This window comes from Gopherus flavomarginatus, chromosome 10 (assembly GCF_025201925.1).
Source record: "Gopherus flavomarginatus isolate rGopFla2 chromosome 10, rGopFla2.mat.asm, whole genome shotgun sequence".
NCBI classification, from domain to species: domain Eukaryota; kingdom Metazoa; phylum Chordata; order Testudines; family Testudinidae; genus Gopherus; species Gopherus flavomarginatus.
In genome coordinates this window covers 59838037-59982215 of record NC_066626.1, presented here as the reverse complement: position 1 = coordinate 59982215, position 144179 = coordinate 59838037, and the positions used below count along the sequence as shown (strand labels likewise).

The 144179-nt window shown below is 40.4% G+C and overlaps 1 protein-coding gene across 13 annotated transcripts; it reads left to right on the top strand.

Moving 5' to 3' along the window:
* Positions 1 to 62056: 62056 nt before the first annotated feature.
* KYNU (kynureninase) lies at positions 62057 to 143578 on the top strand. 13 transcript variants are annotated; one of them, XM_050969286.1, is made up of 15 exons: positions 62087 to 62151; positions 67448 to 67579; positions 69342 to 69531; positions 75255 to 75375; positions 86922 to 87004; positions 93573 to 93634; positions 95782 to 95853; positions 97057 to 97131; positions 98550 to 98696; positions 106129 to 106227; positions 106583 to 106656; positions 134338 to 134414; positions 135998 to 136083; positions 139769 to 139999; positions 143237 to 143578. In XM_050969286.1, the coding sequence occupies exons 3-15, from the start codon at positions 69363 to 69365 to the stop codon at positions 143378 to 143380; spliced, it is 1440 nt and encodes a 479-aa protein (XP_050825243.1). In that variant the 5' UTR covers positions 62087 to 62151; positions 67448 to 67579; positions 69342 to 69362; the 3' UTR covers positions 143381 to 143578. The 13 variants fall into 13 exon arrangements, 12 of the variants coding, with proteins under 12 accessions (XP_050825242.1, XP_050825241.1, XP_050825244.1 ...); XM_050969285.1 differs by lacking the exon at positions 67448 to 67579 and having other exon boundaries at positions 62057 to 62151; positions 134362 to 134414; XM_050969284.1 differs by lacking the exon at positions 67448 to 67579 and having other exon boundaries at positions 62057 to 62151.
* The last annotated feature ends 601 nt before the right edge of the window (positions 143579 to 144179 follow it).

Below are 144179 nucleotides of genomic sequence, written 5' to 3'. Positions count from 1 at the left end.
CCTTCTCATCAGGCAGAAGGAAAACTTGATGTGGAGGAGGTCTCTGACATCCCAGCTGAATGTTCTAACTGCTGGGCTACTTTTTATAAGGGAGTATCCCCTGGCTAATTGTTGTGGGGTTAGGTAGCCCCTGAGCACACCTACTGGCTTGGGTCCCATATGTGAGTTAGGCAGAGAAGTGTTTGTCTTCTCCCAGTTCAAGAATCACTCTGGGGCGTAGGCATGGACATAAGAGTTAGAGTGAGGCAGCAGCATGCCCAGAACAAGAAAGACTGGCACCTAGGGAATTTTGACTGTAAAATCGTACATGCCAAGAGAGCTTAGGCACCTACAGGTTCAGGCAGCAGCTGAGTTGGAGTTTTCTGAATCACAGTGGTGCCTAAAAATAGGTTATAGGGACCTAAGTTTGGGGGTTAGATGCTAAGAACCTTTGTGAATCTAGCCTTAAACCTTGTTAGGAGCAGGTTGTTAAGGGGGTGTCTGGTCCACTCCACCTGCAACTAATTAACTGCCATCCTGTGAGTTCTAATGAGGGATAGTTGGTTCCTATAAAGGTCATTGGGGAATCTCAGTGGAGAGAAAGTTTAGGGAAAGATGATAGAGGCTAGAAAGAATGTGGTAGGTGTCCAAGGTTGTCAGGGGGTAAAGAATTGCAGGAATAGTGAAGGCTCCCATAAGCCTTCCCCAGGAGAGGGTGAGAACAGGGTAAAAGACTGATTGAGAGTCCTAGATAAAGCTGTAGCAAGCCATGGTAGGGCAAAAGACTATTCTGTTTGTTTTGAGAAAATGGTATAAAGTGGTATGAAGGCCAAGTGGAATGGAAAACATTCTGTATCTAATAATGCTGTGTGAAGTTGCATGGGATATTATTCCTCTGAGGTCAGAGGCCTGTCACTAGCTGGCTGGCTAATTAGCCCCAGACTGGCAACTTAATCAATGGCTGACCGAAGGGAGACTGAGGGAAGCCCTGTAACGACAAAGGGCTCTGAGGTAAGAGCCAGGAATGTTGAGTTGATGAACTCATGGGGTGAGGGACAGACCAGAGGGTGTGGGGAGGAAGGGACTTAATCTGTACAGAATTTGTGGAGAAAAGCTGTGAAGGTTTGATCCTGTCTTTGTTAAGAAGGGTTGAAATAAACCATCAGCAATTAATTAGACTGGAGACTACCTTGCCTGGATTCTGTGAGAGGACCCAGGTAGGATTTCTTTAGATTGGGAGCTGGCTCTGCAAGCACCAGCCTGGATCCATCTGGAAGAGAACATGATAAGGTAGGCCCAATTCTTCACATGCTGATAGAAAAAATAGAAAGGTAAAATTGGGAACAGGCTGGCAAGTAGGAAGGGGAAGTCTGAAAGGTAACCCCATGACATGGGGGCTTTGACTGTCATTCAAAATTGCCTACTCCTGATAACCATATCTAAGTGTTATCCTCAGATACATATATAGCTGCTATTTGAATTCAGTGAAACTACTTAAGTACAAGGAGAGACACATCTGTTGTTAATGGCCCATCTAGTCTGAAAATACATATTATTCTCCCAAGTACTCTATTAACTCATCTTGATACTGACTAGATATGTCTATCTATGCTGCAATCAGATTATCTATTACCTTAGTATTTGAACCACTCTTCTGTACATTCTCATCTCTGATAGTTATTTCACTAAAGTTAGAAATTTCTTATTTTTACTACTGTGCATGTGTTTGCAACATCTTATAAAACTGCACAAAACGTGCACTTCAATGGTTCCTCAAATATAATATTGTCAGAACTTGAGGTAATATCACTGAAAGGGGAAGTTTTAGCCAAAAGTAGTGCGGGCAACTACTCTGTCAGAAATGCCATGGGATCTTTAATGTCCAAACAGAACAGACAGGACTCCAGTTTTTAATGTCTCATCCAAAAGATACCCACATACAATAAACTACACGGAACTCATTTGATAACATCTACCTCAGAAGAATGAAGAGCTGAGTTGACCCTGCCATAATTTGAACCTTTAGTTCTAGGGATCCTAATTGGTTCAAGCTTGATGCTTAGACTACAAAGCCTGCCCTCCAGGTAAAGAAAATCTGTCAAGTATGAAACAATCCTGACTGTTCCCATCACAGAAGGGGCTCAGCAATTATTTTTTCCTCCTCTTGTCTTACCAGCAGCCCCTCCATGTGGCCAAGTAACTGGTGTATTCTCCACCCCATAACTAAGAAGTGGAAATATTTTAGATATGGTTAAAAGCGTGTTACAGACAACTTAGATTCAGTGGCTGTAGCAATTACTTACAGATAGCACATCACTTTTTTTCTCCAAATATTCTAAAGAAAAATAGTCTTTCAAACATTCATCTTGACAGATCTAGGATAGAGGAATAACTGAGGCATAAATACCTTGTGTTCCGATGTCTCTATTTTGTAACAGACAGACTTTGGGAGGTGTGTCGGAGGGAATAAGATATGAAAATGATAATGACACATTTGAAATCCAGAAATCTGACAGTCACTGTCCTTGTATTTAAAGGTTTGCTTCATTTGTTAATTACCACATCAATTTTTTAACTTTTATTTTATTTTGTGCATAATTTTTCAATGTATTGTTTTTGCCTTTATTTCTGGCAAATTTGATGGGTTATTTCTTTTGGCATCCAACACTGATAGTCAGGGCTGGATCTGGCTTTTTTGCAGCCCCAAGCAAAAAAAAAATAATTCAGGGGGGTGGAGCGGCGAAGCGAAAAACAGAAAAAACCAAACTCACCTGCAGGGCGGCTGGAGCAGCAAAGCAAACACACACACATACAAAAAAACACCTGTGGGGCTGCTGGAGCAGCAAAGCACACACATACACACACAAAAAAAACCCTGCATGGTGGCCGGAGCGGCAAAGCAGAGAAAAAAAAAAAAAGGCCTGCCTTTGGCTTTCAACATTAGGAAACACCAGGAACAGAAAACTCTGCCCTTTAGCTCCTGAGGAATCTCTTCCACTGCCCCCAGCGAGAGGAGCAATCACATCTCCTGTATAAGGAGTTGCTTCGGAGAAGGGTCCCTGAAAAGGGACAGGGAAGGGGGGTGGAACGGTGGGAGGACAGAGAATTGGAGTGAATATCCTCTCCCTCTACCATCTGGAGCACCCAACAGTCTGATGTGATATGGGCCCATGCAGGCTCGAAAGGAGATACATGAGATGAAAAGGTAAGATGGGATGGATCCAGTCTTCACACTGGTGCGCCGTCCTCATGCACACCTTCAAAAGGCCTGTTTCTGGCCAGAGGAAGGATGAGGTCTCTTCCTTGAGTTTCTACTCATCCTGTGTGAATCCTCTCCCCACTGAGATTGATAATTCCTCAGTGGGGGCTGGGGTCTAAAGTGCCTCCATTGGTTGGCAAGTGTGTGGAGGCCCAAGGATTTCAGGGTGGCTCAAGAATCCTTGAGGCTGTGCAGGTGAGAGTCAGTGTTCTCAGAGAACAAAAACTGACCCTCGAAGGGGAGCTCCTGGCTTGTCTGCTGCACCTCATACGGGAGGCCAGAGACCTGTAGCCAGGAACAACTCATAGCCACCCTGGTAGCCATGGTGCGAGATGCCATGTCTGCAGTGTCCAAGATTGCCTGCAGGGATGTACAAGAGATCAATTTACCCTCCTTTCTTAGTGCAGAAAACTCTGTGCAAGAGTCCGTAGGCATTCTGCAAATTTTTCCATTGCCCCACAAGTATTATAATTGTACCTGCTAGCCACCACCTGATGGTTAGCGATAAGGAGCTGTAACCCTCTCCCTCCCATTGAGTAGATTTTCCTCCCAAAAAGGTCCAGTTTTTTGGCCTCTCGATTCTTGGGAGAGGGCCCGTGGTAGCCCTGGTGCTTGCATTGATTGGCTATGTCTACTACCAGGGAGTCCGGTGGAGGGTACATATATAAGTATTTGTACCCTTTGGAGGGGACAAAGTATCTTCACTCTTACCTTTTTCATGGTAGGCAGCAACAAGAACAGAATCTGCCACAGAGTCTTAGTAGCATTGTAGATGATCTTAATCAGCGGCAGCGTGATACAGGATGGCCCTGGAGGGAAAAGAATGGTGACCATCACGTCGTCCTCTAAGGCCGGAACAGTTGATGAACCAGCCACCACTTCACCTGGAGATGAGGAAAATGAAATGGTGACTGGTACTGGAGTGGTACTGGAGCCTGCTCCCTGCCCTGGCTTTCCCCCTGGGATCCTGCAGAGCAAGGATCACCGGTGCCGTGGTTGGCACTGATGTGCGGCAATTGGCACCCTCATCATCAATGCTGCAATTGGTGCCGAGATCGTCGACATCAGTATGGCTGTTGGATGGGTCCCTAGTGGGATCCCCAGTGTGGAGGACATGCACAGCTGCCCGAAGGATGCTGAGGTCACTGATGCTGATATGGAAACCTGACCTTGGTGATAGGCCCCAGGTGTCCAGAAAGGCCACTGAGGCACTTGCCACTGGCCTGGTGAGTGATGCCAACTGGGGCACTGGAGTGGTTCCCCCACACAGGCCACCAGTGCTGGGAATCGATGCACTGGGGATGATACCCTCATTGCCACCATCATCATCGGCTTGCCCGCAGAGTGTACTGGGCCAGATGCCAGTGATCTCTCCTTCTGTGGAGGGGAGGGTAGAGCCGTAAGCACCAGGAGGTCCAATGCCACCTCAAATGCTTCTGTCATGGAGGGAAACCGCCAGACCTCATGGTGGCAGGTTGGTGAGTGGTGCGGATCTGGACTCTATTGGACCCCTACTGGGGCAGGAGTCATGGAAGTCCCACCAATTGGGCACCCAATGGGGGCTTGAGGGCCACCTGGTCTTTAGACGTGGTGGGAGAGCTCCCTTTGTCGGCCTTCTTCTTCTTATGGGCATTGGGGAGTGAGACTGGTGCCTCACAGATGTCTGCAACCTGTGCGCAGAGCGCTGGTGGTGCCGATGGTCTCTAGAGGAGTCCTTCCTCAGCAACAGCTTCCGTGTCGATGGAGCGCTGAGCACCGAGAAAGTGACACTTGGGGCCGGGTCTGCCATGCCAGGCTCTGAATGAGGCCGAAGAGTTGCCTCCATAAGCAAAACTCAGAGGCAATGTGGTCCATCTCTAAGGGTCCTGGGGCAAACCCCCCTACAGATCTTTCATTGGTCCCTAAGGTGACCCTCGCCGAGGCACTTCAAGCATGAAGCATATGGGTCACTTGTTGGCGTAAACCTGCTGCTGTCTGAACATGGCTTAAAGCCTGGGGACTGAAGCATACTCCAGTGCTGGGGAAAAGTGATGGGGGGGACCCCCCAAAGGAAATTTAAGAGAAACTATCTACACTAAGTATACTACTCTACTACTAAATCTAACTATATACACAAAGAGTGATACTGTGAAGCACAAGCTTGCCAAAGCAAGAGCAATGGGGAGTTCCAGCTAGCCATCACAGGCTGTAAGAAGGAACTGGGGGGACCCATATTGGGCGCCATGAAGGCACAACTTCAGGGAGCGCCCAGACCGACCCTACAGATACTGCTGGAGGAAAAATCTTCTGGCTCTCGTGTACGTGGCTGGCTCACACCTGATTGGAATTTACATAAACCAGCACTCAAAGAAGAAATACTATTTGTTTTATTTATCATTTTTATAGAGCAAATATTTGTAATAAAAGATAATAATATAGAGTGAGCACTGTACACTTTGTATTCTGTGTTGCTATAGAAATCAATGTAACTGAAAATTGAGAAAAACCATCCAAAATATTTAATAAATTTCAATTGGTGTTCTATTGTTTAACAGTGTGATTAAAACCGCGATTAATCGGGGTTAATTTTTTTGACTAAATCACATGAGTTAAATGCAATTAATCGTCAGCTCTAGTTTGAATGTTGTTTGTATATTGATTGTAACAAGCATCAATCTTTTGCTCTGGACATTTTCCCAGTGATTACAAATAGTAGTAAAATAAATCAGTTTTCATAAAGTTGTCAACTCTACGGCATCAGGATCTATATACGCATTGGGCAGGTAGAAATACTAGTATGAAGTTCACTAATTGGTGTGGATTGCAAGCTGCTTTGGGAGGGATAGCTCAGTGGTTTGAGCATTGGCCTGCTAAATCCAGGGTTGTGATTCAATGCTTAAGCAGTCCATTTAGGGAACTGGGGTAAAAATCTGTCTGGGGATTGGTCCTGTTTTGAGCAGGGGGTTGGACTAGATGACCTCCTGAGGTCCCTTCCAACCCTGATATTTTATGATTCTATGCTGAGCGAGGACAAGTGCTCACTAAGAATTGATCTACACTTAAAACTTATACTCGTATAGCTATGTTGCTCTGGGTTTGGGGGATGAGGGGGGGAAGATATCTCCTAGAGATACAGATATGCTACAAAACTCTCATTGTAGATGCAGCTGTGCTGATGGAAAAGAGCTGCTGTTGGTATAGCTAATATCCTTCAGGGAGGTGGTGTCCCTACAATGGGAGAAAAACTCCTTCTGTCAGTGTATGCTGCATCAGGACACTATGTTGACATAGCTATGCCAGCATAGACTGTCTACACCACAAAGCCTAAATGCCAGGATTTGGGGTTGCTGAGTTTGAGAAATAAGGGGCCTGTGTTTCAGAAGTGCTGAGCATTCATAGCTGCACCTGAAATCTAATCTATAAAGCTCTGACCCTCAGGTTTTGGTGGTGTTCCCCCCACTCAATTTAAATTAAATAGAAATAGGGTATTCTTAGCCCAAAATAAGTGTCTACACAGTCTTGCTGTAAAATTACAGAAGGCATTAATAAAAACTGGTTTAGGCTTTGTCTACACACAGATTTTGTACTGATATAACTATTTTACTTAGGAGTGTAACATTTTATTGATATAGATATACTGGCAAAGATTTACAGGTATAAAGTTGCTTTCGACAATACAGCTTATTCCCCTTCCTGTATGGAAATCGGATATACCCATACAATCACATGGATAGCAAATATAATTGCATTCAAACTACAAGGCTTGTACCCTTAACTAGATCTTTATAGTCACAGTAGTACAACTTTTGTGTGTAGACAACCAACCCCTTAGTTATTTGGTTTAATGTTGCATGTGCGCACAAGCCTCAAGTCATCCACCTCCAGTTACAGATCATGCATCAGGGCTCTAGGAGCTGTGAGGAAGGCAGTGTGAATGGACATGCCTTACTCTCCCCAAGCCCAGGATTGAGGTTGACATGAACCATGAAGGGGCTGCATGTTCAAAGAATACAGTGAGAGCAGCATCAGCTAGAGACAAGCACTACTGTTAAACTGGGGTCCCTGTTCATAGTGTTATTGGGGATAACAGGCTGTCTAGAGAGGTATCCCCGTTAAGGAGATTCTGATGTATTAATTTTCCTCTCTGTGGAGAAACTAATTCAGCAGAAACCAATGGCTCTTTTCCATGCACTGTACAGAATTATAATTTGAACTGCAGAGAATCAAGGTTGATTGAAATTCCTTTCCAGAGCTTGATACTCAAATCCTTATTCAGGCAAAACACCTACGTAAGTCGACAGGTGGTCTGCTTGAGTATGAATCCCAGGATTGTTCCCTGAGCCTAGTAATTTTCACAAAACTGTACTGTGTTACATATAAAACTAATAGTGTCATTAGTACACTGGATGCAAACTGTGTACTTTGAGCATTCTGGTACAAAGTATTCTCAAAGTCTTGTTGAGAAAGGTCAGTAAGCTGTGGTCAGACAGATCACTCTTTTAACAGATTTTAAGGCAACAAACTTCACATGTTCCACCAAGGTCTTTTAAAAAGGTTTGTTAAATAGGGCATTACACCTGTAAAGCCTCTCTTGTTCTGACATTTCTAAATAAGTCAGAATGAGTTTCAGTCTGCTGGACTTGCTGATTTACATTTCAAAGAACTTGAGTGAACACACTGAACACACTGTACTTTAGATCCAGACATTTCAAATGTTTGACTTAAAAAAAAAAACTACAGCCATCGTTAAACAAAGTGCTGACTCATGAGTGATGTCATACTTTTGTAACTTGCTTCAGGGTTTAATTAAAGAGTTCTAAAATAAAATACAGCATGGGCCAGATAACAGCAAGGAGAATTGGGTTGACAGGAGATTAGCAAAGGGACAGAGTTAGATTTTGAAGGAATATTATCCTTTCTGTATCCCTGAAAATTCTGACAACTGATCAGAGAACTGGATGTGTACACCCAAGTGTTGTCACCATTTGTAAGTACACAGAATTGTTTTATAATAAACTGACAGGTCTGACACATCTTTCATGACTTCATGGAATAGGATCTTTGGGCTCAAGCTGTGACTGTATAAAACTAATACACTGACATCTAGTATCCTGCCATAGAACGGTGATGTGCTGTCAATAACTTAGTAAGAGACTCCACACAAAAATGACAATACTAATGTTCCTGGGATGTGTGTAACCTACCAGAAAATAAGGGTGTGTTGGGGGTGTGTGTAGGCGGTAGAGGTGTGTGCTAGGGAACATATTCATTTGTTTCCCCTTCTAATAAGGCACTTTCTTACAATCAGGGAAGGAAGAAATTACACCCGGCAAACAAACTGATTAACTACATTTACTATTGGCATATTCATACTTTACTTTACTCCTGAAAAAGTGTATTCTGTATATTTATGCAGAGCACAGGACCCAAGTTGTATAATTTGAAATAGGGGAGGAAGGGGAGACTGTCTAAGTTGGTCTTCAGGAATTTTTTTTAAAAATCCTTATGTTCAGTAGAGCCTAGCACATTTCACAGGCAAAAATTTTACAGAAGAATTTTTTGACTCCCAGGGATAAATCCTGTTTGACAGGAAAATGTAGCAATGTTTTTCAAAGCATAGAAATCACCCCGACCTTCTCTCATTTTTAGCAAGAGTTCTCAAGAGCCCCCTATCATAACCTTAGTCCCAGATTTGGACCTTAGCGTCCAAAATATGGGGGTTAGCATGAAAACCTCCAAGCTTAGTTACCAGCTTGGACCTGGTACTTGCTGCCACCACCCAAAAAATTAGAGTGTTTTGGGGCACTCTGGTCCCCCTGAAAAACCTTCCCTGGGGACCCCAAGACCCAAATCCCTTGAGTCTCACAACAAAGGGAAATAATCCTTTTTCCCTTCCCCCCTCTCTGTTCCCAGTCCTGGAAACAAAAGTACTTTCCTATTCCCCCAGAGGGAATGCAAAATCAGGCTAGCAATCCAACACACAGATCTCCCCTGATTTCTTCCTCCCACCAATTCCCTGGTGAGTACAGACTCAATTTCCCTGAAGTAAAGAAAAACTCCAACAGGTCTTAAAAGAAAGCTTTATATAAAAAGAAAGAAAAATAAGTACAAATGGTCTCTCTGTATTAAGATGATACAATACAGGGTCGATTGCTTAAAAGAATATTGAATAAACAGCCTTATTCAAAAAGAATACAAATCAAAGCACTCCAGCACTTATATTCATGCAAATACCAAAGAAAAGAAACCATAGAACTTACTATCTGATCTCTTTGTCCTTACACTTAGAAACAGAAGACTAGAAAGTAGAAACTACTTCTCCAAAGCTCAGAGAAAGCAGGAAGACTGACAAAAGACTCAGACACACACTTCCCTCCACCCAAAGTTGAAAAAATCCGGTTTCCTGATTGGTCCTCTGGTCAGGTGCTTCAGGTGAAAGAGACATTAACCCTTAGCTATCTGTTTATGACACGCCCCCCAAATTGCAGACAGTGGGGAAGCTCACTGGCGGCAATTTCCTTCTAGAACTTGAAAATAAACAGATTAATACAACACATACACCTTTACATATACTCCTAAGTATATAACTAACAGACTTCTACATTTTAAGAACACTTTTTAACTACTGAATTCTTGGAAACTCTCACGGGAGAGTGCATCAGCAACTTTATTAGAAGCTCCTGTGATGTGTTGAATTTCAAAATCAAAATCTTGGAGAGCTAAACTCCAACGAAGAAGTTTCTTGTTGTTCCCCTTGGCAGTATGAAGCCACTTTAGTGCAGCATGGTCAGTTTGTAGTTGGAACCGCCGTCCCCAAACATATGGGCGTAGCTTTTCCAGGGCGTACACAATGGCATAGCATTCCTTTTCACTGACTGACCAGTGACTTTCCCTCTCAGACAGTTTCTTGCTGAGAAACACGACAGGACAGAAGTTGTGATCTGTTGCTTCCTGCATGAGCACTGCTCCTATACCACGCTCAGATGCATTTGTGGTTACTAGGAATGGCTTGTCAAAATCCGGGGCCCTGAGCACAGGGTCAGACATGAGCGTTGCCTTAAGTTGGGTAAAGGCCTTTTGACACTCATCAGTCCACTTAACTGCATTTGGCTGGGTCTTTTTGGTCAGGTCGGTCAGTGGGGCAGCGATTTGGCTGTAGTGGGGTACAAATCGCCTGTAGTATCCGGCCAAGCCTAAGAAGGATTGGACCTGCTTCTTGGACCGTGGGACAGGCCACTTTTGGATAGCATCCACCTTGGCCTGTAGGGGGTTTATGGTTCCTCGACCCACCTGGTGCCCCAGGTAAGTCACTCTGTTTTGGCCTATTTGACACTTTTTGGCCTTAACAGTTAGTCCTGCCTGCCTGATGCGCTCAAAGACCTTTTCCAGGTGTAGTAGGTGTTCGGGCCAGGAGTCTGAAAAAATGGCCACATCATCGAGGTAGGCAACTGCAAATTCTCCCAGTCCAGCTAGTAGACCATCTACCAGCCTCTGGAAGGTGGCGGGTGCATTTCGAAGGCCGAAAGGAAGGACATTGAATTCATACACCCCTGCATGGGTGACGAATGCTGACCTCTCCTTGGCAGGTTCATCTAGCGGTACTTGCCAGTACCCCTTGGTTAAGTCTATTGTAGAGATGAACTGGCCACGTCCCAACTTTTCCAATAGCTCATCGGTACGTGGCATTGGATAGTTGTCCGGACGAGTTACAGCATTTAGCTTACGGTAGTCCACGCAAAAGCGTATTTCCCCATCTGGTTTGGGTACCAGAACCACTGGAGATGCCCATGCACTGGTAGATGAGCGGATTATACCCACCTGTAGCATGTTCTGGATCTCCCGTTCTATAGCAGCTTGGGCATGAGGAGACACCCGGTAGGGTGGGGTTCTGAATGGGTGAGCATTACCTGTATCAATGGAGTGGTATGCCCGTTCAGTCTGTCCTGGGGTGGCTGAGAACAATGGGGCGAAGCTAGTGCACAGCTCCTTGATTTGTTGCCGCTGCAGACGTTCCAGGGTGGTTGAGAGGTTCACCTCTTCCACGCCACCGTCTTTTTTCCCGTCGTAGTAGACACCGTCAGGCCACTCAGCATCATCTCCCTGGACTGTAAACTGACAAACCTGTAAGTCTCTGGAATAAAAAGGCTTGAGAGAATTAACATGGTACACTTTAGGCTTTAGGGAGGAATTGGGAAATGCTATGAGGTAGTTTACAGCTCCCAGGCGCTCTTGGACCGTGAATGGCCCTTCCCATGATGCTTCCATCTTATGGGCCTGTTGCGCCTTCAAGACCATAACCTGGTCTCCCACCTTGAAGGAACGTTTTCTGGCATGTCTGTCATACCAGGCCTTTTGCTCTTCTTGAGCATGCTTTAGGTTCTCTCTAGCAAGGGCTAAAGAGTGTCGGAGGGTGCTTTGTAGGTTGCTTACAAAGTCCAGAATGTTAGTTCCTGGAGAAGGCGTAAACCCCTCCCATTGCTGCTTCACCAACTGTAATGGCCCCTTAACCTCGTGACCATACACAAGTTCAAATGGTGAAAACCCTAAACTGGGATGTGGTACAGCCCTGTAGGCAAACAGCAACTGCTGCAACACTAGGTCCCAATTATTGGAGAATTTGTTGATGAATTTTCGTATCATGGCCCCCAAAGTTCCATTGAACCTTTCCACCAGGCCATTGGTTTGATGGTGGTATGGGGTGGCAACCAAGTGATTCACCCCATGAGTTTCCCACAGTTTTTCCATGGTCCCTGCCAGGAAATTAGACCCTGAATCTGTAAGGATGTCAGAGGGCCAACTTACCCTGGCAAAGATGTCTGTTAGGGCCAGGCACACAGTGTTAGCCCTGGTGTTGCCTAGAGCGACTGCTTCTGGCCATCGGGTAGCAAAGTCCACTAAAGTCAGTACGTACTGCTTTCCTCTGGGTGTCTTTTTTGGGAAAGGGCCCAGAATATCCACAGCTACTCGCTGAAATGGGACCTCAATTATGGGGAGTGGCTGGAGAGGGGCCTTGACCTGGTCTTGAGGCTTTCCCACTCTTTGGCATACCTTACAAGACCGGACATACTTGGCAACATCCTTGCCCATCCCCTCCCAGTGGAAGGACTTCCCCAACTGGTCCTTGGTTCTGTTCACCCCAGCATGGCCACTGGGATGATCATGGGCTAAGCTTAAGAGCTTCCCCCGGTACTTAGTTGGAACCACCAACTGTTTTTGCGGCTGCCATTCTTCCCGGTGTCCACCAGAAAGAATTTCCTTGTATAAAAGTCCTTGGTCTATAACAAACCGGGATCGATTAGAAGAGCTGAGAGGCGGTGGGGTGCTCCGTGCCGCCGCCCAAGCTTTCTGAAGGCTGTCATCTGCTTCCTGCTCAGTCTGGAACTGTTCCCTTGAGGCTGGGGTCACCAGTTCTTCCTCAGACTGTGGACTTGGGCTTGGTCCCTCTGGAAGCGATGTAGGTGATGGGGTTGTTTCCGTTGCTGGTGAACCGCTCTCCGCTGGTGCACCTGAGGGTATTTCAGGCTCTGGCTGAGCCTTTTGGGTATGGCTGTCTGTTGCTTCTGCCAGTTTTGGCTCGCTGGCGCCCTCTGGCGTTGAGTTTGAAGATGGGGTTGCACTTGCTGGTGCTGGTTGCTGTTCCAGTTCCGGGCCTGGGACTGGAGGTGCTGTGGCTGTTTCAGTGGTTGGCATGGAATCCGGGTCCACTACCTCTGTCTGGGTCTCTGGTAACACAGACGGGGCCTCTGTGGACGGCTCAGGAACAGGAATGGGTCTGGAAGCTTGCCTGGTTTGGCTACGTGTAACCATTCCCACTCTCTTGGCCCGCCTCACCTGGTTGGCCAAGTCTTCCCCCAGTAGCATGGGGATAGGATAATTGTCATAGACTGCAAAAGTCCACATTCCTGACCAGCCTTTGTACTGGACAGGCAGTTGAGCTGTAGGCAAGTCTACAGCTTGTGACATGAAGGGGTAAATTGTAACTTTGGCCTTTGGGTTGATGAATTTGGGGTCAACGAAGGATTGGTGGATAGCTGACACTTGTGCCCCCGTGTCTCTCCACGCAGTAACCTTCTTTCCGCCCACTCTCAAATTTTCCCTTCGCTCCAAGGGTATTTGAGAGGCATCTGGGCCTGGGGATCTTTGGTGTGATGGTGGTGTAATGAATTGCACTCGCATGGTGTTCTTGGGACACTTGGCCTTGATATGTCCCAGTTCATTACACTTAAAGCATCTTCCATCTGATGGGTCACTGGGCCGAGGTGAGTTACTGGAGACTGGTGAGGTTGAAGGGTAGGGTATGTGTGGCTTTACTTGGGTGGTATGTGGGGTCTTTGGCTGTCCTCGGTTGTAGGGTTTATGGTCTGTGTGCCCCCTGGGGTAATCGTTCCCCTTGACAGTAGCTTTCTTGCTTTCTGCCAGTTCCATCCATTTGGCTCCAATTTCCCCCGCCTCAGCGATATCTTTGGGATTTCCATCTTGTATGTACCGTGTGATGTCTTCAGGAACACCATCCAAGAACTGCTCCATTTGTATGAGGAGGTGCAGTTCTTCCAAGGTTTGAATGTTGTTTCCTGTTATCCAGGCCTCATAGTTTTTTGCAATGTAGTAGGCGTGTTTGGGAAATGACACCTCTGGTTTCCACTTTTGGGTTCTGAAGCGCCGACGGGCATGATCTGGGGTTATCCCCATTCTGTATCTGGCCTTGGTTTGAAAAAGTTTATAGTCATTCATTTGCTGCTTAGGCATTTCAGCTGCCACCTCTGCTAAAGGTCCACTGAGCTGTGACCTCAATTCTACCATGTACTGGTCTTCGGGAATGCTGTACCCAAGACAGGCTCTTTCAAAATTTTCCAAGAAGGCCTCGGTGTCATCACCTGCCTTGTAGGTGGGAAATTTCCTGTGCTGTGGAGCAATATTTGGCGCCGGGTTGTTAGGGTTGGCTGGCACAGGCAGCCCAGCTTTTGCCAAGTCCAGTTCATGTTTTCTCTGTTTTTCCTTCTCTTCATTCTCTTTTTGTTGTTTTTCCATTTCTTTTTGTTGTTTTTCCATTTCTTTTTGGTGTTTTTCCATGTCTCGGCAGTGAGCCGCCTCTTCTTCTTCTTGCTTCCTTCTGTGGGCCAACTCTTCTTCTGCTTGTTTCCTTCGGTAGGCCACCTCTTCTTCTTCTAGTTTTCTTTTGTGTGCTGCCTCTTTGGCTGCCTGTTCTCTTTGGTAGGCTGCCTGTTCTCTTTGGTAGGCTGCCTGTTCTCTTTGGTAGGCTGCCTCTTTGATCTGTTCTTCTCTTTCTTTCATCTCCATCTCTTTTTGTTTTATTTCCAGTTGTCGCCTGTGTCCAGCTTCTCTGAATTGTTCTTCGGCCTCAATTTTTGCCTTAGAAGTCATGGTTCCTGTTTTCTTGGGTTGGGGTGCCCTCCGGTGTTTATCTTCTGAACTGCAGGTTCTCTGTTGCCTTCTGAAGTCTGCCTAGCAACAGTGCCTTTAGCTAATTTTCAATGTTAAGTAAACCTGAAAAACCACTTTATTTGCATTCATATAGTGCTGGAACTTGCCTCCTAATGGGAGGGCTATTGCATGACAAAAGACCCTTAACAGTCTGGTAATGGCTTCTTGCTTAACATGCAAGCCACAAACTGCCAGAGAGAGCAGAAAAAAATATTCTCTCTGGTTCCCTTTTAAAACCAACTGCTTCTCTCTCTGCTAAAAAGCCCTTAGCAGAGAAAAGAAAAATATAATATTCCTACTGGCTTCTGGATTCTGTCTATATCCCACCTGCTGCCACTCATATCATAACCTTAGTCCCAGATTTGGACCTTAGCGTCCAAAATATGGGGGTTAGCATGAAAACCTCCAAGCTTAGTTACCAGCTTGGACCTGGTACTTGCTGCCACCACCCAAAAAATTAGAGTGTTTTGGGGCACTCTGGTCCCCCTGAAAAACCTTCCCTGGGGACCCCAAGACCCAAATCCCTTGAGTCTCACAACAAAGGGAAATAATCCTTTTTCCCTTCCCCCCTCTCTGTTCCCAGTCCTGGAAACAAAAGTACTTTCCTATTCCCCCAGAGGGAATGCAAAATCAGGCTAGCAATCCAACACACAGATCTCCCCTGATTTCTTCCTCCCACCAATTCCCTGGTGAGTACAGACTCAATTTCCCTGAAGTAAAGAAAAACTCCAACAGGTCTTAAAAGAAAGCTTTATATAAAAAGAAAGAAAAATAAGTACAAATGGTCTCTCTGTATTAAGATGATACAATACAGGGTCGATTGCTTAAAAGAATATTGAATAAACAGCCTTATTCAAAAAAAATACAAATCAAAGCACTCCAGCACTTATATTCATGCAAATACCAAAGAAAAGAAACCATAGAACTTACTATCTGATCTCTTTGTCCTTACACTTAGAAACAGAAGACTAGAAAGTAGAAACTACTTCTCCAAAGCTCAGAGAAAGCAGGAAGACTGACAAAAGACTCAGACACACACTTCCCTCCACCCAAAGTTGAAAAAATCCGGTTTCCTGATTGGTCCTCTGGTCAGGTGCTTCAGGTGAAAGAGACATTAACCCTTAGCTAAAATGTAGCAATGGTTTTCAAAGCATAGAAATCACCCCGACCTTCTCTCATTTTTAGCAAGAGTTCTCAAGAGCCCCCACTGGCATATGAGTGTTTATTACAACACTGCACTTTGTGTGAAAGGCCCTTGTATGAGCCTTGCTAGGTGGGTAAGGCCTAGTCCATGGTAAATTCTTCGCTAAATGTACAGTATTGTAATATGTTCCATGCTTTCCTTTGTATACACTTTATGCATAATTGTGGCAAAAGCATATTGTAATAATTCCATATATTAATGGTTTATGGAAGCATATTTATCCTTTACTTCTATAATTATGTTGTACTACATGTTTATCCTGCACACCCACAAAGTTATGTGGAACATGTTTCTGTAACCCACAGACATATTCAGCAGAAAATCATTTTACTTTTGAAATTTGATTTTAGTACAATTACATTAGGAACAAAATTAAGAGGCTAATGCAGCTCAGTATTTTAAAATGTGATAGCACTAAAATAAGTGAAACCAGTCATGAATAGAACTTGGTTCTGAATTTATACCCCTTTTTGTAGCTAGCAAATTCAAGTATGTAAATATTTGTAACTATTCATCAAATAGGTGGGATGGATAATTTTCAGACATGAGTTTTTATGAAGTATCTTTCTGCTATTAACTGACTAGCTACAGAGAAGGAATGTTTCACAAATTCATAAAGTTGAAGGCCAGAAGGGGACATAAGATCTTCTAATCTGACCACATTTATCTCACTGGCCACTATTTCACTTGATTACCCCTGAACTGAGCCCAATAATTTGCATTTAACTAAAGTATAACTTGTGTTTTGGCTAAAATATATCTTCTATTCTTAATCTGAAGACTCCAAAAGATGGAGAATCCACCAGTTCTCTAGGCAATATGTTCCAATGGTATTTACACCCTCACTGTTAAAAATTTGAGCATAATTTTCCTTTTATTTTGTCTGGCTTCAGTTTCCAGCTATTGGTTCTTATGATAGCTTTCTCTGCTAGATTAAACAACCCTGTAGTATAGTACCTGGTATTTTCTCCCCATGTAGCTACTAATATGTTGTAAACAAGTCACCTCTAAATCTTCTTTCTGATACGCTACACAGACTGATCTCTATAAGTCTCTCTCTGTACGGCATTTCTCCAGCCCTTTGATCATTGTTATAGCTCTTTTCTGCATTCTATCCAGTTTTTCCAACATCCATTTTAAAGTATGAGCAACAAAGCTTACACAATTCTTCAGAGTCAATCTCATCAATGCCATATACAGAAGTACAATCAGCTCCTTATCTATATTTACTACTCCCCTATTTAAACATCTATGGATTGCACCTTACACATGATAATATTCATCCTCGGTTCAGCCCAATGATTGACTTCCCTGGTACAATGTGACTGTTTTTCTTGAATCCAACATACTACAGGTAACACATGTGTGTTTGCTTCAGCATTCCCTGTATACAGAACCCTGATTAGAAAAAAATTGTCTAGAAAGGGAAGTGACTTTCCTTCTTCTCTAAAGCCACTCTTATTACTATCAAGATCCTGGAGAGAGTCCCTGGGAGCACATGCAAGATTAATGGTGATTATCAAAGTTGGGAAAAGAGAGAGACTTCCATTCATCTGCAAAACATAAGAATTGTCTGGGGATGGCAAAATGGGATTGCTTTGAATAAAAGGCTCCTCCAGGAATTACAAAAGTTTCAGACAGGGTCCTGCTTGTCCCTGCTTCTCTGAGACAAGGCAGAAAACAAGGCAGACACCCCAAACTGGTGGTATATTCTATAATTAGATTTCACTAAGCCAGTAACAAATGTGTACTCCTGGATTACTATGTTAGTTTTACCATGGAATCACAAACAGTTCCCTTAGTCTCCCTAGCATATCTTGCTGCCCAGAAAAACTAAATTTTGTGATGAAAGGTTATTAAAACCCCAAATCACCTCACATTAGGCTACCCCCAACCACAAAGGATCAGTCACTTACCCCAGGTCAATGGATACTCTTGATCTTACACCAAAAACTATTCTGGCAGCCAATTTCTCTAGTAAATTGCCTAAAGGTTTATTAGCTAAGAAAAAGAAATGAGAGTTATTGAGAGGTTAAGGCAGGTAAAATATATTAACGGGTAAGTCCAAGTTTGCAGTCCAAAGTGATAGCAGAAATGTAGTCATCTGCTAGTTTTCCATAAATCTCTTGGGTTATCCAGAGTAACTTTACGGATCTGTCTTGTATCTGGAACACTCTCTGAGAGTGTCCAAACAGCTAAGAGATATAGGATAGTTCACTGGATCCATTCTTATAACTGTTTTCCCCAGAAAGCAATCTGGTATGTGTTTCCATCACAGCATGGGTTCTTCCTTTGTTGACTAAACACAGACTGGGTCTGTGGATTTCCCATTGTTGAACACAATGATCCATGCTTAGAAGTTAGCATGCTTCTTCATTTACAGTTCCAAGGCTCCAATCCCATTTGATGGGTAATCCAATTACAGAGATATACACCATGCATTTAGTTACCACAATCCAAACAAACAATTTTATTAGTTTTTGTGAAGATTACACCGCAAGTACAATCACATTTTAACACTACCACACTTTATTCCAGGGTTATCTAATTATAGGATATACATAATGTAATGTGACAGTAAACAACTGGTTATAGGTAAGAGAAGACAATAACATTTAACATTTCTTTGATATTTACACACAAATGAATTGGCCTGTAGCTTTGATTTGAGTTGGTCTGTCAGCACCGCAGGATGGCTAGCTTGGTTGTAATGGTCAGCTCTGGAGCAGATGGAGGATTTAATTCATGTTGTGGCTTTTCAATGGGTTGCTGAGACTGGAAATGGGACAAGGTTTTTCCTAGAATTCTCACAGAGCTCCCTAGAATACCTGCTTGGGGTGATGTCCAGTGACCTCATTTGATCAAAGCTCTAGATGAGACCCAAGGATCTCTTGATGACACCTGGCAGAGGGCACAGGGGTGTACAAGGATTACAGGGATCTCCTGGGTCTGGTGGGTACATTCAAGTTCACAAATAGTGTCATGTAAGGTTTTGCTGAAAGCCTGTGTCAAACTGTTCAACAAAACCTTTCCAAAATGTATGTGTGCATGTATATATATATTAGAAATTATACTGTAAAGTCTTTAAGTTAGAGGCAGGTCACCTAGCGTTAAGGCAGGTTACATCAGGTGGTAGGTGGCATACACTTGTCTCCCTGACTGACCACTGGGTATTATGAGTCTTACAATAGAAGTCTATTTGCATGGCAAGGGTATGTCTACACTTAATGTTACAGCAGTACAGCTGCAGCACTTCAGTTTAGACACACACTACAGTGGTGGGAGAAGTTCTCCTGTCACTGTAGCTAATTTGTTACCCTAAATTTTAGACGTCAATTAAATTAGCCCATGATAGCGCTTTTGTCATAAACAGATGGTTAAGCATTAAGTCTCTTTTACCTGTAAAGGGTTAAGAAGCTCAGTGAACCTGGCTGACACCTGACCAGAGGACCAATTGGGGGACAAGATACTTTCAAATCTCGGTGGAGGGAAGTCTTTGTTTGTGCTATTTATTTTTTTGGTTGTTCGCTCTTGGGGCTAAGAGGGGCCTGACATGCAACCAGGTCTTTCTCCAATCTTTCTAAAACAGTCTCTCATGTTCAAAATAGTAAGTACTAGCTAGAAAAGACAGATTAGTCTTATGGTTGTTTTCTTAACTTGTGAATGTGTATTTTGCTGGAAGAATTTTTACCTCTGTTTGCTGTAACTTGTATCTTAGGCTAAGGGGGAGGGAGTCCCTCTAGTCTATATAAGCTGAAGACCCTGTAAACATTTTTCATCCTGGTTTACAGAGATAATTTTTACTTTTTCTTTCTTTAATTAAAAGCTTTCTTTAAGAACCTGATTGATTTTTCCCCTTGTTTATAACCCAACGGTATTGGATCTAAACTCACCAGGGGATTGGTGGGGGGAAAGGAGGTGGAGGAAGGTTAATTCCTCTCTGTTTTAAGATCCAAGGACTTTGGATCAGTGTAGCCACTCAGGGTAACCCAGGGAGGGGAAAGTCTGGGAGGGGGAAGGAGGGGAATGGTTTATTTCTCCTTGTTTTAAGACCCAAGGGGTTTGGGTCCTGGGTCCCCCAGGGAAGGTTTTGGGGGGACAGGGAGTGTACCAGACACTGGAATTTCTGGTTGGTGGCAGCGTTATCAGATCTAAGCTAGGAATTAAGCTTAGAAGTGTACATGCAGGTCCCCACTTTTTGGATGCTAAAGTTCAAAGTGGGAAAAATACCTTGACAGCTTCTAATTTAACAAGAGGGTAACAGGGTTGTGACCGGCCCTAAAGGCATTGCCAGAGTGTTACCAAAGAGCTTGTCTCCAACCGGCAGAGGGCTCCCCAGAGCAAGCTAGTCAATCTGAAAGGACATGGATACAGCCTTCTGCTCAAGGATCGACACAAATGAGCAGAAATTCTTTGAAAACAATTATTTATTTAAAAGAAATAAAAATAATTACAGTGAGTTTAATAAAGCAGGAGAAGATATATATGATTTAATAAAACATGATAGAATTACATTTAAGAATTGTACAATAAAGTGACGCAGCAAAATAAGTCAGACTGCATAAATATCTAACATGTATCGAGAATACAGCAGTTCCAATGTAATTAGTATATAAAGTTCCTGCATACACAAAGGCTTTAGTCTTAATGTTACAATCTAATACCGTACTTAATACAGTGCAGTATATGTGGCCTCTATATGCACATATAAGAAACCATTATCTCACAGATTTAAAGAAATTACTTAATACTAACCTTAATATTAACATTTAACATCCTGTGAGCACTGGCCAAGTGGTTGCAGGATGGGTAGGGGAGATCTCATTCAGGAGCAGGTATTCAATTTTATTAACAGACACACTCAGGCACTCTTAAAAAAAATAATTAATAAAATTAGACTCACACTCTCACACCAAAATCCCTCTGACTCATCTTAGGTCCTTGTGCAGATGATGGTTGCTGTTATTTCTGCAGGTCACCGTGGCTGTCTGTCTCAGAACTGCTGGTGACTTGCTTTATACGTAGCTGTCTTCTGTTAGCCTAGCAGCCTTAAAGCTGCTGCCTTCTAGAAGGTTCAGTTGCTGCCACTCTCCCAGGTAGCTGGTTGACTGAGCTACTATGAAAGCCATTGCCGTGGTAACTTTTAGAGTTCTGCTGCTGCAGTTCTTGCTGCTTCTTAAGGCTTCTGAGCCTCACAACATCTCCACTCAAAAAAACAAAATAAAACAAAAAACCCATGGCTAAGCCTGCTAGCTGTGGGCCTTATATACCGGTTGTGGTCTCAAGGTCAGCTCATTTCAGACAATCAACTTCCAGCTCTTCTAGCTCCTCCCCTGACCTCCTCCTATATTTAGACACAGAGCTCTTCCCCCATAATACTATATTTAGAAAGCTAAGCTTTTCCCTGAGGCCACCTTGGGTAGCACTCCTCTCCTGACCTATTTCTAGATAGCAAAGCTCCTCCCTATGACTTGCTGGAACTTTCCATACCCTAATCCTGCCTCTTTCATAGAGGATTATTGCATCTTCCATTTTGGATCACTAATTACTATTTTTCTAAAGTCTTAATCTTAAAACTAACTGCTGTTTTATGTAAGTCAAAGTGTTCTGATACTGTCACCACCTTAATTATATCTTTTTTTCAGTTTTTCTCTGCTGGTCTCTATCAAGATGCTGGAAGATTTTTCAAAACAGCCAAAAACCAAAATATCTCATTACAAATTCACCACACCAAGAGGTGATAGGTAGGTCAACGGAAGAATTTTTCCCTCAACCTAGCGCTGTCTCTACTGGCGGGGTTAGGTCAGTGTAGCTATGTGTCTCCGGGGTGTGAAATTTTTACACTCTTGAGAGAAGCAGCTATGCAGATGTAAGTTTCCAGAGTGACCAGCCCTAAGTCAAATGCTAATAAAGAGATTTCAGGACTTCAGTAGAAGAAATAAATAGGAAGATGTAAACAGCAGGGGAGGGAACCCTCTGTACAGGTGCAGAACAAAGGACTAGTCTAATATGCCTAGGGGGGCAGAGAGACCTGGTATCCCTCGTCTGAGGAGAAAAGCTGCCAGAGGGTTTAATCTTATGAAAGGAGGGTCTCAGCCATCCTCGCTAAAATAACTATTTGTTTTCAGTTTTTCTGTTTATCATTTGAATCTCTGATCTTTGTTGAATAAACTTGATTTCTCTAAAAAACAAAATCTAAGTGCCGTGTGCTAAGCAGAGCTGTGTAAATGGTATAGTCAATTGATTGGCCACATTTTTGTTTGTTATTTCATTATGCAATATATTAAAGAGACAAAATAACCAATGTCAGTCATGTTTATTTATATGGTACAGGAAAAAAGGTTCTATTTGATACCAGTCTCCAAAGAGCTATCCCATGCAGCGATGCTACATTCACTTTAAACAGAAGGTGTGCTCCCCAAGTTACACATTTCAGCTGGCAGTATTTATATCATTTTACAAGTTACACATTTATTTACACATCACTAAAATCCAACCCATTAGTTTGTTTCACTTCCCTAACTTGTTGCTCTGTTCCTTTCTTATCTTTGTTTTTGTATACTAGCATTTCCAGTATTGATCCATGAAGGTACTTCCCTCACTTTACTAAGACGTAGAATGAATGTATCTTGATTCTGACAAGTTTCCTATCTGCTTGTGCCAAATGCTTTCTTCAGCAAATGCAAGGTGTTGTGGGATACGTAGCATAAGTGAACAGTATTATGGTTTATGCCAGTTTAGATTATATCACCGTTACAATATTTGTGCTTAATGTTGTTGGTGCATATGATACATATTTATGAACTAGCAATCATATATTAGTCAATAAGGTGCTGGACACCATAGGGGAATGCTTGGGGGTTGTAACCTGAATAAGGGACAGTGGAGCCTGGACAGGTTGAGATGGACCATACTTAAGACACTGTTCACCCATGTAAGCAGTACTTGTGAAAGAACTCAGGAGCACTCAGATGACATAATATTTATTTGTTCTTGATGGCCTGGTGCCACTTAAGAGTTTTCATGCTGAAAGAAGGGGGATAAAACCATTCCTAATTGTGAAGGGCCTGCATAGTGAGGAGACCATTCTTCCAGGTAAAAGTCTCCCCAATTAGAAATGCCGACTCCTTCAGCTAGTCCAGCAGACAAACTCACTCTCCCAATCTTTGTATCATCTGAAAACTTTATTTGCACTTTTATATTTTCTTCTAAGTGATTGATAGAAGTATTAAATAGCACAATGTCAAGAACCAATTGCTAAGGGGACCCACTAGAAACACACTGCTCAGTGATGATTCCCTATTTATGATTACATGTTGAGGTCTATCACTTAACCAGTTTTTAATCCATTTATTATTTGCCATGTTGATTTTGTATAATTCTATTTCAGTGGTTCTCAACTTATTTACCACTATGGGCTGCATATGCAGCTCTCTGTGTTATGTGTGCCAATACAATATATATACTACTTGTCTGGGCCTGATGATGTCACATGGGCCACAACTGTATGCTGATTGGGTCGCAAGTGTTCCTCAGGTTAAGAATCACTGCTCTAGTTTATTAAAAAATATTATATGGTCCTAGTACATTACAGAAGTCTACTACATCTATATTATTACATTTATCAATCAAATTTGTAGTGTCATAAAAAAATCAACTTTGACAGGATTTATTTTCCATGAGCCCACTTTTTAAGCATTAACTTTATTACCCTCTTTTAATTCTTTAATATTCAAGTCTTGCATCAGATGTTCCATTATTTAGCACAGCTAAACAATGTACTAAGCTGACAGGCCTATATTTATTCAGGTCATTCTGTTTAGTTCTCTTAAATATTGGCCCAGCATTAGTTTTCTTCCAATCCTTTGGAACATACCCATTGTTTCAAGACTTATTAAAAGTCATCATTAACAATCCACAGAAGTCTTTGGACAGCTTTTACAATTCCTGGATGCAAGTTACCCATACCAATAGATCTTTAAAATGTTTAATAGCTGCTGTTTAAAATCCTCCTTAGTCACTATTGGAATGAATAGTGTAATAGTCATAATATAATATGAATATATCACCTGGCTTTTACCTAAATACAGAACAGAAACATTTCTTGACAATTCTACCATTTGCATCTATTAATGAACTGATACTATTGTTAGGGCTTCTTTGTTCCTGATATACTTAAAAACTCATTATTGTCCTTAAATATTTTGCTTCTCTTATCAATTTTTTACAATTCCAAGCTTCTAATTAATCAGCCATTTGTTATATATTTAAATTGATATTTTTTATGCTTTCACTTCTCCTCTAAGCAAGTCTATGTGCTTTTATTGTTGGGGGAGAGGTTGGAGGGTTTTGTTTTTAACTGTAGCCTTCTTTCTCAGTTGTGGGATTGTGGATATCTAGTGGGGTACCTTGTAAAATGATCTTAATAATTCCCAATTATCATTCACATTTTTGGTTATAATTATTTTTTCCAGGTTATTTGGCTCATAATTGTTTTTAGCTTTATGAAACTTGCCCTGAAAAAGCACCAAGTATATATATTTGTTTGGGGTTTTATTCTTAAAATTGTATTCTATACTTTTTAGAAATTATGAGGATGATGTAATATTGGCAGGCCAAGACTTCCAGCCTATGTCACTCAGATTGAAGTCCCACAGTTAACTGATAATATCGTTTTTAACCCACACATTATAGATAGGTTCTGGTCAACCTGTTCTCTAATGAGATTTGATGCTCTGTAGCAGACCTCAACTGTTACCTCATTATGTGCTTTTTGTGTTAGAACATTGATCCATAAGAATTTAGATCATTTACTTCTGAGTTGTCAAAGACTAGAAACAGTCAAGTAATGCTATTTTAAACAGTGCAATTTTCCTTCCCATTGGCCCACACAATCCTTCCTAAATAGGAAACTGTGAAGCTTTCATTATATGTAGATATTTGTGAGCACCTAACATACATCCAAATAATTGCTGTGATGGGATATACCAAACCCACTCTGGGCCTGAAAGGGTTATAGACAACCTGAAGGCTCATTTACCCCCACTACACCTGCAATAAGTGTTAGGCCTGAAGAGAGAAGTTAGAAGTGCTGAACCTGGCTCAGTTAGGCCCTGACTAGGAAAAGAGAGAAGATCTCTAGTTCTTGCTCATTGAGAGTAGCCTGGCTGGAATCAGGGATCCAAGTGGGACTGCTGGTGGTAGACAGAATCACTGAAGAATGATGATTCTACAAGAAACCCAGTGCAGTTGGGAATGAATGGCAGGAAGAGAGTTTGCTCAGGATTCTGAGCAGAGGCCTGTGAGGAGCAGGAAAACTCCTGGTGAGTCAGGGACTGCTCTGGGAGGGGAGGAAAAATCTCCTTTCTAGCTGACTAGCAGAAAGTGCTAAGGAGCTCTGCAGTGAGTTGCTGCAAGAGGCTTAGAGAAAGCAGAGATGATACACTGGGAGACTGTGAAGAGGCTAAGGGTATGGCTACACTTGACATTTCAAAGCGCTGCCACGGCAACGCTTTGAAGTGTGAGTGTGGTCGGAGCGCCAGCGCTGGGAGAGAGCTCTCCCAGCGCTGCACGTAAACCACATCCCTTACGGGTGTAGCTTGCAGCGCTGGGAGCCGCGCTCCCAGCGCTGTAGCACTGATTACACTGAGGCTTTACAGTGCTGTATCTTGCAGCGCTCAGGGGGGTGTTTTTTGCACACCCCTGAGTGCGAAAGTTGCAGCGCTGTAAAGCGCCAGTGTAGCCATGGCCTTTGGCAAGAGTCACTGTTGAGGTAGGAAATGGCAGGTAAAGGTAGGAAGTGGTCCAGGGAAGCAGCCAAGGGTCTGTGTAGTCAGGCCTAACACCTGTCTAGATTGTCTTAGGAATGTCCCTTTCTGAGGTAGCCCTCCGGGAAATCTGCACAGGAGCTCAGTACACATTGGCAGTTGTCCAGGCTTATAGACTTGGTCTTCCTGGATGTCCCAGGATTTTGTGTATCTGAGAGGTGGCAACCCTCAGGCCTGGACTGGAAAGCAGCGGAGAGATATGGGTTGTAGGGGATCCCAGGCCTCTAAGGAACGGGGAGCGGAAACTGTTAGAAGAAAGAGCAGGTTGACCCAGAGGTGGATATGAGTACAGGCTTCTTTACTGCGATACTTGTTCCCCTGGACCGTATTGTCCAGTAAACAATGAATTAGTTACAGCACATTCTTTTTGTTTGTTAGTATGTACATGCCTACATCCATTACAATATCCAAAAAATACTTATTAAGTAATAAAAACACTCATTTTGTTAGTAAACCCACCCTCTCTATTGTGCACAGCATTACACATATTACACAGGCATTTTACCTTGAAAATAAATTTTTTTGCAACAATTTTTTGCCACAAATCTCCCTGGTCAGCAATTCTCAGGGAAGGTAGGAAGGGGCCATATGCCAGGGTGTGACTTTGAGTATAACATAATATCTCATTGAAAGGTGACAGGGCCAGAAAGAGTTAATAACTCACCTCACCAACTGACCTGACCCATGAGTGAACCTTAAGGACTGGTTAGGAAGATATGTAAATGAATAGAGCTTTGAAATGCAAGTCTGCATTGTTAGAGGTAGAAGGGTAGATGTTTGCTCAGGTCTTATAATGTAAGCAAACAAGTCTTGTCTATTGCTATAGTTTTAATTCAAAGATCAAAAAAGGAATATTAACACTGAGGAAGATACTTGAGTGAAATAGTAATATTGTCTATGTGTCTCTTTGAAGGTTGTGGTAACCTGTATCTGAACTGTTAATGGATAAATTACCCTGTGATAATTGCCAGGATGTTTGGAAGAAAAAGTTAAGCCTATTGTTTTCTCAGGCTGAAAGGCTGCTGGAAATGTATAAGAACCCTGGGACACGGTCCTACTTCATCTGAGATCTGCTTTGGGTTTTAAGAGGGGAAACCTTAAGCCACAAGGCTTGAGATCCCCAGTCATTGACTGGAGCCACCCTGAATATGGAAATTGGACTATAACCTATGGACTATTTCTAAAAAGACTTTTGGCAACTACAAGCTCACCTCTACTATGTATCTGAATCTCAAGGATTGAATTCAAGCTTGTATGTATATTGATCTTTTAATCAACACTCTCTCTCTTTTCTTTTTTAATAAATTTTAGCTTAGTTAATAAGAATTGGCTATAGCGTGTGTTCTGGGTAAGATCTAAGTTGTAATTGGACTTGGGTATGTGGCTGATCCTTTTGGATTGGAAGAACCTTTTCTTTTGTATGATGAGATAAGATTTTCAGTAATCATCATCATATCTGACATGTGTGTGTCTGGATGGAAGCCTGAGGCTGGGTACTTCAAGGGAACTGCATTGTTTGGACTTCTCAGTAACCAGTGAGGTACTATATAAGCTGTTTTGTGCTGGTTGGTAAATCTAAGTATTGGAATAACCAGCAGCGTTTGGGATTTGTCTGCCCCATTTGGTCTGCAGTTCACCTTGACTGAGTGACCTCAGCTGGCTCCTACGGGCAGCATCGTAACACAGGGCTTTACCCAAAAGGTATCCTTTAGATTCCCACATTTCTTATGCATCTGCAACACTTATCAATTCTTACAAGCAACGGAGAAGGGCAAAATATGGCAACTTATTTATTAAACAAAGAACTACAGAGGCGGAGGTGAGCTGGGGCGGGGCGGGGGCTCCCGATCAGTGCTAAGCACCCACCAATTTTTCCCCATGGGTGCTCCAGCCCCGGAGCACCCATGGAGTCCGCCTATGACCCCATGAATCACAGCAAAGCAAACCTACACTTTACTATGTGATAATGTTTACGAATCAGGTTTTTCTTTTTCATTATACAACCAACTCTGTATAGCACAGACACAGGACTGTGTAAGATAGCTGAATGGAGCTCGCTAGAGTTTTTTCAAATGAATGTGAGCATACTGAAAACTGAACAGTTCTTTCAAGGATCATTCAGTGAAACTAAAGGATGAACTAAGATCCAATATTTCTTTAATGCAGGGTAGTGTAAAGTTGTGAAATTCACTGATGCAGGAAGCCAAGTCAGATACTGCTGGCTGGATTTTTACAAGGGAATAATTTAATGAACAGTAACAATATTTGTAACCATGAAATCTAACAAGGCTAAGATAATGACAAGGATAATAAAATATTATGGTTCAGATATAAACTGACTGTAGAAGTAAGGAAAAACAATCTTTCCTCCTCTTTCACTCTCCGGCCAAAAAATATTTCACATGATAATAAATTGTAAATAAATATTTCACAAATCTCTATCCCTAAACCTGGCCAGAAGAAAACTGGAAGGGAAAAGAGATCCCACTCATTCAGAAAAATTCTTATTTGTTTTGGTATTGGAAATGGTTTCCTGATCTGTTGCTATTCCTGGGGACTCTCTTCTTTACCTTGAATATTGAGCTGCTACACTATTTACTGAAATCTGGTCATTTTTAGTTTATTATTTATCTTAAGAGGTTGTTCTTCAGTCTTGATCCCTAAGGGTCTTCTGTACTCATCCCTTCTTAAAATTCTAGTTTTAATTTTTAAGCACAGGAGCCGGCTTCCTCCTTGCCCCAGGGATGCTCAAGCCCAGGTCTGCCCCCACTCCACCCCTTTTCCCAAGCCCCGACCCTGCCTCTACCTGCTCCCATCTCACCTCTTCCTGCCCAGTTCTGCCCCCTCCCCTGAGCATGTCCCGTTCCAGTTCCTCCCTCTACTGCATGCAGCAGAACAACTGGGAGGTGCTGGGAGGGAGGGGAAGGAGTTGATCAGCTGGGATGCCGGTGGTTGGGAGGGCTGGCAGGGAGAGGCAGGAGCTGGCTGCTGGTGGGTGCTAAGCACTCACTAATTTTTTTTCCGTGGGTTCTCCAGTACTGGAGAACCCACAGAGTTGACACCTATGCTTTTAAGTACTGTTTATCTGAACTCTGCTTACACTGTATCTCTGCCTCCTTTAAACCTCCCCTTTATTCCTTTTTCTGTCCTATCTTATTATTTCCAGCTCAAATGACTTATGTTCTTCCCCCTCTCCATTTTCTGAAGAGAGATTCTGCTTTCCTCTTCCCCTAAACCCATCCTTGCAGCTGTCACTTCAGCAGCCACTCTTTGGGAAAGTTGGCTTGTGATTGGAGTGCGCACATATCTCTCACCTGAGCCATGCAAAAAAGCTTTCTTCTGAATCTTAAATATACAGAAGAAGCCTTTTCCAGCATAGAACATAATCTGCTGGCACTGGATTTGCACATGTGTACAGTATGGTACAAATAACTAGGTGAACTTGTGGGTGAGAATCATCAGAATAACTCTACTAGCAGACTAGGTGCATCAGTGATCTGGTCTTATACTGTATATGTAAAGGATTTTTAATACAATATCTTAATTTTTAAGAGCAAATTGTTACTGTAGCTTGACATGTGAAAGAAGGGTATTAAAAGTATTTGATCAGTGGTGAAATCTCTCCATTTCAGCTTTTGGATTAGGTGGTTCTCAGTGTGACTAAAGATTCCTTTGTGTAAGTGCAGTAGAGAACCTTTAGTGTGCGTCAGGAGTGTCTACATGGACTGATTAATGCACATCATGTTAGCGTGCTTTAGAAATCACACACTTGCAGTGCACATTAACCCATCCTGTAGAAAAGCCCTCAGAGTAATAGATTCAAATATAGCAAAGCAAAAAACCAATATGAATATCAGGTAAAATCTCTTATTTGGTAGAGCTGTGATACTGTTAACCTGTGGAACGGTCTGCCAGGTGATGTGAGGGAATCCTCATAATTATGAACCTATTCCAGGACCTACTGAAATCTGTGAGACTGATTTTATAAAGGACAGGACAAAATACTAGAGAATGTAACATGGAGAAGATTCATTCAGTGGCAGAGAGATGGACAAAGTGACTTTAAAGCTGTTTTCCTCCTCTAATTTCTAAATTTTAGTAATGAATCATGTAGTTTTGCTATTTGGGCCAGATCTAAATTTAGTTAACACATTTTTCCCATAAAATTTCACCATCGATCAGGGGGAAATGCAATTTTTTTTTATCAAGCATTCCTAGTTTAAATAAGAGGAAAGACTTACTTTTTTGTTAATAAAAATATATTATTTTCCACCAACCATAATATTTTTGCAAAGGCTGTTGGCTCAATTCACCAGGGGGACTTAGGTGTTGTAGCAAATGGGTATAAACCGGCCACCAACAAGTTAAGGCTTGAAATTAGATGAAGTTCTGGAACAGCCTCCCAAGGGAAGCAATAGGAGGAAAATACCTAACTGGCTTCAAGACTGAACTCAATAAGTTTTTGGAAGGGATGGTAAGATGATGTTTCCTACAGTGGCTTGAGGCCCAGCTGCAACTGCTAATAACAAATATCTTCAATGGCCAAAGATGGAACACTAGATGATGAGGGCTCTGAGTTACTACAATGAATTCTTTCCCGGGTGTCTGTCTGGTGGCTCTTGCCAATGTACTCAGGGTCTAACTGATCACCAAATTTGGGTTTCAGAAGGAATTTTCCCTCAGGTCAGACTCACAGCAGAGACCCTCAGTTTTTTTCACTTTCTTCTGCAGCATGGGGCCTGAGTCACTTTCTGGTTTAAACTAGAGTACACAGTGGATTCTCTGTAACTTGAAGTCTTTAAATCATGATTTGAGGACTCAGTAACTCGGCCAGAGGTTAGGGGTCTGTTACTGGAGTGGGTGAGTGAGGTTCTATGGTCTGCAATGTGCAGGAGGTCAGACTAGATGATCCTGATGATCCTTTCTGGCCTTAAAGTCCGAGTCTACAAGAGGAGTGTGGTCTAAGCCTTGGTGCACAAAGGAGTTAAGCATCTAACTCTGGGCTGAAGTCAGGCATCTATTTCTCCTCAAGATTCAAAGCCATGAACCCTCTCCTGGAGTCAGGCACCCAAGCCAAGTTGGCTCTTCCCCAAGAAAGGTCCAGAGAGAGAATGACTATAGCTTGATAGTGCATACACCTGGGTGACTCAGGTTCTACTCCCTGCTCCAGTTACCACTTAGAGCTGTTCTATTTTGTATAAAATACTTAACAGGAGAGATTGAGAGAGCCTGATCCTATAGTTATGCCAGTCCAGTGGTTTGAAGACTTGTGTTCAGGCAGAGAAGGGATTTGAAAGTTGGTCTCCACATCCCAGGTGAGTGCTCTGATCACTGGGCTACATGTCAAAGGATGTGGTAGTAACACCACTGTTGTTTTCTGAGGGGCCCAAGCCAGTAGGCATTTTCTAAGGCAGGCCTCTGAGCACGCCTACTGGATTGGGTCCCACAGGTAAGATTGCAGGGGAATGCCTGGTTTGTGAATCCTGCAGGATTTAGGAGCAAATTAAGCACTGAGCAGCTTGCATAGTAGAAGAAACATAGATGTCTGGGGAACTCTGGTATCCAGGGACTCTAGGTAGGCACCTATAGGGCTAGGCTGCAACTAGCAGTGTTGTTGTTGTTGTTTTTTTTTTTTTTTAATACCACTGGTGCCTAAATGTTGGGCGTAGGTACCTAAAAGGGCAGTTAAGTGCCTAAGTTCCCCTTTTGACAATAGCTCTAAGTGTGGGTTTTATTCCCTTCCCAAACCCTATACAATATTTCCATTCAAATTTCTGCAGTATGTTCCTGGGGTGTTAAAATCTTTTTTAAAAAAAGCAGTGAACTGAGGAAGGAGCAATTTGCATTAAAATATTCCTTACCCAACTGAGTATCTATGTGCAGTCTCTCCTAAACATGCTGGGGGAAATCCTGGCTCCACTGAATTCAGTGGGACTTGTTTTTAGCCCCAGTGCAAAGTGATTAGATACATACCTGGATATATAATATGTAATTTTATTTGACCCTCCAGTATCTTAGCAACAATGGTGGCTTTGTTTGTCTGTTAGTCCTAGTTCAATTTTAATCCTTCCACGCTGCCTCCTGTTTTACCAGCACTTACTTCCTCTTCTGTAGACCAAAATACTGATTTAATTTTATTTTTCACTTTTCAAACCATAACGCCATATGGCATGACACAAGAATAACTTTGTTAAAAAAAAGTTTTCTTTATTTCAAGTAGTAAAGGTCAAGTGTTCCCTTGCTCAGGTTTGATTCATTTGTAGCAGAAAGCTCTGTCTGGCCATCTGTTTGTTGTTCAATTAATTGTCTCTTAATTGAAGCATTTGTTTCCAATTTTCAAAGATTAGCAGGGTATTAAACTAGGGAGGTCAGTGACATAATTTAGGCAAGTGTTTTAAGTTTTGCTTATACAAGCTGGGAATTGTAACTTTCATTAAACATCACTCTAGTATAATTTGTGTCATTAAAAGTGGTAATTTTGGCAACCTACTGCAGCCGTTTTGAGTTTACTTGCTTGAGTGATTCCTGAAACTAGGAATTAAGAAGATTTGAACACCTATTATTGCTTTTCTGTTAGTAGCTTTTCAAAATAGAAATACTTGTATAATGAAGCCTATTGCAATTGTTCTTGCTGTCTACTGGATCATTAATTTTTTTTAATAAACCAAAGTATGGATATATGCAAATATGAAGCTCTGGGAAAAAAGACATTGGACTCTAAGTGCCGTGATTATCTTTCTTTGAGAGAGGATTAAGTTTTTTATAAAGGATGGGGAGACTGAGAACTAAAACCCCCAGTCCTGCAATGAATTCTGTGAATGTGGATCCCTGTCCTGAGTGGCCCATTGACTTTTTAGTAGGGCTCCAGGCAGCCACAGAGGGTCCACTACATGGAGATCATTGCTAAATTGGGGCTTCTAATTTCTATCTAATCACATTGGTCCAATTAAGGAAAGTATTTAAGCATGTATATTCAGAGATTTTGAAGACCAGAAGGGACCTTTAGATCATCTAATCTTACCACGTGTATAATATGGGCCACAGAGCTTCACCCAGTTATCCAGGCATGGAGCCCAATAACTTGTCCAATTCAAGCATATCTTCAGGACCACTGTGCTTAAATCCATTGACACCTAGTTGAGGCTTCCTGTGAGTTCTCTGCACAGTCAAAGAAAAGGTAATTTTGGGAGAGAAAGAAGAATTATTACTGGGGAGGCTGATTTAACAAGAAACGCAAATATGAATGATTTGAAACTGCCCAGGGGTTTAGAATGTTAGTCTAAATCCCAGAGAGATGGATTAGAGAACATGGGGCAGGTGTCATGGTCAAAAAATGCCTGACACTAAAGAGCCATGTAACAAATTTATCACACTGATATAATTTCTATATATGATATGTATAAAATAGTACACTGTCTCTATGGATCAGGGCTTGAATTCAAGGGACTCTGAAGGAGGATCCAGTTCCTTAAAGTAAAGATTGTCTCCATGGTGGATTAATGCACTCTATTGGGGGTGGTGTAATTTCTAAGGCTCGCTAATGAGTTGCACATTCATTGGCTCTTAGACTTGTTGATGCCCTTTAATGTAGTACTGTTTGAAACCATACTATGTTAAAGCACACAAGGAAAATTTTAGTGCACACCAGCAAGGTCTATCTGGGCCAATTAATGTGCAATGCATTAGTGTGCTTTGAATTCGCACCCCTGTAGATCACATTTTTTCACTTGTAGACAAGCCCTAATTAGCATACTCTGTATATATTCTGGGGACATCACAAAAGGCAACATTTTACAAAAGCCCAAATTTCAATTTAGGTAAACAGAGAGAGAGATTCTGCTCTTCACTCAGTTAGGCTACACCACAATCAAACCTTAGGCTATGTCTACACTATCACTTATGTCGCTCAGGGGTGTGAATAAGTCCCCTCCTCATCCCCTGAGTGACATAAGTTACACCTACCAAAATGCCGGTGTGGACAGCACGAAAGCTTCTCCCACTGGTATAGATACCACCACTTGTTGGGGGTCGATTAATTAAGTGGACAGCAGAGCTCTCTCCCATCAGCTTAGAGTGGCTACACTAGGGAGCTTACAGTGCCTTAGAGTCTAGCAAAGACTTCATGGTTAAACTCACACTTAACTATACTCCTGATTATCTTTTCACTTACATTGCTTTTAGCCCACTGACTTCAAATGAGTTATGCTTGATTTATGTTGGTGAGAGTGAAACATTTAGCCCAGTTACTCTGAAGTAGGTTACTTTGTCTAATAGCTCTTCTTGAGGTCCTTCCTAATAAAAGTTATTTTGTTAATGAGATCTATACAAACTCGCCAGAAAAAAGCCCACCGCTCTATCTAAAAATAAATATTACTCAATTTTTAAGTCTTTCATGCAGACCATCAAAGATGCTACGTAGAGTCAATCATATGCAAAAAGGGAAAACTTTAGTATGAGACTTAAAAAGGAGTTACTCAGCAGCTAAAAATGAGGGACTATTTATGATTAAAAATGTATTTTCTTTTCAATTGAATGTGCGTGAAAAGCCTGTTCCTTGAGGGATTTTTTTCACTTAATGCAAAATCAAACTAGGTTATATCGATTAAGGATCAGAACAGAGCTTCCATTATAGAAATTCTGGATAGTGAGTCGGTGAGGATTTGAATAATAATGGTGAACACCCACTTCCAAATCCTTGCTTCTCACAGTTGAGAAACATGAGATAAGGATACCTTTTAGATGCTCTCCTACAATCTATATATTCTTTTAACAGGCTAGAATTCAGTTCAGTTTCAGCCTCAAAACTTGACATTTGCTCACACTGAGATCATTATTAATGCAGGACTGGGATCAATTGTACAAACACACACAACTCTACTGCAGCTGATAATAGTATGCACTTGTCTTGCCTCCACAATATGTCCTGTCCTTTCATGACCTGGCATGTATCCTATTTGATGTGTATTTGCCTATAGTGTTTGTTGTGCCACTTATTTACATTTGTGTCACAAAGAGGGAAAAAAATCTGCCTTAAATGGTTAGATCAGTTCTTTCAGGCAGAAAAGTCTTGATATATTCATAGGCAGCAAGAGTCTGCAACAAAACATTCTTCCTTTTAAACTCTCTCGGTAAGGCTGTTAGCACTAATTATATTTCTTTCCCATTCAAACCTGTAATGATCACAGTGATTCTTTTAATCTCCTTGTTTAATAAACTCTGGAAATTACAGGTGTTTGCAAATTTTTGTTAGCTTTTTTTTCCTATGGAAAATGCAGAGTATAAATTTTTCCATGGAAAAAAAACAGATTTTGCTGATTTTCTCTCCCCTCCGCCCCACACCCAGGAAAATCAAAACAAAATATTCTGTTCTGGAGTCAGGTCTGCATGCACTGTCATAGTATATTACCTGACTAATTATAACCTAAACCCCAAAGTGACTGTCTTAGCTTTTGCTGTATTTTATGATCTTTCCTATAACTCACTAACCTGCACTGCATATAATAGACTTGACTCAAAGAGTTAGTGGTCTTTTCCCAGTTTTAGGGCCAAATTATGCAGTTCTTAACTAGGAAACTTCCTGGAGAAGTCAATGGGCCAAATTCACATAACTGACTTCAGAAAAAACTTCTCACTTGAGTAAGACAAGCAGAAATACTACTGTATTTCGTAAGTGCTTCTGGGTGAATGACTAGTGGCAAAATGTACGTACTATATATAAAATGCAAAACAACTACATTTTAAAAAAAGAATTATGTATGTTGCAAAGTCAAGAACTCCATAATTGGAAAATTCCACTTTTAAGGTTGCCCATTCATCCTTAATTTGTATATTCATTCTGTGCACTGAATAAAAAGCAGGGATCTTTTGTTAAAAAAAATTGTGATCATGTGATTAAAGACAGGCTCATATTGCATAGGCACAAAGGGTCTCAATCAAGACTGCATGGACAATCTTAATACTGGCATTATCTAACTTTGGAGTGTTTGAATTTGCAACCTAAATAGTTTTTGATTTATTTTTTTGTGTAACTTCCTAATTTCCTTTAAAGAAAAGAAAATTCTATTACATAAAATTGTATAACCCCAACTTTAGGCATCTTCAACAGTGTGTGAGTACTTGAATCTTAAGCATTGCAACCCAGATTTCTACCACTTGAGTTAGAGGACTACTAGCAGCAAGTGAAGGCTAGTGGATGAATCACTAACACTATGTGCTAGGTCCCAGGGAACCCTGGCTCAGCTCTCTCTTTTCTCCCAATCAAGGTGGTATGGGGCTTCTACCCTATGTGCTGCCCCCAGAGGGATGGGTGTTGGGGCCTTGTGCTAGGTCCAGATGAATTACTGATGGAGCACAACTCAACTTTCTTCCCCTCCCCCCAGCTGTGCAAGTTGAGGGGAGCTCCTGCCCAATGGGATGTACCTAGAGGGAGAGATGGGCTGTAGAGGTCATATGTTGTGTGTGGTAATGCTGCCAAAAGTTTCCCAAAGTGTAATAGATAAATATTATTTGTTAACAATTCAGCTAAACAATAGGAGTAGAATTTCACAGGACAAAGGGAATTTTTCTCTAGCCTTTGGGCTTTCTCCCTGCCAAATTTCAAAAGCCAGCTGCAACCAATGGAGGTGTTAAGGCTTCTAAAAAGAAGTATCTTTTATAACTGAAAGTGTTGGACATGTCAATATAGTGATCACTAGCAGCCAGGGCCAGCTCCAGGCAACAGCATTCCAAGCAGGTGCTTGGGGCGGCAATCTGCAAGGACCAGCAGTCCATGTGTTGTTTGTTTTTTTTTGGCCCCAAGCAACATGCTGAATTGCCACCACGGGGGCAGTCCATGTGCCATTAGGACAGCAAGCATGTTTACGTGGGTGGCAATTTGGCGGCGGCAGCTTCTATGTTCAGCTGTCCATGGGAGCGCAGCTTCTGTCTTCCAGTTGAAGACAGAAGCTGCTGCCGAATTGCCACCACCATGGAAACATGCATGCCGCCTTAACAGCACACAGACTGCTCCTGCCGTCAGCGGTGGCAATTCAGCACACTGCTTGGGGCAGCAAAAACAGTAGAGCTGGCCCTGCTAGCAGCACCCTTTGTATGCTATGATCACTATGTCTCCACATTTCTGAGTACTAGAGTTTGGGTATTGAAAAGGTCTTATCCCCTAGGTGTCTGTTGAACAGACTAGCTTCTGGCCAAGCATGAGTGCTTGGTAATGTTTTGATGACTTAAACAGATAATTATATACAGCTTCCCAACGATGGACGTTGTGCTGATTTTTTTTATAAGATCAGAGGTGCTTGATACCACTGACCATAAAAATATTTTTACACTCTGACACAGTCATACACTCTTGCAAACGTGTGTGGAACAGCCCTTCAATGAATTTATCATCTTTTCTGTGGCTCTGTCTAGACAAGGAAATTAGGTCATGTTTGACATTTTTGAACATGACTGTTTTCCTAATTTAGACTGAGCCACTGAGATCTCAGTGTGGTAATAACATCTCACTGAAAGAATGCTGTAGAATCACACAAGTGCCATTTTTCATTTTTTTATTCAGCCTGTATGCAGACTTGCTGGGAAAGGTAATTAGATATTGGCCTGCAGTGTTACTTGGATCTACAGTTCTATTGGGTCAGCTAGTTAGACAAAGCTTCCATGGTCTCCAGCAGCTTTTTTCACCACTTGTCTAACTCTCTACCCAAATAGATCTAGATGGCGGTAAAAATACAAGTGGCCATCAGCATTCATCTAGACTAGCACACCGATAACCGTTGCCACTAGAACAGCTGAAGCAGTTATAGTAATGGCGGGACATGTAGGGTTGTTGGGGCAGATAGGCAGTGTAAATACAGCCAGAGTGATGACTGATGGGTGTTGTGACTTGGATCTTTGACACAAGTCCTCAAGAAGTTGTATATCTGGAAGTGTTTTTATTCATTTAGAAATGTTACCATGGTGGTCATTGCCACAGCACCAAAGAGCCCCAGGCTGTAAAACACTATTAACAAATAAATAGTCATTAAGAACATAAAAACAAGGTAAGAACAGCCATACTGGGTCAGACCAATCATAGATCTGGAAGATACCTCAAGAGGTCATCTAGTCCAATCCCCTGCACTCATGGCAGGACTAAGTATTATCTAAACCATTCCTTACAGGTGTTTGTCTAAACTGCTCTTAAAAATCACCAATGATGGAGATTCCACAGCCTCCTCAGGCAATTTATTTCAGTGCTTAACCACCCTGACAGTTACAAAGTTTTCCCTAATGTCCAACCTAAACCTCCCTTGCTGTAATTTAAGCCCATTGCTTCTTGTCCTATCCTCCTTGGAGGTTAAGAAGAACAATTTTTCTCCTTCCTCCTTGTAACAACCTTTTATGTACTTGAAAACTGTTATGTCCCCTCTCAGTCTTCTCTTTACCAGACTAAATAAACCCATTTTTTTTCAATCTTCCTTCATAGGTCATGTTTTCTAGAGCTTTAATCATTTTTGTTGCTCTTCTCTGGTTCATATAGCCTAGTATCCTGTCTTCTGACAGTGATCAATTCCAGGTGCTACAGAGGGAATGAACAGAACAGGTAATCATCAAGTGATCCATCCCCTGTAGCCCATTCCTAGCTTCTGACAGGCAAATAAAAGATCCTGTAACAGAGTGGCTATGCTCTCACATTCAAATAATATACCAATAAGGGTAAATTAATCTCTGGCCAAATTCATGGATCATATGCTCTGATCTGAAGCTCATCATAGTCTAGCTATTTAAATATATATTAATACATAGCAACACCTAAAAAAAGCTCTAAATCTCATTATAGAAGTTCAAATATTCTTCCACAATCACTGTCAACTTCATGGTTGGTTGAAAAATGAGGCCTGATGACTCAGCTTCCCAATTTAGGACAGTTGCTGGAACTCTTAAGAAAGATTTTTGTCTCTAAATTTGCATCAGCCTACCATAGGTGTGTTGAAACTTGTACAGTGAACAAGAAAGCTTTGATCAAAACATAGCATGCACTTAACACAACAAAGGATTCAACAGAGAGGCACTAAATTTGCAAAAGCAATTGAAGGAGGTTTTAGAGGGAGTTGACAGATTACAGACTGATGCTACAGTTTCATTAGAAATCTGGTTTGATCTAATTAGCTAGAACCAAACAAGGAAAAAACTGACCTTCCCCCCCCCCAAAAAAAAACCAATTCACAGAAGCTACGGAGCCTTTTCATTCTTTAGCCAACGTGACTGAGCCTAAATATAACAGGCAAAACTGAACCAAGAAGATGGATAAAAGGCTAAAATGTGGTTGTGGGAACATAATTCTGAGTTCTTTCCTTGTTTTCAATCATTTAAAATTTAAGATCTATTTTTCTACCGCAGATTTGTACTTTTGTAACCTACGTGCTTATGTTGCAGCAGCATTTGATAACTACATTTTTTTCTAAGCTCAGAGGAAGGGAGAGAAGCAATAGGGAAGAGATATAGATTTTAGCTGACTCCTCAGAGTGTCTGGACTCAGGCAGAAAGCACACAGGGCAATTTAAAATGACCCAGAGATGTCTAAAGGATGAGTGTGGAAGTTATTAGACATGCTTTGTGGCTCTTTTGAAGATGTACAGAAAGTTTCCATTAAGGGCAAGCAGCCTTGCAGGATCTATACACTCACTATCTGAGAACTGAGCCAATTGGAGCTCCTGGGAGAAAAAACTCATAAATATGGGACTTGGAGATAAACCTGTGGACTTAGCAGTTGATTAATGCAGAACCAAGAGATGTGTTTCCTTGGAAGGTTGCATCCCAATCAGGGCCAGATCTAGCCATTTCGCCGCCCCAAGCACGGCGGCACGCCGCGGGGGGCACTCTGCCACTCACCGGTCCCTCGGCTCCGGTGGACCTCCCGCAGGCGTGCCTGCGGATGCTCCACCGGAGCCACGGGACTGGTGGACCCTCCACAGGGACGCCTGCAGGAGGTCCAGCAGAGCCGCCTGCTGCCCTCCTGGCAACCGGCAGAGCGTCCCCCGCGGCATGCCACCCCAAGCATGCACTTGGCGCGCTGGGGCCTGGAGCCAGCCCTGATCCCAATATCTGTACCGCTTTGAACAATGGCTACCAGATTCCCCATCTTGCTAGAAACTGAGGAGACAGTTGACTGTTGGCTCAGAGACTGGAAGTTCTGTTAGATGTAGGGCTCTTTGGGCTGCTGTTTTGCTGAAGAGATTCTGAAGTGTTTGGCCAGGCTCTGGAGAATCCAGATAACACACAATTTTTAGGCCACGTGATAAAGACAGGAAGGGAATGTGTCTGTATGTGTGTACCAAAGTATAAAAGTGGTGTGTGCGTGCGTGCACTGTGGAAACCTTGCACTGAAATATAGTTGATAACAGCAAGATGGGAAATCTCTGTAAGGAACACCAGTGGATTTACAGTCTAATAGTTTTAAGGAGATTTTCAAATAGTATGAGGAATACTTTTTAATATGTCTGTGGATGTAGTAAATATTTGCTCACTAAGGCTATGGCTACTTTAGAGAGTTTACAGGTGTGGCTGCACTGCTGTAAGCTCTCTAATGTAGCTGCTCTAATCCAATGGAAGAGCTCTTTACCGTTGACTTAGCTACTGATGCTTGTTGGGGGTGGATTAATTATGTCAGTGGAAGAAGCTTTCCTGCTGACATAGTGCTGTCCATTCTGGTGCTTAGGTTGGTGTAACTTATGGTGCTTAGTGACATGGTTTATTCACACCCTGGAGTGACATAAGTTATAACAACAAAAGTGGTAGTGTAGACTTAATCTAAAATTGTATGCCTGTGTGGAAGCTGTTAATAAGGCCAGGTGTACACTGCACTTTCGTCATTAACTTTTGTTGCTCAGGGGTAGGGGAAAATACTCCCTTCCTCCCCCCACCCCAACGACAAAAGTTTTAACAAAAAAAAGTGCCGATATGGACAGTGCTTCATTGGCAGGAGATGCTCTCCCGGCAATGAAGCTACTGCCCCTCATTGAGGGTGCTTTTATCTTGTCATCGAGAGAGCTCTCTCCTGGCAAAACAGAGCGGCTACACTGCGTACCTTACAATGGCGCTAGACATAGCCTTAGCCCTTCATTCAGAGTTTTGTATACCATAGCTTTGAGGTTTAACACTGCATAATATATTTTTAAAAGTCTTGGAAATACACACCTGTAGTCTGTGCTTTAGCAGCAAGTTAAGCTGAGATACAGGAGTAAGGAGAGTGTAATCAATTTTAGACATAGACCTCATCATCTCCTCTCCTGTTTCTCTTGCACAAGAGTCTGTCTCAAAAGTTCTTTTCATCAAAATGGTGGAAGACTCTACGAATAACATCAAGGCAGAAAGGACAGTTGAAATCATAAGACTGGTCATTTTAAAAGAACTGTATTCTAGTCTAGCCACTACAGCATTGATTGAGCATGTTTTTAGCACATCTGGATTGTTCTGGTTGCAACTTCGTAACAGGCTGGGATCTGAAAAGCAATTATTTTGGTTTTTATACACGCACACACACAGAGAAAACCTCTAGGTAGCTAAGGGCACATGTAAAAGGTGATAGGCCTAACGAGTTAGTAGACTAGGGACTCGATTATCGTGTTCTTGTGATTCACATATGGAATTGAAATCTTATTATTTTGGACAATGTGCCTTTTTATGTTTGAGAAATAAATATGCTTACAAAGTGAATCTAATGCATACTAATACATTTTGTGTTTCTTTTCATAAAACCTTTATGGATTTTTAAACCCTTTCCATGTTTTTTCAGTCTATTCCTCCCCCTCCAAAAAAAACCAAAACAAAAAAACCACAGTGAGGTTTTTGAGTTGGAGATATGAAATCATCATTGCCCTTTGGGTCCTAAAAAGGTATGTACTGCTTGTCACAGTGCCTTTACAGAAATAACTTAATAATCAAAGGTAATATGTCTGTTTAAATGCGTTGGTATCTCTTTGATTAAGGGGGAAAAAAAGTGGGATGCAGATGGGAGTTCAATAGTTCATGGGGATGCAAAGAAAACTCAACTCACCCACTGGTCCTTAGATACTTTTTTTTCTTTCACTCTCCTACCCATTTGGCACAGCACTGCTTTTCTCAGTGGTGATAATGTCAAAATAATTTGTACAGATGTGTATTTTATACCTTTTTATAATCAATACCTTTTAGCTAGTAAGAACAATTCAATTATCTGTTACTTATGAGGAAAAGGTACTGAAAATTTCTTGCTGCATTTTTTCTCTCTAAAACATGACTACATATAATATATAATTTTATTTATTTTGCCCTCCTTTCAACACCAAATAACAAAATGGCTGTGTAACTGTGATCAGCATATGAGAGATCCATTACCATTGTTCTTACAGAGTCGGTGATAATCTTTTACCATACACTTTTAAAAATGAACTGCTCCAATACGTTTGATGTAAACCAATAAATCTATGCACCACATTTAATATTGTCTGTGGTCACTGTCCAGAAGAAATATCCAAGGTGTATAGTTAAGATACCCCTTGAAGGCGATAGGGCAACATGCCTTCTATGTCAACCCAAGCTATTTTATCCTTTAAGGCTGCTGTTAAACCTTCTCCAAATGAAATATATTTAATGGTGAACTTGCATAAAGGTGTGTTTCATTAAAATGTTACTGGAAGATGATTCAGGCTTAACTCTTAGAGTGCGTCTGTACATATAGTATGCAGCTAGAGAATTAGTACTGGCACTGACAGAGCTTCATATTTTTACTGCTTAATTGAAGATAATTGGTCTGGCTGTACAAGTGTGGACCTAGACATTCCAAGATCTTGACATATAAAGGTTAAGTACCACTTCCAGTAAAATCCTCTCAGGGAATTTAAAAGTTGAAGAAAAAGTTATGCACGACAATTTTCTTGCTGACTATCGTGTTGCTAATTTTCAGTTCAAGATTATTTTGACGACTAATTTTACAGTTAACTACATGCATAAAACTTATATTTTTTTTTGTTCTCACAAAAAATACTATTTAAAAATATTGCTTTTATAATGATGTGCATGTGGGTATTTTTTTCTAGTGACTTCACTATTAATTAGTTTAAGTTGTCATGGAAAAGGATAGCTATTGGTGTGAAAGTGAATGATACATTAAGGCTGCTGTTTCATTAATAAAAGAAATGATGAAAGCAAAAGTTAGCATTCCCAATGAAAGAATGGTCTACTTATACAAATTTTGTTAAACAACCATGTATGTAGTGGCATTACCTCGGAACAATTTAATGGTAATATTTGTAGGTTATAATTATATTTCTGCGTTGCAATAAATACTGTCTGACTGCATTAACTCTGTCAGAGGTATATTGATCTCAGACCCAACAGCTAAGTTGTAACAGAAAACTAGCATTTCATCTTCTCGTCATATGTTTGCCATAGGGAGACACTGAATTTCCTAGCACTATGTATGCCATCCAGAGATGTCATATTTAAAGCTGTATCACATTTCCATTAAAAACCAAGATTTTCAGGAATTTATAAGTAAGTTGTAAAAACTTATATTTGAGAGGAAATGCAGAATGTATGCTCTCAGCTGAGAAGTTTGTGCACTTTTCCATACAATCAGTTTGTCTGATTACAAGTTATATAGAATCTTATGGTGGTATGTGTGGTAATGGAATCTAAAGGGAAGAGGAAAGAATGCAAGGACCTTATGTAATACAGATGATATGTGCTTCCATAAAATGGTGTGGGCAGGATAGTGATTTGATCTCACTACTTCGACCAAAAGGCCCAGAAGAGTTGCAAAAGAAATGCAGGGGGAAAGATGAAGGCATTTTAATACTCCACTGTACCAGTGGCCCCTCTTGTTCACCATAGTGAGCGAGTTTCAAATAAGCCCCATCTTCAGTCCTCAGTAAGGTGATGGTTGGCAGGAGAAAACATTTTGGATCTCATGCAGGGTGTTTGGAACTTCTCACTGTGCAGTCTAAAGAGATCTCTGTTAAGCACATGCATCCTCTGGCAGTGGGAGGGAAGAGTGTGTAGCCTCTATTTAAAATTGAAATGATAGTCCTGTTTTAAAGTATCCTGGCCCTTGGGAGTGAGGTCATCTCCTGTGCTACTACAGTTTTCAGATAAACAGGGTGAAAGTTACACTTCACAATTTTCTTAGATTGGGAGACTTTTAGGAGCCTATAAAGAATACACTGACCACAAAAACAGGAGGCAGTAAAAAATAAATAAATAAATTCTTGTATTGTAAGTTACACACATACATGGATGCACAACCTGAGAGAGCCCACGTAATAGCCAGTGCCATATCCATACTCAAACACTCAAAGATAATGTAGAGTCTGGTGAATCTATCAACAGGTGGTCATTGATACAGGAGTCTTCCCTCTTGGGGTCTTTCCATGTTATCCATAACGGGAAACCCTTTTTATCCAGTTATGACCATGCCTAACACATTATGCATATGCATGAGGGCTCCAACTCCTTTTCCTTATATGTACTTTCTCAACCCATACATTTTGGGGTGCCCTGCTTCTCATAGATTGTCCTCTTAGTTCTGTTTATTCTTATTAGCATCCTATTCATATTTACATAAACATGTTTCCATGCAACCTGCTTTAAGAGCATAAACTTCCTTGGTGCTACAATGAGGTGTCTTGCAGTCTCGACCAGTATATTGCAACGTATTTTTCCTGAAACATCACTTATTTGCACATTCTTCACAGTAATCTTGTAACTTTACTGGTACAGGGTTATTCCTGGGTTACCTACTTATGTCAAGCATCCTTAAGCCTGAGGCCCAGTGTAACTTAAGCTGCAATCTTACCGGCATATTAGCCTGTAGACCTTGTATTACAACCTTACTTTACTTGTATACCTAATATACACTCATACTCCTAAATAGTTGTCAATCTTGTATTCCTATGAGCCTATTCTACTTGTAGCTATACCTATATCTGCAACTCAACTCTGTTCATCACGTACTGATTACCCATGAAATTATATGAATTAACCATAACAATAGACAACAAAATTAAATGATAAACTGAGCTAATGGACTACAAGTGTAATTTTTTAAAATGTCTTTTTGTTAATTTAACATGTGAAATATGCTTAATTTTATGAAATTATGCATGTTTTTAGTATTAAATTACTTGTCTTGGGAACCACAATTTCCATGCTTTGTGCAAGTATGCGAGGGTTTTGTTTGTTTGTTTTTGTTTTTATTCTCCTGTATTGGACATTCTGGGGAATGACCTAGAGCTATTTTTTAAAAAGATTATTTAAGATTTACCTAGGAGTCATTTGCTTATGGGTTCAGTGTTGTAAGAGCTCCATGCACAGAATGACCAATGACTGTAATGGGTGTGCCAAATGCATGGCCAGTCCTCTTTATTCAATGCATGGCTGGAGGAGGAGAGATAAAAGCTCTCCACCTCCTTTCCCCTCCTCTGGATCTCTCAGAAACTCTTTTGCCAGTTTGTGAATCAGAGCAGCAGGGAGTAACTGAAAAAGTAAACAAACATTATTTCTTCCACAGAGTGTACTGCATGGATTCTCTTTTAAGGGGATCTCCAGGGCCAGGGAGAATCCCTGGTAATCCAGATCCTCTGGATCCGTGCTGCCAGGGAGTGGAAGGGCTGTCAGGGACCTGATCTGGTGCTGAGGCATGAGGCCTCCACATACATAGTTCTGGCCTTCTGCAGTTCTCTGAGGTTTAGCGGCTGGTCTCTCTTTCTGTTCCATGCTTCACTTCCCAATGAATAACTGGAGAGAAATGCCAATATAGAATCTTTGGATTTACCAAAGGAGGAGTTGATGCAACTGTGTATGCTTGTTAACAAAAGCCCTATTCAGCAAAGCAGTTAAGCTTAACTTTAAGCATATGAGTAGTCCCGTTGAAGTGCTTAAATGCTTTGTTGGGTCAGGATCATAATACTCAATGTCTTGCAGAATGGAGTTCTTGAGTGGTGCCAGGCCAAGAAGATCCTGTAAGAGGCAAAGGTAGTTATGGCACATGAGTAACAGGTGTTTGCTGAACACATCTCTCTATTGTGTGACTCTATGGGAAGGAAAGAATGGAGGTGACAGAGTTAATACAGTTTGGTCCAAAGTGCAGCAGCACAGTCTTAATGATTCATTAATATATCCAGGATTGTTTTTGCATTCTACATTCTAACAGCTTGATGTGATAAGTTACATCACTAAAAATAATTCCTTGTTCTGCATCAAGACAATGGAGTATAATACAGATTATATTGATTTGCTACAAATTAAAAATGAGCGAGAAAGACCATGAATTGATCTGTATATTTGATGTTTTTATGTTTATAATCAAATACAAAGTGTAATAGAGCTTTCATATTTAATTCTTTCCAAAACTTTTTAAAATACATTTTACTTTTCTGGGTTGTAAAATTCATTTCCTTAATTTAATGATGCCTCAGAAAAGCCCTTAGTGCTACAGCAAATCTGGTTTTAGCACAGAATTCTTATGTAAAATACTATCAGCATTTTCTGAGAGCTACTAAGCAATTTCCATGCCAATGAATGTTTTTCTTGAAATTAACAGCTAAATTGTATGCCTGTTAAACAGTAGGGTAAATCAAAACATGGCATTTTGATATTATGGTAAAAGTCTTCCAGCTGAATCTCAAAGGGTCTAATCCAACTCACACTGAAGTCAGTGGAAACCACAACACTGTTTATAAGCCATTGTTCGTAATACTAGCTATCACCTCTCCAAAACACAACCAGATTAAGGGGCCAGTTCTCATGGCAACATTTCTATACGATGTTATCAACTGAGCATTTAAATAATTCTAAGCAGCACTTCACTTCCCCATGGGGAGAGAATTGAAAGGTTTAACCAAACTATCAAATATATGAAAAGGGCTTTTTCCCTCAAGCATAAGAAAAATGGACTGAGATGATTCAAGAGTTGACCTTAACTACAATAATCTCTTCACAGCATGACTAGCTATCCATCATTTTGCTCCATGTTTGGCAGAGTGCCACATGTGAAAGCTGAAATAATGTTCAGAAATGCCATTCTAAAAGAATGAAGAAACTGTTACAAGACTGATGGGATTCATGGGCCCAACCAGCATCTTGGCATGCCGGAGGTTAAAAACCCTGCTATGTGCTGCCAATATAGCCAAGAAAGGCTGACCTAGTACAAAATGCTCAAACAGGGTTCAAAAAAGAGCTAGATAAATTCATGGAGGATAGGTCCATCAATGGCTATTAGCCAGGATGGGCAGGGATGGTGTCCCTACCTTCTGTTTGCCAGAAGCTAGGAATGGAAAACAAGGGATGGATCACTTGATGATTATCTGTTCTGTTCATTCCCTCTGAAGCACCTGAGACTGGCCACTGATGGAAGACAGGATACTGGGCTAGATGGAACATTATCTGACCAGTACGGCTGTTCTTGTGTTTAACTTCTTCTTGGCCTTGCCTTCAAGACTCTTTCATACAGCTCCTTCCTACATTTTAGGCTTAAACTCCTTTTGTATTCATCTCACCTTCTTTGCTCTGCCAATGATGCCAGTCCTGGTACCCTTTAAATCTCCTTCTCACAAATGTCTCTGGGGAAACTTATCCCTGAAACAGCACCAGGGCCTGCACAGAGACCAATGGGAAATGGCTTGTGCTTCCCATAAGGGTTGCCTTAATTCATGTCTCTGCTGCCACATCCCCTATGAAGATTATAGCCTCAGGGAATCATCAGGAACTAGGGAAGCCATGGCTTCATTTCCTCAATGCCCCCTACCCACTGTAGAATTTCCTGACGCGCCCCTCTGCTTGGAGGAAAGGATCTTTGTCAGTGTTTTCCACCAGCAAAAGCTTTTTATATATGCCCTATGAGTATAACAAGTACAAAGGGAATACTGGGCAACAACGGATTGTTTCCTATGCTTCCATGCTCCACCATATACTTGGAAAACAATCCCCAAACTTGTGTAGTGAATCTGCAGAAACGTTGTCTTACCCAAAAATGATTTCTCTCCCTGTGGACACAGTGGCTGGAGCAGCATGGGCTGGAGAGGTGACCTGGTGAGCTGACAGCAGAACATGAAAGCTGGATGCTGAGCTGGGAGCATCATGGGCGTTGGCCACACACTAAGCTGGGAGGGAGCAGAGTGGGGAAAGCAGGCTTCAGAAGCTGAGGAGCTGTGTGCAAAGTAGGACGCCAATGAAGGGAGCAGAAGCTGAAGAGCTGCAAGAACAGCAGGCTGTAACAGGAAGACATTACAGCTGGATACAAGTCTGTGCAGAATTTATGGCAAGAAGCAGAACAGGGCTTGAATCTGAAGGAAACTGTCAGGGACCAAAGCTTTTAAAGGGATAGAAACAAGTAGAAGGCTATTGCCGACAAAGTGTCCTATCTACTGGGGACTAATCTGGGAAGGGGGACATGTGCTCTGACCAGAGTTTATTGGACGCGAGAGAAAGGGCTACTGCTGTTGTACAGGAAAGCTATACAGGGTCAGACTGTGGGGGGCTTGGCAGTCTGCTGCTGTTTTGGTTGGAGCAGCCTCCTACCAGTAACTGTGCAGGAAACACTGCTGCAGCAGCAGGGGGACAACACAGAGAGCACCCCAACACACACACACACCACAGACTGATCCTTGCCAGGAAACCTGCAAGTTACTTACTTGCATTTAATCAAGGAATGGACTGGAGAAGGTACCCCAAAAAGTAGGCTGGAGGAACCCTACCCTCTGGACTGCCCCCAGAGGCCAAGCTAGGAATGGCTAAGGTGTAACTTGGATTAGCCACTCTGTCTAGGGTAGTTTACAACCTTTCCTGAGACCACTAGTAAAATATCCCTTCACTGTAGCCATGTATCTGGATGACTATTGGGCTCATCAGGTCTTGTGCCTATGAAGCCTAATAGCTAAAGCATCTTGAGTCCCTCTGATGGGCTACTGAGGACCTGAAGAAATTTGGTATATCACTGTATGCCTGTTTGCTGCACTGTATTCCTCCCTTCAGTTAAATCTCTCCTAAAAACTCTTCTTCCATGAAGTCTTGAACAAGCGAAGGAGTGAGAAAGCTGCCCAAAGAGAAAACAAAATGCAAGCTAGAGTTTTAATGGAAATGTCAAACGAGTGACTGTGGGAACCTACTGTTACCCATGTCTTTCCTCTCTCTCCTACTCTTCCCATTCCGCTGCACTAATAAGAGTAGCAAAGTTCAGCACAAGTGTTTGAAGGATTTGTTGTTATTTGTGATTTTGAGTAATCATATTTGCTGTATTTGAAACAAAACAAATACTTTACTTCTAACAGCTACAAATCGACTGGCCAGTACTAAATGGCTGATAGGGAATTAACCAAGCTAATAAAGAGCAATCACCTGATTCTCTGAGACATAATATAATCAGTAACAGGAAAGCTACTTTAGACAATGTGTTTGTCACTCTATGGACTTTAGGCTTAAGGAAGCTTTAGGCTTAAGCCTTATCTGTGTTTAGCCTGGGGATCTAGCTGCAGAAAGCCTCTCTTTTGATTGCCAATCTTTGCACTAGTGAACATTTTTCAATTTTATTTTGGGTAAGGTGACTATTTTCAAAAGAAAATGCAATTACTCTTGTGGCTACCTTTTTAAGGGTGTGAAATACTTATACAAAAGATAAAGTTTGCTTTATAAAATATGCACTGGTGTTACTATTGCCAGCTTTTGACTTAACAGTGACATGCATTTGTTTCTGGTACTAGAGGTACCAATAAATTATTAAATTTACCCATAGTAAATTAGGAGTGTGGCTTTGATAGTGGCTACAGTCATCTGATTTTTCTTTTCGCTCAAAACATTGTTCATCACTGTTTCTCTCAACTGTCCCTGGTAAACAGAAAGCAAATTCTCTTCACCATAGCAATGCCTAATGGACAAACACTGAACCTCATTCAAAGCCTGTTGAGGTCAATGAGATACTTTCCATGGATTTGAATGGGTGTTGGATTAGGCTTGTTGTATAGTTACTTTAAAAATATTTTTTTGGAATGCAATAAAAAATTGGGATATCAGGTGTGTAGGTCACTAGGACAGGGCAACAGAAGCTCTCAAAGTGGGGGAGCCACCAATACCCAAACCTTAGCCCTGCCCCCTCAACTCTGCCTCTGCCTCTCATGCTGCCTATCTCTCTGAGCATCCCCACCCACAGATTGCTCCTCTCTGCCCCATTTCCCCCCTCATCTTCACTTGCTGGTAAAAAGTGATGGGGCCATGGCCCCTTGCCTCCCCTGCGCTAGGAAATCAGATGAAATTGGTTGAAAAAGCCTTTTTAGCTTTGGGACTGCTGAAATAGCTTACTAGTGGTTTTTTGCCTTGAAATCCAGCTGGTTTTACATGTTTCTGGGCTGGGATTTGTTTTTAACTACAGCTTTAAAACTATTTTCCATCTGAAATGATCCATGGGAGTTAGAAATTTTTTCATGAACCTATTCGCGCTTTTTTTTTTTTTGAGACAATATACAAAACCTTTCTCTGCAAATAATTAAACATTCTAATTTGGAATCATTTTTGATTAATGAAGAAGCAGTTTCAGAATGCTGTTCTGTGACTAATAACTGATCTCTAATTGTTCCATCTAAAGGTTATATATTGCCTTTCCTCATGATTGTCTCTTCCTAATGCCTCCTTGGATCCAGCTATTAGCAACATTCATTAATTTCCCTTGAAAATGATCTGAACTTTGCACATAGAAACAAAGTTCATTTTTAGTTTTAATAAAATAAGTGTTTTTCTTTTTGAGATATAAATAAGATGTAACGTAACTGAGGTATGTGTCTATTACCTAAGGGCTACTGTAGAGTTATGTTTTATCTGTCTGAGTTTCAGGCAGGCTAAAGGTAGGGGACAAGTTAATTAAGGAATATATGTTCAAAATATGTAATATTTATTTCTGTGTTAGAGATAGTGAACAGATGCAATGAACCTGAAATTATAGTGGCGTAAATGTATTTAAGTAAAAACTAGATGATCTATATGGAATTTAGGACCTTAAAAAAAGTCTATTGAAGCTAATGTAAAGACTCCTAATTACCTTAGTGGGCCCCTAAATACATTAAAGGGTGGCTATTGGTGGCTATGGGATTAGCTAAACACATACCAGTCCATTGAATTTTTCATATATTTTGCTTTCACTAGTCACTCACGATTAATTGAGGGTTTGCTTTGCCTTTGTCTGGAATATTTTGTTGTCAGGCATAAAAGTTTTTTTCAAAATTATATTTAATACATTTTAAAATTTTATGCATTTTTATAAATAAAATCCTTTATTGACTGGCAGTAGCCTCATAAGTTGCAACCAGGTTCCATCATAAGCTCTGTTTTAACCCCACTGTACTCTGGGGTTAAAACCAAGACTCAGCAGGCCCTTATCCAACACTTCCTTTTCGCTGATGGTGCAGCAGTGACAACCCACACAGAGCCCACCTCCAAAACCTCATAGACAGTTTTGCCAAAGCCTGCCAAGACTTTGGGCTTATCATAAGCCTAAAAAGACAAACATAATGTGCAAAGGAGATGAGGAAGCACCCTCCATCAAGATCAACAGCTATGAACTTGAAGTGGTGAAGGAATTCACATACCTGGGGTCCGGACACTATTGCAGTCAACCTTTCACTCAAAACAGAACTCAACATCTTCACCAGAAAAGTCACCACAACAATATGCAGGAGCACTGTAAGGGGATCCCCGGGGTACACTCTGGGACTGTGGGACCACTGTGCCCCCTTAACTCTCCAACCTAGGCTCTGTCTCACAATGCTTTGCTAGTGACAAGCAGTAAACTCCTCCAGGCGTTATCACTCAGCACAACCGCACGTGGAGCCCCGTACCCAGCTAGATTGCATGAATGCTCCTGGAGCCACTCATGAATCACACAGAGAAAGGCATCAGCCAAATCCTCCCAGCTTTGTACCTCAGGAATATACCATCTTGCATTGCTCAAGACAAGCAGTGCAAATTTATTTATTGGTTCACCGCTTCATCAATGGAAAGTGGACATATACCAACCTTTGTAAAACTGAGTAGATTTACGAACCACTTCAGGCAAACTCACTGGTAAAGATGAACAATAATACAAGTTCATTGACTAAAAAAAGATTTTAAGTGATAAGTAATTGGCAAAAAGTCAGGCAAAATATAAGCATGCAATCTAAACTCTCAACCCTAATAGACAACATCTAGATTAAGCAGTTTTCTGATCCCACTAGGTATTGCTGTTCATAATAAACAGGCTTCACCCTTGAAACACGGACCAGTCTCCTCTGGTGGAGTCTTCAGTCTTTTGAGTCTCCTTGTTGCTTGCAGCATAGGTGGGGGAAGGAAAAAAGGTGAAGCATAGGGCCACTATGTTTTGTTTTATACACTTAGTCCATGTGCTTGGAAAATACAAGTCCAGATACGTCTGGTGGGCATTGCTGAGTCACCAGGCAAAGTTGAGCAATTCCCTTGGTATGGCTTTGTGAGTTGTTGCATTGTAGCTCCCTTGCTGGACAATGGCTATTGATAGTTGTTTGACATCTGCTCGGGCGTTGGTTACTTTCCTTGCTGTTGTTGCTGGGGAGCTAATATCTGGTCAATTCCCCAACTTACAGCATGTTTTAGCGACAACCATACAACACAATCTCATAACTTCATATGCACTAATGACATACATATTTAGATAGGTTATGATCTGCTGTAATACATTGTTCTTTCGCTTGATATCTCACATGGCACGTTTTATATGCAATATCACAATTTATATACAATGAGGAATAAGGAGGTTACAGGGTGTTCCCTCAAGATATAGAATGTCACGGATATGGCAAAACAACAAGCTGACAGAACACATACAACTTTGTGTAATTGGGCATGTTATCAGCTCACTTTTGTACAAGAGTGAGGCATGGACCTTATACTCTTATCATCAAAAGAGGTTCAACAGCTTTCATATATATTGCCTTCAATGAATCTTTGTAATCTACTAGAGCAGTGGTTCCGAAACTTTAGCAATCTGAGGACCCCCATTTTGATTTAAATTTTTTTGCAGACACCCAAGGCCCTCACTCAGCTCCAGGCCCTGCTCCCAGTCCACCCCTTGCCCCACCTCTTTCCGCCCCCACTCACCTCTGCCCCTCCTCTTCCCCACCTCTTTCTACTCCCTCCCCCAAGCATGCCCCATCCCTGATCCTCCCCCTCCCTCCCCAGCACTTTCTGCACGCTGCTGAACATCTGCTCCTCAGTGTGCAAGATGCACTGGGAGGGATGGGGAGAAGTTGATCAGTGGGGCCCGCAGACCACCTGGAATACGCTCACAGACCCCCATCTGAGAAACACTGTCCTTGAGGCACAGAGTAACCAACAGTGAGGTGCTCAAGCAGGCCAGTATATCCAGCATGCAAACTCCTCTCAAACAGAGACACCGCCACTGGTTTGGACATGTATGATGAATGAATGATGGGCACATTCCAGTGTATTGGCATCTGGAAAAAGACCCAAAGTATGCCCAAAATTGTGTTTGAGGTCTTGCTTGCGCACATCCTTGAAAGAAATGGACATGGAAGTGGACAAGACTCAGGATCGCAGCTTTTGGAAACAAGAGCTTAACAAAGGTCTCCAGCATTACAAAAGGAAGCAATCCAGTTTAGCAGAGGAGAAAAGAGCTTGTGGAAGGCAGAGCCCAAAGGGTGAAAACACCCCCTTTAAATGTGACAGATGTGGCAGGGATTGTCTCTCTTGAGTGGGTCTGTTCAGCCACAGCTGCCATAAAAAAAACTGAGTAAATTTACCTCTCAGGGAACCATATCCTTGGTCTCTTGAGACTGAAGGATTCCTACTACTTTGGCTAGAAAAGTCATTTTATCCTGATATTTTTCAGGCTAAAGAGAAATTTTCTACAAAATTTGAAGAGAATTTAGCAAGTGTTTTAGTTATAAGGCATTAAATAAATTACCTTACTTTAGCACTTTGACAGAATTCAATGTTTTATTGGACTCTGAAGCTCAGACATATTTTTTTAACTGTCCCATCAAACTTTCTACATAACGAAAATCTTAAAGAATGCATGAAATTGTATTTCCACAAAATATAGATTTTTTTTAAACTAACATATCTAAATATATTTGTATTTGCATTTAGTTTCATTCTTCCTGGATTTTTCTGTCCAATTTCATTAAAGGGGATGACTTTTATTTTTTCTGTGCCATTTTGCCCAACTTTGGTTTAATTGTTTCTACTTTGTTCAGAAGCCTGGCTGCCTGGATATATTTATTCTGAAAGGAGAAAAACAGGCTAAATTACTGGAAATCTGACCTTCTGAAGAAAGAGACAGAAGTTTTGTTTTGTTTCTTTTTTCATTTGACTGAGGAGAGAGAATAGATATAATAGAATGTAAAAATAGATATAATAGAATGTATACAACATTTTTCTCCCAATTCTACCTAGAAAATAAATAATTTAAAAAATCCCTGTTCAAATACATAAGAAAAAGAAATGTATCCAATAATGTGGCTGCTTTTGATACTGTGTGCCAGGACATGTAGTTAATGAAAGTGGCATATTTTGCCCTATTACTACTACGACCAATCACGCTTATTGCTGGAAGACTCTACAGTGCACATGTGTATAAATGACAGATTAACAGAACACCATTTAGCTGTAATAAAGACCAAGTCTTGATTCTTTCTAGGAGGCTGCTGAAGGCCTTTGGGCAGCAGAACTGGTGTGTTTATCTGCTCAAAGAGGAATGGGAAAGCTGTGCAGACAGTGCTTTACTTCTATGCAAGACAGAACTTGATTCTGTTGTTTCTGCTTGGTTAGACTAAACATTTTTCACAACATTCAGCTCAGACATCTCACATAAAGATTAATTGACCAAATCATCCACAGATGTCACCCCAAGGCGCAGCGAACTTCAACACCTCAAGCCTAATGGCAGCAACTGCCTGGCAAATTATAGTGTAAAATCTTCTCTCTTTCTCCACTGAGTTTATTCCCTTCCAAAATTCCTTTGAGACCTCCCCTCCTCCAGAGTTCCAGGCACATTAAAATCCCTAGCAGGTCATGGCTACTGGTCACGCGTAATCCAGAAGCCTGGCCCTTGAATATCCTCAAGTACAGGGTTATGTTTTACCTTTTGCAGTAATAGGCTGCACATTCATGTCATATTATGGGTAATAGCTCCTCCTGCTTCTGTCAGATTCTAATTTGGGCACTGAGTAAGCTTGTGAAATTGTCAGAGCATCATTCAATTTAGCTTGACCATGTTTCAACACCTCCCCCACCACATACACACAATGGTTTCTCCTGCCTTCTCTCTGTAGATCTGATCTTTCCTTCTAAATTTATACAACAGCATTGAAGTAGCTCCTCTGAAACTCACTGCCTTTTTGATGGCCAGACTGAGCTTCCAGAATCTTCTTGCTTCTTTGACACTCTTTTTCCTTTTCTCTTCATTTAATCTTTCAGGCACACCCCTGTCATAAATAGATAGCTAAGGGTTAATGTCTCTTTCACCTATAAAAGGGTTAACAAACAGTAACCTGAAACACCTGACCAGAGGACCAATCAGGAAACAAGACTTTTTCAAATCTGGGTGGAGGGAAGTTTTGAGTGTGAGTCCTTTGTTCTTGTTCTGTGCCCTCTCAGCTCTGAGAGTGATCTCTCTCTATCTCCAAGCTTTCTAATCTTCTGTTTCCAAGTTGTAAGTACAAGGATAGTAAGACAATATGTTTATATTGTTTGTTTTGTATTTACATGTGTGTAGTTGCTGGAATGTGTTAAATTGTATTCTTTTTGAATAAGGCTGTTTATTCACTTTTTTCTCTTAAGCAATTGACCCTGTACATTGTCACCGTGATACAGAGCCTATTTTTAATGTCCTTTTTCTTTCTTTTTATATAAAGCTTTTTTTTAAGACCTGTTGGAGTTTTTTCTTTAGTGGGGACTCCAGGGAATTGAGTCTGCAGCTCACCAGGGAATTGGTGGGAGGAAGAAGTCAGGGGGAAAATCTCTTTGTGTTAGAGTTACTAAGCCTGACTTTGCATACCCTCTGGGTGAGGGGGGAGAGATTAGATCTCTCGGTACTTATGTTTCCAGGACTGGAAGCAGGGAATCTCCTAGGGTCGTCCAGGGAGGGGAGCCTGGGAGGAAGTAACAAGGAAATAAGGGGAGAGGGTTATTTCCCTTTGTTGTAGGACTCAAGGCATCTGAGTCTGGGGGTCCCCCAGGGAAGGTTTTGGGGAGACCACAGTGAGCTAGGCACTGTATAATTCCTGGCTGGTGGCAGCTTTACCAGTTCCAAGCTGGTAACTAAGCTTGGAGGTTTTCACGCTAACACCCATATTTTGGACGTTAAGGTCCAGATCTGGGAAAAAATGTTATGACAACCCCCTCAGCTACAAGTGAGTTCCTCCACCCATCATGTGACGTACAACTGTCCTCTCCTCTCTTATCAGCTTTTTAAGCTAATATGAATGGTTCAAGGTCCTTTTTTCAAGTGCAGAATGTTAGAAAAAATAAGTAGAAATAAGAAACTGAGAACCTATAACCTTGTATACAGTAGTAGTTGGGAGAATCTCTCACCATGCCTTAGCATTGGTGGTACTGACAGTGGAATGATAATAAAAAAAAGCGTTCAGGTGTTTTACCTCTGTGTCACCTAGAACTACTCCAAACAAGGAGATTTAAACAAAAATGCCTGAGCCCAGTCTATACTAGTGCTCCCAGTTTTGATAACCTAAATGGAGCTTCAACAGTGGTAGACCAATGCTAGAATAGATGCAGCCTCTGAGTACTCCAGGGCATCATGAAAGGGCTGCCTTCTGCTACCCTTTTGGTCTGCTTAAAGCAACTATATTGAACAGAATTATACAACTATTCCCTCTGGAACAATGAGGAGTTGGCCACTGGAAAGTACCCTGCTGCAAAGAACAACTTGTTACCACTCATTATCTTGATTTGTTGCAGAGGAATAGGGGACTTTCACATATTTTTACATTTGAGTGGATATTTGTAGTACTGTATAGCAAGGGAACAACCCAAGCATTTGGAAGTCAAGTGAGCTTTCTTTTACTCACCCATTTCACTAGTAAACCTGACCCACTAAATACATATCATAGCAGCAGCTGAGGTGCTAATCAGGCACTTGGAACTGAGTTGTGAGTCCCAGCCCATGCTCTCATCAAGCTAGTGTGCTGAAAGTAGTAGCATAGCTATGGTAGTATGGGCAGTGGCAAGCAGAGGCAGGGGCTATCTGCCCCAACTACATTCTCAGGTGCGGTTTTGTACTCACAAGCTAGCCCATGCCGCTGCTCCTTGTGCTACCCCACTACATCGCTAGTTTTAGCGCACGAGCTGGATGAGAGCTGGCATAAGTATGTCTAAGCAAGCCAGGAATCACTGTCCTAGCGCCAAGTGTAAATGTAACCACAGTTTGACTTCCGCATCCTGGTGTGGAAATATCATTTTGAACTAGACAAAGTAAGTGGCAGGGCATAGCTATACTGCCTGAAGAGCTACTTAGAAGAGAATTGTGACTCTCCATCATGCTTCTCCTAGTTCTCTTCCTAGTTCTAAAGGGGGCAGCAAGCCGATATTGGTCTACACTGCTGCAGAGGAGAAGATTATTTCCCCTTGCAAGACAAGTTAACTGCACTGGTGAACATATTTGTCTGGGGAGGGAAAGAAAGGGACTGGGAGAGAAGAGTCTTGGATCCACCCATTCACTCCCCCTTATTTGCCCATTCCCCATTCACCCATAGTTGCTGGTACTAGAGGTGGGGAAGCACCCCTGACTTGAAGTATCTTGCATCATATATGGGGTTTAACCCTTTGGTTCAATGGCTTTCAGCATCCCCACTATACAAATTGTTCCAGCAGCCTTGTATTTGTAATGCTGACAGACCCTGGTCACTGATGGGTGGGATTGAACCTGGGACCTCTGGAGCTTAGTGCATGAGCCTCTACTGCATGAGCTAAAAGCCAACTAGCTCTTAGCTAAGGATGTATAGCAGGCTCATTTTTATCTATCTCTCTCTTTAACTGGTCTCAGTGTCACTCAATGGGCCAGAACACCACACCCAGAAGGTGTGTGGGTTATATACTTCCCCGAGCTGAGGAAGCGCATTCCGAGCTTCAGAGACTTCCCAGTTGAAATCCTAGATGAGCCCCCACTTGTAACGCCGACAGACCCCAGTGGCAATGTGGTTGGTTGGTCCCACTGAAGTTAGTTGGTTGGCTGTATTGCAGTATGACCTGGAGGCACCTATAAGGAAACATGGTTCGCATTGATCTAGGTGCAGGGCACACATAATGAAAAGACTTCATCTGTCCCAAACAGTTTAGAGTCTAAATATGAGGAGATGACATTGCATTGGCTTCCTAATGTTTGGATTTCAGTGGCCTGAGCCCAGCCTCCTCCTGTTCATATTAATGGATGGATGGATGGATGGACTTCTCAGCACTGATCTCTTCCCAAACAACAAGACCTCCCTCCCACCGTTTGGAGTGTGAGCCTGGTCTCACGTTAACAAGAACTAGACAAGCTCTAAACAAGGGTTTTCCTGGATATGTGGAGTGTGGAGAACTGTAACTTTAAGAAGTTAATATTATGTAATTCAGAGACTGTTGGAACTGAGACACTGAATGAAGCAGATTTGTCAAGCATTTTTGTCTCTGATTACTGAATGCCCAAAGGTACCAGGATGAAAGAGAAATTAAGAAAATAGCCTGAGTGGAAGAACAGAGAAGTTAAAATCTGCACCAGAGCTGATGCTCTCCAGAAATGTGGAAGGCAACTGGTGGGAGTTCAAACAGTAATTCATTCTCTATCTGCCAGCAATGAGTGCCAGTAGAAAGGAAGACAGTCAGAAGGTAGCATTATTTTTATACTGGCTTGTTCTGAAACTCTAGTTACTAGTTTTGAGTTAACTCAGGCACAGAAGTCTAACTATGAAATGGTAGTACAGAAATTTGAATATTGCCCTCCGTATAAAAATGAAACCTGTGAAAGTTATGTTTTTAATCAGAGGGCACAAAAGGAAGGTGAAATTATTGGAGACTTTGCTTCTTCAGTCTCACTCTTGCAATTATGAGGAACTGAGTCCCTAATGAGAAACCAGATTGTGATTGGAATCTGGGCCCCACATCTGAGAGAGAGATTACTGGAAGCCCTTTACAAAGCATTTAGAATTTGCCAAGCAATGGAAATCACCCAATCCAAAATGAAGCTTATGGAAGGTGGACTGTGCTCTAACAACGTAGATGTTTCTCTGACCAAATGACTATGCATTGCTAGTATGAATGACAATGGATAATAACTGGGCCAGGGAAAGAGAGTCAGAATGACTCTATTGCCTTGAATGTAGAAGACTCAAGTCTCTACTCATTTACAAAAAAAGTGGAACAGCTTCAACAGAAGCGATAGAGAGAGGCCCACACCAGACTATCCCACAGCCTATGACACTCTCCTGTAATGTAGGAGATGCAAGGTCAAATTCTTTCTCCATCTCAGGCAGAGGGAGGAATTGACCATGGTTCTCCTAGCACATCGAAGGAAAGTCACCTAACCACTGGACTAAAGAATATAGGAAAGCTGCTACCTCCTCTTTTGCCTCACTCCACTCCACATATTGTCAATCTAGTTCTCCTCTGCTTTTGTCAATGCTCAAAATCAACATAAAATTTTTTGTTTTGACCCAACCCAAATGTTTTGCTTCAACCTAACTGAAAATGTTCTCAAATTTTCCGTTTGCTGAAAACTTACTTTCATTCTGGGTGAAACTGAAAATGATTTTTTTCCCCTAATTTCAATTGATTAGGATTGTCAAGTTCCCAGCTCCTCCTACCAATTCAAGAGGGAGCCTCTAGTATTAGATGGGATTCTGTTTAAAGACACCAGGATGATGTTCTCTAAGGTGTTAGAGAAAAATATGTTAAAAGATACATGAGGGTCATTTAGGGAGTTGAAAAATGTAAGAGAAAGGCTAGAGACATTGTATGGTAACCTCAAATGAACAATGACATTGAGAAAACTGTCAAGGTTTGTCCCCAAAACACAGGCCAAATCAAACAGAAGAGCCCACGTTGGTGCACAGGAAAAATGGGTCCCCTGGAATATTAGAGTAACTTATTTGTTTATGTAGACTGGAAAATAATATGTACATATTCTAGACTATTATTCTTTCTTCCCTGATACATCTTTTCTAGAAGATAGTACAGCTGAACAGGTGATTCTGCATATCAAATCTATTTTAGCTAGTCATGACATAGCAATGTATGACAATGGGTCACCGTTTAGTGGGTATAACTTCTAGCACTTGGCAGTGAAGTTTAGGTTTATATATGTAATCTCTAGACCTCCTTATCCCCAATCCAACAGGTTAGTGAAAAACTGTCAAAATAATAAACCATTTACTGCAAAAGGCTAAGTATCAGACATTGATTCACATTTAGCACTTTTAAATTACATGATGGCACCAGTAATGTGTGGGTTGTCTCCTGCTGCTTTATTTAACAGAAAACAGCACAAGAGTGCCTGTAATGTTGGAAACTGATGTCTGAAGAACTGGGATTTTCAAAAGTATAAATACCAGACAAAACCAAAAATAAACTCCAATCTGATTGGGGTCCCGATAGCAGTAACCATCTGAAGAAAATGAGACAGTTTGCATTTGTGATGGAAATCAATGGCACAAGCATCAGTGGTGTTTCAAGAAGTTGCCCTGTGGTCTTATAACACTGTTGCCCCACACAGACGCATACTGAAGAGTAACAGGTACCCCCTTCTCCAGCTTCCAGAAAGGAGGGAGAATAAGCAGCACTGAGCCTTCACTTTTGCCTGAATAGTTCTCAGAAAAGGACCAACCACAACAGCTTAAGACAGATGAGTTCTAGGACATGGAACCATCAGAACAAATTGACTTACTGCCTCCTGACAACATTGTATTGATATCTCAAGGGAGATATAGGGAAACAGTACAAGGTAGTTCATCAAATACCATTAGTAAATGTAATTAGTAGGGTGGCTATAAATATTAGAAGTTCTGTATTTATATAATTGTTGATTGTTCACAGTTGTTAAATTTGGCTGGGAAAGGAAGTTGTGGGGACTGTACCTTTTAAGATATTTAACACAGAGGCAATTGAAGCTGAGACACTGAATGAAGCATATCTCTGTCCAGCAGCTTGTCTCTGAGTGATTGCTAAACACCACACAGAGAACCAAGACGCAGATCGTGAGTGAGATGGATGATGGTACATATGTCTTAATTCACATAGGGCCAACCTAGGGCCCCTTCTAGCTGACACGTCAGAGGCTGAATAGACAGACAATTGCTAATGCTTTTCATTTTTGTCTATCGCAAAGTGACTGAATTTTGACAAACACAGAAATTCAAATATATGCACTACTAGATATCCATATTATGTAAATTGAACTTCCTACTGCTCATCCATCTGCCACAATCCTTACTAATGCTGCTGACTCTTGGCTGTAGGCTACCTATATTTATTCATCTTTTTCATCACCCACCTCCCAGTTCGTTTTTTTTTAATTTGACTTGTCCTGCTGCACTTTCTAACTTCTATCCCCTTTCTAACAGCTAGTTAAAATAATTATTTCAGTGGCACTACTCACGTGAATAAGTGCTACTCAGTGTGAGCAAGGGTTGCATAACTGAGTCTCACGTCTAGTCAAATATCTATTCCCTTCTCCTCAGGTCTGGCAAGAGAATTTTGTTTAATATGTCTGCATTCAGAGCTGGGGACATAAATCCTAGATGAAGTAGATATACTCACATTAGCTGTGACCTAGCTAGTATGCTAAAAACAGCACGTAGCCAAGGTAGCTAGAGTGACAGCAAAGGCCAAAGCTAATAGACAATTACCTCAAGGTCACTAGCCACTTGCACCACTGAAGCTACATTCTATTTTTAGCTATGGCTGGGGCCAGGGCCGGCTCTAGGTTTTTTGCCACCCCAAGCAAAGAAAAAACCCTCTGAAAGCACAACTGCCACAGCAAAAAACAAACAAAAAAACAAAACAAAAAAACTTCCGAGAGCGCAACTGCCGAAGCAAGTCCCACCCCTGGAATTGTGCTGCCCAAGCACGTGCTTTGTTTGCTGGTGCCTAGAGCCGCTCCTGCCTGTGGCTACACTCTATTCCTAGCACCAAATGTAAACAGACCCTCATCTGATAGCAAGGATCTATTAATGTATCTCTACATGAGAGAAAGTTAAATTGCTTATTGTTTTGTTTTTTTTTAATTAGTGTTGCATTTAATTTTGCTGCCGTGAGAGGCATAAGTTTCATGTATCTGACTTCTGGTTAACTGCAGATGGTCACGTGCAGCAGATGGTCACGTGTTCAGAGATAGTGCTGTTCAGTCTTTACCTAGAAAAAACAGATCTGTGGAAAAAGCTGTTTGTTTGAGTGTTTAAGAACTTCCTTATTCTTTGTCTGAAATGGCTGCTAGCTGCAGGGTAATGTGGTTTTACTATGTAATAGAAAGATGAGCTTTGTGTGAAATTACTTTTAACACTATGTCAGTTTTTGATGTTAAGGTCAAAATGTGTCTAAGTTACTTTAAGTAACTGAGCTTATTGTAATTCCAGTCTGTCACATTCTGTTGGTGCAGATGTGACATTGTACTGTGTAACTTATTTAATTATAGAATTATATGTTTCCTGAATGTTTGTCTTTATATTGTAGCAGTCATGCTGTGAATATTATATTTAGAATTTTTCTGTTACTTATACTTCTGTAACTTACTTGAATTTAATGCAGTATTTTGAAAACCCTGTTAGGATGATGTAAATTTAGAAAGCAAATTGTTTGGCTTGCATTTTTAGGGACTGGTCTTGCAAACTGTACTCATATGAATAAGAATTTCTAACTTGCCCAAGAGCTGCAATATCAGACCCTTGCACTTAACTGTTTTTTTTAAAGGCTGCAGTTCTGTAGTTCAGTAGCATTACTACAGGTGGGAAAGGACTATTGGTGCATTCAGCTGGTGGCTTTTAACCCTTGAGACTACGGGACTCTCTTAAACATTTGACTCTCTTAAATATTTATTTGGCCAGCAGCCTGGAAAATGTCAAAGTTCTATGGGCTAAACTACCTTTGGCTACCTGGTGAACTGCTATTGGAGGGCAGAAAGTAGAACAAATGTTCTTCATTTGATAACCTCTGTTAAAAGGTTAGGGTGTTAAAAGGTTAGCTTTAAGTAAAGATTCATGTTATGCCTTGTCAGCACGGTGTTAGGCGGAAAGTACCATGAGTAATCAGCTCTCAACACTTTAGGAAAATATTGGGGGACAGTTGAATAAAGAAGGTATGATGATACAATTGTATAGGCAGAGAATAGAACTATAAAATAGTATAAAATTGATCTAAAAATAATCAAATTATAGTGCTTATAATTAAACCTAAAGGTCCTTTCCCTGTAAGTTTGATAGGATGGTTTATTTCCTTCGAGATTTTTTTTTCAGTTAGTAAACTATGTATAAACGGCAAAAGATAAATATCCACACTGCTGTTAGTGGCATTTGTGTTTGTTTTATAGCTTTAAAATGGGAAGTGTAAGGATAAAACTGATATTTGTGCTGAAAGACTGTATAATGACTGTTTTTCAGCTTGCTTAATTTTGGCTGCATCTGTTCTATTCGAAAATAGGAGACTGCCAATAGCCACTAGTGAGTCTTTTTCATCAAATCTCTGTATGTGTGTGAGTGGGGAGGGGTAACATACAAGGAGGAGAATGATATGAATTAAGAGAAGAAAGAGAACAAAAGAACTAGGGCCAGATACGGAAGCATGGGCAAGGGTGGCAGTAAAAAGGGGAAATGGTAAGAGGTGTGGGGAAACAGACAGCAGAGTCCACAGGGGAGAAAGAAGAGAAACAGAAGATACTTTGGAAAATACAGGTAGAAACATTGAAAGAAACTGAGTCCCACTTAGGGTTATCACCTTTGAAATGCAAAAAAAAAAAAAAAAAAAATGCAGAAGACAAGCCTGCTGTAACCCCAACCACAAAGCAACTCTGCACACCTCCCCCCTCACAACAGCCCACTTATAATATCTAGAGGGATAACATGTAAAGATAAGATTGATGACATCATTGATAACAAAAGGGGTTTTGTTTCAGCAGCAAATTTTGCCAGCCAGTCTTTGCAGGCTGTTTCATTTTCGCTTGTTGTCATTGAATGGGCAGTTTCTGATGTAAGCTGTTTTTTTTCAGGGGTGTAGTAGGATCACTCGCATTGTTGCCCTGATCTTCCATGATTTAATATACCTTGCATGTCTCCTCACTCTGGCGTGACTCAAACGCTCTCTCACACATGCGTGGTGCATGTGAGTGTTGGTGGGCAGACAACTGCTGTATTTTCAACAGTTTTGATCTATTATTGCTTAACCTGTGGAAGTAGGAACACTGCAGCATCTTTAACTGGACACAGAAACTTTTAATATTAGATATCCCTGTGTATTGTGAGAATATTGCAAATCTTTAGATTCTCTTAAAAAAAAAACCCAGCAGATTAAATTATTGTTCTGTCCACTGGCAAATCCATAAAAAAACTGACCATGTCAGTCAAATACCAGCCAGTCAGTAATCCTAGTTCCATATCACTTCTTTTCAGTTATAGAGAAGAAATGCTGTCTCTAGAAAGCCAAATAGGCATCAGAAAGTTATAGGGGAAAAAGCAGAGGAGGAAATCACATCATCTCAACTAAATTTAAAACAAAATGAGCCGTGTTCTGACCATTTTTGTTTCAGTTAGTGAAAACTTGCCCCATTTTGACAAAATTCTGAAGTGAATTCATCATGGTGAGATTTGCATTAATGAGTCTCTGAATTTCAACTGGAGAGGAATACAGCACATATTTTTTTCAGTTAGCTGTCAATAATTGGGTAAAACAGTGTTTACAAAAGAAATATTATTTTCTGGGCATATAGGATATAACAAATTAATGTTAAGAAGTGTATGAAATAATTGCATGGCTTTGTCAGCAGCAATTAGGATGCTCAATTATGCCGGTCATAAAGGCTGCACAGGCTTTCATGGTTTAGCATCCAGCAAGCCTAACTCCTATTCCAAAGACAAAAATGTTTAGTCATTCTGGTCTCAGAACTGGGTTTCTGGGATTTCATTCCTCAATAGGATTTTGATTGATTTTATTTTGGTAGTTTTATCTTATTTCATAATGTTTATGTCACATCACGTACCTCCAAACAGTTATTCATTCATAGCTTCTAGATATTTGTGGGTTTTTTTTTAATTTGCTGTCAAAACTTGATATAAATAAGAATCTTAATAAGTAGAAGTCATTGATCAGGTATACCAAAATGCAGCAATGACAGGGAACCAAGGACCTTATCCAAACTCTACTGGACTTAATAGAAGGACCCACTTTTATTTCTGTGGGCTTTGGATCATGCCTCAAACGAGGGTTGGGAGTAATAATATTTGCTTGTTAGGCAAAGGTCATCTGGAGTACCGTGGTCATTAATTCAGGGTGATAATTATTGAGCATATATAGGCCTTATTAAAAAATGTCTAAGGGTAAGATTCTGTATTGTGCCTCTGAGAGGGGCAGAACAGACCTCTCAGCCTAGAAGAAAAGAGGTAGGTGGGGTGTAAGGTGACTTTAAATCACCTTAGGCCTAGAGAGAAGGCCCTTGGTGTAATTTAGGCCCCAGACTGCCTAAGTTACAGCTGCCTCCTAGGGCTTCCCTATGGGACTCAGTGCTGTCTGAGACTTTCTTCTGCATTTTAAGTGAAAGTTACTGGAACATAGATTCTGAACTAATGGTTGAGGCAACAATTTTTGGAATTCAAAATCTGGAACATAGAAGTCACCTCTGGCATGTGGTATTTTTGGAGAAGAGCAGAGTTGTCAATGCCAGTGATGCCCAACATTATCAACTAAGCTAGCTGGGTTTTCTGGACTCTTAGGAGCTTTAGCAAATTTGAGGAAAAATCATCATTTTTATAAAGGTTACTAAATCAAATTTAACTGGTCAATGTCAAGTGGCTCCAGAGGTTGAACCCTGTTCTGATCCTCTGAAGGACTCCAGGAAGAGTTATTGGGGGAGGCAAAACCTGGTTATAATTAGAGCTGGGCAAGTAACTGATTTTCTTTCTTTTTTGGTTCACTGGCATTTCCAAAATAATAATAATAATGATAAAAAAAATTGAGGTTGAACTGAAAAACCTTTGGCCAATCAAAAATAGTTAGTTCTGGATAGAACAACACGTTTGCAGTAAACCATTTTTTGGGGAGGTCTTTTGTTTTTGAAAGGGCACAAAAGGTGGGACAGGAAGGAAAGGGAAAAGGTGGTGGTGGTAATGTGATAAAGCCCTCTGGTTAGGGATCTCACCTGTGGTATGGGAGACCCTCATTCAATTCTCCTGTGCTGGAGTGGGGATTCAAATTTTTACATCTGAGGTAAGCACCCTTACCACAAGGCTGTGGGGAGCAGGGTCTCTCAACATTTGCTGTCAAAGCTGTTCAACGTTGTGCACAAAAATATTCATGGGAGTAGATGCTTGAACTTGGGTCTCCCCTCTCCCAGGTGAAAGTCACATCTAGCAGCCTACAGATTCAATCTTATGTTCTTTCTCAGGTCCAGTGAACATTCAAGTATTTTATGCAAAGTGGAACAGCTTCAACAAGAGAGATGGAGAGTGACCTACCCCAGAGTAGCCAGCATCTTAGCAGCTGGGATGCTTATCTGGGAGGAAGGAGAACTAGGTTGAAATCTCTGCTTCAGAGTAGGGATTCTAAGCTGGGTCTCCACAGCCTTAGGTGAGGGCCCTATCCACTGGGCTAAAGGCTATAAACTGGGCACCAGCACCCCAACCACCCCTTCTTGCCAGTATGTGAATCTTACCCTCCTCTCCCAGCCCACACTATTTGCTGACTTTATATCTGATTCATGGATACTTCTGAGTCAACCAAATCTGCAATTGTTGGCAAATAAATTATTGGTCTATAATTTTTTGCCTAGATCTAATTATAACTAATAAGAGGTGTTATCAAAGGTGGAATCTTTAGTCTTGGCCCTGCAGTATCACAGTACTTGACAGAAGGCCAAAGTTTCCCTTCAACAGCTGACCATTGAAGGGTAAGGAGCTTGGTCATACCAGCAACATTTAGACTTGTCACAGTCAAGCATACAGTCAAGCATACATAACTTCCTATTCCACTAGCGTTTGGGTCCATTTATGCTAATCAGCTAAGCTGAGTCACTAGAAACAAAACATCACCAACCGTTTTTCCAGCTGCTTCAAATAGCCACCCTGAAGGTTTGAGAAACTGTAAGATGTGAGAATTTTAAAGTTAAATATCAACTTTTTCTTTTTTTGTTTCTTTTCTCTCTTTTTATCAGATGAACTGTGTGTCTGCTGGTTGAGAGAGTGAGTGAGCCTGTGTGTGTGTGTGTGTGTGTGTGTGTGTGTGTGTGTGTGTGTGTGTGTGTGTGTGTGTGTGTGTGTGTGTGTAGAGACAATAAGTAATTGAATTCTATGTAATTCAAACAAGACCAGTACATAAAACTAGTCTCCCATGTGCACCAGCCTTAAACTATGTAGAAACTGCTGTCCATGTTATCATGCTCTTTCTAACCTATTTAAGTATGTATCTACAATAGGACAGTCTCTGGGCCAGATAGTGTGAGGATGATTCTGTTGCCCAGTACTTAGGGCATCTGCTTGGAAGATGGGAAATCTTGGGTCCAGTCCCCCTGCTCCAAACACTTTCATTATTTATCCACAGTGGAACAGCTTCAACAGGAGAAATTGAGGAACCAACTCTTCTGAGAGGAGGGAGACCCCTGTTCAAATCCTTCCCCCTGCCCTCCACCTGAGCAAAGAATCAGGGATTGAGCCTCTGCCTCCCACATCCCAGGCAAGTGCACTAGCTACTAGACTAGCAGTTATATTACTACCTTATTCTCTAGCCAGATTTTGAATGGGACCTGAGCCAGTAGGCAGCCTCTTAGCACAGCTACCAGATTGGGCCCCACAAACAGCCTAGATGGCCAAAAACCTATCTTACCCAGCTTGTGAAATGTTCTGGTACTTAGGCATTGTGACACCTAAAGTAAGGCAATAGAGTGTATGCCCAGAGTAGAAACACAGGTGCCTAGGGAATTTTTACCCTAAAAACTTAGGCACCAAGTGAGTTTAGGTGCCTACAGTATTCAGCAGCAGTTTTATGGATCACAGTGAAACCAAAACTGGGACTTATTATTATTAAACCCCAGTATTAGGCATTTGAGTGCTTTCATGGATCCCACCTCTAGCATCTACATGGTGCACTGTGACTATAAGATCTTATCTGTACTGATTTTGCGTCTGGCTGAGTTTCTGTCTCTCTCTATCACTGTAGAATTTGTAGTTTCATGGAACAATGAAGCTAGATCAATAAAACGAGGAATTTGCAGGAGGTTATTTGGCCATATTACTCTATAGTGAAATAATTTTTACCAGAGGTATATGTCGGTAAGAAGAGTGGAAGACTATAGGCCCCGTTCTCAATTGCACCAGAGTTCTGCTTGGTACAGCTGGAGGGGGTGGGGAAAAGTGGCTTTAAACCAGTTTTCTTTCCCTAATTCTTAGAGCTGAGCTGATCTAGTGTGTAATCTATAGCAGCCTTTCCTTTGGGGCCGTTAAAGGGAATGACATAGAATGCATTCTAGCAGCGTGGAGCTTTCTTTAAACTGGACCAATCCCCAAATAGCTTATTAAGTCAGTTTTTCCAAGTGCTCCTTGGGCTGCAGAACATAGTAGGGGCTCAGTAAGACCTGGACAATAAAATATTCTTTGACAAAAAAGATGTTAGGCTAAATTTTCAAATAAGCCTGTGAAAATGTATCAAAAATGTATTAAGGGTACTTTTTTATGCTCCAAACACTTAACCTATGGGTGTCTCTGTTTTTCATGTGAATACTAGTGGGATTACAGATGTTGCATTTGTGGTTTGCATACTCTGGAAAATATGGCCTGTCATGTTAACTGCTTGGCCTGTGTTTTCCCCTCTCTTTCTCACAGCAGAGAAAGTATAATGTTAAACATAAACTGGTATGTGGTCTAGTAAGAATGAAATATTATTTCAAATCCTGTTCTAGAAAACACACTTCCAATCATGCCTTTGTGTGCCATCAGTGTTTCTTTTTTCTTTCTCTCCCTTTCATTATTTATTTATTTATTTCAGTAAGTGAAAAAGCTGAAAGAGTTTGAAGATTGCACAGACTGGAAAACAACTTCACATGTAGCTACACACCTGCTCTCTTTCAGACACAGATTGCAGAAACAATAAAATAATAATGCTGCCCCTGGCTCTGAGTTCTGCAAATGTGAAGGACACTATAGAACTTGTTACCGGTATCAGTGCAGCAGTAGAACTTAGAAAGCTGTTGATATAATTTAAAGAGGAAACAGCACTGTATCTGGGGGAAAGATGCCTTTGGGGCTACAGCAATATGTTGTCTTGTAAATGCTTGAATTGATCAATTGTAGTTTGCCATCCCATTCAAATATTTCACTTTATAAAAGCTTGGAATCAAATAAATCTTTGGTATAAATTGAAGTTGCATTAGTGGGCTCTTGTCTGCTCCTAGAGAATATGTATCCTGTAGAATTTAAACTGTGATGTTTTTCATTTTAAGGTGAAATTAAATGACTTGAAAATGGATTCATCTTCTCATGGGTTCCCAGTGACCATTTTAGAACAAATTGCCGCACAGCTAGGATGCAGTCCAGCAGATCAGAAACTTGCTTTGCACTTAGATGAAGAAGATGAGCTGAAACACCTCCGTGAATGTTTCCATATTCCAAAAGTCAAGGATTTACCTCCAAGTGAGAATTATACTTATATTGGGGAGTTGTGCATCTTCTGCATATGTTTTTTCATAAATCTTTGGAAATTATTGTCACCTATAAGATAATGGAGCAATTGCAGACATATCTGAGCACAGTACGTCTTCAGTGTTGCTAAATCAATCCATCAGTTTATTCTGGCACAGAATACTTAACGCTCTCATTCCCATCCTGAATTAAATGTGAAAATACAGTACTTACATAATGCTTATGCTATCAGTCCGCTTCTTTGAACAATATAGTGACTGATTGAAAATTATAGGTAAAAGAATTTTTATCTGATGGATTGAAACTGCAGTGTCTCTAAGAACTTACAGCTCTGAGCGACTGTTTCTTCAGTACAACATAGTTTAGTGTTATGTATTTTGTTACAATTATTGCGTGGTAATGGCAGACAGTATATATGTTATGTTAGAGTATATAATATTGTTAGGACTCAAGAGGAAATTAATACGGGATCCTAAGGGAAATATACAGGGCTATCTCTTAGGAAAAAAGATTGATGTGGGCAAGTAATTCAGTATAAACCATTTATTTGAACAATTGCTCCTCTTGTTCTGTTCATGAATTGTCTGCAAATAGAGCAAGACTTTCCCAAATATAGTCATTTGAAATGAATAACTATTCTATGAATAGTGTCTATTGTCTATGTTATTCAAATATCTATGAATAACTTTTTGATATGTAGATTGCTTGTAAACAACTAGTTGGGAGCACTACAAATTTAAACTGTTTTCATTGGATAAAGTCACAACGTATTTTTGTTCCAATGATTGGATGAATGTAAGTGTTAGAATCAGGTTTCTTGTGTGAAAATCCATAATTATATACTGAAAAGTCTCTTTTTATCAATGTTTTTACAATATTCAATTAATATTCCCTGTTTCATCAATCAATCCTGCCAGCAAACACATCAATAGATATTCATAGGAGGCAAAGATGTGATGCTAAAAAAGAAAGGATGCTAATACTTAAATTCAAGTGAATAATTGAAGATAAAATAACTTTAATTTTTTTGCATTATTTTCTCACTGCTATGAAGGGACTCTGAATTACAGACAGACATGTCTAGCATTTGAATGTCAGGCCTGGGACCAGCACAGCAGAAATGAGTGACAAACTTATAGCTAAAGGGCAAACAAAAACACTGGTAGAATTTTAATAATGTGTGTATCATCTTGACCAATGTATGTAGGGCAATGATGATACCTTTACTCATGACAGTAACCACAAGTAATCCCATGTAAATCATTGAACTGCTGTAATAGTAAATTACTATTCAGGATGAATAATGTTATTGAAATATGGCTCTTATTTTAAAACACAGTTCAGAAAAAAAATCCCTACATCATCCGAACTTTCCCGAAGTGGTTACAGTAGAACCATCGTTACAGAAATGAATCTCTCTTACAGGAGACTTCCTATTCACATTACAAAACTTAGGAATGATAATCTGGACATATCCAATTGCTTCATATTGACAGATGAATAATTGGAGGCTATTACCTGTTTTTTGTTAAGTGCCAGTAATAGGCTGAGCGGTGCACAAGTCAAAACACAGACAGTCCCTGCCTTGAACAGTTTACAATTTAAACAAGAGCAGACAGAATGTACTGGGAAGCTCAGAGAAGGGTGTAAGAAAGATATATGAGTTTTATGATTATTTATTATTATTCATTCTGTTCATATGTGCACCATGGATCTAGCATCTGGATACAGGCACAAGAATAAGTGAATAATATTATTTGTGCATGCAGTAATAGTAGTTTTGTAACAAAGCCTTTCAAATGAGGAATATTGTAAATGCTGTTATCCATAGGGCATATGTTGGAAGGTTGTTGTTTTTTTTTTTAAATAGTGAATGTTTTAAATGGTGAATGTTTACAATATGGTTTCTAATGAGAGGATTAGTATAAAATATCTTGGCTGGCCTAAACTAGCACATTATATTCAGTTGCAAGGGCTGGTGAGCAAGTTTCTTGTTTCACTAAGGACACTTGATGCTACTAGGTTAATTAATAATTCAGTTAATTTATCTCTTTTTTCCCACCTCCAACCACTGTTGTCCACAAAGGATCCTTCAGTTAGTAGTGACTGTCAACACAGACCCTCCACCCCTATGCAGCCGATACCAATGCCTTGCTCAATAGCGGAGTGCTGTCTGAAAGGATATGTTGGTATTGAAATTCTATAAAGAGAGACTGAAATAATCACCTTTGCAGCACACCTACTATCATCTAAGTTTTGGTTTAGGAAACCAAATCTGTTTCAGATTTCTCATGAGCAAGGCTAAGCACAAAGTACACACCGGTTCAAATCAGTATAATTCTAGAGGCGTCAAGGAGAGCACGCTGTTTCCTTGCATGGTAAATCTATGTAGCAAACTTGTTCCTTCCTGCTGTTACAAGCTACCAGGAGACATTTAATAAATAATTCAAGAAAATTTCAAAGCTGATACCTAGTAGATCTATAACTAGCTTCTTTCTGCAAAATGTGTCCATTATGAAATAAATAAAGAATTCTGTTTACCTTCAGTGTAACAACACATAGAAAGAAATATTTGCCCACAAAACTGCTACCAAATAATCTACTGCATGTTCCTCTGCAAGTGCAGGTACAGGTGGCACATCAGAAAACACAGGGGAATATAGGGTAAAGGTCAGTCTCTGAACTGTTTGTTAGGTAGAGATCCATAGTAGAAGACAGAGGGAATTCCATGAATCTCTGGACAAATGTGTGGAAGTATCTCTGCTTTCCTACTCCTTCCTGCTCCTTCTAAATACTGGTAACATGATTTGCTTGTTTCCATACTGTCATTAGATTCCCTAGCAAAGCTGCACTGTGTGACCCCTCTGATGAGTCACAGACCATGGACGGATGTCCAGTCTAGTTCTCTATATGTGCAGGTGGGAACTGATCCTTCCTGTCATTGAAGTCAATAGGAACTTTGTCACTGACTTCAATGGAAGTAGGATTGAGCCCACATCATGGATATTTTACTCTAACAGTATGGTGCATGGTTGTTTGTGGTCCATCTGCTCTGAAAAGGAGTTTGCACAGAGGGGTTTCTGGCACATGCACATTTGGGGGGTTCTTCTGAATACCTGCTTTCTTCTCTGCTCCTATTTTGGGCTGATTACCTTATTTCTTTCTTTATTTCCCCCATGATGCATAGGAAAGAGGCAAATGGGTATGGACCTCTCTCTCTCTCTCATTGTCTCTGTCCCAAGTATCTCTAGGGCACCTATCAGCTTAATATTTCAGCAACTTGGAGTCCAAGAAAGTATCTCTTTCTATACACATAACTATAAAGAGATTTCTATATTCTGTTTTCTCTACTTTAACACACCTGTAATATTATTGTTTCTTCCTCCCCACCCCACCCCCAACTCCATTCACCATGGTATCTAGGCCCCAAGTCTGTTATATGTTTCATTGGTAGCACATCAATGTACAAGGCAGTAAAAGTTTTAGCAGTGTTCAGAACCCATTGTTCTCACACATCCTGAGTCCTCTATCTTTTTTTAAAAACTGTCATGAAATACAGCTCCTGTCCTGAAGAACAGCAGGGGTAAAAAAATATTTACATTATATAGATATACTATAATGACTGATCTTTCATGACATTTATCTTCACACATGAGCGGATCCTAGATAACTCGCTCCTGAAGATAAATGTCATTACAGATATTAGCCATCAAGTATTCCTTATATATTTACATAAAACATTACAATGAGGTTTTAACATAGTCTTGAAAGAGGGAGATGAGAATATCCATGGGAGACAGGTATAATATTATGTACTCTAAAAAGTGTCAAATATATAATGATAGTTTAACTTTATCATAATGTAAATTGTAATAACTGTTTACACTATATAAATCAAGTGAAAACCTGCCAACAGACTAATTCTATGTCACATTGTTCTGAGAGTTTGGCAAGCATATGGATGAGGGTTCAGTAGAACAAATGGAGTGAGATGACAGCGGAAAAGATGGATAAATATTCAGGCTTCTAAGCACTTCTTTGCATAGTCTCCATTATACTTGCTTTGTTGGGATGCCCTCAGCTTGAAACTGCTGAACTATAATTTCTTAAAGAAAATGTTGAAAGTTAACGGTAAACCTCCTAATCTCTTCTTTGACCATGTATAGCATTCTACAACAAGGCATAGAACTATATAATGTACCAGCATAGCCAGTAGCTCCTTCTTGGCTAATGAGAAAATTATATATTTCCCCTTCATTTAGACTGATCATCACTGAAAGACCACTTGCTTTTGGTCTTGGATTAAAGGTGACCGTAAATCATTAGAAACACATTTCTAAATTATATGTAGAGCAATGTTATACTTCTGTGTGTAAAAGGATATATGTTATTAAATCTTATCTGTTGGAATCATTCAAGTAAGTGTGGAAAACAGTTACTATATCATATCTAATTAATTTGAATATAAATCGTATCTATTTCTTTTTACAGTGTACATATTGTTATATATTCAGCCTTTATAAGGGCACATGTTTTAACTGCAGTTGTCTTTTTATTACTACTATGCTCCAGCGCTTAGCAACATTCCTTCAGTATTTTGGAACACTGCAATACAGGCCCATGCCTATCCCTTAAAGCCCCTCCAGAAATAATTTGAGGGCCAATGATGTGAAGAAAAGGAGGTGCAGAACAGCTACATAGAGAGCTAAGTAGTAGCGTAAGCTAATAAAATGAAGAACCCTATGAATGAAAGGGGAATAGTATTCACTGGTGCAATGTCATGGTTTTACAATATGCTAGTCAGAGAAGCTGTGAAATAATTAATATGGTGCTGAAAAATAAGCATAATTTGGACAGCCGCTATAGAGCAATGTGGCATTAAAGATGTCAGGGAAGGGGAAATGATCAGCATTTTGTAAGAGAAAAAAGGCCCAGGCCCAGGCCCAGGCCCAAGCCCTATCTGCAGTTGATAACCGAAAAAAGAGAATCCACAGGATAACAGATGTAAAGGTAGAACAATGTGCGAAGGAGGTAGGGCCAGCTTTCTGCATCAGTAGCCAGTGGGCATTTATGTCTGAAGAGAGGACTGCAGTACAGAGGAGCAGTTTAGCTTTTAATTCATTACCTGTTTTAATGCTTGATTGGAATTTAAGGCTTACTAATGAGATTTACAGCTCTAAATTCTGAATAAGATTCTTTTCTCTAGTCTCAGTGAGACTATTATTGTCTTTCTGGATAACAAAGGAACAGTTAATAGAACCAATTTAGAAGTGTGAATAATATTTACACCACTCTATCGTTCATGTTAAAAAGAATGTGCGTGGAAAAACAGGCACAGAACATCTGTTAAACAGATTAGATTAAAATTGCTGTCTGATTTATGCTTTTTAAAAGACTTTTAAGGTTTAATTAAGAAGTTACCAAAGTTGTCTTTACTTCTGACAAATGTACTATTGGTTCAGTTCAATGAAGTATTGCAAAACCAAACAAGAGAGATTTTCTAGTCATTTAATCTATTTTTCTATAGCCCTAAAATCAAATCACTGCACAAAGAAATGTAACCTCAATGTTTGTTTCTAGAATGTATTTTAATACATTTATTTGATCTTTCCATTGATCAGGAAATTGGTGCTCTTTGGGGTGAAAGGGGATGATACAACTGTCTGAATAATGGTACAGTTATAACTGAGCTGTTTTATTTTTTCCCCTCCCAGCTGACTCAACTTTAGTGAATGAAAATGAAAGCTGCATATACTTTGCTGGGAATTCTCTTGGACTTCAGCCAAAAAAAGTGAAAGCTTACCTGGATGAAGAGTTGGATATGTGGGCTAGAAGGTATGTAATTAAAGAATATGTAAAACATTAACCATCATTGCTTCAGGGGGCAACCTTTTATTTTAGCTGGAGAACTAACCTGAAAACTTTTTATTAGGAGACTATTATGTTCAAATCATTCCCAAGACAAGGGTAAAACATATTCAGTGTCTTCCTAGCAAAACTTAAATCTTTAAAAGGTGAGCTGGAAAACAGGCAAAGAGAAACTTCCAGAAGAGATAATTTTAGCTTAGGTTTCATTGGCTAAGACAGAGGGAGGCTCCCAATTGGCTCACCTGGAACATCTTCAGACTACAGACTTTAACTTGCTCCATTCATGATTTAGTTGTGCTTACATAGAGAGCACACATGCTCATATAATTACTGCTACTTGCCAATATACATGGTACAATGTCAGTTCCCATGATGTTCTTATTAGTATTCCTCATTGCTCATCATTCATCCCAGCAATCCTTAAAATAGGCAAACTCCCATTTAGATGGCCCTCAGCGCAGGCAGTATGGCTGCCAGTGTTGGCTGTTCCCCAGCTGTTCCAATACCATGCCTGAAAATTTGTTCTGTATGGGAGGAAAAAACTTTCTGTCCATAGCAGAGTCTGAGCAAGCAGCTGAACATGGATTAGAACTAGCACCACAGAATGGACCTGGCATAAGAAAAGATGGAGAAATTACAGCACTGCGGACTTCACAAACATCTCCATGTGCTGCTTAAAAGGGGAATTTATTAGAAACTATTAAACTTGCAATTGAATAATAAATAATAGTAAGGCAGTGGCTGCTGGGCTCAGATTTGTGCAGCTGTACTGAGAACAATGAGGTTTAAAGATAACAGCTTTATCAAGTGACTAAAAGGGGACGTCCTTCTGCCACAGCTAGTAGCAGCACTACTATCAGCAGAAAGAACAGGAGTACTTGTGGCACCTTAGAGACTAACAAATTTATTTGAACATAAGCTTTCATGGGCTAGAGACCACTTCAACAGATGCATAGAACTGAACATATACTAAGAAGATATATATACATACAGAGAACATAAAAAGGTAGAAGTTGCCATACCAACTCTAAGAGGCTAATTAATTAAGATGAGCTATTATCATCATCAGGAGAAAAAAAAAACTTTTGGAGTGATAATCAAGATGGGCTCTCTGCACATTACAGCTCTACTAAACCACACTGCATGCACTATGGGAAAAGTGCAAAGAGCCGTAGAAAGTAGTGCAAGTGCTTCCAATGTGGAACTGATGTAGGAACACCTGGAAAATTCTCACCATAAATGGCCCCACTAATGGGACTGGGTTCACTTTAAAATTGAAGAGAAGAGACAGAATGAGGAAGAAGTTAGAGGAACGGAATACGAGAGAGACAAAAGACAGAGGAGAAGAATTCTAAAGATATCTTGAAGTCTGTCCCTTCCTTTCCGTCTTAGCAGCCAAATTCCTTCTCCATACCTTTATTATCTGCTGCTTCAACTACTGCAATCTTCTAGTGTTTCTTCATACAAATTTTCATATTACAGCTAGTCAAAAAAAATTTATCCTTTTTTTACACAGGGCTTTCAGCTAAATGAATATTTTCAAGGAAAGCATATAGTTTCTGTGAAAAAGTGTTATTTTATTTCCACTGGAAAATTCAAAAATGGAGAAACTTCAGCAATTTTTTTTCCCAGTGAAAAATCAAACATTTCCATAGGGGAGTGGGGCCTCTATTTTTCAACCTACTGTAATTTATGTATCTTCTTTCACTGCCACCCCAAAATTAGGTGGCACATTCAGTCCCACCTAAAAACTTACTTCTGAAATATGCTGGGAGAAAAGATATGAAACTAAAGAAAGAGAAGGAAATGAACTGTTGAATTCTCACGTTACCTTATTGTCACTCTTTTCCTCCCTCTCCTCTTCCCTAAGGGATTGTCAAGTTAAATTTAGATAGTATGCTTTCTGGAGCATGGAATCTTAGCCTGTTTTCTGAGGTGTCCAACATATACCTGGGCAACTGCAACAGGGGAGAGAGGAAAGGGATAAATAATAATGAGGGAGCGGAGATTAGAAGAAAGAGAATAACCAGATGAGTGAGTTATTTGGGAAAAGAAGAAAAAAGGAGTTTTACTGGGTAGAGTATATTGACCTTAAGAGCTCCGGAGTGCCAACTGCTAAAAGGTTCACTGTTCCATAACAGAAACTCCTAACAGGCTTGGCAGACTCACTACGCTGAATACATTGCTTTCATGATATTTATCCAAAGAGGGTTAAGGGGGAGGTATCTAATACAAATGTGTCATACTGGTTCTCATAATGTATGTACAGATGATACTTAAGGAGTTGTGTATATGTACTGAAAATATGTCTTAAAATCTGCATCCAAGGTAGAGATGACAAACAGGTTTTGGATCTGACAAAGGACTTTGATTCACCTGTCTCTCTGTCAGCCATGTAGATTAAGCATTATAGGCAATGTTCCCTCTAATTTTTCCCATTCGTGTGCAGAATGAATTTTGTTATGTGCAATGCCAATTTTGAGGTAACATGCGGATGTGCACCACCAGTAGAAACAAAAAAACCTAGATATAATTTTTAAAAGTTATAACCATGACGAAGCTGAGGCAGCCCAGGAGAGAAAAGGTATCAAACTGAACACCACTGTGGTGGAAAAATGACACTAGTGGGAGCTGTGGTCATACAGAGGGATGATTCTGGCACCTACACCAATCTCTACGAGGACCTCACAAACCTTGCAGCAAAGGGATTTGAAGAGGCACTCTCATCCCTGGGGCTGCTGCAGGGAGAGAGGACTCCTCCCAGCCCTGTCTCCCCACAGCAGCCCCAGCTGGCGTAGATAAGCGTCTCTCCCCGCAGACACCCTGGAGCTGAGAGAGACGGGCAGCTCTCTCTGCAGCCGCCCCAGAATGGGGAGAAGTCCTCTCTCCCCAGCACAGCCCTGGGGCAGGCCCCGGCCGCCGCAGTGCTGGGGCTGGCACTGGGGCTGGGGTACAGGCGTCTCTCACTGGCCACCGCAGCCCTGCACATCCCAAGCTCCCCACCTCGCCCAACTGCCCCCACCCACCCTGTATTCTCCCACCTCACCTTCTTACATGTCGCCTTCAGGGTCAAGGTACACCTGTGGCTGCATGCCTGTGTGGCTCCACTAATTAGGTGCGTGGCCCTTGATGTCCTTTTGGGCGGCCGTGTAAGCATGCACCTTAGAGGGAACACAGATTGTAGGCCAAAACAATGAAAGACCCATTTACATAAGACTCAAGAGGAGTGTGGGAAGTCCAACAGGAAACAAGACACTAGAAAATAAACCCTAAGGGAGGAGGGGTGCATCCTGACTCCGAGGACAAAATAAAAAACTTTGGGTGTATAAGACAAAGGCAAAAAGACACCATTTTTTCCCATTCCCTGAGGCATGAATGCTTGGATCCTAGTTTGACTGAAAATCAGCTAGCTCTGCAAAAGACTGAATCTAGGGGGGAAAATCTCCTTTATTAAATAGGAAAGGTAACCATAGAGAAATGTAGACCCAGATTTGCTTTTTATGTTTCCTTTTTACGTAATAGTTTCTGTTTCTATTGTCCTCATTCACTATCTCTTATATCATATATAACAACTTCTGGTTGTTTTCACTATAAATGTATCAGTGCAGTAATGTTATATTAGAGTTGAACTTCTGTTGACTCTAACAAGCTGGTGTATGTACTGTTCCTTTGGGGACAGCTTACTTGGTAGTTTCTGCGGGTGTCCAGTGCTTAAAGACTGGACACTGCAACGAGCACTCCGAGCACTTGGGGGTTGGTGTGTGCCTGTCACTAGCCCGCACAGAAAAAGCGAAGTCTGCAGAGACCTGGATGGCAGTGCTTGTGTGGCCAGAGGCTGTTGATTTCAGGAAGCTGAGCTACTCCAGGCACAGAAAAGAATGCTTCATGCTGAAGCCAGATAGTGGTAAAGTGCCACAGAACTCTGGGTACCCCTGAAGCACATCACAAGGATATGGCTAGAACAGATGTGAGTTCCTGGTGAGTGGTCAGAGGAAAGGTGGGGAGGCTGACTGGGGAAAATAGGTTTTACTAACTGGATACATTTTCTACCATAGGCAATTGGCTGCTACAGAAGCCTAATAATGTACATTACACTGTAAATGTGGAAATGTTTGCACTTGCTTGTTTTACTCCTTAAAAGATCAAAATTGCAGTTAATAAAAATGGCTTAAAACTTACAATAGCTAGGTACATTCTTATAGGGGAGGAAGGAGTTGTTCTGAATGAATTTGAACTTTGTGAAACATTCTTTCCTCTTGGCTATTAATTCAGCACAGCTCTGCAGTTTCTGTATTCATTTTAAAAAATTGCAACCCTGTCTATTTCTGTATGATTATCGTACTTTATCATGGAAACGGCTGGCTTCTTTCAAAAGGTTAAAGTCAGATACGACTCTCCTCTATAAAATGATGCAGAGAGAGCATATTTCAGCTCCATTTTTGTTGGTTTGCTCTCCATTCTTCTGTTTGTCTTTGTGACAATGAAGGATTTTTTTACTGCTCAATGAATGTAAAAATCCAAAAGGAAAGGCGATGCAGCATGAGGTTCCATAATATCAAAAATGCCTTCAAAACAAAAACTAGATCTTAGAAAAAAAATTCTGGGTAAACATGATTTCAAACCCTCTGAACAGAGGGAACAAATCTACAAAGGCTTCTTGTGAAAAATACAGTTTGGCCCAAAACACCTTACTCAGTAAATAGCAGAAAGTTAAAAAACTATATCACCGTGTTAGCTATAGAGACACCTAAGGCAACTGAGAATGTCAAAATAGGGTCAATACAGATTACAGAGAATACACAATACAGAGAAGATTATGCTTGGAGAAGTCAGCATGCAAAAGGAAAAAAAAATAATAAAAAGAGACAGTAGATTGTTGAAGCCATTCAAAATGGTTTATGGTGCCTTTTACCTTTAGGTTACCAAGCACAACTAGGTAAATGCCAGGACAGGTAAATAGTATGTGAGGTTTGTTACAACTGATGACTGTTTAATGGCCTATGTGTTGGCAATCTAAGATTTTGCAGTGAGGGGTAAGTGAGGTAATACAAATAAGTAAAAGAAATCAAATAAATATCATTATGCAAATGAGATGTATCCTTATGAAAGCAAGTAAATAATATTTTACACAAGCAGTACTCTCAGGGATCCTGGCTGTCTTGTAAAGCAGTACTTCACCTTTTCTATCAGTGTGTTAGTATCTTGGATCTCCTTTCAGTAAATTTCAAAGCTCGTCCATTCAAACAGTGCTCTCTCATTGTACTGCTTTGGTTGTTTTTCAGGTAAGCAAGATAGCAAAGGAATACTGCCCAGTAGCGGCAATTGGAAGCAGAATAGCAAATATCTTGAGCTGTATGTGATTAAACAGCTAAACAGATTAGGGTCTGGGGAGAGACTAGAAACTTCTCTCTTGCCTGGGTTCTCTCTACCCCCCTATGTTGGCACTTTCCAACTTGCTCCAAGTCTTGTTCTGTTCCTTTCTCCTTTTCACTGGTCCCTGTCTCCTTTTCTTCCCCCTAGTCCTTTGCCCCCACTCACCTGCACCCCCTTAATTTTCCTGTCCTTTTCTTGAATCCTTTATTATTTATTTTGATTTATACAAACAACTAAAAGGTGCCCATCTTATCCTCTAGGCATCCTAATCAGTCACTGAAAAATAATCAAGCAAATACGAAAACAGGGAACTAACAGCAATCCTCTCAAATATGGTGGTAACTAATTACACCACACAGCACAGCAGAGGTGATGAAACATACTCCACCCTCCCTAAATATTACTCTTCTTGCAGCATCCACTTTCTAAAGATGGGAAAATAAACCTTATAGTTCTCTCTTCCATGCCTATAGGCACAGCATCTTCAGCGTCCCCCCCCACCCCGACCTGCCACCTACATCTGACCTTTGTGTTTTCTGTAAAAAATGAAACTTTAAAAACCAAATTTTAACTTTTAGGCGCCCCTAGAATGCCAGAGAATTAGGCACGGGTCTACTGTGTCTAATTGGAAATCTGGCACTGCCAACACAGGGCAATTTTTAGATTGTCAGTGTTAAGTGGTGGTTTGCTATGACCTGTGCTCAAGAAATGTCTCTTAAGAGCAGCAGACTTAAGGGAAGCACTGGCAGTCCCCATTACTACTTGCTGTAGTACCTCCCCCCACCTTGGCCCTTCATCCCCACCCTTCATCAGACAGATAAGGCATGGATCTAGAACAGGGGTAGGCAACTTATGGCACATGTGCTGAAGGGGACACGTGAACTGATTTTCTGTGGCAGTGATGCTGCCCAGGTCCTGGCCACTGGTCTGGGGGGCTCTGCGTTTTAATTTAATTTTAAATGAAGCTTCTTAAACATTTTAAAAACCTTATTTACTTTACATACAACAATAGTTTAGTTAAATGTTATAGACTTATAGAAAGAGACCTTCTAAAAACGTTAAAATGTTTACTGGCACTCGAAATCTTAAATTAGAGTGAATAAATGAAGACTCAGCACACTACTTCTGAAAGGTTGCCGAACCCTGATCTAGAACACAGTTTGTCACGCAGAGTTCTACCATCATATTGCAGCACTTCAGAACACTCTATCTGGAACTCAAATAGAGTATTTGTTCCACCACAATACTGTCCTGCTTCCAATGCTGACAATTCAGCCCAAATCAGCAATTTTTCTATGCAAACTAGTAACATCCTGACAATGGAAGATTCTTGAATCAGCCCCAAGATAAGACAGGCAGGATTAACCAAATTGTCAATATCCCCAGAAAAACTAGCTGATAGAGAATTAGCAGATGCTTTACTGGAGGCAAAGAATCTCTTCCTTGCCTTACACACAGTTGAGGAAGCTTTATGATAATATCAGAATCAGTGCAGTACTTTGGCCATTGGCACTCGACCAGCCTTCTCTCTTGGTTCATACATCACAAATAATCATACACCAAGTTCAGGCTTGTGTGGATGGAGGTACGAAGGAATAAGAATACGGTAAACAAGTTTTGGCAGTTTTCATTAGTTACAGTGCTAGTTTTACAGTGTGGTTGGTAGGCAACAATGGAAGTGCTAGTGTAGATATGCTATAGGCCACCAGCATTTTCTAACATCATGTGTTGATACTTGTATCAGGATTAGATGATACAATTCTAAGAACACCAGCTGCCAGAGAAAGCTTGTTGTGGTGGGGTGGCTGCCCCACTCAGACAGGAGATGGGTTAAGGCAGCCAGAGGGAGGCTGTGCAGAACTCAACCAATCAGAAAAGGGCTCACTGGGAGAGCCAATCAAGAGAAGGCTTGCTGGAGCAGCCTATATATAAAGAGCTGCTCAGGGGTAAAGACTGTCTGCGGAGAAGGATTGGAGGCTAGGCTAGGCTAGGCTAGGCTAGGCTAGGCTGAGCTGAGCTGAGCTGAGGCTGAGGCCCTGAAGCAAGGGCATGGAAGGTACTAGGGCTATGGGGGAAGTGGCCCAGGGAAAGTAGGCAGCAGGAATAGGAGGAGGGGCAGAAAGTGGCTGCTAGCTATTGGGTTCCTGGGCCATGACTCAGGGTAGCGAGTGGACCTGGGTTCCCCCACATTTACCCCTACTTGCCAATGAGGAGAATGGCCTAAATCCAGACTGCAGTTTGCCCCTGAAGCCAGGGGCTAGACTAGAGACTGCAGTTGGCCACTGAGGCAAGTGGAAGGACTGAGGACTGCCTGTTCCCCGAGAGGTGGGAGACAAGAGGCTGGGGCACAGCCAGAGGGGCCATGTCCTGAAAAGGATGCTGCAGTCCAGGAGCAATGTGGGTCCAGATGGTGGAGGAGGTGGACCCTGCACCCCAGCCCTGAGCCCTGTCTCACACTCTGAACCCTGCGGCCCCACCCCCACCACATAAATTTTGTTATGTGCCCCAATATGAAGGTGGTGTGTGACACATCACCTTCATACTGGGGCACATAGCAAGTCATTCCACACATGGTGGGAAAAATTAGAGGGACCAGTTGGTCAGATGAAGATTAGTTGGTCACAGTGCAATGAAGTTTGAGAACTCCTCCGTTAGAGCTTTAAATGTCCTGTTGCTTTGTTTCTCTTGGTTTTGCTCTTATCCTACTCTTCCATATAACTCTCATCTCCATGCATTTCTTCCTTTCTTTCTATAGTTGAAACTGTAATCAAAATTTAAATATCTGTATTGGCTCATAAAACACTGGCAAAGGAAGATCCTTCCTTTTGTTTGTAGATAATTGGGACAGGAAAGGATTCTCTCTCTCTCTCTCCCTCCCTTCCTGCCCCTCTTGTACAAGCTTGGATGAGACCAGAAGACCCTTGAAGTTGGAGATTGATTATGTCCCTAGTGAACTTTAAATCAGCTGGGGGGACAGCCCCTAAAGATCTTAAAGGGAAAATGGCATTATGATGTCATGTCAAATTGCAAACAGACAAGCAACTGCATAAATATTAATTTTCTCAGTGAGAAACTCTGTAGTCTACACAAAGGTTCTGTATCAGCTTTTCTCATGTGCTTTGATGAACCAGGCATGTGTTCATTTATTTGGGTACCTCCACTTAAATCTCTGTAACTATCTAAGGGTAGAGCGGAAACAAAATGAGACAATAGGCTATCTGTCTGATGTCCAATGAGCAGAATGCCATGAGAACTGCAGTTGTTGCTAATTCCTTAAGATTATTATCCCCAGTGTCTACCAGACTTGGGAATGGGGTGACATAATATGCAGAAAGATAAATTCTCTGAGGCAGAGCATAGAATTTTACAACCTAAGTGTAATAGAATGTATTGTGCCATCAGCAAAGGCTACAGAGTTCTATGTGATTAAAATAAAAAAGGAGCCAAGAATATGCCTTTAAGTACCATTTTAGCTGTAATAATTTTTGTCTCTTAGCATTTATGTTGAACATCAGGAAAGAGACAGGCTGAAAGCTGTTCCATAATAATATGAATAATAATAATTAATACTGCTTCTCCCATTCTCCATTTTGCTTTTATTTTCATTTTTTTCTTCACAAAATAAAATATAAAAGTGTCCAAGGTTCTGGAATTGTGTTACAGAACATGCTGGTGAAGAGACCTTTCACCAGTAATTTCACCTTAGGAGGACATTAATGTCTGTAGATGGGAGAAAGCTAAAGAAAGAAGAAAATCCCATAGGTTGTTGTCACTTTCCACTCAGCCATGTCTGGTGTGCCCTTTTCAGAACTGCAAATCCAGTGAGGACAGGGAGATAATTCAGCCCAAGGAAAATCCTCCTGTTTTCCCATCAACAATCTGTATTGCCAAAGCTTGGTTGGTTGCTATCCTATCGTAAAGATTAGTTTTGAAAGGAAGTTAGTGTTGGCTGTCTACTTGTTATCCTCTGCACAGAGACAGAGGTAAATTGTTTTACGGACTGAGCCCAGCCTAGAAACTCTTTCATATTAATCCTCCTGGCTCTGAGCCTGACTTCTTCTGCCCCAAAACTACTGGTCACTGAGAATCTCTGCCTCAGTTTCTTCATCTATCATATTGGAAATATTACTTGCCTACAAGAATCATGCCTATTTCCTATTAAAATTATTTCTTTAGGATTTAATTTTAAGGATGGGAAAAGATGCTTCAGCCCAGCTCATAAAGATCGTATCTGCATTAGGGGGGAAGTGATATCCTCTGGTCTCAGTGTTAGATTTTTTCTCATTTAATATCTTAGAGCCAGATTGAGCTGCTTGTAAACAAGATGGGGGAGATGGCAGTTTCTTCGCTCATCTTTGCTCCATTGTGCATCTACATAGGGGCCAGTGCAAGGGTTTGCTCTTCCTGAGCAAAGTGGGGCTGAGATGGGTAACACATAGCTTTGTTTTGTTCAGAAATTGTTCTTTGCTCTGAATTAGTTAATTGCTAAAGTGTAAATGTGGCTCATGTCAATCAGAAACCATAGGATTATAAAAAGTCCATATATGTGTGGAAGAGCAGTGCTGCAGGACAAAAATTGATTGGAGGAGGGTTTGGAATTGCTTGGGGAAAACATTCTAAAGAAGGTCGGAAAGGGTATGAGCCCTTCTGAGGTTGGTGACTAGTTCATACAACGTGTTTGGTGATACATTCATATACCAGAAGGGTCCCCCGAGTTTGGGGGAACCTCATAAGCCTGCTGCAATTCCAAAGGTTTATTTAGACCATGGTTCTTTTTTACTTTTGTCACACCTTCTGGTTCTTCTTGTTCTCCACACATTTCCTCACTGGCCCAGTTCCTCTTCTGAAGCAGCTTTATTCTTTTTCAGTTCAGCCACCTGCAGTCTGGTATTTCAGATTCCACACATGCCTTCTGGTGTTTTGCAAGCAGGAAAATTGTACGGTGTATGAGAGAGGAATCCAGGAATAACATTCCCCTACATTAACACCAATATTATTTTTTCATATATTGATTTATTTTGTAATTAAACATTTGCATTTTGCATGTATAGATTTATAAGTACATTGGCTACCTTACAAAGTTATCTTTTTGCAGTGTAGCAGAGATGACTTCAAACAATGTAGTTTAGATTCAGATGTACATTCCAAATACTACAGGTATTTGGTTTGGTCCCCATAAAAAGAGGAATCATTTTCAAAATACAATTTAGAAATACCAGCTACGGTTTCAGACACCCCTCAAATTCAATGAACATTTGCATCTGGGGTTCTATGGCTCTCAATATTTTTTTAGGGGGAAGAAAGGAAATGTCCGGAGCAGGTTCACCCCTGAATATACAGCATACACATACATGTCATTTTGTGCAATATGGTGAATTCAAGTGGGCAAAGCTTTTTCTATTCAAGGAGGCTATAAATCATCTCTGACAAGGATTGCTGTTACCTAACAGCAAGGAAACCTTCCTGTTCTTCCTCCTCCACCCTACATAGCCCCCCTTCGATGTAAATGCTGCTTTTGGGCTAGATTGTGGCTTATGCTATGCAGCCATAAAGCATCCCTTACTCTTCTGCGCTGGCTACCAGAATTGTTGTTAGCAGTGCAGGTAGGAAAGCAGCATTGCAGAGTCAGTAGTCCCCTTCCCTCACATGTGTGTGGAGTTGGTGGGCAGGGATGGGAAGTGCCTGCTCCAATGCACCAGCCAGCACAACTATGCCAGGTATATAGCTGGTACGGATTACTTCTCTTCTCCACACACACACAGCAAGCCCCACCAAGTTCCCATCTTGTACCCAGTCTGCTCCTGAGACTGTGCAACTATGTGCTGCCCATTTATACAGGGCTTATGACAAAGGTGTAATCTCGCCCTTTGTGGTTTTCTAAACAAGACATACATTTTGGGGTTTATTTGTTTGTTTATTGGTTAAAATTTTGAATTAGATGTTTTCCAGTCTTTCAAACCCCTCTTAGATGTCAGTAAATTCATTGTTGGTGACTATTTGTTACGAGCTCATGTGGTATAATAAGTGTACTGTGTTCAGATTATACAAGCCCCATAGTGAGGCGGAATGAGTTAGTGTGGTTAGCAATGTGCCAAAGGGAACAGAATACATTTTCATCATTTGTTTCTCTTCCTTTTCAGAGGTGTTCATGGCCATTTCAGTGGTAAACACCCATGGGCTTTAGGAGACGAGTGCATCGTGGAGCTTATGGCTGATATTGTGGGTATGTGTGAGCCAGAAAGAGAACTGTTTTTAAATAAGCGTAATATGTCGTCTTGTGGTGGAGAACCCAGAAACTTTACATCCGAAACTTAATTCTGAGCACTTTGTTTCACAGAAGTCTTCCTGACTGCTCAGTACATGGAGTACCACTTATTTTAAGGTCTATACGTGGTTTAGGAGATGGATGAGGATGATAATATATGACCCTGTGTATATCATGAAATTAATTGCAGTGAGGGCTTCTGGGATCATCATAAACCACTTGGTCTTATAGATGAAGCCAAAGCCCTTAAAGGGCAGTGAACAATACTTCATTTCTCTTTTAAAGGGAGAGTCGGAGTGAAACAATGATAATTCCTTTGGTTTTAAAGCAAATGATTGTTGTTTAGATGTTTCCTACTTTTCCCCCTTGTCTTGCCTACATGCTCAGTGTCCAACTGATTGCCATATTTGGGATTGGCAAGGAATTTTCCCCCCAGGGTCGATTGGCAGAGACTCTTGATTTTTTTTTCACCTTCCTTTGCAGCATGGGTCATGGGTCACTTGATGGTTTAAACTAGAGTAAATGGTGGATTCTCTGTAACTTTAAGTCTTTTAAATCAGGATTTGAAGACTTCAGTAACTCATCTTATGGGTCTATTTCAGGAGTGGGTTGGTAAGATTCAGTGGGAGCGATGTGCAGGAGTTCAGACTAGATGATCATGATGGTCCTTTCTGGCCTTACAGCCTACGACTCTGTGATCTAGCATGAAACCCTGCCCCATGTTAAGAGTTTATCTCATCAGCATGGGAGCAGAACCAGCTGCCAAAAAAGAGAAAATTTGACTGGCATCTCTTGTGAGCACCAATCCCCTCATTGCACCCCTCTAAAGAATCTGCCAAGCTGAAAAATGAGTACACCTGGTTACTCTAGCGTTAATGTGGTGGTAGCCATATTGGTGCCTGGATACTAAAAAGACAAGGTGAATGAGGTAATATCTTTTATTGTGTCAACTTTCTGCTGATGAAAGACAGGCTTTCAAGCTACATGGAGCTCTTCTTCAGGTCTGTCAAAGTTACTCAATGTCATAGCTAAATATGAAGTGGAAAAGATTTTTTAGCATAAGTAGTTAACACACGTTCTAAGAGACCACTCATGGAGAATTGTCCCGTTAAAACCTTTGCAGTCATAGGACAAAAAAGAAAGTGGGGTTAGTGAGTTACCGATTGTTGTAATAAACCATAAATCTAGTGTCTTTGTTAACACCATGATTTTTAGTGTCTAACGAAGTTAGAAATCTAAGCTCCCAGGCTCACTTTTTGAAAGTGTTGTGCAGGTTTCCTTTGAGTTCAAGGACTGAGAAGTCAGATATGGACTGATCATTTTGTGAAAAGTATTCAACGATATGGCTGATATGGTGTTTTTGTCTTTTATCATTTTTGTGTGTGAGTTCATTCAAGAGTATAATGATAGTTATTGTTTGGGGGCATTTGTTTCACTTGATGAAGTACACCACGTGTTGTGATAGGCATATGTAGGGCTCATGGATCTTGAAAGGATCCATGTGTCCTGAGGGATATTGATCACCATAGCTGCAGGTTTTGCATCTGTCATGGCAGGGTCTGGTGCCACTTTGAGTTGGTCAGTGTGGTTTGTGAGGAGCTTGCTTCTGACAATGAGCTTGGAGAGGTTGAAGCATTGTTTGAAGGCCAGATGAGGGGGTTCAGGAAAGATTTATTTCAGAATGTGGTCCCCATCGAGTATGGGTTGTAACTGTTTAATAGTACCCTATATGGGTTCCAGTGTGGGGTGATAGGTGACAAGGGGTCTGTGTGTGTGTGTCTGCATGTTTGGAGGGGTTGGGTTTGGAGGAATTTGGCGATGTGTTTGGGATGAATATCTGAGTGTTGTCTTGTAGATATTTGAAGCAGGCAGAAATGCTATCATTGTGAGGAATGTTGGTGTATAGGGAGGTGACATCCATGATGGCAAGGATTGTGTTCTGAGGGAGGTTGTTAATATTGTAGAGTTTCTGGAGAATGTCAGTTGAAAGTCAAGACTGAAACCTTGAACAGCATGTGAACTGCACATCTGAATGCCGTGGCCATTTTGTGCCACTTACAAGATGACAACACAGCCCCCTACATAGAACCGCCCTCAGCTACCCAGGGCAGAGATGCTTTGCAATTTCTGCACTGCCTCCACATAAGCTCTGGCATAGGAGGCGCTCCAGAGGTAGACTGAAGTGGGAGCACACATAGTCAAGGTAGACCTGCACCCTGATTTTTCCACTGCCACAAGCTCTGTATAAGTCATGGCTGCAGGAGGTGCAAGTTACAGTGATGCTGCCCCAGCCTTTGTTTGTTGCTTGTATTACAGTAGCACCTAAGAGCCCTAGTCATAGACCCCCACTATATTAGGCACTGTACAAACACCAAACAAAAGTCCCTGCCCCAAAGAGTTTACAATCTAAGTATAAGACAAGAGACAACAAATGGATACCGACAGTTCAACAGGAGTATAAAGAAACAACGAGACAGTATTAGCCCGCATGTTGGGTTGTGGTCTCAGTGCACCAGCCTGCACCTTGTCCCCCAACAGCACACAATAGGAGAGGTACATGCATCCTCTGCTCAGACCGTGTGCTAGCACTGATGCAGGGATGAATCTAGCTGCAAATGTTAAGTGCCAGGCAGAAAGTAGAGAATTGGAGTGATGTGTTCTGTGTTGCAGATCTGTCAGACTTCTGCATTCTGTATTTCACCATAAAAACAGTATATTTTAAAATACTAGTTTAACGAAAGAAAATGTGCACAGTTTGAAGAGAATTGTTGAGTAGGAAATTTAAATCTTTGTGTAGCTTCCATCTCATTTCTGCTGTCGCCAATCTCCCTGCTCACCCCTTTTCTTTTAGAGATAATATATCTTCTAAACATTTCTTCCAGTCTTTCACCAGAGTCCGAAAGTTTTTAAGCTGTTACACCTTGATCCATTTTAAGCAGCGTGAACCATGAATAAAGGTCAACACACGATTAACCTGCATTTGTTGTGTTTTCAGTTCTTCAGTGGGCAGGATTCTGTAGCCCTGTTGAACCCTATTGCAGTTAAGGTTCATTATGTACCCTTGTTCTCTCTTTTTCCCCCAAGGTTATATAACTGAGCTGTAAAAATGTGGTCTGAGTTGGAATTTGGCATTAAGATAATCAGCCCAGCAGGATTTTATTTGTGGGAAATTTCCTCAGAACTAATTTGCAGAATCTAAATGATTATTTCTTTGAAAAGGAGCAAATTAAGATAATAAGAACTCCCTCAAATAATGGATGAATCGTCAACTATCTAGACTGGTAATGTCTCCATAATATGGACTGATTATTTCAGGCTCTTTTTTTTCTTACGTAACAGTGAAAAAGCGAAGCAAATAAATATGAACAACCCTGTATTAAAATGTTCTCCTCCAATGTGGTATTTACAGTTAAGCTTTCTCCCCAGAAACATGCAATGCTAAGTATATCAATGTGTGTCAAGGAGAGAGGAAGGCTGAATTCTGACTTTTTCCTTTAGTAGGTTTAATGTGAAGACATAAACAGAATTTTAACACCGTTTGGTAGTTAAAATTCTGTTTATTTACCATGTTATAGAGGAGGAAGAATTGTCATAGCTTATTCTGAGAAGCAGTAAGTATATGTTGTCTAGTGGGATTTATTCAGGAATGGACTAAAGGCTGTAAAGATTTTCTTTTGTCCATTTAAAGGGTTATAGCTGTATAACACTTTGCTTATTAAATGTGCACACATTTTCTTTTAAAATGAAAGTTAGAATGGTAAATATATTGTGAAATGCAGAGTCGAGGTCACTAGATGTCAAAGCTCTTTTCTTTTCTTAAGCCAAATGGCGGAACAGGGAAACTGTAATCTTGGCTTTTCCTACTATACTTTATAAAAACATTACAATCTTGGCAGGATCATCTTCTGATGAAATCAGACTAACTGTATTGCTGTTGTTGTACAATGTGCTCAGGCAGGTCTCTGTTGAGAAAAGACTGAGCACTGAGCAGATTGGTAGTGACTCTGAGTGATAAACTGTTTTCAGGATTGGGGCATTTAGCTTTTTCCAATCATTGCACAAAGTGTTTTTTACTTATTCTGGTGAGAACCAGACTCCGCTTGCCAGGGGTGCTGGAATGATTTTTACAGTAGGGGTGCTGAGAGCCATTGAACCAAACTGTAAACCCTGCATATAATGGAAACCACAACAAGCCAGGAAGTATAGCAGCACCCCTACACCCTTGGTTCCATCACCTATGCCTATTGCAGTCGCGGAGGGGGTGGAAAAAACTGGCAATGGTTGCCTAACACAATCAGAATTATTTCCAGTGTTGTAGCAAGGATGGTGTTTTACAAACACTGCTTCCTTTCATTAAAAAAAGATTTATCAAGTAGAATATATAGGGGGTTATTCTACCTCAGTGATAAGATACAAAGATAGGAGATAGCAATGGCAAATATAGTTTTGTCTCTTGAATGCTGAATCTTTGAGTATAAAAATAGGTTAATTGGATCATACAAGGGTTGTTTCTTAACTACAATGCAGGTTAAAAAGGATTCCAATAGCTTGGATGAGGCTTGTTTTTTGTGGCCATGAAATTCAATAAAAGAAAGCTTTAAATTTTAAATAAATAAATTACAAGAGACCAAGACTTATGTGATAAATAGTCTGTCACATTTAATTTGGGATGTTGGCATGCAGTCAACCGTTTTTGTTCATGCACTGAACAGTAGTACAAGGCACAGGCAGAGAAAAGATAGTTTTAGCTCCGCTGTGGCCCTAGTTAAAAGGGGCTCTGTGTGCTTATGGAGATGGGGAGGTAGGGGCAGTGGACCCATCACTTCATAGTGCCACCCCTTTTTCAGCCCTCATGTTTCTATATAGAAATTAAGGATGTAATTAATGCATCTCAGAGCTGCACTAACTCCCTCTGGCTCCCTTCTGCAGCTGCAATTGAGCAGCCATGTAGCAGCTTGGCAGCTGCAGGAGCCTGCTGCCAAGAGAAAGAAAGGGTAGTTGAGAAGTGTAAGTTGGCTGGGGGTGGAGTAGTTTCATACCTGTTGATGACCAGGTTTGATGTGCTCATCGCCAACAAACTTCACAGGGCTTCAAACTGCTGCCCACCGAGTCTGGAAAGTCCATGTGAGGAATTCTTCAGGAGATCTCCTGACTCTTTAGAATCTTGTCACAGTTTCCTCTCTCTTGTACAATGCAGCTTGAATGACACACAAAAGGAGCAACTGAAGACCTATTTTACATTATAAGCTCTTCAGGGCAGGGATCATCTAATACTGTACTTGTACCCTGGCTAGCACAGTGGGTTCCCACTCTTGATTGGTCCTTCGGCACTACTGTAATAATTATTATGGATTAATAACAACAACAGTAAATCATCCTAGACAGCATAGTGCTTCGCCGTTCATCCAGTAGTAGCAAATAAGGCAGATAAATACAGAGGTTTTGGGGCAATAAATTCATGTCGTTTCCAAACCCCCTGGCCATAAACCATTCTACTTCAGGCCCATTCACAAGTACTATAATTTTCCTATACCAGAGTAGTGACAATCCCAACAGAACAGTTCTCTGGAGCCCAATGGATGGCAGAATCATGGTGCAGGGTCCTTCTTATTTGCTTTCCTCTTTGTGTGTGTGTTCACTCTCCCCTTCAAGCATTAGTTCTCTCATGTTCTTGTATGGCTTCTCTTTAAGCCTACTCCGCAGCTGTAGAGATATCAGGGAACCCAGACAAGCCCGTCTTCCAGCAAAAGGGACTTGGCAAAGTGTTAATTCATCTCTAGGGTTTACAGATGGCTGTAATTCTTTGCAACAAAAAGACATGAAACCAAAGCCAGGAACTGGTAATTTTTCATGTTTAAGCTCTGCCCTATATAACATATAGCCCCTCATCCTGCCTAAACCCTCCACAGCAGCTGATAGGAGTTTGAGAATTGGTTCATAAATAAGCAGTTAAAACAATATTGGAAAAATCTGTTAGTTGTGCCTGACGTTCCTATTAGCCTCCATATATCTATATAGTTATCTCAAAGCTATGTACTAAAAGCTGAATTCAAAAGCTTGACTGTGGATAATAATTATATTTTGCAAAAATCTTCTTTTTTTTTAAATTAAGGATGCATTTTAGCTTGGCATTATATACTAACCACTTAAAAAATAGATGATTTTCCTTAAATATATTTTTGTTTAGAGATATTTGTTTAGAGATGTACTTATGGCAAACATACACTGTTGTTGAATTTGGCTAAGGTATTAATGATAACAATAAATCAGCTGGTGGTTTGCTGGGAAATGAAGCTACTTCATTATCTCTTAATGGCTATATCAAACCTGAAAAACACATATTTTTTGTCAACTGATCCAGTGAGTCAGACAGGAGAACTTTTTATTTCAGTAGGATGACACATCAAACATTCCTTCTAGTCTTTTGAGAAACATTGACCAAAAACCATGCCTTTGCTTTTTACATCTTTTTACCAAACTTTACACAGGGTGAAAAGAGAGAAAATTCTGTGTTATTACTTTTCAGGTGCTCGAAAGGAAGAAGTAGCCTTAATGAATGGCCTGACGGTTAATCTGCATCTCCAGATGGTAAATTCATTCTTTTTTTCTCCAATATTTACTAAATTTGATATTGTCAAATTAACTTTAGTCCATATATCTCGAATTTGAAAAGATTTTAAGTCTTCATTTATGTTAATTAAAATATTTCGTGGAGGTTCCTACAAGAAAGCACTGGACAATGATCTCGATGCCTTTTTCATAAGACTTGAGGGTCTTGCTGAGTGCTCTGACCTATGTATTGGCATACACAGTACCTTGCTCAGCCCATAGGAAACACAAAGCACAGAAGCTAGGCAGAAAAGCTTTTTTCACAAACATTTTAAGGACAAGTCTGATCTTTTCTCATGTACTCTATAAAACAATGACTAAAGAGCATTCAAGACTCTTGTACAGGACATACATGTGCAAATACCTATTATTTGTTTTTTGAGGAGAAATGGAGGTGTTAATAATTTCTCTGCAATTTAAGTGAAAATGCATCGTATATGGGCTCAGCTTGTGAAGGACTATAGTATATAAATATAACTAAAGCCCTACCAAATTCACAGTCCATTTTGGTCAACTTCACAGTCATAGGATTTTAAAGATAGTAAATTTCATTATTTCAGCTATTTAAATCTGAATTTTCATGGTGTAATCGTCAGAATCCTGACTCGAAAAGGAGTTGTGGGGGAGAGGGTTGCAATGATATTGTAAGGGGGTTCGGTACAGGTACCGTTACTTCTGCACTGCAGCTGTGGGCAATGCTGCCTTCAGAACTGGGCAGGTGGAGAGTAGTGGCTGCTGGCCACGAGCCCAGCTCTGAAGGCAGAGTTACTGCCAGCAGCAGTGCAGAATTAAGGATGGCATGGTATAGTGTTGCCACCCTTACTTCTGCAGTGCTGCATACAGTGCTGGGCCCCCATTAAGCAGCCACCACTCTCTGACCACCCAGCTCTGAATGCAGCAGTGCAGAAGTAAGGTTGGCCTGGTATGGTATTGCCACGCTTACTTCTGCGCTGCTGCTGGCAGGGTGCTGCCTTCATAGCTGGGCACCTGGCCAGCAACTGCTGCTCTCCAGCCACTCAGCTCTGAAGGCAGCACAGAAGTAAGGGCGACCCTCCTGAAGCTCCCTTTTGAGTTAGGACCCCCAATTTGAGAAACTCTGGTCTCCCCCTGAAATGTGTATAGTATAGAGTTAAAGCAGACAAAAGACCAAATTTCATGGGGGGAGACCAGATTTCATGGTTGGTGACTCATTGTTCATGGCTGTGAATTTGGTAGGGCCCTAAATATAACACCAGGTAAATAATCTTTTCACTGTTCAGTATGGAATTATTAAGCTGGCTTCATTGGGGTCAGATCACTTCACAGTTCCCCCAAGTTCTGTGCACAATCCCAGAGCTCCCACTTTTTCTGTCAGTGTGGATCCCACATTATGTGAGGGGGTAGAAAGTGGATGGGCTATAGTTAGTGGGTTTGGCTACAAACAGAGCATAGGTAGGTAAATGACATTCAGCTCGGGTCTGTATTATACATTTTGCGGTGCATCACCTTGGAAGTCTCTCTGTTAGGGAGATGCAGGTGATGCAGTGATCCAGAGCTGGTACACAGACAATCTCTGCATGAATGACCTAGGTTTCTGCTGATTGTCTAGGTTTGGAGGTAGACCCTACAACCTTCATCACAAGATGATGGCAGCAAACACCACCCCCTCACCAGAGGATGATATGGGAACTTTGCGGAAAGCTCTGCACTCCCTCTGCAGGCTTTTCTACAGAAAAGAATAATCTGGATCTTGGTGATTAGAGCAGGGGGATGGAAAATCAGGATTCCTGTGTTTTAGTTCTGTCTCTGCCAGTAATTTGCTTGTATGACCTTGGCCAAATCATGTGGGGTGTAATTCTGGCCTCACTGAAGTCAGTGAGAATCTTGCCATTATCTTAAAAAAGATAGGGATTTCACCCTTAAACTCTCCGTGGCCATATTTATAAATCTGTAAAATGGATACAATGTTATAAAAGTTTTCTACGTCAAAGAGTATTGTAAAGACTAAATATTTTCAAGTGCTCTGGGATTATTTTGACATGCTCTACAAAAATGCAAATTGTTTGTATTTTTCTTAAATTACACATGAGGATCAATTCTTTAGTCTTGGCTTAGATAAGTGTTTCAACATATCATTTTTTTAACAGTTATCTTTTTTTAGCCCTACTCCAAGTCGTTATAAAATTCTTCTAGAAGCCAAAGCCTTTCCCTCCGACCATGTAAGAAATTCATATTTCTATTATTAATCATATTTTGGAAAGAGTATCAGTAGCCTGATTTGAATATTTATTAGCTAATCTTGTCCAAGTACCATTACAATAAAAATAAAAACTGTCAGATGCTTTTGAGCTCAGCATGTTTTACAGATTGCAGTTTTATTCCTTTTGCTCAAATAAAAATGCTACAAGATGAAAAGATTGAATGGGTACATTGATTTATTAGTCTTTTTAAAGACATTGAACAAACTGCTGGCCTAAATCAACTGAAGTTGTAGCTGTTTTATTAATTCATGTTGTTGTTTTACTTTATGGAAACCAAATCAATAGAAAACTCACAACATTAACACTTGTATTTCCCCAGACAGAGATGGAAATACTTGTTTTTTAGCATTTTAAATTACTAATTCAAACATAATTTGTGTGCTGTGAAATAGGAAACAATAGTTTGTGTGTCACAGTTTACAGCAAATTACTCTTTGAGTTTGTGGCCCAGTGCTACTTACTCATCAACTCAGTAAACTCTTGGAAATTGATAAGAAATTTTATCTTTAAGGCACATTAAAATGACTCCAAATATCACTCATAGGATTATTTGTAACAAAGATAGTTACACGGATGCATGAAGTTCAGATTGCCTTTATTCTAGGCTACAAAACTCAACAGTTACATTTGCCTTTGTTCACTATAACTTCATTTGTGCACACTCTGTGCCCTCTATTTATGTTCCTTTGACACCCCAATAATAAGCTCTACAACTGCCCTCACCTCAGACCACTGTACTATGATTAACTGTCAATATCACAGTATTTCTGTTTGACTATATTTGACATTACCCCCCCCCCCAAATATTATCAATACAGTATCTTTAGTGATAAAACCATTGGCTGAGGTATTCAAAGCTGTCTTGGAGATATAGACATTTGGTGGGATTATTAATAGTTGTGCCTGTGAGCCCAAGTCATGGACTAGAACCCGATTGTGTGGGTTAGATGCTGTTCAGACACAGAACAAAAGACAGTCCCTACTCCAAAGAGCCTTGGCTCACTGAAGTCAATAGGAATTTTGGCCCATTGAATTTAATGGGGCCAGGATTTCATCCACTAATTTAATGAAAGATGTGTGTGTAGATTTGATCTAAAAATCTCAGCCGTTTCTTTTAAAATCTCTGTTTTGCTAAATTGTGCTACGTTTATTCTTTTTCAGTATGCTGTTGAGTCTCAGCTTCAGCTTCACGGACTTGATGTGGAGAAATGCATGCTCATGATACAGCCACGCAAGGTTTGTGAGGGATATAAATGTCAGAACTCTTCTATTCTTGTTAAAACTGGCTATATATGCTTAGTTAGCATTGGCTATATATGTGTAGTTAGTACAAGAATGGAGGTGTTGTCCCCCAAATTCTTTAGCATCTGTTGTCATTTGTTATGTACATGCATCTCTTCTATTTCTATTCATGTGCCTAGAATTTTCAGATAAACTTATCAATGGCCACTAATTGTCTATTCTGTTGATTTCCATACATTTCTGACTTTAAGTATCAATATTATCTGTGTTGTCTGACTTAAATTGCTGGATTTATCTCTTAGGAAGAAAATAATCTTTCAAAACAGTTATTTTATAGTACATTTTCTGATTGCTATAACATAATAGGTTCCTAAAAGAATGCAAAATTCAGAAGCATCAGCATGTAGCTTCCTTATAGTTTTCTGTCTTAAAAAATTGCCATAAAGACAACATACTGTATCTTTATTATCACAACCTAAGGAAAGAGTCTTTTTCAAGAAATATTTAATTCAGATTATTTAGAGAGATTGCATTACCATCCCTTCTCAGCATTAAGAAGTTTGCCACCTAACTATAATATGGATGTTGAACATTAGATTCTAAAATCTGAGTAATCTCATGAGGAGAGAGAGCCTACTCCTGAATCGTTGATAGATGTTCAAAGATTGTTAAGATAATAGCAGTTACTTCCAATTTAGCAAATTTTACCCAAGCTCTTTGAAGTAGCAAATTTAATTTCATTCTGAGTTTTCACTGCCAAGGTGATCCCTAGATAGTGGGTTTTTTACATGCTACTTTGTGGGAAGAAATGTGGGGGGAAAGAGGCAGAAAATCTTACTACATAGAATAAAAATTAGATTTTTCTGTTGAAATTTCTTTATATTTAATGACTTCAGATTTGGGATTTTTTTGGTACTTCTGATTATGTCAGATGTACCATTTATTTAAATATAAATATGGCAGATTTAGAATAGCTTCCTGTGGGAAACGAAGTGTACTGAAAAATAAGGGTGAGACCTGATAGGCAGCTTTTAAGACTTTTGGGTGTCACTATTTTTAAATGCCATATAAAAATCATGATGTATTCTGTTTGCACCAAGATCTTTTTATATTGTAAATTAAAACTGTCTGAAATATTGAGAGGAGTGAAGCACGTTGGAAAGCAAAACAAATGTTTTTAAGAATCTACCACTTAGAAAATAAGTTGCTAATGATTTTTGATTTTTTGGAGTAACCTACTCAAAGGCTATTTCCTGTCTCTACCTTTGTAGATCACTGCTGTGCTAGGATACGCTTTTGATCTCCCTATGCACGCAGCACAGCACATAGTAAAATATAGATTGTGAAATAAGAAATGACAGTTTCATTACTGCCAGGGTAGATGTAAAACATGTGCTTTAACTTTATTTTAGGGGGAGGAGACCTTGAGAATTGAAGATATCCTTGACATAATTGAGAAGGAGGGGGACTCTGTTGCTGTAATTTTGCTGAGCGGAGTGCAGTACTACACAGGACAGCTGTTTGACATCCCCAGAATAACAAAGGCTGGCCAAGAAAAGGTAGAATTGTTTCAGGACTACTTCTCTAAAATCGGTTTAAAATAATCCACCCTCCCCCACCCAATGAACTGGATAGGTATGTAACATATAGGGGGTCTATTTAAATCACTCTGAAGATTTTGTAGAAACTCATAATCATATTCTTGCATTTCCCCTAGAAATCTTATTGGGTGAGTTAAAAAAATCTACATAAAGGCTATTATCTTTATTAAATTCTGCAGGGCTCTTCCTTAAGAGTTCTAAATGGGGAAGGAAATGATCATCCCAAACTCTTCAAAACCTACAAAACTGTGCATTAGACTGCTATATTTAAACAGAATTTAGCTATGTTCTCTTTCTTTTCACCCACTCACTGGCAACTGCTATCACAGCATTTTGCCTCCAGTCAGTCGGGCAAGGTGAGTTCCTTGTGGAGCTGACAGCTTCTGACTCAGCTGATTAGTTAACAGGAGACAGGCAGGATACTGAGTATATCACCTTCATGAGATGACTGGTTTTCAATACAATGACTCAGACTTGGAAACTTGCAGCCAGTGTACTAGAGACTTACTGTGAATTCTTTTAACTGTCTTGATTGCCTCCAGAATGCAGGGGAAGGTAGAGTCTTAATTAAGTTTTCTTATCCACAAGAGATCAGCAGACTTATCAGGAGGCACATTTTTTATTGGATATATCTTATCTGACCTAAGATACTCAAGGAATTAAAATACTGTATGTTACTGGATTCCTACAAACCTGCAGTGTAGCTGTATCTGAACAGTTAACCCTTTTGAGGCTTCAGTCCTGATCATATCAGGGCTTCCATTTGTTGTTATACATTCTGTTTCTCCTCTGCTGAGCCCCTTGGGCACAAATGCAGGTCCACAAATTAGCTAAAGAGACCATGGGATGCAAACATTGAGAGCACCCACTGAACAATCTAATTTTTCTAAATGCCACATAAAGCTGTAAAAGCAGCAAAGAATCCTGTGGCACTTATAGACTAACAGATGTTTTGGAGCTGCTTTCCCTTGTGCCAGAAACTGCAAGGGAGGACAGGCAATGGTAACTGCATCTGCCCCTTGCCAGGCTTAAAGCTGGCATTGCACTGGCTTGGGTGAATTTAGGTCTGCACATTTTAGAGCCACATAGATCTAGTAATTATGTTTTTAAACCATCTTCCTTGAGGATCACCTAGTCCCTTGCTAACTCTAATGAATCAAGCTTCAAAACACTATCTTTTGATTAAAGGGAAGGGGATAGTCTGATAGAAAGAGGATGTAGACAAATGCTAGTGTACTGTATCAATTCATAAAAGAAGGTTATACTGGGGGCAATGAAAGCATTCACTCACTGGAAAGCTGGAGTTAAGTGCATCAGGCCATATGTGTTTAGGTATGCATGTTGTATGTTTTCAATATTAGGAAAATTAGTCATACATTCTGTACTATGTTTAAGCTTTTCTGGGATTGGTATCTCAGTGTTATCTGAGGCAACTACTGGTTGGTGACTAGAGAAAAAGTAAACTCTGTAGAATAGGCAAAGCAAGATGAAGGTGACTCTGCCTGTAATGGGTCTTAGACACAGGAAAAACTATAGTCCTCAAATCAGAATGAGAAAAGTTCTTGAGGGCATTGTGGGTGCTCTATGACCTTGACAAGTCATGTCCATGTTGCCCATCTCTTAATGGAACAGCAATGTTGTCATAAACAGATAGCTAAGGGTTAATGTTCTTTTACCAGTTAAGGGTTAACACAGGGAACCAAACACCTGACCAGAGGACCAATCAAGAAACAAAACTTTTTCAAATCTGGGTGGAGGGAAGTTTTGGGTGTGAGTTCTTTGTTCTTTGTCTTGTTTCGGTGACCCTCTCGGCTCTGAGAGTGATCTTTCTATCTCCAGGCTTTCTAATCTTCTGTTTCCAAGTTGTAAGTACAAGGATAGTAAGACAATAGGTTTATATTGTTTTTTTGTATTTACGTGTGTGTAGTTGCTGGAATGTGTTAAATTGTATTCTTTTTGAATAAGGCTGTTTATTCATTTTTTCTTTTAAGCAATTGACCCTGTATATTGTCACCTTGATACAAAGACCATTTTATGTCTTTTTCTTTCTTTTTATATAAAGCTTTCTTTTTAAGACCTGTTTAAGTGTTTTTCACTGGTTAAGGCTAAGAAACGAAGGGAGGGGGAAAATCTCTTTGTGTTAGATTTACTAAGCCTGACTTTGCATACCCTCTGGGTGAGGGGAGAGAGAAATTGATCTCTCGGTACTTGTGTTTCAAGGACTTGAAGCAGGGAATCTCCGAAAGTACCCAGGGCAGGGAAATCTGGTAGGAGGTAAAGAGGGAGAAGGGAAGTGGGTTATTTCCCTTTGTGGTGAGACTCAGGGCATCCGAGTCTTGGGGGTTCCCCAGGGAAGGTTTTGGGGAGACCAGAGTGAGCCAGACACTGGAATTCTGGCTGGTGGCAGCGATATCAGATCCAAGCTGGTAATTAAGTTTAGAGGTTTCATGCTAGCTTCTCATGTTCTGAACTCTAAGGTTCAGATCTGAGTAGAACAGTTATGACAAACGTACCTAGCTCATTGGGGTATTTATAAGCATTAGGATGAAATCCTGTCCCTTCATGAGGTCAGAATTTCACCCTTGGTTTTTCAGAAAATCCTGATATTCTTTGATGAAAGGCAATTTAAGTAGCATATTATATGTTAGTATATTATTATTAGGAGCTAGAGGTGTGTGTACAGGAAGGTGTGCAGACCACAATGTCCCCATTACAGCTTATTGGTGGATTTATGTGTATGTATATCTAAGTCACACGTTTTATTACATCTATGCGATAGAAATACTTTAGAGGACAGTGAATTTCCTGCAATCATCCATCCCATTAGCATCAAGAATTGGAAGCCAAATACAGTCTCTTCTGTCTTCAAATCTACAAAGCTTTAATGATTCCAAATAAAGGTGGAATGAGACATGTATCAGTTGAGCACCTCCCTCCCTTGAGGAGCCAACTTCCATTGAAAGTCAAGTGCTTTAACCCCTTTGATGCAGTAATGTTCAGGACCTGGGGAGGGGTGGATTCAGGATCCTAAATTTACTGAAAACTCATGCAACACAAAGGTGCAGTTCCAAGCACTATTCATGTGTTGCTGGTCAGGGAGACCTTAAAAGCATGACAAGAAATTTTAGTCATTCAAAGACCCTTTTAGGTACTGCCTTCTGCAATGTCTAAATACTATACATTTATACAAAGTCAACAAACTCTTCTACCTCAGTCAACAAAGTCAACAAACTCTTCTATTCTCAGGCACCCGAAATATTGAAGACATTTACTTCAGCAATTTCTAGTCTGTGGTCTGTGGAGAGTTCATAGGTGACATGGGTATTGACAGAACTGGTTTGAAGCTGCTTCCACAAGTTTCCAGGCTTCTCCTTACAAAGAAGGTCTGAGAAACCTTTAAAAGCAACTGGAAACCGAGGGGATCCAGACTAGCTGTGTATATTAGGGGCCACTGTTACATGACAGAAGGGGTAGTGGTACATGAGCTATCCCCCTAGACCAGAGCCACAAAGGAGAGAAAAATTTCCAGGAGAAAAGGGAACCAAGACCTTGTCTACTCAGGAAAGTTGCACCATTTTACCTAAGGGTGTGACTTTAAACCAATTTAGTTTAACTAGTGCAAATCCCTGTGTGAACACTCTTATTTTGATTTAAATCAGCCTTATTTTGATTTGAATTCAATTAGAAATTAGTGTAAATTAATCTGAAATGTACTGCTCTTAAACCTTGTGTAGACAAGGCCTAAGTGGCAGGGAAGAGGAGAAGATGGCATGCACATTTGATCAGCAGGGGCAGGAAGAAGTGTATACAAAGGAGGGCAAGATTAACTGAAGAGCTAAATTAGGTATTTTTATTCTTTTTATAAAAAGCAACAATCCATTTTTCATATATAAGATGGTTAAAATACATGATTAATTTGCCAATATTGCTTTATCATTGATGTAACTCTTGATGTAACTGACAGTGATAACTAGAAAAACTATCCTGAGCTGACCTCATCCTCATCCCCATCTCCATCCCCTGAAGGCATCATCAGCCCTCCATGTCAGCAGTTAGTGACATTTAGGCAAGGAAGACTTGCAGTATCACATCACACTAATGCTCTGTACTTTCCATGGCTACCCATTCAACTCCTTACCCACATCTTTCTGCCCCTTTTGGAGATGATGAAACTGTTAGTGGCTAGAATTAAACTTAGAATTAAGGGCCAGTTGCAAAACTTTACAAAAGGAAGTTGTAATCTTTTGGATGCCAAAATAGACTGGAATGAGCTGTAATCATCTCTTGTTCAGATCAGAATGCAAAACTCACTGCCCTGATGACTAATATACCAGCACATCTCACGAACAGAAAGTAAAGCAAGGAGAACAGAAGAGAAGAGGGAAGGAAATGTAGAATGAAAATTTAAAGTATGATAAGAGAGAAAGGAAATAAATATAATTTGTAGAACAACTCACTAAGTATTGTTGTCAAACAATGTAGCAGAGGGAAATGTTCTTCACAGAAAGTCTTTAAAATCTTTTAAAGATGGAGTTTAAATGGTACACCACAATGATTGTCCTAAAACTGCTTAAACAGAGATTTCAGATGCAACTTCAGAAAGGTCTGAAAAAGTGTTTTAAGAACACTGAGGTCAATTATTTATGAATTAAATTACTGATTTCCTTTTGAATTTTTTGAAATCAATTTCCTAAATTCTCTGCTTAAACTAAGATTCCTCCCAGAGTGAAAACTCTGAACACAGACAGCTTCATTAAGACATTAAATATTAAATGAACTAAATTAAGCTTGAAAAATCACCTCAAGCTATTTTTCCATCTTCGGTCTCTCGGATAAATGAAAATGACTACGTATTGTGCCAAGGTCTCCTCAGCAGGGTGTAGGCAGTGGCGGGTATAGCATTACTTTCCTTTTTTTCATCTTTGCTTTTAGGGGCTAACTCTCTAATTTCCTGAACCACTTAAGAAATGGGCAACTTCTAGGAAACTTTAACTTCCAAGTTCACTTTTGTATAATAAATTATGTAATAAAAATACTGTGCCTTTAGCCCTCTGTGTACACTATTTTTAATCTCTCTAGTCCCAGTAGGAAATGCTTTAAAATGCTTCATCTTCATTTCTCTTCCTGACTTCCTTTCTAAAATATCCCAGCTGTGCTTGAGTGAAGCTGTCAATTCTTTCTCTCCAAATGTCATTGACCATGCTGAGCTGCTACCTGCCAGTTACCAGCAACTACCCAGACACTTTCCAACAATGCCTTTCAGAAGTTGAAATAAAGATGAGGATGCAGTGGGGACCACATATCCCTCTTCTCTACCAAAAGCAGATGGAGAGCTCCACATGGTCTCTGTAAGCAACATTCCCACACAGCTCCCCTCCCTGCACAGTTGGTGCCGTGAGAGCTCTTTCAGTTTGCTTTAATTGCCATTTAAAATCGCTATAGAGAGAGTCTTACTGTTCACATAACTGTGCCACACATCAAGTAGGGAAGCATGATCATCCTCAGTTCAGAAATGGCAGCTTGAGGTAAAGGGAAATGAAACTTGCCCAAGGTCATACAGGAAATCCATTGTCACTGAATTCAGATCTTCAAGGTCCCACTCTGGTGCCTTAACCACAAGGCGATCCATCCTTGTAAGGAGTCGTGTGCTACCTCACTGAACTTATTCTTTACAATATGAAGTACCTAAAGAAGAGCTCTATGTAATTCAAAAGCTTGTCTCTTTCATCAAAAGAAGTTGGTCCAATGAAAGATATTACCTCACTCACCTTGTATCTTGAATATCCTGGCACCAACACATCTACAACAACAAAGATTTGGCGGATATTTTAAACTACTAGCTTTCTTTGTTCTCTTCTTTTTGCTTTTAAAGTTGCTTTTGTAGAAAGCTGGCATGTTCTTTGGGCATGGCTATTCCCAATAATCCTGATTTTGACTGGAACCAATGAGAATCTAGTGAAAGATCTTCAGATGAGCTATAGTTCAGGGCATGTCTACACTCAGAAAATTTAAAATGAATCAACAAAAGCTGCAAAGTTAATGTGCAATAAACCCTCTGTGGCCACTCTCATTTAGAAGTAAAAGTGAAGGCCTCATAACTTCAGAATGAGAGCATTCACGGAGGTGTTTAATGTACATTAACTTCGCTTCTGTAGTTGATTCATCTTAAATGTCCTGAATGTTCCTGTGTAGACAAGTTCTTGCTGTGTGAAGGCTAGAATGCTTATCAAACCAAACCTGAACTCTGCCCCTATTTTAGTTCCCCCATCATTAATATTTATATTGGGTAAGTGATGAGGTGCTGGCAGTTCATCCCATCATTTTGAGAGAATTTTACAGCTCCACAAATTCATTAGCAGCTTCATTAGAATTAGCATGTCACACTTTTGTATATGCTGTTTCATTCAGTTAGCTAGACAGTTTTTTAAGAAGGGATTAAGTACACTGAAGTATTCTTTTAATAATTTAGCTGAGATGCCTTTTGGACAAGAGACAGCAAAAGAGAGTTTTAAAAAATCCTTTGTTTTATTACAGGCTTAGATGTATTAAAGTCCATGCTCTCTCTCTCATTCCTACCATGCCACTTGTAAAAAGTCTGTGTCTTTAGAGAAAAATGTAAAATAGTATTAACTTGTAGTCCATGCACAAAATATGCTATTATTTTTTCTTCACTTTAATGGGGTAGCATGATAGTACAAGTTTTAGATCACTCTTTTAATTAAAAATGCTGCCATCTAGTGGTGGTTTTGTGTATAAAACGTTTTGTTTCAGGCTCTTTCCTTATTCCAAACTTTCATTTCCCTAGATATGGCCATTCTAGAACCTTTACAGGAAGTAGAGGGAGGAGTGGGTGTGTTAGTATATTGTAAGGACAAGTACAATAAATTTTAAAATGCATGGTACTCTATATGATGCTGCGTCACCTGTTACAAAATTCTAAGGGACAGATTTCCATAAATGCTAAGTTCCCAAAATTGCAAAGGCAATGGGAGCTTCAAACATTTAGCAGCTCTGAAAATCAGACCCTTATTGTGTAACTGATATAAAAAAATTATCCTTGTCGCTGCAGCATGCCAAAACATGTCTCTTAAATAAAATCTTTTATTTGTTCATATTTTTTTCACGTACTATCACAGTGTTACAGTAGATCAAATTTGGGGGCTTAAAATTAGTCCTTGAATAGAAGCCCATAAAATTATTCATTTGAGGATGGATACACACACACATATTGTACACAACTTGTTTCTATCACCAAAACAAACAGATATGACATTGATGATGCTATGATATGGGGAGCAGATGCGCACAACTATAAATTTACTTTTTGCAGAGTCACTTTTATGGTGATTATCCTTTTAGGGAGTCTATTAAAGTCCTCTCTTTCCTTTAGGGTTGCTATGTTGGCTTTGACCTGGCTCATGCTGCTGGTAATATAGAACTTCATTTACATGACTGGGGAGTAGATTTTGCCTGTTGGTGTTCCTACAAGGTGAGAGTTGCTCTAGCATTTGAGAATGTTTTTAATAATTATGTATCAGTGAACAGTGGGCAAAGACGGTTAGGCCCCTTGGACCAAAACTCAAACAGAAGCTTTGTCTAAGGTGTAAATGCACATACCTTGGGTATGGTGGTTTTTAAGACAAATCTGATGAAATTAAATATTTAACAATATATATTTTCAACAAGCTCACCACTTTAATACAATAGATGAGGCCAAAGAGCTTCAGCTAAAAGTCTTATTGAAATTGTATAATCATCCTGTCTTTATGGAGGGAGGATGAGGGAATGCTGCATGTGAGAAATAGTGAGAGCAAAATGTATACGTATTAATATATTCTTTACAGTATTTAAATTCTGGAGCTGGGGGCCTGGCTGGTGCCTACATTCATGAGAAACATTCCCAGACTATAAAACCAGCGTAAGTAATTCTACATGTCGAAGAAAGCCTACAGGGGTGTTGTACAGTTTAAATGGGAAAACACTTCTCTCTTTCTCTGTCAAAATACACTATTGCCTTTGTGACATTGCTGATTTATTCCATTGTCTGACTGAGGATAAGGTTTTAGAGGGTCAGCTTCTAGGTCCCACGAGGGCTGGAGTTCTGGTTCAACAATATTAGAACTTCATAAGATTCTCTTCTGAGATTTTGGCCTCAAAAACTGAAAGTCTTCTGAGCTCAATATCTTGAGGGTAGGAAATCACAAGTATAGTTTATTCTTGTGAGAATTCCCATAATTTTGGACTAGGGTGACCAGATGTCCTGATTTTATAGGGAGAGTCCCAATATTTGGGACTTTCTTATATAGGCACCTATTACCCCCCATCTCTGTCCCGATTTTTCACATTTGCTGGCTGTTCACCCTATTTTGGACTGGTGTCTCCTGGTTAAAGGAGCTGTTCTCTTAAGATTCATTTGAAACAGAGAGCACTTAGGGAGGGGTCAGAATTAGGGATATTTATCAACAATCCTCATTCCCAAACTTGAGGGAATTCAATTGTACAGTTCCTATTTTGGAGCTTGTCTTGTATAAGTAGGTACTTATAGTTGAAGCTAGAACAGTATGCAACATCTAATAATTTTGCCTTTTCTCCCTCCCCCAAAAAGAAAATGGATGAATGTGACCACATCTGAAAAAAAAATAACTAAAAGTTGCTTTTTTTCCCCCCTCAGAGGGGATAGGAATAGAGCTGTGTACATCTTTGCAGTTTTGCTTCACAAAGGTTCATGAGATTTTTTTTTTTTTGTATTTCAATCAATTTGGTTTTCACCCCTTGACTTTTGCTTTCAGTTTGTGGTTAGAATGAATCAGTTTTATGCAGGCAAAGCAACCAAGTGGCATCCAAGTTTCAAACCTTAGAGTTTTTAAGCCAACATAGGCTCAGTTTAAATGCCTAGTCAAGCCAATATGTACTTTCAGAAGTAATCCCACTGACATGAATGGGATTAGAGAGACTGGGTGGCTGAGGTAGTATCTGTTATTGGACCCATGTCTCTTAGTGAAAGAGACAAACTTTCAATCTTACCCAGAGCTCTTCTGCAGCTCTGTGTAAGCTCAAAAGCTTGTCTCTTTCACCAACAGAAATTGATCCAATAAAAGATATGACCTAACCCACCATCTGTCTAATATCCTGGGACCAGCATGGGTATAACTCTGCAAACTTGAATGAGATTACTCATGTGAAGAAGGGTTATCTGGGTCGGCAAGTGGTTTACCAGGGTCATGGGCTTAGGTCACAATGCTACAATGAGCTCCACATGTACAGCTCCTGATGTCTGTATGGAGCCCCACTGAAATCAGTGAGGTGTGGGGTTCCATCTGCTCAGAGTTCATTGCAGGATCAGAAGCATGTTTAAAAACAAACATCCAACCCATAACGCGAAACCAAGAAAAATCCATGTGGATTTATGTTTTCTTGCATCTCTAATATGGAATTGCTTAACTCTTCTGTTTTGCCCTAAATTATAAATAGTAGTGTATAAGGGTGTTGAAATTAAAAGTGTATATGCAGGGATATTTCAGATTACATTACAGAAAGTAAGTGCTCACGCTTGCCCTAAAATGGATTGTGATTTCTAATTTTTGTTGACTGAAGGTTTTTTTTAACTGGCAATTTCTCTTTTCAGCTATACTCTAAATACTGGCTAATACAAGTTCAGGCAACAGTTAATTAACCTCATTTTATGCTAAACCGGTGACTGAGAATTGTAGTAAATTATAATAGTTTTAAACTCCATTAATACATACATGTACACATCCTAAATAGGTCCTCTGCATGTAAACCTGAAATCAGAGTCCAATAAATCTAATAAGAGGAAACGGTTATAACATTAAAAATAAGTAACCCTAATTGTGTCTAAAAGACAGTTGAATGTAAAGAGAATACATCACATTTTCTTTTAAAATTTAAACACTGAATCCTTTCTTGGACCTGAAGAAGAGCTTTGTCTAAGCTCAAAAGCTTGTCCTTTCCACCAACAGAAGTTAGTCCAATAAAAGATCTCACCCTTTTCAGTCTCCCTTTTAAAGTTAGACTTAAAAAAAAAAAAAAAAGAAAAAAAAGAAACCCAAACAGAAAAACAAAAAAAAAACGCAACTTAGTCTGTGGTTGGTGAACAAAATCAAAGACTGTTTTAGCTCTGACTAATAGTTCTCTGATAGTGGCATGTTTTTATTATAATATCTACCTTTATAGCTAGGAAGCATTACATGAAAATCTGTTTTATCAAAGACTTTATAATTCATATAAAGCTATAGTCTCTGAACAGAGTTTGGCTGCATACAAAGAAGTACTTGTTAAAAATGTTACATAGATGCTGTCGTATATTTTAAAAATAGTCAGATTGTGATTTTTTTAAATACATCAACAAGTGTAAACACTTATTTTCTGATGTAACACCTGGAGAAATTGCTGGTACTTTTTTATTTTAGCTGAGACAAGGAAAACTAAATAAATCTAGTTTCAAAGAGAAATAATATTATTGTAACCAGTTGCATTACATTATGTGCAGTTCCTTGATTGTCTAGACTTCTAATAGATAACACAATAATGCTGACTGGTTCTTGGAATCATCTCAACGCCTTACAACAGAACTCACTGTAGGGCGTACAACCATTTATAAGCTGATCATCACACGTTTTTATTTGCTTGAGGCAAACACCAACAAGACTGGATTCTCTTCTGAACTGTTCCACCAAGTACTTCTCCCCCATTTTTGGTCTCCAATCTTTCTTTCTTCCTCATTACTATTTTCCTTGAACTACTTGCTCTTTGTCCTCTCTGTATAAGTCCCTTCTCCTTCACTCAAAAGATTAAATCATCTGCTCCAAAAGATGCACCTTCTGTTCCCTGCTCCTTAACCTCCTAGTAGGCTTTCAGGTCTAAAAAAAGACATACAAACTATCTAGCCCATCTCTGCACTTTTCTATCACTCTAGGCCTGGTCACCTTTTTATGGTCCTTGTGGAGTTTTCCCAACAAAACATACAGAATAGCCATCTCTTATTGCTGTTGTGTTCAAGAGCACTCTTAGGCTCTGCCCATGTCAGATACACACAATGCACTCTGGAGCTAATGTGGCCAGGCCTGCTGGATCCTACAAGGATCTGCAAGCCTGTTTAGGGTGGGTGAGAGAAGAAAGGGGTCAGGGTCTCATTGGGGGCAGGACTGGCTCCTGGCACCAGCAAAGGAAACAGGTGCTTGGGGCGGCCAATGGAAAGGGGCAGCCCAACTGGGTCTTCCGTGGCAATTCAGCGGCAGGTCCCTGAGTCCCTCTCGAAGTGAAGGATCCACCGCCGAATTGCTGCTGAAGAATGAAGCGGTACAATAGAGCTGCTGCCGAAGTGCTGCCAATCGTGGCTTTATCTCCTCCTCCCCCTCCCCACTTCGCCACTTGGGGAGGCAAAAAAGTTGGAGCCGGCCCTGATCGGGGGGAGATGTTGGGAACACAAGAGAGGAAAGGGACTTTGTGGTGAGCCTTCTAGAGACAAAGTGGGAGTTGTGATTTACATTTCGGGGGGTGTGTGAAAAAGACACATAGGGGATTGGATCCTTTTCCTCAGCTTTTAAAACTTTGGTAAATGTACCAGCTTGACTTTGTAGAATGGGCTAAGATTAGAATTTGTTACTGAACCAGTTTCCCCATATGTAGTCATTAAGTCCTGTACTATGCGGAGGTAAATGAACATTTTAAAGTACAAATATATCTACGTGTTACAGACCTTTCCAACCTGTGACACAGTTAAGAGATTTCTGCTATATACATTGGAGATGGCCCTGAAGCCAAACTCTGGGTCTAAGCACCACAGAACTTTGAAGTTCAGATCAAGATCTTCATCTGAACTTGGAGGCGAGGCCCTATCTTTATCTCTATAACAGGCTCGAATCAGAATTAAGGATCAGAGCCCTAAATCCAGACAAATGTTAGAAATGTAGAACAACAGGATAGTGAAAAAATTAAGAATAGAATATGATCCTTAGCCTTCAGATGTAATTTTTTTGTTGGGACCTTAATAGCCATAGTTCTTTTGTGTATACTGAGACTTGAAGATCAAATTGTTTGTTGTTTATATGTCCTAGTTACATTCTTTTCCCCCTCCCACATCACCCAGCCATTTCAGCTTTCCAAATAAAGCAGTGAGACAAAAGAGAATTTGTCTATGTCAAAGTGTTCAACTTTATAGCTGATTTAAATGCAGAACAATTTGCTGTATGCTATACAATCAAATAGAGTGGAATTTAACTGCTATTGAAGCTGCAGATTTTATGCTGTATCTAAAAAGTCTTTAATCGTCATTTGAATCAAGGATGACACCCAGTGGCCAAACAAGTTCATTCAAACACAGAAGCCCCGAATATCTTTTCATTTCTTTATCTTTCAGCCACCCCTGAAGTAGGTAATTAAATTCCAATCCAGTTTATCTGTGTCATTTAAATGATTTGACAGGTTGTTTTTAACCCATGGCCAATATTATGTAAACCACTTTAACTAACCATATTGATTTCTTTAACTTTTCTCATCCTTCATATTCAAACTATTGACTAGGCAATTATATTTATCAAAATATTTTATTGCCTTGTAATGTAAAATGTACATTCTGGCCATCTTTCAAAGATGAAGATCCGAGGTGTATGCCAAAGGACCTCTTGCCTGTAATTAGCAAGTATAAATTAGAGGCCAAGGAAACCCAGGGCACAGGATGAGAAATGGTTTTGTCATCCCACAAACTTTTTGAAATTTCAACATTTTTTTCTCTTCCACATCAGGTGAAACTGATTTTTCAAAGTTTTGTTAAAAAGGAGAGACAGACCAACCCATACAGGAATAGCTAATAGCCTGATGATCAGACCACTATCCTGGGAGACGGGAGACCCACATCCAAGTCCCTCTCTGCCTACTGTAGACCAGGAAGTGGATTGAGATCTTCCACATCCCAGCTGAGTGCCCTGACCATCAGATTACTGGCTATTCTGGGATAGGTCTCTTTCAATCTCCCCTTTTGGAACTGTTCCACTTTGCATATATAGTTAAACAGTCACTAAATTTCCCATATGAGTACTCTAATCACTGGGCTCTACAGTCAGTATCTCTCCCTCTCTGTATAATTAATTAAATACTTGATGGGCCAGATCAGAACATCTCCAACAGGAGAGCATAAGACACAGACTGACTCTAGAGCCCAGAAGTCAGGGTGTTCCTGTTCAGCATAATTAAGCATCTTTACCTGAAATGTTAGATGGCATTTTTCTAGCTTATCTTCCTTTCTTCCTTTGTGGAAACTTTGGGCCAGATTGACTTTTGATGTCAATGGTCGCTAGTTTGTTGGCTTTGACAAGAGTTGAGATCACTTCTAACAGCAGGGCTGAATTTAGCCTTTCAATATCTGTTCCACCTTTTAGAATGTAAACAGATTCAGTCAGCTTAGACTAAGATGGTTTTCCCACATAGGCATACATTGACATTTTATAATAAAGAGGCGTGGTCTCAGTCAGAGCAAGGACTGGGTGTCAGGACTGAACCTGTATGATTAGCACTTGGTTCCCTAAGTTTGGTACTGAAACAAATATTCAGTGTTTTTTTTTCTGGTGAAGAAAGAGGGTCTAATTCTGTAAGTTTAAGGCTACGAAGGAGGAATTTTTGTTATATTCCTGGCTATACTACACAGTTGCTATGTAGCCTCAGGTGGATCACTCAGGGAGAGATGTTCAAAGGTACAAATGACAGATGTCTAGCTTCTTGTGAATTTCTCCTCCTTAACTTATGTTTGTATGTATGTGCCTCAGTTTCCCAATTTCTGAAAATGAGAACAACAAAACTTACTGACAGGATTGTTAAAAGGAAAAAAATAATATCTGCAAAGTGATTGGAATGGAAGACACTCTGGAAAAAAGAGTATTTATATTATAGTATTTGTAGTTATAATTGAGCAGTTTCTTTAATCCTGTTTTCTACTGGCACAACTGCTCTGAAAAACAAACTGACTGAATCCTGGATTAGAGGAAAAAGAGAAAAAGTTCCTAGCTGAATCCTTATAATAAGTACAGCACCATTTAATAAGATGAAAAGAAAATAAATGTATGCAAAGCAGCCAGGAGAATAGTAGAGAAGCCTTGGCAGAAGAATAAAGGAATATTATACACCGTCTAGTGTTTAAAACAAAAGGATTTATCAAGCCTTTACCTGCTGCTAGTCTGTGCTAAAGTTGAGTTTAAAAATATATAGTTTGTATAATGTGCTGGAGGAATGTAGTACACACAGGAAACAGCTGATATAAAAAAAATCTCATTTTTATTATAGAAACAAAATATCAAAGGAAAAACAAGAAGGCCATTGCTATTTCATACACACCAGTCTCTCACTTTGAAAAGCTTAGGATCTTCAAACAAGATCTTGGCTGTTTGTTTTTTGGTGGTTAGAAAGGTGAGAATTCAACCTTGCCTTTCTTTTTGACTGCATGGTCCCTAGCAAAAACTCAAGGGTCTGGGTTTGTCCTCTTACAAAAACCTTATCCCAGTATGCCTTCCTGATAGCTGGGTCTTTAAGCTGATTAAAGACAAGCAAATACCATCTAAGCTGCCTGATGATTCAGAGGTCCTGAGTACCCACAATTCCATTGACAGCATGCAGATGCTCAGCATCTCTGAAAATCAAGCCTATAAGCTGTCTACTTTGCATCTGATTGTTGCATCTCCATCCCTTCCAGCTGGTAAGTGTTCTTGGCTTCTATGACATTTTGCTCTAGTTCGTTGGGTTTCTTATTACCATTATCTTATTCCTGAGGAAATGCCACATCACCATATTTTGGGATTAGAGCCCTCAGTGCTGTGCTCAAAATGGCTGAAGCTGCTGTAAAGATACATCTGCCCATCTTTGGGAATAGAGTTATTCTAAGGAAGAAAACATGGTTCTCAAATAGGTCAGTAATGTTGCTTAGTCTATGCTGGAAAAAACTATGGCTGCTTTTGTGAAGGTGTTTATACGGACAATAGACACATGTCTTGATTTTCATTGACCTTCATGCCTCTTGAGGTCAACTGGAGCTGCAGATCTCAGCCCTTCTGAAAATCAAGCCAATAAACAGCAACCAGGCCAAAGGAAGAACGTGAAGGAGCACTGTAGGAGACTTCCAAGAAGCTGTGCTCAGTGAATCAAGGTCAAAAGTTAGTGGTCACTGATAAAAAAAATGTACTGGGTGCAGTTTGTAGAAAGATCTGTTATTAGTACCAGTGGACGCAAATTGTTGTGTAATATAGCTGTAAGCTGTTCATGAAATGCAACAAGTGTCTCCTGAGTGCATAAACTATCCTAGACTATGACAGAAGTAAACTGTTTCCCTGCCAAGTCAGTGAGAGCAATTTAGCTCCTTAAGCTAATTTAAAAACCAAAAGCTAAAATCTCCCATGGGAAGAGACAGTTTAGGAATAAAGACACTGGCTAATTAGGTTTAATTGCATTGTCTTGGGACAAGTGATTTATTAGGCCAATCTAGACCCATGATGGGGCTGCAGGGGTATGTTCTTGGATTCGCCATGTGAATGGCAAATATCCAAGAGCATTATTTAGCTTTGGAAGGAGTTTTAGGTTACAAAGGAGAGGCTGGTTAATATGCATTCCATCTGTTCCCATTCTCATCTTTTCAGCTTTGGGCCTCCGATTATTTCTGTCTTCATCAGAATTACTGGTCTTGTTGATGCGGGGATGGTGTAGACATGACATATCTTGATTTTATTGAGGTTTTTGGCACAATTACACATGACATTCTCAAAAGCAAACTAGAGAAAGTGGGTCTAGATGAAATTACTGTAACGTGGGTTCAAAACTGGTTGAAAGACCATACTCTAAAGTAGTTATCAATGGTTTGATGTCATATTGGTGAGACATATAACATAAGAATGGCCATACTGGGTCAGACCAAAGGTCCATCGAGCCCAGTTTCCTGTGCTCTGACAGTGGCCAGTGGCAGGTGCCCCAAAGGAAATGAGCAGACAGGTTATCAAGTGATCCATGCCCTGTCACCCAAATCCAGCTTCTGTCAAACAGAGGCTAGGGACGCCATTACTGCCCATCCTGGCTAATAGCCATTGATGGAGCTATCTTCCATGAATCTATCTAGCTCCTTTTGGAACTACGTTATAGTATTGGCCTTCACAACACCCTTTGTGGCATTCCACACAGGTTGGTCCTGAGTCTGGTATTCAATATTTTCATTAATAACTTAGATAATGTTGTGGAAAGTGTGCTTATAAAACTTGCAGATGACACCAAGCTGGGAGAGGTTGCAAGCACTTCAGAGAACAGGATTAGAATTCAAAAGGACCTTGACAAGTTGCAGAACTGGTCTGAAATCAACAAGATGAAATTAAATATAGAAAAGCACGAAGTACTACATTTATGAATGAAGAATCAAATGCATAACTACAGAATGGGGAGTAACTGGCTAGGCAGTAATGCTTCTGAAAAAGAGTCTAGGAGTTATAGTGGATCATAAATTGAATATAAGTCACCCATGTGATGTAATTGCAAGAAAACCTAATAAGATTCTGGGGTATATCAACAGGAGTGTCATATGTATAAGACACAAGAGCTAATTGTCCTGCTCTACTTGGCACTGGTGAGGCCTCAGCTGGAGTAAAATGTCTGGTTTGGGACACCCCATTTCATAGGAAGGATGTGGACTAATTGGAGACAGTCCAGAGGAGAGCAAGTAAATTGAAAAAAGGTCTAGAAAAGCTGACCTATGAGGAAAGATTTAAAAAACCCAAAAAAAACAACAACCCCCCCCCCAACCAACCTTGACATGTTTAGTCTTGAGAAAAGAAGTCCTAGGGAGATCCTGATAACAGTCTTCAAATACATTAAGGAATGTTATAACGGGGACAGTGATCAGTTGTTGTTCAGGTCCAGGGATATCAAGATAGTTAAGCACTGGAATAGATTTCCAAGGGATGTTGTGAAATCCCCATAATTGGAGGTTTTTAAGAACAGCATACACAAACACCTATCAGGGATGGTCTAGGTATACTTAGTCCTGCTTCAGCACAGAAGCTAGATGAGATGATGTCTCAAGATCCCATCCAGCCATATATTTCTATGACTTAGTTAGACTTTAATATCCTTGGGACAAGGAATATATCTTTCTGTTTATAAAAGGCTGTGTATATTTTTAGTCCTATATAGCCATAAATATGTCACAATAATGTTATCCATTAGAGCTAGGTGAAATTGATTTGTGTGTGTGCATGGTAATATGCCACTCACATTCCCTTTATTCCTTCCACGTCACCCAACAGTTCATTCCTAGACAATTTTTCACCATTTCATTGCATCCAATCACATTTCCCAAAATTATGTTTTCCACAAACTTTTGGGGAGCTGAAAGTTTTCAGTTGAACCTATGGTAGCTGGGTTCACTCATCACTCTGGCACCTTCTGCAGGCTGTCCTGGGGATTATCTCCATTTGCCAGGGCACCCTCCTCTGGTGGTGGCTAACTGCCATCACTCCTGCTCTAGGATCCATGTCTTTCCAAGGATCGCGGCATCCTCTTCAGCAACACAGACCTCTGGCCATGACACACACTGTGCTCCCCTATCCAGAGGACCTGCAGTCTGCTGTTCAGCCACTTCCTTTAGTGACAACTGCAGCAAATCATCTGTCCACTTCCTCATGGCCCCAACATCCTCCTTGCCTTTGCCTCAGGGCCTCAGCCTGCAAAGCCTAGCAGACATCCAGGAGCTGTCTCTTACTCCCCCGGTCCCTTATAGCGGCATGGCTCTGTCCAGGATGCTGGCAGTTCTCTCAGCCCTCCAGGGACACAATTCTTCCTCCCTGGACTCTGGGCAGAGAACTGCCCTCCTCTGTCCTGCAGCTCCTTTTTTATATGGGCCTGCTTGCCCCTGACTGGCTGCTTCCTTCACTCCTTCTCTAATTGGCTGCCTCCTGTTCAGCCTCTATTGGGTTCCATTAATCCCTTAGAGCCCAGTGTGGGGCAGGGGCCCCATCACACCTGTGAAAACTTGAGAATCCTATTTTATGTAAATCTGCCAATGTATGGGTCAATTTTGAAAAGCATGGTCCTGAGTTCTGTTCCCACCTCTTCCACTAGCTAACCTTGACGTTTCTTTGCACCTTCATACAGAACTTTACAATTATTATCTAGGCCATATATATTATTACCTACATTTTACAAAAGAAAAAATAGGAAAGTTGACTTGCTGAGGAACACAAAATAAATCAGTATCAGGATTAGAGCCCAGGACTTTTGCCTTCTGTCCCATGCTGAAATCACTTATCCAGTGAGCCTCTTAAAGAAATCACCCAACTTCTCTGAGCTTTAGATTTCCTATCTATAAAATAAGGATAAAATGTATTGCTTACCCATGTGTGGCTGGAGTCATCTCATGTACCATATCATTTTTTGGATTTTATTAATGATTTTTTTTAACACGTTGTCCTCTGACAACTTTATTCCTTTCAAAAGGCCAAACTTTGTGTTGTAAGTGAGAGCATCTTATTTAGAGTCTTATCCTCTACAAGTTCCCTCTTATCCAATGCTAATTCATCAAAATCAAGACATTTCATGGAGACTATTGCATTTCGAGTGATGGGCTACATGGTTTCCTCCCAGCTCACCTGCCTAGCTGCTTAGTAGCCCACCTACAGCTGACAGGAAGCCAAGAGCCTGAAATCCCTGACTTCTGAGCTCCCAGACTCCAGCTCCTCTGCAGCTTGTCAGGCAATCTGATGGGGATCCAGGAACCTGGACGCCATGACTCCCAAGCCCATAGGATACTGGCTCCACTAGGCTTGCAGCGTCCCAGTTGCCCATCAGGTATGATAACAGGTAGCTGGGAGTCTGGAAGCCCTGGGTGTGCTGGCTCCCAGGCTTGTGTCTCCTAGGCAGCCTCGGCTCCTAGGACATTCAGGGTCTGTTGCTTTCAGAGAAGGCCACCAGATGACCTGCCTCTGAGCCGGGGAACCCAGGGCTCCCAGGATTGACAGTTGCATTCCTTTTTGAAGTCAATTTCACAGCACATTCTGAAATGTTGGGAGGTTGTTTCAAATGAATTACTTTTCTTTGTACAGCTCTAATCCTGACTGAATTGACAGATGATACATACACTTTATTTCAGTTCACCTGACCTATGGAAGAGGGGAGGGGTGCAGGTGTTATTATATGCTAGCTTTCTGTTTCTCACTGCAACCTTAGTGGTGATTTGGCCTCTTGTCTATATTACAGTAACCTTGAGACTATTTGATTTACACCAGCAGGAACAGTTCCAGATGAGCTCTTCCAGTGGCTGAGGATTTTCTGGATCCCAGCACCAACTTTTCTTTGTGTAAAGGGCTGATATAAAGAGATGTAGGAAGGAAGCCAGTTGCAGTGTACAAGCAGAAGCTTTAATTGGTCTTACAAACTCCAGGAACTATGTTGTATATTCTGGAGTGCCATTTACTGTCTGGTGCATTATCTATTTACGTATCATCACCCAACTCTCATTAGCACCCCTAACATTTCAGAATGTGCTGTGGAATGGAAATTCAAAAAGGACAGGAAGGCAGTAATACAAAGTCTGTTCCAGGAAACTATAAATCCTCTACGTTGCTGGAATAGAACAAAGGGAATTTATCATAGAGTACAACTCATCCTTCAGTAGTAATTCATACTCATCACTTTTTTTATATAGCACATACAATTCATTTTGGCCATACCCATCACAAATACCCAAAGCAAAATTTACCAGCGTAAAGCATCCACTTATGTTCAGTTTCATCTAAACTCTGAGTCCTTTCTTCAAAGTTGCTTTTGTTAGGATCTTTAAGACTGCTTGCTGCTTCGTATAATTAAAAATAAAGGTTTAAGTGTTTTTTACTGTGCCCAGTGCAATGGAGTCTTAATGGTGACTGGGGCTTTTGGTGCCACTACTACATTACAAATAATATTTAGTATTCAGTGCCTTAATCCACCTTGAAAATAAAAACGCTATTCCTCCATATCACACACAAATGAGAGACATTATTCAAATCCTGTAGGATAAAGAGGATGTAACAGAACTTCTAAAACTAGAGTGTTATGGGCTATACAAACTCCACACTGGACAACAAGGGGTTAAGGAATTGCTCTGGGATCAGCCAGCCCCACTGCACCTGTAGGAAATGCTCCAACTGGAGGAGGGTGAAGAGGCAGGGGAGCAGCTCATGTGGTAGCAAACCAGGGAAAAGAACAGACCTACAGCTCCAGTAGAGGAGAGCTGAAGGAAAGGCAGAATCTCTCCCCATGACAACTGCCCAAAGGTCCCTCCCTGAGGGAAGGGAGAACCTGCTACAGAGACAGCCTGAGAGGGAAGCATTGTCCTCTCTCTCTTATATGGAGTCTGGACTGCCCCAGCAGGAGAAAGCCCTAGGACTGAGCTTGCCCAGGATGGCGGGCCATACCACAGAAGGAGGCAGTTACCACTCGATTGAGGAAAAGAACTACCATGCTATACACAGCCACCAGAAGGTGCTTTGTGGTGAGCGGAGACCCTTCATGCCTTCTAAACCCAAATGGTGACTTGGGGACAATTGCAGGGGGGTAGCCTTAAGCATCCTCAGGCTGTCAGATCACTGACAGCTCTCCACAGGCCTTGGGTCAGATCCCAGTGGAGTGGGAGGGCCTGGCTCCCTTACCAGCAATCCCCTGCATGTCATAGGCCTAAGCCCAGACCACTAAGCGACACTCCTCTACCGAGCAACTCCTGAGCAAAGACTATAACATAGAGGAATACACTACTGTATTTACATGCACACACTCACTCATTCTCATGTTTAAGTCATTACACCTACTGCAAATGTCAGGCCCTAACCGTAGGAATCCACATTTAGATCAAGTTTATCTTGTTCTAAGTACTTGTGTTAGGTCTCATGAATCAAAATTGGGCACTGCATGCTGGGACTTCTAGTCTCCTTGGACTACTCATCCATAATAAAAATAAGAGCATTTATGGGCCATATTTAAGAACAACAACAAACACCTCTGTATCTTAAGTCACAACAACACAAAATGAAAGTTCAACTCTAATAAGAGGAGGGATTTTAAAATGACAATGATTTCTGTATTGAACATGATCAGTTTCCAAGTAAAAAGATGAATTCTAAGTTCCTGTCCTGTGTTCTTTCCTTTTCATGCATCATCACCAGTAATAAAAATTCTGCAACATAAATTTAGGTTCTGTGACACCTATCCAACCCCACTACCTTTTAAACACCTCTTTTGCAATATATGACTAGCTCCAGCCAGTGACCTAAAACCCCCATAATGTGGATTGATTCCTGTTGCAGACAAATCCAATCTGGTCATGATTCATAAATTCTGTCTAATAAAGGTTGCAATCTCATTGAGGGCTTGCATTAATATTGTGATTTCTGTTTTCAGAAACAATCAATACTTAGTGGAAGCATAACTCCCTGGATCTTTAAATTTTTATTTTATAGTTCAGTCAGACATATGAATTATTTAGAATTTCATCTAGATACTGTTCCCTCAAAGATCCATTCAAAGGATTAAGGAGTGTGGGAATGGTTCACTAAATATATCATAATATTCAAAACCATTTGAATCTCCTTTAAGTCAGAAGTCACAGTTCAGAAATATCTTTAGGCGGTATTGTTGCTTCATATTTAATTTAATCTTGTTGAAACACCCTAGAAAGATTTACCATATTTCTTTATAAAATATAGCATTATCCAGGATTTTATAGAAAACACTGAGAATTTTATTAGTATCTCTATTATGAGTAAATTGGCTCCCTGTTTGATTTTTAATTTCTAGTAGGCAGAAGATTTGATTTCCTTTTAGTAAAAGTGCTAACATGCTGCTGGCTGTATTCCACCTTTTCATATATCTTGTATTTGAGTAGTAGAAGTGATATATGAGCACTCTCTGATAATAGTTGCTCATGAGCTGATTTAACAGTTTTTAATTCAACTTCATTAGCCTTGGAGGGGTTGTTTTCTGTAAGATATTTTCTTAGGATTTAATTTAGGTGCCAGCTCTTTTTGCAATTTGATCATACCTTTTTTTTGGTCTGGCCACTGAATGAAATTATCCTCCCTCATTGTGAATGCCTTAGAGGTTTCCCAAACTGTTCTGGGTGAAATTACCAAGCTCTGATTGGATTCCCAACATAATGGTCATTTCTCTTTCACATACTCTGATCACAGAAACTTGTTTCCTGTTATAAAAGTGAACTCAATCTCCGTTTGTTTTGACCTGGAGGGATAATATGGATGGACATGTTCTGAGATTGAAATATTCCCAGTTGTACTGAGTCTAAAAGTCTAACAATGAAAAAAATCAATCCAAGAGGAGGAAATATGCACTCTTTATCTGCAAATACTTATCAGCTGTAAATCAACAAACACTTGATTGACCAAACAGCCTAGGCTTTTCACCTGTGGAGTGAAGTTGTCTTATTCCCTACTTGTAACATGATATATTCAAATTTCCACCTGTGACACAAGTAAAACCTGAACTGGTCAATTACTTTTGGAGAAAGGAAGATGATTACTTAAATCTAGGTCATTTTATAATATCACCAACCAAGGTAGCATAGTTAAGGTTGTGTCAGTACTTGGATCATAAAACTGTTTTTAGAGATTTAGATTTGTGCCATTAAAATTTGCATCTGGGGTGAAAGTCAGTTTGGACATTTTAAAATGAGACCTACCAAAATGAAGAACATAAAATAAAATTACTAATTTCAGATGTTGCTGAAAATGCAAACAATTCAACAAAAGAGAAATGTCACACTTTTAGCCTATAGTATAATCTTATTGTTTTGGTCTTTTGACAAAGTAAAGCTTCAGAGATATTAAATATGAAAAGTCACTATTTTCATAATAACACTTTTCATAAGCAGGTTTTGATTTTTATTGAGTTATACGAGAGCAATCCATTAATAATGTACAGCAACATTAATGAGTCACATACACTTAATAATTACAAAATATTTGCAGCAAGTTGGAAAGGGAAAAGAAAGTATACCAGGATATATGAAAGATCAAAACTACTGAAATAGAAGACTAATAATTACCTGGTTCCAAAGCTTTTCAGGCTCCACAAACATCCTACTTATAATTAAGCACTGATCCAGTGTACAAGAGAACTATGAAATGGATGAAATTTGACACATGTGTGACTGGGACCGGGAGGGGGGGGGAATGTGGGATTGCTCAATCAGGGCAAACTGCAAAGAATAGGGCAGACAATCCCCAAAACTGGTGGTTATTCTAATACTTAGATTCACTAACAAAACAGTTTCTACAATACCTTACTGGTTACCCAAAAGCCAAAACACAGGTCCCTTAAAGCAACCCAGCCTTGAGCTCTCACCCAGACAACTACATCAAATATGATGAGGATTACTGAAAATCTTGTTTATCATGTAAAAATTCTGCCAATGCCAAAGGATTGGGCACATTACCCACCAGATTAATGAATATTTAAAATCTTACCCAAATACACATTTACAACCAATTCTTATTAACTAAACTAAAATTTGTTTAAAAAGAAAAGAGAATGAGTATTCGTTAAAAGATTATCATACATACAGTTATGAATAGAGTTCTTAGGTCTGTTTCATAGTTGAGATGGTGAGCTTTAGAGTTGCAAAGATTCCTTTCCAGAATCAGTTCATTAGGTTATAGTCCAATGTCCAATATCAGTATGATCCAGAATGGAACTGGAGCCGTCTATTTTGTGACTCAAACTTCCTCTGATGAAGCTTAAGCAGATCTAAGATGCAAGGATCAGGACCCAAGTGTTTTCATAGAGCTTTGTAGGCCATCCATAGCTTCTTGACAGCATGCAGTCCTTGGGTGAACAATAGGCAATTATCCTAGCTTTGAAGTAGATCTCCTATTTCCTAAGCATCACCGGTGATTAGCTACATTGATTAGCATAAGGTAATTACCCATCTTCAGACATTCCCAGGTAGTTTACTATAAACTTCAAAGAAAAATAAGAATGATGATATTACTACATTCATAGTTCATCTGTTGACATCTTTTTTGACCTCTGAATTAACAGAATATAGCAATATATAAGAACCATTTAGTTACATTGTCAACCTTTAACAATATATATGTAAAAACACAAAAACCACAACCATTCTCTAGTAATATGTCACTAAAGGTTGATTCTGGGTCAATTATCCTGCTAGTTGTGTAACTCTTTCTGTCTCTGTGTCACAAGGTGGGGTAGAGGATATGTCTTGTTCCAATAAGTGAATTGCTGGACAGATAGAAACAAATAGAGTTCTAAACATAGCTGCAGGGAATCTCTTTTGTGTGATCTCACATGCAGGGCTTGATCCAGCAGGCATGCTTAGAAGGTGCCTTCCTGATTGGGCCCTGCATGTACCTCAGATGGCTAAAGGCCTATCTTCCCCTGGTTTGTGAATTTTACTGTGGCTTCAGCAGTAGATAATGCCTGGAGAGAGGCAGCAGTGTGCATACCCAGAGCAGAAACTTAGATGCCTAGAGATCTTTTACTTCAAAAACTTAGTCACTGAGTGAGTTTAGGTGCCTAGAGGGTTTTGCAAAAGTTTTGTGCATTGCAGTAGTGCTAAAACAGGGACTTAAGTGCCTGAAACATGTACTTGATGTCTAACTCTTTTGCATCCAAGCCTAAATGACTTGCCCAAGGCTACACAGGAAGCCTGTGACAAAGAAGGGAACGGAATCTAGTTGTCCCAAGTCCCATGCATGGGCCCCCAGCCTCTGAACCATAAAACACAAAAAATCAGTAAATAAAATTAAGAGTTTCACTAAAATTCTTGACATTTTTGTGAAGTGCTAGAATGAACCTATAGAAGCAATGCTGTTTCTATGGGTTTACAGTGACAATTATTTTGAGAAGAAAACTGAGTTTTTGGAACTCGAGCTTTTCAGTCTGTTGAGTCTGTGATCATGAAAACCAAATCAGTTTGCAAAACTTGTGGGAAGCTCCTGACTGACCACATGCACAAATATCAAGTGTTTGGCCCTGATCTTCCCCTCACTTGCACTGGCTTTACACTGGTTTGAGAGGATAATTGGTTCTTTGCTGCCTGTAATTAGGTATATGAGACTATCTGTTCAACTGAGCATGTCTACCTTTGAAAATCAGGCGGTAAATCACATAGCAAGTCAGCTTAAAATAATGGAAAATGTATGCTAGGAGTCCTAACTGGGCATCCATGTGTTTCAGTACTAGACCACATTCCTTCCCACATACCATACATGTTCTTCTTCGGGTGATGATCCCTGTTGTATTCCACTGTGGGAGTTATCCATGCACCTGGCATGGTAGAATTTGAAAGTTGTGGCTGTTGGTCATTGCATGCACTCTGGCTCGCCTCATGCTCCAACCTACGTGATAAAGGGAGTGATGGACAACTGCCTCTTCAGTTCCTTCTCATTGCCACATGGTCCGGTCGGAATCTTTTGTGTCCTCAGCTTTGATGCCATTCTGAAAAACAATATTTATTCAGTTATAAATAGTTCAAAATTTTAATAGTTCTTAAAAACATTTATAGATCTAGTAGCTTTTAGTATCCTTTAGAGTTAAATTAGGCTACAGGCCCCCCTTTGCCCTGTACCCTGTTTGAGTCCTGGACTATGCCCAGGAATCTGGGCTTTAAACTCTGTACTTCCTGCCTGTGATCCTTCTCGCTCAGTGACAACCATCAACACTGCCTCAACACTGTGAGAAGCTCACATCACAACTCAGTGCAGTATTTTCCAGTCCATCACCAGCAATATCCCCACTTTGTCTGTGAAAGTATCTCATGGAGATGCAATGAGACAGTCAGATCCAGGCCAAGGACCCGTCCCTGTACATCAGCCTCAATCAACAAGGAGTGCACCTCCCACTGCAAAGTTTGACTCTGTGCCAGATAATCCATCCCCACGGACATAGTCAGGAAGTTAGTAAGCAGTCACATAAGCATGGCAGGACATAGTCAGGAAGTTAGGAAGCAGTCACATAAGCATGGCAGGACATAGTCAGGAAGTTAGGAAGCAGTCACATAAGCATGGGACTAAGCCTTTGTCTAAATCCAGTTCAAAGAAATCAGACATGCCTGCAAGCAAATCCACCAGTTCAGCCCATGGGGACATAGTATGTCCTAAAACCCAATAGCACAACAAGGAAGCCCAGAAACATTGGGTTCCCCCCATTCTCCATTGGTACAACTGTCCCCAGCTCCATCCATGGCAAAACAGCTGCCAGATACCATCATCATTGCTGGCACCAACTGCCATGGACAGAAAGAGTCCCCTTTACGCCTGGGAGATCCAAATCCATAGCCACACCACAGGACACTTTTCAATTGGGACCTTCCATTTCCAGGAAGCTTATATCTTCTCCAAGAGACCTGCCTGCAGAACAGAGCCAATTGCCTCCCCCCATAGACAACTTACACCTCTCCAACAGCACAAGCAGGGCCACCACTTTAACCCAAGTCAGCCTTTTTCTCCGTGGGAGAGTCAGAACCCTGAGATGAACCACTTCTCCCATACTGTCCTTACCCATTCCCCAGAAGATCCACATGAGCCTGGGACCAACCACCGCCTCCCCTGACTCAGCCATAGGGACCACTGTGACCACCCATCAACCTCTCTACTGGTCATACTGGTGACCCTGGGACGAGTACCCCTCTTCATAATCTATCCGAGCTGCCAGGGAGACATCACCTTTCTTCCCTCTGAGGAAACCATCAAATTTTCCCCTGGATCCAATAGGGGAGGAGGAATACTATGCTCTGGTTCCATCAGAACTGGCCAGACTACCATCACCATCACTGGATGAAGAGGTGACTTTGACATCCCTTTTACCTTCAGATGACTTCAGGCAGCTCCAAGGCCTGCTCTGCAGAGTCAGCAGGGAACTTCAGATTCTACTAGAGAAGATCCAGGACTCCCAACACAGGATCTTGGACATCTTCCATACCTCTGGATCTATGAGAATTGCCCTCCCCATCAATGATGCCATACTGGAGCTGGCTAGTAGAGTGTGGCATACCCCCACCACCTATTCTTCTACCCCCAAAGGGACAGAAAGATGTTATGTTCTGGCTTAAGGTTCAGAATTCTTTTTCTCTCACCCAGCTCCCAACTTGTTGGTGGCTCAGGTCACTTTGGAAAGGTCCAGGCAATAACATCCCAGATCTACTTCCACAAACAAGAAGTGTAAACATTTAGGTCTACTGGAGAGGAAGGTTTTCTCGTCCTCCAGTCTTAAGTTCACAATAGCCAATTATCAAGTGCTATTGGCTAAATATTATTTCCTAAACTATACTTAATTTGAGGAATTCGACAATGGCCTCCCACAGCAGGATCATACTAGTTTCCAAACTCTGATAGAAGAAAGTTAGTTAATAGCCAGAACTGTCCTCCAATCTGTAGACAATGTGGCTGATACTACCTCTATAGCCCATGGCTATTGCCATTGTTATGCAAAGAGAGTCCTGGCTTCATGCCTCAGGGTTCCCCTGGGAGGTCTAGAATACCATCAAGGACCTCCCCTGGATAAAACCGTTCTACCAGAAGAGATGTATATTCTACTTTCTTAGGCCTGGTCTACACTACGCGTTTAAACCGATTTTAGCAGCGTTAAACCTATTTAATACTGTACCCGTCCACACTACGAGGCCCTTTATATCAATATAAAGGGCTCTTTAAATCGGTTTCTGTTTCCTCCCCAACGAGAGGATTAGCGCTAAAATCGGTATTACCATATCGGATTAGGGTTAGTGTGGCGGCAGATCGACGGTATTGGGCTCCAGGCGGTATCCCACAGTGCACCACTGTGACCGCTCTGGACAGCAATCTGAACTCGGATGCAGTGGCCAGGTAAACAGGAAAAGCCCCGCGAATTTTTGGATTTCATTTCCTGTTTGGCCAGCGTGGAGCTCTGATCAGCATGGGTGGCGATGCAGTCCCAAATCCAAAAAGAGCTCCAGCATGGACTGTACGGGAGATACTGGATCTGATCGCTGTATGGGGAGACAAATCTGTTCTATCAGAGCTCCGTTACAGAAGATGAAATGCCAAAGCGTTGGAAAAAAACCTCCAGGCTACAAAGTGCTGCATGACAAGTGTAACGTAAAGCCAAAGAATCAAATGGACAGTCATGGAGGGAGGGAGGGGGTACTGAGGACTCCAGCAGTCTCAGAAAAATATTTACATTCTTGGCTGAGCTCCCAATGCCTGTAGGTTCAAACACATTGTCCGGCGTGGTTCAGGGTATAGCTTGACAATTTACTCCCTTCCCCCCACGTGAAAGAAAATGGAAAGAAATCGTTTCTTGACTTCTTTCAATGTCACTCTATGTCTACTGAATGCTGCTGGTAGACGCGATGCTGCTGCAGTGAAAAGCAGTATCCGCTCCTCTCCCCTCCCCAGTGGCAGATGGTGCAGTAGGACTACTAGCCGTCCTTGTCATCAGCCTGTGAGTGCTCCTGGCTGGCCTCAGGTGAGGCTGGCCAGGGGCGCCTGGGTAAAAATAGGAATGATTCCCGGTCATTCCCAGTAGATGGTACAGAACGGCTGGTAACCGTCCTCATCATAGCAACTGGGGGCTGAGCTCCATCAGCCCCTTTCCTTTCCTGTGTAAAGAAAAGATTCTGTACTGCCTGGACTATCATAGCAGTGGGATGCTGGGCTTCTCTCCCCCGCACCGCTTAATATTCTGCCTGGACTGTCATAGCAGCGGGCCCCCCCTCATCTTATCTCACTAACAAATCACTGTTTCTTATTCCTGCATTCTTTATAACTTCGTGACACAAATGAGGGGGACACTGCCACGGTAGCCCAGGAAGGTTGGGGAGGAGGGAAGCAACGGGTGGAGTTGTTGCAGGGGCAACCCCCATGAATGACATGCAGCTCGTCATTTCTGTGGGATCTGACATGGAGCAGCTGTGCTCTCTGATACACTGGTTCTCTAGTACACTTGCCCCATATTCTAGGCAGGACTCACTCTATTTTTAGATACCATAAAGGAGGGATTGACTTGGGGAGTCATTCTCATTTTTGCGTTTGCGCCCCCAGCCGACCTAAGCCAGGGGCACCCATGATAGCAGCAGACAGTACAGAACGACAGATAACCATCCTCCCATTGCCAATTTACAATGGCAGCAGATGGTACAGAACGACTGATAATCATCTCTGCTATCATGCAAAAGCAAGTGAATGCTGCTGTGTAGCGCTGCAGTATCGCCTCTGTCAGAGGCATCAGGTAGACATATGGTGACAGTAAAAAAAAAGCTGAACGGGCTCCATGGTTGCCATGCTATGGCGTCCACCAGGGCAATCCAGGGAAAAAGGGCGCAAAATGATTGTCTGCCGTTGCTTTCCCAGAGGAAGGAATGACTGACGACATTTACCCAGAAACACCTGCGACAATGATTTTTGCCCCATCAGGCACTGGGATCTCAACCCAGAATTCCAAGGGGCGGGGGAGACTGCGGGAACTATGGGATAGCTACGGAATAGCTACCCACAGCTCCGGATATCGACGCTAGCCTCGGACCATGGACGCACACCACCGAATTAATGTGCTTAGTGTGGTCGCATGCACTCGACTTTATACAATCTGTTTTACAAAACTGGTTTATGTAAAATCAGAGTAATCCCATAGTGTAGACGTACCCTTAGACTATATTCTATCTTTGGAGACACTGAGTCTCTCCCTCAGCTCTTTGCAAATCCACTTAGCGGCAATCAGTGCATTCCATCCACCAACTGAAGCTACACTATTTCCACACACCCACTAACCAATCATTTCTGGAAAGACCTGATAAGAACTTTCCCACTTCCTCAAAAGACTGTGGCCCAATGGAACTTATATCTTGTTCTTTCAGTATTAACAATGCCCGCCTTTTCGAGTGTTTAGCTACTTGCTAAAGGCTCCTCTCCATGAAGGTCACCTTTCTTGTAGCCATCACATTGGTGAGGAGGGTCAGTGAACTTGTAACAATGATGACAGACCCACCATATGCTGTGTTCCACAAAGATAAAGTTTCTTTACACCTACACCCCAAATTTATCCTAAAGTGATTTTGGAATTTTACCTTAACCAATCCATTCACTTACCTGTATTCTTCCTGAAACCGCATGTTTGTGCAATGGTCAACAAGCCCTAGCCTTTTACCCACAGAGAACAAAACCAGTCAGGAAGTCCTTGAGACTGTTGCTATAGTGGGGAGAGTCAGAGGGCATACCATCTCTACCCAGAGAATTTCCAAATGGATATCTGGTTGCATTCTACTCTCTCAGCAATCAAATGTCCCTCCCCCTACAGGGTATGAGCTCACTCCACTAGAGCTCAAGCAATTACCATAGTGTTTCTTCAGGGCTCACCCTCCTAGGATAGTTGTAAAGCAGCCACGTGGAGCTCCAGCCACACATTTGTAAGGATTATGCCCTGGTACAGGACTTAGTTGCTGATGCCACCTGTGGGATGGCTGTTCTCTGATCAATACTACTGTCTTCCTCCATGCACCCTCCCCCTACTTGGGTACTTCTTGTCAATCACCCACAGTTGAATACAATAGGGGCCATCACTCGAAGAAGAAGAGAAGGTTACTTACTGTAACTGGAGGCTCTTCAAACATGTGGTCTCTATCTTTATTCCATTACACACCCTCCCCCCAACTTTGGATCTTAGCTGATTTGTGGTGGAAAAGGAACTGAAGAAGTGATCAGTCCATACCACCATTTATCAATTTTGTTAGAGACACAAGGTGAGCTAGGGCACATTCACCAACCAACGGACACTACTTTCAAATTCTCTGACTCCAGGTGCATGATGTGAATGCATAACCGCTCACAGTGGAATACAGATAGGGACCACGCATCTTGAAGAACCTCCAGTTACAGGTAAGTAACTCTCCTCTTAGCAATTGTTAATCGTGAGAAAATAAGGATTTTTTTCTAATGATGGGAGCATCACAAGAGGTTCAGAGTTCTTGTTTTCTTCAGATAAGAATTTAAAAATTCAGATACATTTCCAAACTGCGCACATCTCTTGGGTCAGCAAAAGTGGGCTGAAAATCTCATGAGAACAATTGAGCTTGTCAAAATTGACAGGAATATTTTTTGTGAAAATTTCATATTTTTTTCATGAGAATTTTGAATTCTGAAATGTCTTGATCAGCTCTATAGACTAGACTTTCTCATGAGATTTCCAGCATTACTGATTGTGTTCCCTTCTGGTTAGTAGAAGACAGTATGTTGAAAGACAGGATCCAATGTTTTCAATTCTTAAAATCTTAAGTTTACTTTTAAGAATGGGCAAAGGTTTGGCAGGGTAGAGGGGGAGGGACAAGCCTTTTGTCTTTTTCTCCTTATTTGGTTTGCCTACCTACTTTTTTTTCATTTTCTTAATCCATTCAGATATTAGGATTAAAAAGCCAAGCATAGATACACTATATAAATCCAATAATATAGTATTTCTATATCGTCTGAGTAAGACATAAGACATTTCTAGGCAAGGATGTGATCTGACTAGTAAAAGAAGACCATTATACTCCATACATAGTGAAGTTTGAGAGTTTAATATTTAGTGTCATAAATTCTACACTGTTATTTTCCTGTTATATCTTTTAGCATACTTTCCCATGGACATTTAAAATGATTTCTCACAAAATATGATGACAGAATGGTTCATAGAAAGCTTTGTCCTGGATTATGAAAGTCAGGCTGTGTTAACAGTGTTTGCTTGTTTTCTGTATCACTGCTCAACAGTTTTGAGAGGGTTCCCCCCCACCCCCAAAAAAAGAAGGCAAATGAACCACATGTTTCTTCAGATTGTAAATTATAAATGAGTTGCATAATCATCTGTTACTTAGAAGCAAAGGTCAAAGGAATTTTTTTTAATTTCTTCTATGTTCTTTAACTGGATCTTCTTTGATGTCTTCACTGCATATACACAGTGATCATTATATCCCACACTCTTGCATCATTAATGCAACTACAAACGAAAAGACTCGAGTTATGAATGCCCAGCGCTTCTGTCTAACACACACAGATGTGAGAAAAAACTGAGCTAAATAAAAATACTTACTGAAGGGATTGTTCCCTGGTGTAAATGTGCTTAAAAGAAATAGGAACAAATGAGAGGCTGATGCGCCTATCTGGCATAATTTTTCCCCTCCATAAATCTGTCTATGCCTCTTGATTTCTAAAATGGAAGAACGTTTTCAGGTAAAACAAGACCAATGAAATATGTTTAATGATCTTTAATTACTTGCCTTATTTGTGTCATGAACTTGGGCAAGTAACAATGTGCATTAACCCAGCGTATTAAACATTTAAGAAGTAGTGATGTGTATATCTCAGAAGATAGTAAAAATACCCCAAAATATTCTTTCTTGTAGGAACATTAGGATTCCTGCTTTATTTTAGAGACAAAATGTGCCAAAGTGCTTTCCCTTTTTAATGGAATTATTTTTACTTAAAAAAAAAAACAAAAAAAAATTTAGCTCTAAGTACGGTTATGTGATTACATGTACTTCTCACAAAAAACACCATTCTAATTAGCACTGATTTTTGACAAGCTCAGCTGTTCGTCTCTATGTCCATTTGATCCATGGGCTGAAATACCTTCTCACCCTGAGAGGTTCTCAGTGCCGAAGCATATTGACAGGGCAATCTTGAGAAGCTGTATGTTCTCTAGCTGTTTGTGGGATGTCAGAAGGCTAATAATCCAACACATATCAGAAACACAAATACACATACAAAGCTGGAACGGCCATTTCAAATTGTGTTATAATAAAATGTGACAAATCTCCGGCCTGGTTGTACCTATATGTGTAAATAACCATATGGGCAAATATCCAGTAAGAGTCAGTTCCCAAATGAAATTATTAAAGCATGTTTCCAGAACAAGTCTCTCCTCTAATGTCAAAAGCTTTTTTTATCACGGTTTGTAAAACAGTCATGCCTGGTTTACAACAGCTAGTTCTCCTGACACAATTTAATTCCCCAACTTGGCTGGGGACAAATTACTTTAAGTACAGGAACATAAAAAACCCAAGTTTTTTGTCATTTCACGCATTTTGATATTAAAAGATTTTGCCAAAATCATGGCTCAGATTTGAAATAGAAAGTTATAAGCTGGTGCCTTGGTATTTTGAAAACAAGAATGTTTGAAATAACTAATGCCTTTCAGAATATCCACTTTGCATGCAGAGTAGCTACTCTTTAGTAAGAAATTTTACTACCTCATCTTACTGTGCAATTTTACTGCCTATTATTTTTACTATGCATTAAAAAACCCTTATATTTAGGATTTAAAACCTCGCTATTTCACATCATAACACGTTGAAATTTGGTATACAAGTGGCAGTCCTGATTTCAATTTTTTTCACAGAAAATTATTAACTGTAAATTACTAATTTTTAAAGATTGTGTGTGTTTATAAATATAAAACCTCTTTGAATCCTGTTGATACAAACGAAACAAATGACATCCATAGGAAAAATTGGATTGATGATGGTATATAACCAGAATTGTATCTAAACACCCATCATGTATGATGCCCATGGAGTTCTAGAACAGCAAAAAGAAATGTAGCTTGTCAGTGTTTTAGTAATGGTAGGGACAGGCAAAACGTTTTTTAAAAAAATTACATCACCTTTAAATTTCATCCATTTCTATCACCAAACTTTAGTCAATTTCTAAAATTTCAGTTTCCAAGTTCTAGACATGGCAAACCACAGGAGAGGTCCTGTTCTAGACCAGTTGCACACAGTCAATAAGTTTAGGTACAACACCAAGCTTTTGGAATCTCACCTGAACTAAAACCTGAAGTCCAGGAATGTAGTCCTTCATCATTCTTTATTTGGACAGTACTCCTGTTGTGTCTATGGTTCTGTTGCCTGAGGAATGAGTGCATGGCATGGCTCAACAAGTAAATTGCTCTTTATTATTTTTTTAACCTTACTATACACTATTATTCTACGTAGTATACTTCATGTTTGTTTTTTTGCTATGTTAAGCCTATTGGAATGAATGGAATACTTGCACCATTAATTTCAATGGGATTTTATTATAATATCATTGTGTAATATTGTGTTTTATGGTAAACTATTATAGAGGAAAGATACTGTAAAATACTATAAAACAGTTGATGCATTTTTTATTATTTAAAGCATCAGCATCTGAGTTTTTTGGGCAATAGCTTTTATTATTTTTATTTGAAATATATTATTTTTGACAAAAAATTATTGAAATGAATGGATGATTTCATTGTTGATTTCCATGTGACTTTGAATAGTAAGACTATTCTTTAGCTATATATTATTTCACGTCTGCTTTATATAATACAATGAGATAATGATGGATCTATTCATAGGGGAGAAATATAAACCCATATTATCCAGAAATAACAAGTAAGCATTTTACTTGGCACTGTACATAGATTGTATAACAATTCTTTACATACAGTGTGACTCACCAATCTAGTCCCATCTGTCTTGGACTTTTACAGTTTGGCCTTTTTAATTGGCAACATGTGGCTAGGCCTTTCCAGGAGTAGTGCAGAGAAGCACAGTTCCTTCCCTCCTTGTTTGCTCCAGGGGAAAGTAATTTGCTACTAGCTCTTGATATCAGCAAATTACACACGCACTCTAGCCTTCAACACAATGATAGCTCAACTGTGCTGGCTGGCATGGTGAAGATGGAGCCACAGAAAACAAAGCCACCTAGTTGCTTAGAGATGTGTACTGGGTAATCAGCACCAGTTTAACCCTTTGTGCTGAGACCCCAGGTCTACAGAGACCACACACGAGGTGAGGTAGGATTGTCTGACTCCCCTCATATCCTTGTATGACCACATGAACTGGGCCATGAACTGGTTCATAGTAAATACTTGGTCAGTGCAAAATATTTGATGAAAAACTTCAAATTTTATGTTTTCATATTTTATTTAAATTTCTGCAATATTTCTATTTTAGAAAAAAAAAACCCACCCTGAAATGTCTTCAGAATATTGTCTCAAAAATATAGTTATCAATTAAATGGGACTAAATTTCATTAAAAAATGGGTCATATTGTTGAGTAATAAACCCAGTTTCTTAATCTAAAATCTTATTGCCAAGTTGGGATTCACATCAGCACAACATGGCAATAGAACGAGAAACAACTGCAACCTTTACTCAGAGGCCTCTTTGTCTATCTTTTGTTTGCTGTTCATATCTTTGCTTTTGTGGATTTACGTCAGATTTATAATGTCCTTTGGTTTTCAGTATTTACCAAAGCAGATTTGTGTTTGTCCTTTTAGCCATTAGGAACATAACACTGGAAATATTTCTGCTTTATTTTTCAGTTTGTAAGATGAATTTAGACAAAATGAACATTAATAGAGTCCCAACAGATTGATTGGTTGAAAACTATAATAAATATCATCTTTCAGTATTAAACAGAAATTGCCAAGTCACATAAATAAGTTGTTAATGTCAGCTAACCCCATAACTTACTGTATTTAGGATAATATTTGATTAGTGTATCAGAAACTATTTAGTAACTCTCATGTCAGATTTCAAATATATCAGTGCATGATTTTGTTGTTTTTTCAGTTTTTTTTTCGTGTTATGTTTTAGGCTAATAGGCTGGTGGGGTCATGAATTCAAAACTAGATTTCTCATGGAAAACAGTATGTATACTTCTTTAAATATGTCACATGATTTAGAACTTGCATGCATTGCTGTTCACTATTATTTTGAATAGAAATGATAAGACTTTATATTTGCTCACTGGTGTTAAATCTATTAAGGCCAAATTCATCCCATATGTTGTGCAGCTTCACTGAAGGCAATGAAGTAACAGATGTAATAAATTTGATCCACTGACATGTCAATCTAGTTGTTTGCTTCAGGATGGTTTGATCAAACAAACACACTAAAAAGGCCTTTCAAAAATTCAAACTTGGACTATGGGTAAAATTTTCAAAAGCACCTGACTTACCTTACTAGATTTCCTTCTTCATATTAAGTAGTACTTTATAGTGGGAGTTGTTCCATTGGAATGAATGGGAAACATGAATAAAAGAGGCAGAATCTGGCCCTAAGTGAAAAGAGCCATCTACTCCAAGCTAGAACTTAATGAGGTATAAAATAAAACATTGATCTATTACAAAAGAAGTGAAATGTCTGTGTTCTAGCCTTGTGTATGGACACACAGGAGTACCTAATATATCTGGAGGTCAGTCTTTCCTCCAACCCCATTTTAGAGGAGACCTCAGCCTGCAGGAGGGTTAAAAACTTGCTTTGTGCTTTTACCATGTGAGTCCTTGCCAGTGTGACTTTGGGTCAACACTGCTGGCCTCAGTCCTCTCTTTGAGATACTGCAAGGATTCTGGCCAAACGTCTAGAGAGGGACTGAGCTAGTCTTGCTGGAGAGCCATTATCAGACATGTCATCTTCTAAAGCATAAAAAATGAAATCTGTCACCTCAGACACTCTCCATTCCCTCTCCTTTGGGTTCCTACTCACAAAAGGCTGGTCTTGAAGTGCTTTTGTAGGGTCAGTTCACGGGAGGAAGATAGGCAAAAATTATATGAGTTTATTAAGTTCTCACAGTGAGTGAGAAGTGTTCCCTTCCATTGAAAGAGCTCTGGTGCTTGCACTGCAAAGATAAGAGAGATCACATGAAATTTTCCTAAAGCAGTGGTAACCGAAATCTGGCCTGGAAGTCAATTGCTCCCCCAAGTTCTGTAGTGGCCTAAAAGGGTTTATGGACACTACATCTCCCTTGTATGTGATATTCCATTTGATCCAAGTGGACTTTGTTTAGCTCAAGATGGGCCACTGCAATCTGCAGTCTCCACAAGCCACTTATTCATATTCAAGCTAAAAAGCTTGAGTCTCCTCTCAATTATTGTGGTTTTGTACTCCTTTTATACTACACTGACTTCAGTTGAGATGCTTGTAGTTTACACCAGTGTGAGAAGGGAATCAGGCCTAAAGGCAATGTTAATATATTCAATTATATGAAAATTAATTGCAGTCCTCTGGCTCCTGGAAAGCTGCTGATGTAACCTACAGTTGATAAAATTTGAGTACCTCCAATGTGAAGAATAGTAGCTTCAAGTGGAGTAAACATATTCCCTGATAATGAACCAAATCCTAAGGTCCCACTGACCTTAATGAAAGTTTCAATTGAATGAAAAGTCAAGGTTTGGCCTAATGAATAAAACAAATAAAAAAATAAAACTAACAGAAGTTATTCATTTTCCAGAATTGCAACTAAGTCCTGGAATCAATGGATTTCGGTTATCAAATCCTCCAATTTTATTGGTCTGTGCACTGCATGCTAGTTTAGAGGTAGGTAGTTATATTCCTATGAATTTTAAGAATCTACAAATTGAAGAATGGAATCTTAGATTTTTCATCAATATTGTCTTTCTTTAAAAATGTAAAATTTAGACCAGCACTACATGTGGTTATGAGAGATATGGTTGACTTTTCACAAACCTTTCTATTGGCAACCCCACACTTGTTTTACATTTTGGGTTGATCTGAATACAAGAACTCAAAATGAAAATAAAACCAGATGGGTACAAAATCATTGTGGCAAAACTGATCTTTTCCAGGTGAGATTTTTAACAGAATCATTTTATCTTCCTTTGCCAAAAGAATAAAATGAATCTTAGGAGTATTTGTTGGTGGGACTTAAAACCCAGAATCATACAAGATTTTATTTGATTTCAGGCTTCATTGGACTTGCCTGGTTTGACATTTTACTTCAAATGTTTCAATGTCCTTAACGTGCAGAGCCAAATTCTGCTCTCAGTTACTCATCCCTAGCTCCAGACTGTCTCCTTCTGACTTCACCTTACTTTGCTGTGTTCAGTGGAGTTCCTCCAGATTCACATTGGTGTAACTGATGGGCAGATTGTGCCTCACTGCAGTTTACCTGTGAAAGCTGCAGGAAACTCTGCACAGAGTTTCTTCTTAATTCGTTTGTCAGGAGGGTGAGATTTGTTCAATATGGAAGAAACAGGACCTGGCCACCCAGTGTCATGAATCTTGGGTGGTTGAACTGGCTCTGGAAATCCACCTCCTTTATTCCCTGGCAGCATCCTCAAAGAGGGATTACCACTACAGGGTTTGCGAGTGGAAAAGAATTACAGCCTGGAGCTGTTAGTTTACTTAGGAAGTACATAAGAGCAGTGGAAGGATGACTTGCGTCTCCGTGGCCCACACACTCCATACTATATCCTCCTGTATTAATTCCTGAACCAGAAGAGTGCCCCCTCTGATGGCCAAGGGAAGGGAATTTTTTTCTGTGATGGTAGAATGGGAGTAATCCATGCACAAAAGGTCCCATGATCAGACACTGAGAACAGAATTCAGCCCATTTAGGAAAACATTCAGAACCTCTTTATATGTCCTGTGTGCAGTCGCATATTGCCACATTTCATCTCCAGACACAGCTGCATTGTCTGATGGGTGAATTTATCCCTGTACAAATGATTCTCAATCATTCAGGGATGATTTGTGGATGAAAGGTGCAATTATGTATAGCTTTCTCTATGCTGCAATACTCTCAAACTTCAGAAACCATTTTTAAAACACGGACTTAAAACAATCTTGGTTAGCAATGTTCTGTGTCCAGTCTGAACGGGGTATAATTTTTGAAAATATTTTCCAAAATCATTTTATTAGCACTAGTTGTACTGGTGAAGCCAATTCTGGAACAAAAAACCAGCCCCCTCACACTATATTTTCATCTGTTTGTTATGAAAAACAAAAGTATCTTAGACATGTACAAAACAAAACATTAAAGTCAGAAAATTGCCAGCTGAGGCTATCTTTTCTCTCCAGCATTACATACTAAACTGAAGGACTGCAAAAGGTCACAGAAATACTTCTTGTTCTGTTTGAGAATTTATTTTGTTAGTCCTTAAACTTTCAATATATTTTTAAACTTTAAGTGACCTTAGAGATAAGCTAAAAGCAGCTCTGCTATGACCCAGATTGTCACTGCTCCAGTTTGTGTGGGTGAATGTAATTTAGCCCACCTCAGGGAGTCTCAAAGGGCGATAGCTGATCGTATTCCACTGACTCCCCTTTTCATGCCTGCATTACCCTTTTGGCACAGACAGGATTTCCCAGTGCTAATTGCTCTAGGACAGTGGGAAACAGAATAGTTTCCATGTCTGGCAAGAGATGGCTTGTGAAATTGTATGCCATCCTGCACTGGGACACATTAAGCAGAAGGCAGTGTTTCCAATGAAAACAATGAAAACTGCAAGTGCTGAAGCCTCAATAATGCTTGAAGTGACTGTTATGGCACTAGTTGTTCCCTTTTGTGGATTAAAGTGCGTGTGGTGGGAAGATCTCCATGGCCACATTTAAAAAAAAAAAGCTTTTTGAAAAAGTCCACTCAGATGGTAAATATTCCTTGAACAAAACCTGAGTAACCAGGCTTTCTACTAGAAACCTAAGAGAGGGATGAAGAATCCTGCTCATCCTGTAAACCCAGTAGCTCCAGCAAAGTCTTTTGTATACCTCCTGCACAGGAGCAGTTCTAGTTACAGGTTTTCCGTCCATAGAGGTGCTGATCCATTCCTTCCCCTTCCACATTCTATATCCACCTCCACTGCAGCAGCATTTCCCTGCAAGGCCTCTGCCTGACCAGCTGCATCTTGCACACCACTGCATACAGGAGATGTGTCATTTCAGCTGTATTTTAGATCAGGTTACTCCACAATAGTATTGGAGTCAATGGCCTGTGGTTATTCAGACTCTCCAGACAGCATGCAGTAAATTAAGTGGGATCTCTCGGCTATCTCTTCCTGTAATCACTTTATTTTCATATTATAATGTAGTATGATTTTAAATACTATTCTGAAATTTCTCCCTCAGGGTTTCATTTTTAAGTCTGAGATCATTAGAGGCCACAATCAGCTGCAATGAAATAAATTAAAATGTAGGGTCTGGAATCTGGCCTTAGATTTAACTATCTGATTTTCAGACAATCAGTACTTGGAAGTTTATTCTGCCATTTGCCCCTGCAACATGCACAAACAAAATATTGTGTTTTGTTTTGTTTTTAAACTTGGTCTTAAGATCATATTTTCAATTGTCCTCCTTAACTGAGCCGTCCCACATGCCCTGCCAGTGGGGAGAGTGAGAGCGATATGTTTCCTTTTTATTCCTCACAGATTTTGGCAATACTGTTTGTCCTCCTCAGTGTGGCAACAGGGTTAAGTAGTGTCACCACCTATTAGAATTATATCATGAGTCTTGTGGAATGTGGAGTTTGTCTTACATGAGTCCAGGAAATGGTGTTTTAAGAGCCTTTTTTTAAAAGATAGAAAAGAAGAAAGAAACAGGTTTTTTTCAAACATCGTGGTTGTGGGGAAAAGCTTAAAAACATGAATCCTAAATGCTCCAAAGACCAGAAGGCAAGTAAAATGGACTCAAAATGTATTATTTAAAAAAAAAAAACCTCATGGTTTTTAAGCCGATATCAAGATGTTCCAGGGCCTGACCCATGATTTTTGAAACTGCTGTTTTCATTCTTAGTCCTGGTCCAGCACCCATATTTTTTATTCTAGTGGCACTACGGAGCCTTTATGGACAATATTTATTCACAAACCAGATACCTGCCCTACTAGCCACTTGATTTTTGTGTTCAGATTCCCATGTGCATAGGTAAATGTGATCAGAACTATTGCAGCAGCAGATAAGGAGACCCTTTACATCTGGCCCTTAAAGTCCATAGTCTTGTATGGCCTTCTAAGGCTCAGTTCTGCTACCCTCATTTACACTGGGTAGCATGTTACTACTTGGTTCTAGTGGCACTACTTACAGAGAAAGCTAATACTTAATTATTAAAGATAGAAGAATCCAGGCCTCAGAATAGTGTGGCTCTTGAAATAATTAAAATTATTGAAAAGGACAAAAATGGCCTCCTCCCTCTTTGGAAGGTTTCTGTTTTATTGTTTCTGTTTCCAACTGCAGCAATGGATTATCTTTCTAATTATTTACTTCCTCTTAGGTCTTTGGTCAAACTACAATGAAAGCACTAAGAAGGAAATCCATTCTGCTAACAGGTTACTTGGAGTATCTGATAAAGCATTACTACAGTGAGGATAAAGCAAATCCAGAGAAACCCTTTGTAAAAATAATCACACCACCTCAGACTGAGGAAAGAGGATGCCAGCTCACACTAGTTTTTTCTGTTCCAATCAAATCTGTATTTAAAGAACTGGAAAAAAGAGGAGTAGCTGTGAGTAAATCAGTCTTCCCTGCTGCTGATTTTCCCATGCGTTGTTTTATGACTCTACTGCACTGAGTTAACCATTTTTGTTATTATTCCTGTATAATTTCGTATAAGACCTGAGAAAGACCCTGGTTAATTTCAATAGGCTTTGGATCAGGCCTACAGAGGATAAATTTCTTATTTATAATAAAAAGGAAGCTTTATCAATATTCAGATTACAACAATATGATTTTTTTCACCCTAAACTTGAACAAACTCTTTTTGCAGGTTTAGAAATGTTTGGATAACTTCCCCCTCACTTCACATTTCCCCTCTTCCTCACCCCCCACAGACACCATAAACAAACAGTCTGTGGTTTTATACACCACTGCTCTGTTTTCTCCCACTCAAGATGAAACGTTCCAGTGTTAATATACTGTAAAGGAAGGCTATTTCCAACCCATCTGGAAAGTGCCAGGAATCTCAACAAGAAGGACATCCTGAGATTTCCAGACTAATTCTGTTGATTGAAGAGGTGTGGCTAATTCAGAAAAGCCTTTGGATTTTTATGTACTGAATAAATGGAATAATAAAATATTTTCATAATTCATCTTTAGCTCTGAAAGAAATGTATATAAGTGGATGTTATTACCCACATTTTATAGCTCATCTGCTAGACTGTAGGCTGTCCAGACCATCATTCTTTTTCTCTATGTTCTATACGACTCTGATTTATTATCATTAACTGAGAATAGCATTAATGTTGGGAGACATTTTGTGGCTGAAATCCTTTTTGGGGGGGTGGGGGTGCTGAAAAATGCAGATTCAGGTCAATTGAAATATTTTATGAATTTGTGCTAATTTTGGCAAATTGTTTCAGCTGAAGAAATAGAAATGTCCAAGTGGTTAATTATGATATTTCCAAAATATTTTGATTTTTTGGGGAGCTAGATTCACAAGGGGTAGTAGGCACCATTCACAAAACTGAAAGAGGAAGAAGAAGTAGTGCCAGTAAGGGAAAATGACACTATAGCTTGGGTGCTCATTGAGTAGAGGGGGACACCTGGGTACTAGTCATGTGCCCATGAACAGCTTTAATTATTTATACAAAATGGAATAGCTTCAGCAGGAAAGACTGAGAGAGACCCTCCCTAAAATAGCCAGTAGCGTGGTAGTTAGGGCCCTCATCTGGTCTATAGGAAGCCTGGCTTCAAGTCCCTGACCTAGAGCTAAGATTTAAACCTGTCTCTCTCTCAGGTTAGTGCCCTAAGTAGTGAGTATAAGGAGACCATCACTACACCTTCTTTGTTTTGTGAATGGCACCTACGTCTCCCTGTGAATCTCGCCCTTCATTTCCTTTGCTTATAAAATCAAACAATTCAAGTTTCCTAAAATGGAAACCATTTTTTTCTAATGTTTCAATTCATTGAAATATTTTTTGAAATGTGTTTGGGTTGACCCTGAAACAGGTTTTTTTTTGGGGGGGTTCTTTTTTTTTCTCTAGAACTGAATCTGAAAAATTAATAATTCACACAGATCTAATCAAGGCTGCACTGTGGAAGGTGCTGCCTATGTACATAGTAGACCATCCCTGCCCCAATGAGCTTGTAATCTAAATAGAAAGAAACAGAAACATTTTACAGATGGGAAGCCTGAGACATTGAGGTGAAGTCACTTCCCAAAGTCACTCAATAAGCCTGTGGCTGAGTCAGAAATTTAAACCCAAACCTGATATCTTAAACCACAAGATCATCTTCCTCTAACTGACACTTATTAGTAACCTAAAAGTTATTTTCTCTAGATCTGAAGAAGCACTCTGTGAAGCTCAAAAGCTTTCCCCTTCTACCAACGGAAGTTGATTCAATAAAAGATATTACTTCATCTACCTTGTCTCTCTCTCCCTGGGACCAACTTGACTACAAAAACACTATAAAATGTATAATACTCAGTAAGGAGCTCTCAGATAAAGCCAGTTCCTTTAACGATTTGCAAAAAGCCAGAACCTTGTTGTTAGCAATTCATACGATAAGAGAGATAAAAAACAGTCATCTCCTTAGAGAAATATTCTAGAGTTCAGATAGCAAGGCAACTGAAAGCCAGTCATGCTGGTAACCAATGAGTACAGGTCAAAAAAAGTGAAGGTATCAGAGCCTGAATGTAAGGTATTATGTGTTGTGTTTGGAGGTTAGAAGTGCTGGCGGGATGATAGTCTAATGCCATACAAATGATATAGTAGATCTATTTCTGCTGGTGACTTGAATTTCCAAAGGGCAATACTTGTAGGCAGAATACACTTATGTGTTCTGGTGCTGCCAAGGAATTCCAGGAATTACTGCTTTTAAGAGGGCATAGGGCATAATGCTGTTGCTTTGTCAATGGGACACAGTAATGTTTCATTTTTAGGAGATTATCCTATTCAGCAAAATATTTAAGGTCAAAATCACAGCAAGTCTTGTGGCATTTTTGTACCTTCATTATAAAATGTACTATTGTACTTTGTGCATACTTTTTATCAAGAATCTGGGCCATATTCAGTGCTGTGCCTCTCAGAATTCACAGCCCAGAAAGTGTAGCCCATGGGTGAGGGGCAAAGATGGCTTTTTGCCAGATGAGTGCTTTCCTAATTCTGGGCTGCTTCAGGGGCCAGTGTAGATCCTGGCATAAATCAGCTCTGCAGCACAAAATAGCCAGAGTTCAGAGCGCTCTGGACACTCCCCATAACACCCCCTATTGCAGGGGCTGCACAGAAGGGAGAGGGTGTGTAGGGATGCCTATGTTGTTTCTGCATTGGGGATGTTCCCTGGAGGCGCTTTACTTCACCAGAGAGGTGTAAAGGAGGTAGCAGCATTGACCAGAATCTTGCTCCCATAGCTAGGTTCTTCTAATATGCCATTATTCATTGTATCTTTATTGTCTCAACCTTAAAGATGTACATAAGAACATAAAAATGGCCCTACTGGGTCAGAGCAAAGGTCCATCTAGCCCAGTATCCTGTCTTCCGACAGTGGCCAGTGCCAGGTGCCTCAGAGGGAATTAACAGAACATGTAATCATCACATGATCCATCCCCTGTCACTCATTCCCAGCTTCTGGCAAACAAAAGGATCTCTCTTCCCCCAACCTGCAGTAGCCAGACTTTAGGGAGAGAGAGTGGGCTGGTTTTCAGTTAGTGTTATTGCATGAAGACAAGGAAGAGGTGAGCTTTTTGTTCAAAATACATTTGAAGTGACATTAATTTATTAAACATTCCTTTTCTGTTTTGCAGTGTGACATGCGAGAACCAAATGCTCTTCGTGTTGCCCCAGTTCCTCTCTACAATTCTTTCCATGATGTACACAGATTTATTGAAATCCTGGGATCTGCAATTACATCTGCAAAACAAGCAGCAAACAATGCTGCAACATCCTGATCTTATTGATGGCTCAGCTGTATCTTTTAATCTATTTCTGACTAAGATGCATTTATTCTTCTGAGCAATTCTGTCCTTCTAGTAGACTAGGCTATATTCACTGCAATTTGCAACAACAACAAAAAAAGGGAGGGGGGGTGATTGAATAGTTATTTATATCAGACTGTACTTTTTATTAAAGCTAATATTTCCTCTTGACTTTGACTCCACAAGTTCTTATGATCCGTACATTTTAATGGGGCTTTTCTAAAACATTTTATAGCTTCATTCCATTAGCTTGAGAAGAGGAACAAGTGAAGACTTCAATAAATAAAAAAAAATAAAATATCATTGTACTATAACAGTAGGATGCATAACAAAGAATGGAAATATTAGGCTTATTACTTCAGTAATGTACCAAAAGTTTGCAACTTATTTTGCAGTTTTAATTGGCATCAGTTCTGTTTAAATAAATCATAAGTACATTTTAAAAATAAAATCTGCTTGTTTTGGTAAAGTCATTAGTTGATGCTTGAGAAATCTCAAATGGTACAAACAGTTTGAGCTTTTGTTTCACTCAAAAGGCCAAAGTGGTGAATTCTCATTATAATACAGCCACTTTACATCACTTTAGCAGCATGAAGGGAGAGACCTTCAAGGACAGTAATATATTTGCACCCATGTAGACAGGGCTTGTCTACATGAGAAAGTTACTGGTTTATATAACCGTGATTTTAAACACACACTTTGGTTTAAACAAGGCTTATTAACTAGATTAGCTGAAGTCAGTTAGGAAATGGCTTAAGTTAAAGATGTCAGG

Excerpts from the sequence above, each read along its gene's own strand:
- KYNU (XM_050969284.1), top strand. Across the intron at positions 93,635-95,781 it reads TTAATCTGCATCTCCAGATG|TTATCTTTTTTTAGCCCTAC; the intron begins GTAAATTCATTC and ends TTTTTTTAACAG. Across the intron at positions 140,000-143,236 it reads TGGAAAAAAGAGGAGTAGCT|TGTGACATGCGAGAACCAAA; the intron begins GTGAGTAAATCA and ends TCTGTTTTGCAG.